This window comes from Lepisosteus oculatus, chromosome 4, assembly GCF_040954835.1.
Source record: "Lepisosteus oculatus isolate fLepOcu1 chromosome 4, fLepOcu1.hap2, whole genome shotgun sequence".
Classification (NCBI taxonomy): Eukaryota; Metazoa; Chordata; class Actinopteri; order Semionotiformes; family Lepisosteidae; genus Lepisosteus; species Lepisosteus oculatus.
Genome location: NC_090699.1, coordinates 1,001,137 through 1,123,032, shown reverse-complemented (window position 1 = coordinate 1,123,032; position 121,896 = coordinate 1,001,137). Strand labels below are relative to the sequence as shown.

At 47.2% G+C, this 121,896-nt stretch overlaps 3 protein-coding genes across 4 annotated transcripts; 1 reads left to right on the top strand and 2 right to left on the bottom strand.

Moving 5' to 3' along the window:
* Positions 1 to 2,817: 2,817 nt before the first annotated feature.
* Positions 2,818 to 13,568, bottom strand: LOC138238229 (transmembrane protein 265-like). The gene is made up of 5 exons (XM_069188292.1): positions 12,566 to 13,568; positions 12,456 to 12,508; positions 7,745 to 8,301; positions 6,521 to 6,729; positions 2,818 to 3,965 (listed from the first exon to the last, which is right to left on the bottom strand). The coding sequence occupies exons 4-5, from the start codon at positions 6,722 to 6,724 to the stop codon at positions 3,807 to 3,809; spliced, it is 363 nt and encodes a 120-aa protein (XP_069044393.1). The 5' UTR covers positions 6,725 to 6,729; positions 7,745 to 8,301; positions 12,456 to 12,508; positions 12,566 to 13,568; the 3' UTR covers positions 2,818 to 3,806.
* Positions 13,569 to 13,602: 34 nt separating this feature from the next.
* Positions 13,603 to 23,550, top strand: rusf1 (RUS family member 1). Its single transcript, XM_069188291.1, has 15 exons — positions 13,603 to 13,769; positions 14,870 to 15,031; positions 15,895 to 15,972; positions 16,654 to 16,768; positions 16,874 to 16,919; positions 18,655 to 18,687; positions 18,808 to 18,913; positions 19,174 to 19,275; positions 19,362 to 19,432; positions 21,335 to 21,519; positions 21,883 to 21,940; positions 22,304 to 22,368; positions 22,711 to 22,869; positions 22,954 to 23,019; positions 23,451 to 23,550. Exons 2-15 carry the CDS (start codon positions 14,891 to 14,893, stop codon positions 23,534 to 23,536), a joined length of 1,311 nt encoding a protein of 436 aa, XP_069044392.1. The 5' UTR covers positions 13,603 to 13,769; positions 14,870 to 14,890; the 3' UTR covers positions 23,537 to 23,550.
* Positions 23,551 to 25,958: 2,408 nt separating this feature from the next.
* Positions 25,959 to 47,799, bottom strand: LOC102688692 (NACHT, LRR and PYD domains-containing protein 3-like). Of its 2 annotated transcripts, XR_011189327.1 has the most exons (11): positions 47,709 to 47,799; positions 41,641 to 41,889; positions 40,646 to 40,696; positions 36,764 to 38,525; positions 34,232 to 34,405; positions 31,355 to 31,528; positions 30,426 to 30,599; positions 30,010 to 30,188; positions 28,495 to 28,615; positions 27,422 to 27,472; positions 25,959 to 27,259 (listed from the first exon to the last, which is right to left on the bottom strand). XR_011189327.1 is itself a non-coding variant. In XM_069188289.1 (9 exons), coding segments are annotated over exons 1-9 (2,772 nt in total). In that variant the 5' UTR covers positions 47,716 to 47,799; the 3' UTR covers positions 27,790 to 28,613. The 2 variants fall into 2 exon arrangements, 1 of the variants encoding a protein (XP_069044390.1); XM_069188289.1 differs by lacking the exons at positions 25,959 to 27,259; positions 27,422 to 27,472 and having other exon boundaries at positions 27,790 to 28,615.
* Positions 47,800 to 121,896: the final 74,097 nt, after the last annotated feature.

Sequence of the window (121,896 nt, the reverse complement as noted above, 5' to 3'; positions counted from 1 at the left end):
CTGTCTCTCCTGTCTCCCTCTCTCTGCTGCCTCCTGAGGGGTGAGTCTGACCCCCTCTCTCCTGTCTCCCTCTCTCTCCTGTCTCCTGAGGGGTGAGTCTGACCCCCTCTCTCCTGTCTCCTGTCTCTCCTGTCTCCCTCTCTCTCCTGCCTCCTGAGGGGTGAGTCTGACCCTGTCTCTGCTGTCTCCTGTCTCTGCTGTCTCCCTCTCTCTCCTGTCTCCCTGTCTCCCTCTCTCTCCTGTCTCCCTGTCTCCCTCTCTCTCCTGACTCCTGAGGGGTGAGTCTGACCCTGTCTCTCCTGTCTCCCCCTCTCTCCTGTCCCCCCCTCTCTCTCCTGTCTCTGCTGTCTCCCTGTCTGCCTCTCTCTCCTCTCTCCTGTCTCCCTGTCTCTCTCTCCTCTCTCCTGTCTCTCTCTCTCTCCTCTCTCCTGTCTCCCTCTCTCTCCTGCCTCCTGTCTCCCTCCCTCTCAATTCAGTTCAATTCAAGGTGCTTTATTAGCATGACCGATGGGTACAATCAGTGTTGCCAAAGCAAATGAAAATAATAAAATTCACATGAAACAAAAAAATAAAAAATAAAAGTAAAATAAAATCACAGACATATTACAGACATTTACAACAGACATATTATAAAATATTGACATATACTGTAGACAGATGGAGCATGTCTCCCTCTCTCTTCTCTCTCCTGTCTCCCTCGCTCTCTCCTGTCTCCCTCGCTCTCTCCTCTCTCCTGTCTCCTGTCTCCCTCGCTCTCTCCTGTCTCCTGTCTCCCCTCCCTCTCTCTCCTGTCTCCTGTCTCCCTCGCTCTCTCCTCTCTCCTGTCTCCTGTCTCCCTCGCTCTCTCCTGTCTCCTGTCTCCCTCACTCTCTCCTGTCTCCTGTCTCCCTCGCTCTCTCCTCTCTCCTGTCTCCTGTCTCCCTCGCTCTCTCCTGTCTCCTGTCTCCCTCGCTCTCCTGTCTCCTGTCTCCCATCCCTCCCTCTCTCTCCTGTCTCCTGACTCCCCTCTGCTCTTTCCTGTCTCCTGTCTCCTGACTCCCTCGCTCTCTTCTCTCTCCTGTCTCCCATCCCTCCCTCTCTCTCCTGTCTCCTGACTCCCCTCTGCTCTCTCCTGACTCCCCTCTGCTCTCTCCTGTCTCCCTCGCTCTCTCCTGTCTCCCTCGCTCTCTCCTGTCTCCCTCGCTCTCTCCTGTCTCCTGTCTCCCTCGCTCTCTCCTGTCTCCTGTCTCCCTTGCTCTCTCCTGTCTCCTGTCTCCCATCCCTCCCTCTCTCTCCTGTCTCCTGACTCCCCTCTGCTCTCCTCAGCCGGCTGGAGACCATCTTCGAGGTGCCGGTCAGTGGGCGGGACGGGGCACTCTCCCTGATCGGCCCGCGGCGGCTCAGGCGCGCGCTGGACTTCCCGGAGGCGGGCGTGGCGCGGAAGCCCAGGAGGCTGCTGGGAAGCTGCAGGCGGGCGGGGGCTGCCCGAACGCGTCGGGCAGGAAGGAGCCCGCTCTCGCCCTCGCTGCCGGAGCTGGACTCGCTGCTGTCCGCTAAACTGGACCAGCTGGAGGCCTGGATCGCCCTGGAGGAGTCAGGGGCGCCCTCTGACCCCTGACCCCTGACCCAGGAAGTGGACAGCCACCCTTCAGGAGTCCTCAGCGCTGCAGAAACTCTCCCTGCAAACAGACCGACAGCTGGGGCGCCTTGGGGGAGTGACTCTGCGCCCGAGGGACTCGTCCGTCCAGGGCTCTACACCTGAGAGACACGTCCCTCCAGGACTCTACACCTGAGAGACACGTCCCTCCAGGACTCTGTGCTCGAGAGACACGTCCCTCCAGGACTCTGTGCTCCTGTGCCCGAGGGACACCTCCGTCCAAGACTCTGTGCTCTTGCTGTGATTTTTTTTCACTTTTTTACCTGATGTTTGAATAAAGACTTGGTCACACAGTGTGTGAGACCTGTGTCAGTGCTTCTGTCTGTCCCAACACTGAGACAGAGACACCCCTCGGCTGGGGTGTGTCGGTACGGGGCTGGTGTGTGTCGGTACGGGGTGTTGGGGTACGGGGCTGGTGTGTGTCGGTATGGGGTGTTGGGGTACGGACCGGTATGTGTCGGTACGGGGTGTTGGGGTACGGGGCTGGTGTGTGTCGGTACGGGGCTGGTGTGTCGGTACGGGGTGTTGGGGTACGGACTGGTGTGTGTCGGTACGGGGTGTTGGGGTACGGGGCTGGTGTGTGTCGGTACGGGGTGTTGGGGTACGGGGCTGGTGTGTGTCGGTACGGGGTGTTGGGGTACGGGGCGGTGTGTGTCGGTACGGGGTGTTGGGGTACGGGGCGGTGTGTGTCGGTACGGGGTGTTGGGGTACGGACTGGTGTGTGTCGGTACGGGGTGTTGGGGTACGGGGCTGGTGTGTCGGTACGGGGTGTTGGGGTACGGACTGGTGTGTGTCGGTACGGGGTGTTGGGGTACGGACCGGTGTGTGTCGGTACGGGGTGTTGGGGTACGGGGCTGGTGTGTGTCGGTACGGGGTGTTGGGGTACGGACTGGTGTGTGTCGGTACGGGGTGTTGGGGTACGGGGCTGGTGTGTGTCGGTACGGGGTGTTGGGGTACAGACTGGTGTGTGTCGGTACGGGGTGTTGGGGTGCCCCCAGGGGCAGCGGCTCCTCTCCCTCTTGGGTCTTTCCTGGTTCCCAGCATCACCGTGTGGGAGTGGGGACTGGGGATTGAGGCTGGCCTGTCCCTGTCCCTGTTGGAGACGTCTCCCACGGCCCCAACACTGACCCCTTCCTCCCCCCAACACCAGCAACGCCCACAGCAGCAGCAGCAACAAGAAGAAGGAGAAGAAGAAGACCTTTTATTATAAACCCAAGGACACTGTACATCCGGGAGGTAAACGAGCCGGTGTTATTTACAGATCGACTGCGGCCCGCGGCCCCTTTCGGGCCGGGATCGAGTCTTGGGGCGGGGCGCGGACGAGCTCGGAGACGTCCGGGGGTGTGGAGTCCTGAGCGGCAGGAACAGGGTCTGTCCCAATCGCGAGGGGCTTCGGCACGGAGAGAAACCGCCTCGTCCCTGAGGGGGAGGGACGGGAGGGCACCCCCGGGCTGCGAGACCCTTCGAGCCCAGGAGCTGTGTCTCTGTCCAGCTTCAGGGAGTCCGATGTCACACGAACGGGAGCTGAGTCACGGGGGGGGGTTGTGTATAATTTGGCAGAGGGGTAGTTTAGAAATACTAAAAATACACGCCGGGCCGTCCTGCGGTCTGAGACCATGTCCTTCTGTCAGCAGTCTGCCCCCCCTCCTGGCGCAGAGACGTCTCCCCTCTCCTGGGCGCCCCGCCCCCCCTCCTGGCGCAGAGACGTCTCCCCCCTCCTGGGCGCCCCGCCCCCCCTCCTGGGGCAGAGACGTCTCCCCCCTCCTGGGGCAGAGACACAGGCCGAGCGCAGGGGATCATGGACAACACTGCAGAGGGGGGATCATGTCACCGAGGCACAGGGCTTGAGGCAGGACAGCACCCTGGAGGGCACAGGGGGCCAGAGGACAGACAGACATCTCGTCCCTCACAAGGTCAGGCCCTGCTGTCCCACAAGTCTGCCCTCCTCCAGCGTCTTGGTGTCCACGCCTGAGGGCCTGAGGGCCTGAGGTCTGCGGCGTGCCTTCTCCCAGCAGTCCTGCCGCAGGAGCAGGAGAGGATCCTTGGGCAGATCCCAGACGCCGGAACAGGATTCTGTTGGAGCCGGTCAGCGCCGGGAGTTTTCCCTTCTGTCAGCTCGGTGTGGGCCTCAGGCACCTCGGAGGAGCTGTCCGTCTGCCCCGCTCTGTCCTCAGTTGACGAGAGTCAGCAGGTACGACACCAGAGCCATGAGCACCAGCGCCAGGGCGATCAGGCCCACCAGCGCGGCCAGGGCGGCGGCGCTGTAGTTCCGCGCGCGTCGGGAGTGGACCTGCGCGCTCTCGGGATCCCTCTCCCTCCTCTCGCGCACCTGGAGCGGACAGGGACACAGGGCGGGGTCAGGGGTCAAGGTCGTGGGTAACCTCACTGGCCTCTCCTGGACAGAGCCCATCAGGGACAGGGAAAGGAGCAGGGGCTGATGGGTAACCTCACTGTCCTCTCCTGGACAGAGCCCATCAGGGACAGGAGCAGGGGCTGATGGGTAACCTCACTGTCCTCTCCTGGACAGAGCCCATCAGGGACAGGAGCAGGGGCTGATGGGTAACCTCACTGTCCTCTCCTGGACAGAGCCCATCGGGGACAGGAGCAGGGGCTGATGGGTAACCTCACTGTCCTCTCCTAGACAGAGCCCATCAGGGACAGGAGCAGGAGCAGGGGCTGATGGGTAACCTCACTGTCCTCTCCTGGACAGAGCCCATCAGGGACAGGAGCAGGGGCTGATGGGTAACCTCACTGTCCTCTCCTGGACAGAGCCCATCAGGGACAGGAGCAGGGGCTGATGGGTAACCTCACTGTCCTCTCCTGGACAGAGCCCATCAGGGACAGGAGCAGGAGCAGGGGCTGATGGGTAACCTCACTGTCCTCTCCTGGACAGAGCCCATCAGGGACAGGAGCAGGAGCAGGAGCAGGGGCTGATGGGTAACCTCACTGTCCTCTCCTGGACAGAGCCCATCAGGGACAGGAGCAGGAGCAGGGGCTGATGGGTAACCTCACTGTCCTCTCCTGGACAGAGCCCATCAGGGACAGGAGCAGGAGCAGGAGCAGGGGCTGATGGGTAACCTCACTGTCCTCTCCTGGACAGAGCCCATCAGGGACAGGAGCAGGAGCAGGGGCTGATGGGTAACCTCACTGTCCTCTCCTGGACAGAGCCCATCGAGGACAGGAGCAGGAGCAGGGGCTGATGGGTAACCTCACTGTCCTCTCCTGGACAAAGCCCATCGGGGACAGGAGCAGGGGCTGATGGGTAACCTCACTGTCCTCTCCTGGACAGAGCCCATCAGGGACAGGAGCAGGGGCTGATGGGTAACCTCACTGTCCTCTCCTGGACAGAGCCCATCGGGGACAGGAGCAGGGGCTGATGGGTAACCTCACTGTCCTCTCCTGGACAGAGCCCATCGGGGACAGGAGCAGGGGCTGATGGGTAACCTCACTGTCCTCTCCTGGACAGAGCCCATCAGGGACAGGGAAAGGAGCAGGGGTTGATGGGTAACCTCACTGTCCTCTCCTGGACAGAGCCCATCAGGGACAGGAGCAGGGGCTGATGGGTAACCTCACTGTCCTCTCCTGGACATAGCCCATTGGGGACAGGAGCAGGGGCTGATGGGTAACCTCACTTACCTCTCCTGGACAGAGCCCATCGGGGACAGGAGCAGGGGCTGATGGGTAACCTCACTGTCCTCTCCTGGACAGAGCCCATCGGGGACAGGAGCAGGAGCAGGAGCAGGGGCTGATGGGTAACCTCACTGTCCTCTCCTGGACAGAGCCCATCAGGGACAGGGAAAGGAGCAGGGGCTGATGGGTAACCTCACTGTCCTCTCCTGGACAGAGCCCATTGGGGACAGGAGCAGGAGCAGGAGCAGGGGCTGATGGGTAACCTCACTGTCCTCTCCTGGACAGAGCCCATCGGGGACAGGAGCAGGGGCTGATGGGTAACCTCACTGTCCTCTCCTGGACAGAGCCCATCGGGGACAGGAGCAGGGGCTGATGGGTAACCTCACTGGCCTCTCCTGGACAGAGCCCATCGGGGACAGGAGCAGGGGCTGATGGGTAACCTCACTGTCCTCTCCTGGACAGAGCCCATCGGGGACAGGAGCAGGGGCTGATGGGTAACCTCACTGGCCTCTCCTGGACAGAGCCCATCGGGGACAGGAGCAGGAGCAGGGGCTGATGGGTAACCTCACTGTCCTCTCCTGGACAGAGCCCATCGGGGACAGGAGCAGGAGCAGGAGCAGGGGCTGATGGGTAACCTCACTGTCCTCTCCTGGACAGAGCCCATCAGGGACAGGAGCAGGAGCAGGGGCTGATGGGTAACCTCACTGTCCTCTCCTGGACAGAGCCCATCAGGGACAGGAGCAGGAGCAGGAGCAGGGGCTGATGGGTAACCTCACTGTCCTCTCCTGGACAGAGCCCATCAGGGACAGGGAAAGGAGCAGGGGCTGATGGGTAACCTCACTGTCCTCTGCTGGACAGAGCCCATCAGGGACAGGAGCAGGGGCTGATGGGTAACCTCACTGTCCTCTCCTGGACAGAGCCCATCAGGGACAGGAGCAGGGGCTGATGGGTAACCTCACTGTCCTCTCCTGGACAGAGCCCATCGGGGACAGGAGCAGGGGCTGATGGGTAACCTCACTGTCCTCTCCTGGACAGAGCCCATCGGGGACAGGAGCAGGAGCAGGAGCAGGGGCTGATGGGTAACCTCACTGTCCTCTCCTGGACAGAGCCCATCGGGGACAGGAGCAGGGGCTGATGGGTAACCTCACTGTCCTCTCCTGGACAGAGCCCATCGGGGACAGGAGCAGGGGCTGATGGGTAACCTCACTGGCCTCTCCTGGACAGAGCCCATCGGGGACAGGAGCAGGGACTCACCTTGACAGAGCTGATGAGCGCCAGCACGCCCAGGCAGGAGAGCCCGCAGATGATGCTGGCGATGGCCAGGGCCCGGTAGTCCTTCACAGCGTGGGAGGACACATCCCTGGACGACACACGGAGTCCCCCAGTCGTGCCCGGAACCGTGTCCAGTGGAACCATCTCCTCATTAGCAGCCTTTCCGTTGGGCAAAGCTGGTGCCATGGTGCCTGTGGACACAGACGGCCACCGTGAGCTCTGAGCTCGTAATGACAGGACCGGATCTACTTCCTGTTGCAACAGGAAGTCCTGTTACAATAGGAGCTACAGTCCCAGTACAGTAGACCAGTCTGTTACAATAGGACCTACAGTCCCAGTACAGTAGGACAGTCCTGTTACAATAGGAGCTACAGTCCCAGTACAGTAGACCAGTCCTGTTACAATAGGACCTACAGTCCCAGTACAGTAGACCAGTCCTGTTACAATAGGAGCTACAGTCCCAGTACAGTACAAACCAGTCTTGTATCAACAGTAAGAGAAATGCGCTGTCTCACAGACACAACACCCTCACACGACACAACCCACTTTCACAGACACAACACAACATACTCACAGACAAAACACCCTCACAGAGAAACAATGCACTTTCACAGACACAATACCCTCACTAAGACACAACCCACTTTCACAGACACAACACAATACCTTCACTAAGACAAAACCCACTTTCACAGACACAACACAATACCCTCACACAGACACGACACACACACAAATAAAACACTCACAGACATGACACACACTCACAGACAGAACCCAACACACTCTCTCACACACAGTCAAACACACTCACAGAAACAATCCACTTTCACAGTCACAACACAATACCATCATACAGAAACAATCCACTTTCACAGACACATCACCCTCACACAGACACAACTCACTTTCACCGACACAACACACTCTCTCACAGACACAACACAACATACTCACAGACACAACACCCTCACACAGACATAACTCACTTTCACCGACACAACACAACATATCACTGACACAACACACTCTCTCACAGACACAACACCCTCACACAGACGCAACACAGCATACTCACAGACACAACATAGTCTCACTTGTCCAGATCAAGCACACAGGTACACATGCTACGACAGCACTCAGACAGATCATACACAAGAAATTCTCCGCCAGTCGAAGCAGAAATATTCACACATTCTTGCCTACCTCCTGAATCACAGCTGTCACACAGCTAGTCCGAGCTGAAGGGCTCTGGTCTCCCTCTCTCCTCTCCCTCAGCCTGTGTCCGACAGGGACTCTCAGTATCTCAGGGGACAGCTGATCTCCTGGCCCGGGCGTGTGGTCAGCGAGTGACCGCAGGACAGCTGGTCACCTGGTCACCTGGTCCGGGTGTGTGGTCAGCGAGTGACCGCAGGACAGCTGGTCTCCTGGCCTGGGGGTGTGGTCAGCGAGTGACCGCAGGACAGCTCGTGTCCTGGCCTGGGTGTGTGGTCAGCGAGTGACCGCAGGACAGCTGGTCTCCTGGCCTGGGTGTGTGGTCAGCGAGGGACTCCCAGTAGCTGGCAGCCGAGCCGGTGGGCAGCTGGACTGACAGTCTCTCAGTGAGGTGTTTCCAGTCTTCAAGACGGCCCTGGAGTTTCTGGATCAACCAGACGAGCAATCCAGCTGGGATTCCAGGAGCAGGCCCGGCCCCTGGCTTTGTTCCGGGGACGAGAGTGAGTTCCTGGGATGGGGCTGCTTCTCCCTGGGCTCTCCTGCACCAACTGTGCCGAGAGGAAATTCCAGAGCGATAACATGAGGACTCATGTTTCCACGCCCCTCTCTGAGCAGGGCCAGACTGCATTCCTGCCAGGTGAGCGCACACACACAGGCACACACAGACACACACAGACACACATACACTCCCACGCGCGCACACACACACACACACACACACGCACACACAGACACACACACACACACTCACACACACACAGGCACACACGCACAGGCACACACACACACACACACACACACACACACACACACACACACACACACGCTCTGACTGACTGCGCTGGGCTCCGCTGGAGTGAGGGGATATCGAAAGCAATCTCTCTGGAGACAGTCCTGTGCATCCGGACAGAGCTGCTCCTCAGGACAGACAGGCCTGAGAACAAGATGTTTCTTCGGTATTGTTCTCACACGCAGAGCGATACCTCCCACACTGACACAGAAACTGACACTCATTGACACGCACAGTGCACACACAAAACACACCACAGAAACAGCACCCATTGAACCACACAATACACACTGACACACACTAAGTGTATTGTGTGTGTATTGTATGTGTGTCAGTGTGTGTGTGTACTATGTGTGTGTATGTGTTTATTGTGTGCACTGTGTGTCAGTGTGGGAGGTATCGCTCTCACTGTGAGAACAATAGTGAAGAAAACAGGGAGGAGGGGGTGACAGGAGCCCCAGGAGCAGGAGGAGGAGCAGGAGGAGGGGGTGACAGGAGCCCCAGGAGCAGGAGGAGGGGGTGACAGGAGCCCCAGGAGCAGGAGGAGGGGGTGACAGGAGCCCCAGGAGCAGGAGGAGGAGCAGGAGGAGGAGGGGGTGACAGGAGCAGGAGGAGGAGCGGGTGACAGGAGCAGGAGCAGGAGGAGCAGGAGGAGGGGGTGACAGGAGCCCCAGGAGCAGGAGGAGGAGCAGGAGGAGGGGGTGACAGGAGCCCCAGGAGCAGGAGGAGGAGCAGGAGGAGGGGGTGACAGGAGCCCCAGGAGCAGGAGGAGGAGCAGGAGGAGGGGGTGACAGGAGCCCCAGGAGCAGGAGGAGGAGGGGGTGACAGGAGCAGGAGGAGGGGGTGACAGGAGCCCCAGGAGCAGGAGGAGGAGCAGGAGGAGGGGGTGACAGGAGCCCCAGGAGCAGGAGGAGGGGGTGACAGGAGCAGGAGCAGGAGGAGCAGGAGGAGGGGGTGACAGGAGCCCCAGGAGCAGGAGGAGGAGGAGGGGGTGACAGGAGCAGGAGCAGGGGGAGGGGGTGACAGGAGCCCCAGGAGCAGGAGGAGGGGGTGACAGGAGCAGGAGCAGGGGGTGACAGGAGCCCCAGGAGCAGGAGCAGGAGCAGAAGGAGGGGGTGACAGGAGCAGGAGCAGGAGGAGGGGGTGACAGGAGCCCCAGGAGCAGGAGCAGGAGCAGGAGCAGGAGGAGGGGGTGACAGGAGCAGGAGCAGGAGCAGGAGCAGGAGGGGGTGACAGGAGCCCCAGGAGCAGGAGGAGGAGGAGGGGGAGGGGGTGACAGGAGCAGGAGGAGGAGCAGGAGGAGGGGGTGACAGGAGCAGGAGCAGGAGCAGGAGCAGGAGGGGGTGACAGGAGCCCCAGGAGCAGGAGGAGGAGCAGGAGGAGCGGGTGACAGGAGCAGGAGGAGGAGGAGGGGGTGACAGGAGCAGGAGGAGGAGGAGGGGGTGACAGGAGCCCCAGGAGCAGGAGGAGCGGGTGACAGGAGCAGGAGCAGGAGGAGGAGGAGGGGGTGACAGGAGCCCCAGGAGCAGGAGGAGCGGGTGACAGGAGCAGGAGCAGGAGGAGGAGCGGGTGACAGGAGCAGGAGCAGGAGGAGGAGCAGGAGGAGGGGGTGACAGGAGCAGGAGGAGGAGGAGGGGGTGACAGGAGCAGGAGCAGGAGGAGGAGCAGGAGGAGGGGGTGACAGGAGGAGGAGCAGGAGGAGGGGGTGACAGGAGCAGGAGGAGGAGCGGGTGAAAGGAGCAGGAGCAGGAGGAGCAGGAGGGGGCTTGGCCTCAGGACTGGTCACACAGGGGGGTCTCCTCATGTGGTAGAACAGAACGTTTTCACCCAGCAGCACCCAGCTCCATCCCCACTGCACATCCACACCCGGGTCACATACAGGGGTGTGAGAAACTGTTTGGCCCCTTCCTGATTTCTTTCTTTTTTTTTTTGCTTGTTTGTCACACTGAAATGTTTCAGATCATCAAACAAATTGAAATATTAGACAAAGATAACACAAGTAAACACAAAATGCATTTTTAAATGAAGGTTTTTATTATTAAGGGAAAAAACGATCCAAACCTACATGGCCCTGTGTGAAAGAGTGGTTGCCCCCTAAACCTAATAACTGGTTGGGCCACCCTTAGCAACAACTGCAATAAAGCATTTGCAATAACTGGCACTGAGTCTTTTACAGTGCTGTGGAGGAATTTTGGCCCACTCATCTTCGCAGAATTGTTGTTATTCAGCCACATTGGAGGGTTTTCAAGCCTTAACTGCTTTTTTAAGGTCAAGCCACAACATCTCAATCGGATTCAGGTCAGGACTTTGACTAGGCCACTCCAAAGTCTTCATTTTGTTTTACTTAAGCCATTCAGAGGTGGACTTGCTGGTGTGTTTTGGATCACTGTCCTGCTGCAGAACCCAAGTGCGCTTCAGCTCTGAGGTCACGAACAGATGGCCGGACATTCTCCTTCAGGATTTTTTGGTAGACAGCAGAATTCATGGTTCCATTTACCACAGCAAGTCTTCCAGGTCCTGAAGCAGCAAAACAGCTGCTTCCACCACCATATTTTACTGTTGGTATGATGTTCCTTTTCTGAAATGCTGTGTTACTTTTACGCTAGATGTAATGGGACACACACCTTCCAAAAAGTTCAACTTTTGTCTCATCAGTCCACAGAGCATTTTCCCAAAAGTCTTGGGGATCATCAAGATGTTTTCTGGCAAAACTGAGACGAGCCTTTATGGTCTTTTTGCTCAGCAGTGGTTTTCGTCTTGGAACTCTGCCATGCCCAGTCTCTTTCTTATGGTGGAGTCATGAACACTGACCTTAACTGAGGCAAGTGAAGCCTGCAGTTCTTTGGATGTTGTGGGGTTTTTTGTGACCTCTTGGATGAGTCGTCGCTGTGCTCTTGGGGTAATTTTGGTCGACCGGCCACTCCTGGGAAGGTTCACCACTGTTTCATGTTTTCGCCATTTGTGGATAATGGCTCTCACTGTACACACTCTCAAGCTTTAGAAATGGCTTTATAACCTTTTCCAGACTGATAAATCTCAATTACTCTGTTTCTCATTTGTTCCTGAATTTGTTTGGATCGCAGCATGATGTCTAGCTTTTGAGGATCTTTTGGTCTACTTCACTTTGTCAGGCAGGTCCTATTTAAGTGATTTCTTGATTGAGAACAGGTGTGGCAGTAATCAGGCCTGGGTGTGGCTAGAGAAATTGAACTCAGTTTTCCAAAGATGTGATAAACCACAGTTGATTTATGTTTTAACAGGGGGGGGACAATCACTTTTTCACACAGGGCCATGTAGGTTTGGATTTTTTTTCCCCTTAATAATACAAAAATTCATTTAAAAACTGCATTTTGTGTTTACTTGTGTTATCTTTGTCTAATATTTCAATTTGTTTGATGATCTGAAACATTTCAGTGACAAACAAGCAAAAAAATAAGAAATCAGGAAAAGGGGCAAACACTTTTTCACACTACTGTATATATATATATGGGATTATAGATATAGATTATATATATGGGATTATAGATATAGATTATATTGTAACGCTTACGGCCGACAGGCGCTGTGTAAGAGCCGGCGTACCAGAGCGGGTGACGTCACCGCCCTTCCCTGTGATAGCAGGACCACAGCTACTGGGCTGTAAAGAGATCTCTCTTTAGCTCACGGGGCTAGGTCGCTGCAGAGAGACGCGGAAGTCCCGGGTTCGAGCCTCCAGTCGGGATGGGGCCGACCAGTTGCGGCAAGGGCGCCCGCCTGAGCCCCCGTTGCGTTACAATATACATATAGATGGGATTCCGACATAAACAAACTCTGCTTTTCATCAACGAGTACTGTGACTGTATACTGGAAACTTTTAGATAACCGGAACGATCATCTGGAAGAAACGATGTTGACAAGGCGAAGGTACTGTACCTGTCCAGTCGGGCGGGCATCCCTGTTTCCTGTCCTCCTCCCCCTGAGCGCTGCTGTGTGTGAGCGCACTGGCGCATCGTCCGGGTGGGGGTGCAGGGGATCCCCATGACCTGGGAAGAGCTCCGACTGGAGAGTCCAGACAGGCGCTATATAAGTCTAAGCAATTATTAATTATTATTATTAATAATAAAGGACAACCACCTCATTCGGAAAGTTTTTAATCGATTAGCGTGTGATGTGTTACTAGGATGTGTACCGATCGTGAGAGGCGCTCTGTGACAAAGTTGATTCTGACCGGAAAGAAAACGGGCCGGTCGTGCCCGTGAGGGGGGAGGCTAGACGAGAAGCTGATCAATATCGTGATTTTGTTAAGAACTGTGACACCTGAAGAGGTTACAGGTGCAATCACACCTGCTCTTCTGTCTTGGGCAAAAACTTCCACACCTAGTAATAGAATTCCCCTGCTACCCGAGATCAAACTGTACAGTATTGGAGACATAAGGCCATAATCAATACATCCGAGCAACGATGGCCGAGAGATTCTGCCCCGTCATCAAGGAGCAAGTCAGATTAATGATCCCCTGAGTCCATTACTCTCCAGCACAAACTGAAGACATTCACTTTAAACCCCTGAGCAGCGGCGACGTCTGAGCAATCGGCTGGACCTGGACCGCGCCGGCGCCTCTCGTGAATCCGAGACTGAAGCGGGTCAGCAGCCGCCTCTTGTCGCGGTCCGGTCGGAGGGCGCTCTGTGCGAGTCCGCCCTGACCGGACACTGCTGCGTGTGCGAGTCCAGAGGGGTCATGATGTTGTTATGTTATTCCCATGCTGGCCAAATGACAGAGCTGCCGGCAGAGTCCAGAACAAACACTCCTCTGAGCCTGGAAGAATTCTCTAATGAATTGCAGCTGTACTCGGATTCATCAAAAACATAAAACCTGCGCTCGGTTAGTTGGTTCACAGAGATCTTTTAGCGTTTAAACGACGCGCAACACCACCCAGCGCCTGTGCCGCGTCTAGTGTGTGTGTGTGTACACCCCTGTGGGTTACATTTGTAAATGAAGACTCCGCGAGGGCACAGCCCCCGTAGTGACGCAACACGGCGCGCCGCGCGGAGAGGAGCTTGACGTCATCAGTTCTTTCTCTACCCCCCCCCGCATCGTTTCTCGCCGAAGCCGCGCGGATCGCTTGAGTGCTCGTGCTTGCAGTGGCCTTGCTGTCGGTCAGTGGTCACTGGTCACTGGTCAGCGGCCGGGCAGCGGCGGGGCCCCCGGCGGCCGAGCAGTGACGTGGCGCTCGCAGACCCGGAAGCAGGTCAGACAGCTGTCGTGCGCGAGTTCAGCATCCGCCGAGTCCTGGACTGGGCGCACTGGTGTAAATTTAAAGGTTCTCCCTCTGGGCTGGACGCACTGGTGTAAATGTAAAGGTTCTCCCTCTGGGCTGGACGCACTGGTGTAAATGTAAAGGTTCTCCCTCTGGGCTGGACGCACTGGTCTGGAATCGAACAGGACTCTGTCCAGACGGGACGCCGAGGCTGGACGGCTGGACAGCTGGACACGATAGTGACCCCCTGAGCTACAGCTGTCTGTCTGTCTGTCTGTCTGTCTGTCTGTCTGTGCGTTTACTGACCGTCACATCTGTCTTGAACAGTCTTCATGCATTGATGTCATAAACAGTGTACTGGGACTGTAGCTCCTATTGTAACAGACTGGTCTACTGTACTGGGACTGTAGCTCCTATTGTAACAGACTGGTCTACTGCACTGGGACTGTAGCTCCTATTGTAACAGACTGGTCTACTGTACTGGGACTGTAGCCCCTATTGTAACAGACTGGTCTACTGTACTGGGACTGTAGCTCCTATTGTAACAGGACTGGTCTACTGTACTGGGACTGTAGCTCCTATTGTAACAGGACTGGTCTACTGTACTGGGACTGTAGCCCCTATTGTAACAGGACTGTCCTACTGCACTGGGACTGTAGCTCCTATTGTAACAGGACTGTCCTACTGTACTGGGACTGTAGCTCCTATTGTAACAGACTGGTCTACTGTACTGGGACTGTAGCTCCTGTTGTAACAGACTGTTCTACTGTACTGGGACTGTAGCCCCTATTGTAACAGGACTGTCCTACTGCACTGGGACTGTAGCTCCTATTGTAACAGACTGGTCTACTGTACTGGGACTGTAGCCCCTATTGTAACAGACTGTCCTACTGTACTGGGACTGTAGCTCCTATTGTAACAGGACTGTCCTACTGTACTGGGACTGTAGCTTGTACTGTAACAGACTGGTGTACTGTACTGGGACTGTAGCCCCTATTGTAACAGACTGGTGTACTGTACTGGGACTGTAGCCCCTATTGTAATAGACTGGTGTACTGTACTGGGAGTGAAGTAGGACTGTGTTGTAACAGGTCTCAGCCCCAGCAGGAGGGATGGATGAGGACCGGGAGGTCGTCGTGGCGACAGAGAGCTATGGCTCTCAGGAGAGGTGGAGGTACCAGCTGAAGGGTGGAAGGATAGCGAAGCAGAGACAGAGGAGCAGAGTCACAAACCCTCTGGTCAGCAGTTTCAAAGTAAGTCTGTGTTTGTGAGTCAGTCAGTCTGTGAGTCTGTCCATCCGTGGGTCAGTGTGAGTCTGTCCATCCGTGGGTCAGTGTGAGTCTGTCCATCAGTGGTCAGTGTGAGTCTGTCCATCAGTGGTCAGTGTGAGTCAGTCTGTGAGTCTGTCCATCAGTGGCTCAGTGTGAGTCTGTCCATCAGTGGTCAGTGTGAGTCAGTCTGACTGTGAGTCTGTCCATCAGTGGCTCAGTGTGAGTCTGTCCATCAGTGGTCAGTGTGAGTCAGTCTGTGAGTCTGTCCATCAGTGGGTCAGTGTGAGTCTGTCCATCAGTGGTCAGTGTGAGTCAGTCTGACTGTGAGTCTGTCCATCAGTGGGTCAATGTGAGTCTGTCCATCCGTGGGTCAGTGTGAGTCTGTCCATCAGTGGTCAGTGTGAGTCTGTCCATCAGTGGTCAGTGTGAGTCAGTCTGTGAGTCTGTCCATCAGTGGCTCAGTGTGAGTCTGTCCATCAGTGGTCAGTGTGAGTCAGTCTGACTGTGAGTCTGTCCATCAGTGGCTCAGTGTGAGTCTGTCCATCAGTGGTCAGTGTGAGTCAGCGTGACTGTGAGTCTGTCCATCAGTGGGTCAGTGTGAGTCTGTCCATCAGTGGGTCAGTGTGAGTCAGCGTGACTGTGAGTCTGTCCATCAGTGGGTCAGTGTGAGTCTGTCCATCAGTGGGTCAGTGTGAGTCAGTCTGACTGTGAGTCTGTCCATCAGTGGCTCAGTGTGAGTCAGTCTGACTGTTGTGTATCAGTTGTTTATGGATATTAACCTGTCTGTCTTTGAATGTTTGTGTACAGAGATAGTATTTTTTATCTGTTATCCTGCCTTCCCCCAGAGTGTGTTCCTGCCGCAGGGCTATCCTGACAGTGTCAGTGAGGACTATCTACAGTACCAGTGCTGGGATACACTGCAGGTCAGTGTTAATGTACTGGAGTGTCCAGTCAGTCTGTCTGTATTAACCCCTCTCTCTCTCAGTGCAGTGTTAATGTACTGGAGTGTCCAGTCAGTGTGTCTGTATTAACCCCTCTCTCTCTCAGTGCAGTGTTAATGTACTGGAGTGTCCAGTCAGTGTGTGTGTATGAACCCCTCTCTCTCTCAGTGCAGTGTTAATGTACTGGAGTGTCCAGTCAGTGTGTCTGTATTAACCCCTCTCTCTCTCAGTGCAGTGTTAATGTACTGGAGTGTCCAGTCAGTGTGTGTGTATTAACCCCTCTCTCTCTCTCAGTGCAGTGTTAATGTACTGGAGTGTCCAGTCAGTGTGTCTGTATTAACCCCTCTCTCTCTCAGTGCAGTGTTAATGTACTGGAGTGTCCAGTCAGTGTGTCTGTATGAACCCCTCTCTCTCTCAGTGCAGTGTTAATGTACTGGAGTGTCCAGTCAGTGTGTCTGTATGAACCCCTCTCTCTCTCAGTGCAGTGTTCATGTACTGGAGTGTCCAGTCAGTGTGTCTGTATGAACCCCTCTCTCTCTCAGTGCAGTGTTAATGTACTGGAGTGTCCAGTCAGTGTGTGTGTATGAACCCCTCTCTCTCTCAGTGCAGTGTTAATGTACTGGAGTGTCAGTCAGTGTGTGTATTAACCCCTCTCTCTCTCAGGCCTTCTCCAGCTCTCTCTCTGGGACTCTGGCTACACAGGCCTCCCTGCGGGGGGTTGGTGTTGGAAACAGTGATGCCACAGTCGCTGCAGCGACAGTGACCTGGTTACTGAGAGGTGCGTGGCCGTGTTTCTGGAGCAATCTCTCTGTGTGTTTAAACATGTGATAACGAGCTCATGTTTGCTCTCTCCATCTCTGCTGTGTCTCTGTCTCTGTGACAGATGGTACGGGCATGCTGGGCCGGATCCTCTTCGCCTGGATGAAAGGGTGAGTGTCCTCGCAGTGGCACTGCCACCCTGTGGACAGGCGTGAAACTGCAGGGCGGGAATCGGATTCCAGTTCATAGGGAGAAAAGCTCAGCTGAGCTGAGTGGGGCTGGAGCTGGGCTGGAGCTCGGCTGGGGCTATGTTGGAGCTGAGCTGGGTTGATCTGAGCTGCGTGGGGCTGGAGCTGGGCTGAGTTGAGCTGATCTGAGCTGAGCTGGGCTGGAGCTGAGCAGGGGTGGAGCTGAGCTGGGCTGAGCTGGGCTGAGCTGAGCTGGGCTGGAGCTGAGCAGGGGTGGAGCTGAGCTGAGTGGGGCTGGAGCTGGGCTGATCTGAGCTGAGCTGAGCTGGGCTGGAGCTGAGCAGGGGTGGAGCTGGGCTGAGCTGGGCTGAGCGGGGCTGGAGCTGGGCTGATCTGATCTGATCTGAGCTGGGCTGGAGCTGAGCAGGGGTGCAGCTGAGCTGAGCTGGGCTGGAGCTGGGCTGAGTTGAGCTGATCTGAGCTGGGCTGGAGCTGATCTGAGTGGGGCTGGACTGTACTGGACTGACCTGAACTGAGCTGAGCGGGGTTGGAGCTGGGCTGGGCTTGACTGAACTGTGCTGAACTGGGCTGAGCTGGGCTGAGCTGAGCTGGGCTGGGCTGGAGCTGGGATTGATCTGAGCTGATCTGAGCTGATCTGAGCTGATCTGAGCTGATCTGGGCTGGAGCTGAGCTGAGCTGAGCTGAGCGGGGTTGGAGCTGAGCTGAGCGGGGTTGGAGCTGGGCTGGGCTTGAGTGAACTGTGCTGAACTGTGCTGAACTGTGCTGAACTGTGCTGAACCGTGCTGGGCTGAGCTGGGCTGGGCTGGAGCTGGGATGGAGCTGCGCTGAGCTGATCTGAGCTGATCTGAGCTGAGCTGGGCTGGAGCTGATCTGAGCTGATCTGAGCTGGGCTGGGCTGGGCAGAACTGACCTGAACTGACCTGAACTGAGCTGAACTGAGCTGAACTGAGCTGAACTGAGCTGAACTGAGCTGAGCTGGGCTGGAGCTGGGCTGGAGCTGAGCTGAGTGGGGCTGGAAATGGGCTGGAGCGGGGCTGGAGCTGGGCTGATCTGAGCTGAGTGGGGCTGGGGCCGAGCTGGGCCGAGCTGGGCCGAGCTGGGCTGAGCTGGGCTGGAGCTGGGCTGGAGCTGAGCTGAGTGGGGCTGGAAATGGGCTGGAGCGGGGCTGGAGCTGGGCTGATCTGAGCTGAGTGGGGCTGGGGCTGAGCTGGGATGAGCTCACACCTGAAGAAGGCTCCATGGCCGAAACGTTGTGTTCTCTTTCTTCTTTTTTTTCAGCGTGGAATAAACCTATTACTTGTTCCTTTGCAGCCTACACATGCTGATGCAGCTACCCACCTCAATGTCTCTGTGTTTGATTGGCCAGGCCCTGGCTCACCGAGTCTATGATTGATTGGCCAGGCCCTGGCTCACTATCTCTGTGATTGATTTGCCAGGCCCTGGCTCACTGAGTCTGTGATTCATTGGCCGGTCCCTGGCTCACTGAGTCTATGATTGATTGGCCAGGCCCTGGCTCAGTGTTTCTGTGTTTGATTGGCCAGGCCCTGGCTCACGGAGTCTATGATTGATTGGCCAGGCCCTGGCTCACTGTCTCTGTGATTTATTGGCCAGGCTTTGGCCCACTGTCTCTGTGTTTGATTGGCCAGGTCTTGGGGAAGCTGTGTCAGTACCTGTGTTTCCTGTTTCTCTGTTTCAGGAGCAAACTGGACTGTGACGCCAAGCGTTGGAGGTGAGATGTGTCTGTTCAGGAGTTCTGATCGACTGGTTGGGGACAAGGGTTCACCCACTGCCCTTTCTGTCCCACAGTGCCTCAGTCTCAGAGCCCGGATCTCTCTCTCTCCTCTCCCAGGCTGTTTGCTGATGTCCTCAATGACATTGCCTTGTTCATGGAGATTGTAGCTCCCGCCTTCCCATCAGGCTTCACACTGATTGTCTGTATCGCTGGAGTCTTTAAGGTAAATCAGCTGAGACAGTCTCTCTCAGTGCAGTGTTCATGTACTGGAGTGTCCAGTCAGTGTGTCTGTATGAACCCCTCTCTCTCAGTGCAGTGTTAATGTACTGGAGTGTCCAGTCAGTGTGTCTGTATTAACCCCTCTCTCTCTCAGTGCAGTGTTAATGTACTGGAGTGTCCAGTCAGTGTGTCTGTATTAACCCCTCTCTCTCTCAGTGCAGTGTTAATGAACTGCAGTGTCCAGTCAGTATCTCTCTCTCTCAGTCTCTGGTTGGGGTGGCAGGTGGAGCTACTCGTGCTGCTCTGACTGTCCATCAGGCCCGGAGAGACAATATGGCGGATGTTTCTGCTAAAGATGGGAGTCAGGTCTGTTGTTCTGATTCTTTTCATTGTGTTCTTGCAGTTGTTGTTGTTATTTTTGGTGTTTTTAATATGATTATTTTCATGAACAGGAAACACTGGTCAATCTGGCAGGTCTCCTGGTCAGTTTCCTGCTCATCCCCCTGGTGACAGACAGTCCAGCGTGAGTCCAGTGTGTGTATAGTGTACAGTATAGTGTACAGTATCTGCAGTGTCCAGTGTGTATAGTGTACAGTATAGTGTGCAGTGACTGCAGTGTCCAGTGTGTATAGTGTACAGTGCAGTGTAATATGTAGTGAACTGTCTGTGTACAGTGTACAGTATAGTGTTCTGTGTGCTGTATAGTGTCCTGTGTGTATACAGTGTGCTGTATTGCGTGCTGTATAATGTACTGTGTGCTGTGCACTGTGTATATACTCAGTACTGTGTGCTGTATAGTATACTGTGTGCTGTGTGCTGTATAGTGTACTGTGTGTTTTGTGCTATGTATATACTGTGTGCCATGTGCTGTATAGTGTACTGTGTGCTGTGTATATTCTGTACTGTGTATATACTGTGTGCTCTGTATATACTGTGTGCTGTGTATATTCTGTACTGTGTATATTCTGTACTGTGTATATTCTGTACTGTGTATATACTGTGTGCTGTGTGCTGTGTGTAAACTGTGTATATACTGTGTGCTTTGTGTGTGCTGTGTGTATACTGTGTGCTTTGTGTATATTGTGTATTTTCTGTATGCTGTGTGTATACTGTGTGCTGTATGTATGCTATGTGTATACTGTGTGCTGTGTATACTGTGCTGTGTGTACACTGTGCACTCTGACACGTCTCACCTGTCTTCCAGGGTCTCCTTGTGTACACTGTGTGTCTCGCCTGTCTTCCAGGGTCTCCTTGTGTACACTGTGTATATACTGTGTATATACTGTGTATATACTGTGTGTACACTGTGTGTATACTGTGTGCCTTTCCTGTCTTCCAGGTTGTCCTTGTATGTGCTGTGTGCTGTGTGCTGTGTGCTGTGTGCTGTGTGCTGTGTGCTGTGTGCTGTGTGCTGTGTGCTGTGTGCTGTGTGCTGTGTGCTGTGTGCTGTGTGCTGTGTGCTGTGTGCTGTGTGCTGTGTGCTGTGTGCTGTGTGCTGTGTATATACTGTGTATATACTGTGTGCTGTGTGCTGTGTGCTGTGTGCTGTGTGCTGTGTATATACTGTGTGCTGTGTGCTGTGTGCTGTGTGCTGTGTGCTGTGTGCTGTGTGCTGTGTGCTGTGTATATGCTGTGTATATGCTGTGTATATGCTGTGTGCTGTGTGCTGTGTATATACTGTGTGCTGTGTGCTGTGTATATACTGTATACTGTGTGCTGTGTATATACTGTGTGCTGTGTGCTGTGTATATACTGTGTGCTGTGTGCTGTGTATATACTGTGTGCTGTGTGCCTTGTGCTGTGTGCTGTGTGCTGTGTATATACTGTGTATATACTGTGTGCTGTGTGCTGTGTATATGCTGTGTGCTGTGTGCTGTGTGCTGTGTGCTGTGTGCTGTGTGCTGTGTGCTGTGTGCTGTGTGCTGTGTGCTGTGTGCTGTGTATATGCTGTGTGCTGTGTGCTGTGTGCTGTGTGCTGTGTGCTGTGTGCTGTGTGCTGTGTATATACTGTGTGCTGTGTATATACTGTGTGCTGTGTGCTGTGTATATGCTGTGTGCTGTGTGCTGTGTGCTGTGTGCTGTGTGCTGTGTGCTGTGTGCTGTGTGCTGTGTATATGCTGTGTGCTGTGTATATACAGTACTGTGTGCTGTGTGCTGTGTGCTGTGTGCTGTGTGCTGTGTATATACTGTGTGCTGTGTGCTGTGTATATACTGTGTGCTGTGTGCTGTGTATATACTGTGTGCTGTGTGCTGTGTATATACTGTGTGCTGTGTATATACTGTGTGCTGTGTATATACTGTGTGCTGTGTGCTGTGTATATACTGTGTGCTGTGTGCTGTGTGCTGTGTGCTGTGTGCTGTGTGCTGTGTGCTGTGTGCTGTGTGCTGTGTGCTGTGTATATACTGTATGCTGTGTGTCTTCCAGGTTATCCTTGCTCTTGTTCTTCTTCTTCACTTGCTTACATCTCTTTGCCAATTACCGGGCTGTCCGCTCCGTTGTCATGGAAACACTGAATGAGGCCCGCCTGTCTATCCTCGTCCACCAGTACTTGCAGGACAGACGTGTTTTAAGCCCTAAGGCGGCCAATCAGAAAGAGCCTGTGTTTCCAGGTGAGTGAGATGCTTCTTTAATGGATATTGTTTGCTGTGCAGGGCTCTGTGCAGAATCAGTGTCTCTCTCTGACTGTGCAGGGCTCTGTGCAGAGTCAGTGTCTCTCTCTGACTGCGCAGGGCTCTGTGCAGAGTCAGTGTCTCTCTCTGACTGCTCAGGGCTCTGTACAGAATCAGTGTCTCTCTCTGACTGTGCAGGGCTCTGTGCAGAGTCAGTGTCTCTCTCTGACTGCGCAGGGCTCTGTGCAGAGTCAGTGTCTCTGGTTGCGCAGGGCTCTGTGCAGAGTCAGTATCTCTCTCTGACTGCGCTGGGCTCTGTTTCTTTAATATTTTTTTCTCTTTGTGTACTTCTGTGTGTTCCAGACTTGAAGAAGAGAGTTCAGATCAGGCTTGGAGTGAGTCTGGCAGAAGTGGTGGACAGGTAGTTCTACCTGTGTGTGTTTTGTGATTGTGTGTGTGTGTTAGTGTCTATGCCTATTTGTGTATGTGTGGCTGTGTGCAAATCTTTCTGGCAGGATACAGTGATCAGTTTTTGAAAGCTGTAGTAAAACACACAGTGATGCACAATATTTCACTCCGTCAACTCAACACAAGGACTCACAGTCAACAGATCTTCGCAGGAAGCTCTGTGGCTGACCTCAGCGGTGGGCTGTGGTGCGTGGCCGGTCTGTGTCTTACTCCGGAGCAGAACCGCGACTCCCAGTCTGTGGCGCCGCTGGAGGGGAGAGGCCAGTGGAGTGTGTTCCTGGTTCTGCTTCCCTGACCCCTGTCTCTGTCTCTGCAGTCCAGAGGAGCTTCAGCTGGTCTTAAGAAACAACAACAAGTCTTATCTGATCAGAGTGAAGCAGGGTGAGAGCTCTCTCTCTCTCTCAGTGCAGTGTTAATGTACTGGAGTGTCCAGTCAGTGTGTGTGTATTAACCCCCCTCTCTCTCAGTGCAGTGTTAATGTACTGGAGTGTCCAGTCAGTGTGTCTGTATTAACCCCTCTCTCTCTCAGTGCAGTGTTCATGTACTGGAGTGTCCAGTCAGTGTGTCTGTATGAACCCCTCTCTCTCTCAGTGCAGTGTTAATGTACTGGAGTGTCCAGTCAGTGTGTCTGTATTAACCCCTCTCTCTCTCAGTGCAGTGTTAATGTACTGGAGTGTCCAGTCAGTGTGTGTGTATGAACCCCTCTCTCTCTGTCTCCCTCAGGTGCTGTGTGTGTGTGTCTGGGACAGGGAGTCTCTGTGCATGAGGAGCTGCAGGCTGTGTTCCATGCTGTGTGTCTCAGTGCAGTGTTGGATCCCAGCTGGGCTGGACTTGGACCGCTGGGCTCGCTGAGAGAGAGCAGCTCGCAGTCCCACACGCAGGGTGAGTGCTCTGTGAGTGCCAGGCCAGTCTTGCTGTCACGTCTTTGCTCATATCTCTCACTTTCCTTTCTTATCTTGCGCTCAGATGTTTGGGGAATGGTGTCCGAGAGTCACACAGTGATAGACCAACTATTCCCTTCTTTCTTCAAAGGTAGGTCGGCTTTCATCTCCTCTGTATAATGCCAGTGTGTCCTCTTCTGAAGTACTGTCTGCTACTCTGCAAGGAATCACAGCACAGTTGTGCATACTCCAGTCAGAGGTCAAAGCTTACAGTTAACACAGTCACTTAATGTACTGGAGTGTCCAGTCAGTGTGTCTGTATGAACCCCTGTCTCTCTCAGTGCAGTGTTAACGTACTGGAGTGTCCAGTCAGTGTGTGTGTATTAACCCCTCTCTCTCTCAGTGCAGTGTTAATGTACTGGAGTGTCCAGTCAGTGTGTCTGTATTAACCCCTCTCTCTCAGTGCAGTGTCAATGTACTGGAGTGTCCAGTCAGTGTGTCTGTATTAACCCCTCTCTCTCTCTCAGTGCAGTGTTAATGTACTGGAGTGTCCAGTCAGTGGTCAGTTTCTTTTGGTTTCAGCTTTGCAGGAGGAGGGCTGGCAGACAGACCGGACTCTGCTGGACTGGGACGAGTGGAGAGCAGACTGGAGGAAGAAAATTAAATGAGATTGTTCTGTGGATCTGAAGGTGTTGTTTTTCTTTGTGGTTGGGTGGGTGTCTGTACTTCAGCTGAGTCTGACAGTGTGATTTCAGTGTTGAGCTGAACGGTGTGAGAGCCTGACTGTGTGTTTATCTGAAGGCGGTTTGTAAAGCAGGGGAGTGTGGAGATGTTGACGGGCTGTAGTTACTCCCAGCTGAGCTCCCTGCCTGGTGCCCGTGAGCCTCTCGGTGCCTGCACTGGGGTCAGGGGTCAGCGGCTGGACTTGAGGAACCCCTGAACCCCAGGAGTGCTGCGCAGGCCCTCTGCCCTCCCGCCCAGTGCTGCTCTCCGTCTTGCTGTTACTGTCGTCTCTCATCTCCTATTGTAGCGTTACTAGGGTACACCGCGCTGGGGTCACGCTCTTCTAGGGTTCATTCATCACCCCACTTCCCATGAGCACAGAAAACAAACACGCAGCATGTAGCCGAATAACCCCCCTACTGTAGCATGTCCCTCGGTTACCAGCTGCCCGTTTCAGACGCTGGGGGGCTCTGACGTTGGCGTCGCATTGAAGAACTCGGGAAGAGATGAGAATTCAGCACCAGGGCTTCTCGCAGTGTGATTACAAATCAACGCCCCAGTAAGAGCCCTACAGGACCTACACAGGTCTGACACCACCAGGCTTCACAATTACACACCTGCTGGCAGACGTGCTGGAACAGGCCCGGTTTCTGTGTGGCTAGGGGTTCAGCGATGAGCAGGGACCGAAGCGGACGAAACAGCTGTTTGTTACTGGCCACGCACTTCAGTCTCGAGTGGTGAAGAGCCGTTACTGAGATGTTGTGTTTATGTGCTCCGCTACACAAAGTCTTCAATCAATCAATCAAACAGAGTTTATTTATCAAATGCAGAACAACGCAGCAGCAGCAGTTGCGGGCAATGAAATGTCTTTTCTACGAGCTCACTGGGGGGGTAAAATCACAGCATTAAAGTTACAAAATAAGGTTCCATAAGAATAGATATTGCGATAGAAATTGAATAAGATCAACTCAGCCAGAGCTCAGTATGAGTCGAGCTGTGATGTGTCCAGGGTGTGCAGTGTGATGAAGACAGTGAAGACTGTGTGTCCATGTAGCCATTGCAGGTGACCTGCTGAAGGAGCTGCAGGTTGGCTATTTAGCAGTCTTATTGCCTGGAGGTAGAAGCTGTTCTGTAGTCTGTTGGACCTGGTCCGAATGCTTCGGTACCGTTTACCAGATGGTCTTTCATGAGTGGACGGAATGATGCATGTAGCACTGGACCATCAGAATAATAATAATAATGATTGCTTAGCACTTCTATAGCGCCTGTCTGGACACTTCACTCAAAGCGCTTTACAGTAATGGGGATCCCCTCCACCCCCACCAGTGTGTACCCCACCTGGATGATGCTCCAGTCCTCTCACACACACACCATGTCTCAGTGGAGGAGAGCAGAGCGATTAGGACAGGTCAGAGGTTATTAGGAGGCCATGATTGGTAAAGAGCAGGGGGACACCGGGGCAACACCCTGACTCTTAAGAGACACCCCAGGATTGTTAATGACCACAGAGAGTCAGGACCCCGGTTTCACGTCTCATCAGAAGGACGGCGCCTTTTTTACAATATAGTGTCCCCGTCACTGTACTGAGGCATCAGGACCCACACAGACTGCAGGGTGAGAGCGCCCCCTACTGGCCCCACTATAGATAGAAACCTGAGAGCTCAGGTGCTCCTAGAGCTGAGAAAGCTCCTCCACCGGACTGTTGCGTCTCTTTTCCTTTCAGCAAGAAGGGGAAACTCGGCCTGCTCCTGTGCAGCCTGCTCTCGTTGTCTCTCTCCTGTGAAAATACAAGCTCACACTCCCTGTACCAAATCCGATTCCCGCTGGGCTGAGACTGAGATCTGTTGATGTGAGGGCTCAGGTCTTTGGAACAGGTTATGCGTAAGGAAGCACAGAGAAACCGAGTAAAGAGGTTTGGGATGTACTGACACCACACGCCTCACAAGGATTTGCTAGCGCTGCTGCTGATGTTGCTGGTGAGGCAGCACTCTTTCTGCTTCTGCCTGCGGTGTGTGACTGCTGGGCTGAGGAGCCGTGAATGTGTTGCAGAAACTGACTTCTGTTCCTGCACAGTCGCAGGACTGTTTTCTGTGGACTGTGATGATGCTGTGCCTGCGTGTGGGGCCGGCGTGAGCTTTGTAAAACACCGCAGAGCGATCCTCTAAGACCTGCCCAGGAGAATGATCACTGAGGGAATATCAATTAGGGAATATTTGTTTTTCTCTTTTTTGTGAATACTGAAGGCCATTTCTTTTTAAGATGCGGCAGCAACAAGATCCAGAAAAACACTATAGAAGTGTAAGGAATTATTATTATTATTATTATTATTATTATTTTGATTATATAATTCATTTGAATAGGCAGACACAATAAAGGATTAAAAAAATATTCACATCCTGTATATTAGCCCACCATTTTAACACCAGTGATGTTAGAGCACCCTGAGTGTTAGATTCTTCCTGTGAGACTGGTTGTGAAATATTTCCACTGTAGATAGTCACCCACAAGGACGCCAGACCGCTGTCTACAGTTAATGAGGGCGCTTCCTCTCCAGGATACGATCACTTTATTAGCCCTATATAATTTCTTGCATTAGGAATTTGTCTTGTCACAGACCCCAGCTTGCTCTCCATGAGACACACAGGGAGAGAAGCTGGGGGACAGAGCGCGAGGTCACACATTTATACAGCGCCCCTGGAGCAGCTGGGGTTCAGGGGCCTGGGTCAGGGGCCCAATGGAGTAGGATTCCTTTGCAGGCCGCTGGATTCAAACTGGCAACCTCCCCAGCCACAGGCACAGGCACAGATCCTGAACCCCGGAGCCACCACTCCACCCCCATCCTTGTGTGCGCTGGGATATCCGAGCTCATTCTCTTCCCAGCTCCAGGGTTCGGGATCACACTGTTCTGTACGAGGGAGTCAGAGTGTGACTGGAGGGCTGTCGCCCAGTGTTGCGCGGTGGACAGATTCTGGAGTGTTCTGTTACTCAGTCTGACCACCAGGTCTGTTCTGGGGAGTATGAAGACCTGATGTACCTTCATGCTCGGCTTTCTATCCTCCCCTCACTAGTTTGTAACTGGACTGGACTCTCCTGGGCTGGGCTGTACTGGACTGGACTGAGCTCTCCTGTGCTGGGCTGTACTGGACTGGAGTGGGCTAGACTGGACTGGGCTCTCCTGGGCTGGGCTGTACTGGACTGGAGTGGACTGAGCTATACTGGACTGTACTGGACTGGGCTCTCCTCGGCCGGGCTGTACTGGACTGTACTGGACTGGGCTCTCCTCGGCCGGGCTGTACTGGGATGTACTGTACTGGTCTCTCCTGGGCCGGGCTGTACTGGACTGTACTGGACTGGGCTCTCCTCGGCCGGGCTGTACTGGGATGTACTGGACTGGGCTCTCCTCGGCCGGGCTGTACTGGACTGGACTGTACTGGGCTCTCCTGGGCCGGGCTGTACTGGACTGTACTGGTCTCTCCTGGGCCGGGCTGTACTGGACTGTACTGGACTGTCCCACAGGAGGCGGAACCGGACAGCAGCTCTCTGGGACCCCCCCCGACTGACCCTGCGCCCCCCAACAGAGAGGTCTCTTCTGTATCATTCACTTCGATTTCACCACTCTGATGTGGGTTCGTCTCCAGTGGCCTCAGTTACTTCAGACGCTGCAGCACCTTTGGAACAAGTAGAGGTTCGTCATCATCATTTCACAGCCTACAGTTCGGTTAAGTTAATTGTGTCCGTTTCCTGGATAAAATGAGTCGGTTTGGCCTTGGGATTTATTGAGAGAAAATTTAGTAAAATAAGCAAGAAAAAAAACGTTTTTGGAAACTGACCTGCAGACATACTGAATGAAGAGTTCCCCATCGATCTGCTATCCGGTTCAGCTGTCACAAACAATGATGGGAAAGATTCAAGGTAAACAGGAAACAGCTGCAACATTTGTGGCATCAGAAAATGTCAAATTCAATCAGAATGAGATCTGAAGAACCTGTCAGTTGTTTAAATATTTTGTTTTCAATGTCATGTGTCTCCCTTCTCTTTCACCTCATGGCTCCTTTCAGAGTAATCTTTAGACACTACACAGGCTGCCTGCCGAAGGAAATACGGGGATACTGGGGTCTGGGGTACTGGAATCTGGGATTCTAGGATCTGGGGTTTGGGGTCTGGGATCTGGGATATGGGGATACTGGGGTCTGGGATATGGGGATACTGGGGATACTGGGGTCTGAGGTCTGGGGTGCAGACAGCGTCTCACCCCGTCTTTCCACTGGCTGCCAGCGCCAATCACAGGCTGGAGTGGAGCCTCCTTCAGGTGAGAGTGATGAGGTCAGTTATAAAAGCCATGTGATGTGGAGCACTTGGGTCCTTTCCACCGCAACATTGCGCGCTCCTTAGGATTTCAGATGCCCTGCAGTTTCCACGGGCGCCGGCCCTGGTCTGGACTGTGGACGAGCTGTTTTCTCTTCGGGATGATCCCAGTGGGGCTGTCCGAGACAGAGGTTCCCCGCCAGCGGCGCCTGGGACCCCCACAACGTCGCCCCCCGCAGGATGGGACCGGTAGGAACAGGCCATTTATTCTCACAGAGGAAGCAGGGCACTGCAGAGCTTCTCGTGCCTATGTCTGTCCTCCCCCACAGGGCTTCTCGGGATACTGCAGGGCTGTCCAGCCAACACAGCACTTAATATAACATCTAGACTGGCAACGTACACAAGAGAGAACGCAAGGATGAGAGGCTGTAGAGTGGTGTTGTACCGCGCGGTCAAGTTTTATTGGATTGAACTTCGTTCAGTAGGAGTGACGTGATTAACGTCTTTGTGTGTTTACGTTGAGCTGGGCACGAACTTCAAGCTCGTGGTATCAGCATGCAAAGCCCAGTACTGATCTACACTCTTCCAAGCCACACACCTCAGCTTGGAAGAGTCCCCAGGTCTCCAGCCTCTGTTCATGCTGTGCCGGAGGACTTGAGCTGTTCTCTCTCCTCAACGGGGCCTCGTCAGGACAGATCATCAGGACACACGTGGGAGTTCTGATGGAAAAATCGAATATACACACTTAAACACTTGAATTCAACTGTTCTTCTAGATGAGTATAAATGTGATTATTTAATGCATACTGTTCATGCATGGAAGTAACTGAACACGTACTTCCACTTTATGCATACTTGATTTTGATGGAGGTGGAAATTTGTTTTGTATTCGGAGATGCACCTGGAGAAAGCAGGTCAGCTCACTGATCCAGACATTGTAGAATCTAGCCTGGGTTTCCTGAACACGACTGTGACTGGGAATCTCTAGCAACAGGCACAGTAGGGTGGGAACATCTCACAAGCCTCTTGACTCAACTCACAAGCCTCCTGACTCATCTCAGACCTCCTGACTCATCTCACAGACCTCCTGACTCATCTCAGACCTCCTGACTCATCTCACAGACCTCCTGACTCATCTCACAGACCTCCTGACTCATCTCACAGACCTCCTGACTCATCTCAGACCTCCTGACTCATCTCAGACCTCCTGACTCATCTCACAAGCCACCTGACTCATCTCACAGACCTCCTGACTCATCTCACAAGCCACCTGACTCATCTCACAGACCTCCTGACTCATCTCACAGACCTCCTGACTCATCTCACAAGCCACCTGACTCATCTCACAGACCTCCTGACTCATCTCACAAGCCTCTTGACTCAACTCACAGACCTCCTGACTCATCTCACAGACCTCCTGACTCATCTCACAGACCTCCTGACTCATCTCACAGACCTCCTGACTCATCTCACAAGCCACCTGACTCATCTCAGACCTCCTGACTCATCTCAGAACTCCTGACTCATCTCACAGACCTCCTGACTCATCTCAGACCTCCTGTCTCATCTCACAGACCTCCTGTCTCATCTCACAAGCCTCTTGACTCAACTCACAGACCTCCTGACTCATCTCAGACCTCCTGACTCATCTCAGACCTCCTGTCTCATCTCACAGACCTCCTGTCTCATCTCACAAGCCTCTTGACTCAACTCACAGACCTCCTGACTCATCTCAGACCTCCTGACTCATCTCACAGACCTCCTGACTCATCTCACAGACCTCCTGACTCATCTCACAAGCCTCTGTGCCAGTTCACTTTAAATGTCTTGCAGAAAGTTGCTGGTACTTGCAGGTGTTTCCTTGCTGTGTGAAGCGCGTCTGTACAGCTGGTCTGCTCAATAGGAATCCAAACGTTTTTTTGCCACACAGCGATTGAGCAGACCCAGCGGTTTTATGTCATTTGGAGGCAAAAGAGCGTTGTTCTAATTGCCCACAGTAGAATTTCAAAGATTTTCTATCTTGTAATATGTCCGAAGGTGTGACTGGTCATTGTTATATTGACATCTGTTCTTTAAAATTCCCACGTACAGTAAATCGCCCAGTGTTCACTTACAGTATCTCAATGATGTTAATTTCGAATTGGGGTCCCGCAGAGCTGCGGACAGCAGCTTCACCGCGGTGTCCCCCAGGTTATTCTCTCCCAGGTTCAGCACTCGGAGACTGTAGTGTTCTGAGTGAAGAGTCCAGGCCAGGTCTCTGCAGCACCTGTCTGTGAGCCCACAGTCTGACAGCCTGTCGGCACGGAGGAAGAGAGACAGCTCAAAACGCTGCACAGCTCATGTGCGTCCTGACCTGTGGACCAGCAGCCCTTATTTACCGAAGAGAAGATCACTTTGTTGACCGGACACAGTTTCTTGCAGGAGGAATCTGCCTTTTCGCGTCCCCCAGCTTGCTCTCCACGAGGCGCACAGGCACACAGACGGGGAGAGAGAAGCTGGGGGTCAGAGCGCAGGGTCAGTCTTCACCTACCCAAGAGACCTTAATTTACAGTCGGGGTTCCTCAGGACTGCGAACAGCAGCTTGGCCCCCGAGTCCCCCAGCCTGTTGGAGCTCAGGTCCAGCACTCGCAGGCAGAAGTCTGGCGACGCGATGGCAGAGGCCAGATCTTCACAAGCTCTTGCTGAAAGCCCACAGTCTGACAGGCTGCAGACAAAAGACCAGAATCCATCTCAGCGATAACATACGCCCTCGTGTTATTACCCAGCTCAGTGGGTTTCTGGAGATAACAGGTCATTTGAGTTCCCTTAAAACGTGCAGCTAGGTTCTCCGTCTCCAGACAGGAGCAGAGAAGAGTGCTGGGAGATCCTGGCAGGGCGGTTCAATCAGGACACTGACTGGCGCCCCTGCAGGCACTGCTCTGCTCTGTGACTGTCTGGACACTGGCAGAGGAGTCGGGGACTGTGGCCTGGACTCGAGTCTCACCAAGCTGCGTTAAGGTCTCCTGGCTGGGTGGAGACTGGGGGGTGTGTCCTCTCTGCTCAGGCCAGTCCCTTCTTCTGCTGCCTCAGGCTCTCCAGCGGAAACGCTGGGTCTCTTTTCTCCTCCTGTCAGCATGGATTAACCCTTCACCCGTTCCGCTGGAGAGCTCAGCTGAGCCGAATCGTTTCCGTACACACAGTCACGAAGGGCACCGAGAGGTGCTGTGATTAAGACTGGTGTGGTGGGCTAATTGAACAAAGACCAATTCCCAATCTGTCACAGAAAGGGGGCATGGGGTCAGAACTGAAAACAATGTAGGACAGAAAACAGGAAAGGAAGGGGATCTGAGTGGATGTGGCCTCTTTTCAGAAACGGCTGGAGGACGTATAGTTCTCTAGTCTCCTGTGCCCGGTGAAACCTCTCTGCTGATGGTGTTCCAAACAGGAAACGCTTCTGGGACTGGCCGAGCGCTCACTTGCCTCAGGATCGTTAAGTTACACCTGGGACCCTGCAGGGCTGCGGACAAGAGCTTCACCCCTGAGTCGCCCAGTTTATTGTAACTCAGGTCCAGCTCTGTCAGCCTGGAGCGCGGAGCCTGGAGCGCGGAGGCCAGGGGCCCACAGCATCTCTCCGTGAGTCTGCAGTCCTCCAACCTGCAGGCAAAGACAGGAGACAGCGCTCTCACTGGGTCAACACGAAGGCCTCTTAGAGTGAGCACATTTGCATTTAATCGTTATTACTAATTTAATCATACTGTATATACAATACTAATATACTGTACTCATTTCACAGCTCTCTTCACCTCTCCTGACTCCACACCTCCTGATGGGCCTCTCTGTCTGTCCCCTGCTCCCTCCTCCTGCTCCTCCTCTCACATAGCTCTCCTGACTCCACACCTCCTGATGGGCCACTCTGTCTGTCCCCTGCTCCCTCCTCCTGCTCCTCCTCTCACACAGCTCTCCTCTCCTCTCCTGACTCCACACCTCCTGATGGGCCTCTCTGTCTGTCCCCTGCTCCCTCCTCCTGCTCCTCCTCTCACACAGCTCTCCTGACTCCACACCTCCTGATGGGCCTCTCTGTCTGTCCCCTGCTCCCTCCTCCTGCTCCTCCTCTCTCCCAGTTCTTGTCCTCCTGCTGTCTGCCCTGTCTCTCTCACACCTGAAGAAGGCTCCATGGCCAAAACGTTGTGTTTTCTCTCTTCTCTTTTCAGCAGGACAAAACCTTTACTTGTTCCTTTGCAGACTACGCCTGCTGATGCAGCTCCCCACCTGAACTAATATACTGTACACACTAGTCCTGCTGTATATACACTGTACCACCACTGGTTTTGCCAGGTTTAATTTGTGTGTCCTCTTTTCTTTATTTTTCAGCTGCCTTTTTCCCGCCTCTCAGATGGATGTGGCTAATTTTGTCACCTCTCCGTGTCGTTATGGTGGAAGATTCTCTTTGGAATCTGTTTCGTTCACGGATAGAAATATTTTCTAACGTTATCGCATTGCAATAAATCTGATTACTGCCACAGGCGCAGGCTGCCAGGGAACAAGTACAGGGTTTAGTCCTGCTGAGAAGAGAAGAAAGGAAACGCAGCGTTTCGTCTGTGGAGGCTTCTCCAGGGGTGGAGGGCAGGGGGTGGGTGTGGAGCCACTTCTCTCCCACCCGGAAAGGACTCCACAGCTGAAACGTTGTGTTTCCCTGCTTCTCTTCAGCAGGACTGGACCTTTCCCTTGTTCCTTTTCCATGTTGCACAAAAACAGATGCAACACTGGTCTTCCAATGCGGGACGTTTCTCTTTCTAACCTTTTGAGAGCCGTAGTGTGGAAGATGGATGAGACTTTGGTGCTGGAGACTGCCGATATCTCACTTTCCATCATACCAGCAGGGAGCTTTTGGTTTTAGTTCCTAATAGAAGTCAAGACCACAGAAGACTTTGACTTATAAAGCTGCAAAGGGCGATACCTTTGTCTACTACATATAGATGTTGTTTACATGATGTTTTAGGGATACTGTATGTGTTACAAGTGCAATATAACGATATCATTTGTTTTTTACACATTTGTAGTTTTAATTTGCGCATTTCCAATTTATTGCACTTATGTCATTATGAAGCTGAATGACAACTTCATTTATTTGAATTGACATATTCCAATAGTTTGACACCATGAAAACATCTGATTTTTGTGCTCTTGTACAAAGCGTTTGAAGCCACCCCTCCCTCTGAAGAATCACCCCAGGGTGTCTGGTCAGGAGGGCGTTGGCGCTCTGCTGCCTTATCGAGTGGACGTGTTGAGACAGCTCAGAGTGGGGCGGACACTGCCTGCGCCTGGGGGCCCTGTGTGCCCGCCTCAGCAGAGACTCTTCCTCTCTTGTTGCTATAAACTCTGAAGATGACAGTGGGCTCCTGGAGAATGAAAGGAGTCTCCTGCCCTTTGAATTGGGCATAAAACAGAGAGCCGGAGGTCCTCATGTTACCAGCTGTGCCAGGCAATGGAAAGTGTACCTGGTGAGCCTGCCTGGCACTCTCTCTTTCTGTTCACTGCAGGGTGAGGCCGTCACACAGCAGGAGTGACAGATGTGACACAGGTGTGATATACAGCAGGAGTGACAGATGTGACACAGGTGTGATATACAGTAGGAGTGACAGATGTGACACAGGTGTGATATACAGCAGGAGTGACAGATGTGACACAGGTGTGATATACAGTAGGAGTGACAGATGTGACACAGGTGTGATATACAGCAGGAGTGACAGATGTGACACAGGTGTGATATACAGTAGGTGTGACAGATGTGACACAGGTGTGATATACAGTAGGTGTGACAGATGTGACACAGGTGTGATATACAGTAGGTGTGACAGATGTGAGACAGGTGTGATATACAGCAGGAGTGACAGATGTGACACAGGTGTGACACAGGTGTGATATACAGTAGGTGTGACAGATGTGACAGGTGTGTTAAACAATAGGTGTGACAGATGTGAGACAGGTGTGACATACAGTAGGTGAGACAAGTGTGACAGATGTGAGACAAGTGTGACAGGTGTGATATACAGTAGGTGTGACAGATGTGAGACAAGGGTGACAGGTGTGATATACAGTTGGTGTGACAGATGTGAGGTAGGTGTGACAGATGTGAGACAAGTGTGACAGATGTGACAGGTGTGACACACAGTAGGTGTGACAGATGTGACACAGGTGTGATATACAGTAGGTGTGACAGATGTGAGACAGGTGTGACACAGGTTAAGTTGTACAGTAATTCCTCTGCCTTGGGTGTCACATCTCCTTGGACCAGCGCTGTACTGCTCACTATCATGTGTTCCTTTGCCACACAAACCAGCCTCGTGTTTCTCTTACTTCAGTTTTTCTAATTCACAGCTGGACTCCCTCAGAGCCGCGGACAGCATGTTCACTCCTGAGTCCCCCAGGCTGTTGTAGCTCAGATCCAGCTCCCTGAGGCGGCAGTGTGGTGACTGAAGGTTAGAGGCCAGATCTTCACAGCATCGCTCTGTCAGGCCACAGCTCAGCATCCTGCAGACAGAATAACAGCAGCACAGCTTAATACCTGCACCGATCACTCACCACTAATGCAGGGCAAGATCCCATCAGTGATGTCTAAGACCATCCCATCCCTGTACAGGAGCTCAAAATGTCTCCAGCAATGACCAGTGCTGAGCTAATGGATTCTGCTGCTAAGTCAGGTTCCTGTCCGGTGTGTCCTGTCGATCTCTCTCATCTCTCTGTGCACCACTTTACAAATGCGGATTTCATCTGACCCCTTTTCATGCTTATTGTAAATCAGTTTGTAAATGTAATTATAAATCAGTACACTACGGATAATATCACAGATACATCCAATGTGATGGGTGAGCCCATTGTTTGGAGTAAACAGTAAGTGTTGGAGTTTGGGAGAGACAGATGTCAATTCCAGCCACATCAATGTACAGATTGTGTGAGTCTTAAAGAGTCACTGCAGGGTGAGGCCGTGCGACGCAGCTGTGTCATACAGCAGGTGTGACAGATGTGACACAAGTGTGATCTGTGTGTGTAAGAGTGTGTGTCTTTGTGTGTGCTCTGTGTGAATGTGTAAGAGTGTGTGTGTGTGTGTGTGTGTGTGTGTGTGTGTGTGCGTGCTCTGTGTGTGTAAGAGGGTGTGTCTTTGTGTGTGTGTGTGTGTGTGTGTGTGAATGTGTAAGAGGGTGTGTGTGTGTGTGTGTGTGTGTAAGAGTGTGTGTGTGTGTGTGTGTGTGCGTGCGTGCGTGCGTGCGTGTGTGTGCGTGCGTGCGTGTGTGTGTAAGAGTGTGTGCTCTGTGTGCTCTGTGTGTGTGTGTCTTTGTGTGTGTGTGAATGTGTGTGAATGTGTAAGAGTGGGGTGTTGCCAGGTCCGGATATCTTTTGCTCCCTGATTTCTGTGCTCTCACAGTCTTGACCCCAGCCTGTTTGCACCTGTGTGCTCACAGCACCAGCCCCTGAATCCCGTCTCTGCCATCTGATCGCTGCCTTCAAAGCCAGTGCAGCAGATCACCGAGGCGTTTCGATGGGCAAACACTAAACACTGCTTGTCAGCAGAAGAGTCTCAGCCGCGGTGTCCACAAGGGGACACGATCCGGGGGTCTGTGAAGGAGGCATTTCCTTCATAACGTGTGCATACGGGGGCCAAAGCAGATGAAGCACTGACTCGATTCATGAATACAAAATGACGCTTTTTATACAAAATCACAAACAGAAAACCCACCCAGAAGAGTTCCATGGCATATATGGTGTAAAGCCACACACCGTACAGCTCTTACACCAAGAATTGTAAGAGTATTCTTGGGCTCCTTTGACCCTTGTTTCAGCAGACACCATGTGCTTCTAGATTGTGTTCATCATGGCGTAAGCAGATATCGGATGCTCTCAGTCCTGGTCAGGCTCCGCCCTCTCGTTCCGGGCGCGCAACCAGCTCACACTTAAGTTGCAGTTAGTCATTTTCCATTATTCTAGCGGGATAATGAGTCAATGGTGTTAGTAAATTATCCACACAGTAAAAGCAAACTAGTGAAATAAGAGAAATAAACGTTTGATCCCTCTCAACCCAGCGGTGACACGTGCTGCTGGGAGGCGCTTGGTCCTGTATTGGACCTGCTGCTGGAGGAGACCAACCCGGACCGCCTGCTCGTCCAGCAGGACGGTGAGCATGGAGATTGAACACCGAATGGCTGAAAAGGCAGGGCTTTTGTATTTTGGATCAGCCAGATCAACGTCTGAGATGTCACGGCATGACTCTTCCTGGTAGGAATCCCTCGGACGTCACGGCAGTCTAGTTGACGTCACAGTGGCTCGAGGAGGCCGTCTCAGGGTTGGCATACTTATTCACACAGAGATGTTGACTTCGGAGTCACATAAGCTGAATATATTTTCTGCCTTTGTATGATACACGTAAGTTGGCGATCCCTGTCTTTTCTGAATGCACGTCTTTTCTTCACGCCCGCTGCTCACCAGCTCACCCCAGCCCTGAGCACTTCCAGAAAACGACATCGCTGTGGCCAATCAACCACCCACGGCACTTCACTAAACACCACGCCCTCCATCTCCCGTAATACTCAACCCCGCGGTGCCCTCTGCCCGGTATCGGCCTCTCCTTATCTCGGCCTCTCATCCAAGTTCGTTCTTTTCGGATTCGAACCTCGGACCTCGCCTTCGACCACGTCTACTGCCTGGCCCCTCTGGGATAAGAGTGCCTAGCCCTTCCGCTGGCCTGCTGGCCTGTGGCAGGCCGCCATGGAACAGCTGAAGATTAATTCCACACCGAAGGACAAAGGAAAGGGATCCAGTACCAGCTCTTGGCCTTGGAGTCTTTATTAAAGAAAGTTCTTGAAGAAAATAGTTGTAAAAAACTGACGTACGTACCTTAGAGATTTTGATATCTTTGCCAGAGGCAGCAGTCTCCGAGCACACTCTTCGGACGTAGCGTACTGGCTCATGTCCAGGTCATCGATCTCACTCTCAGACAGCAGGGAGAAATAGGCGAGTGCGGAACACTGGGAGGGGGAGAGTCTTTGCCTTGAGAGTTTTCCTGTTTCCAGAGTGGCGTTAAATTCATCCATTAATGACTTGTCCTTCAGTTCACTCAGACAGTGGAAAAGGTTCAGGCATCTTTCAGGAGAGGAGGTTTCTCTAATGAGCTTCTTGATGAATCCCGCTGTCTTCTCGATGTCACTGGAGTGGTCTTCTGTGTTTGACAGAAATCCCTTCAACAGATCCTGGTTCGTCTCCATTCCCATTCCCAGCAGGAATCGGACAAAGAGATCAAGGTGGCCATTTCTGCTCTTGTTGGCCTTAATCAGAGCAGCTTCATTCAAACTGAACAAGGACTTTTTCCCAAAAGTGGGAAAGTCCCCAAATGTTTTCTTCAGTGGGTTAATATTGCTTTTTTGATAGGAACCGAAAACATACAGAGCTGCAAAATACTCCTGGACGGTCAGATGTAAAAAGCAGTAGGCCTTTTCCTGAAATAAGGATGAATTTTGTTTGAATATTTCCCTACACACCCCTGAATAAAGCGAAGAATTGTTTATATCGATGCCGTATTCTTTCAGATCTTTGTCATAAAATACAATGTTGCTTTCTTCCAGACTTTCAAATGCCAGCCTTCCCAGTTTAAGAATCGCTTCCTTGTTCGCTTCAAGGACATTCTCTTTCTTTTCCTTCTCTTCCTTGGCTGTCAGTAGGACAAGAAGGAAGTTTGTATAGAAATCAGTCAATGTCCTTGGATTGTCCCTGTTGTCCGCTTCCAATGTGTGCTCCAAAACCGTTACTACAATCCAGCAGAAAACAGGGACATAGCACATCATGTGGAGACTCCTGAGGGTCTTTATATGAGCGATGACGTCTTCTGCCAGAGCTTCGTTTCCACACTTCTTCCGGATGTACTCTTCCTTCTGCTGGTCTTCAAAGCCCTGCACCTCCGTCACCCTGCTGACGAGCTCCGCAGGGATCAGACCGGCCGCGGCCGGCCTGGACGTGATCCAGACCGAGGCCTCGATCAGGAGGTTCCCCTTGAGGAGGTTTGTGAAGAGGGTGTCCACTGACGTCGGCTTTCTTGAGTCCGACCACCTCTGGTTCATCCTGAACTTCAGAGGAAGCCTGGTTTCGTCCAGTCCATCGAAGACGAACAAGACCTTGCACTGGTCAAACACGTGAGAAGACTGGATCTCCGGGCAGAAACACTGAACCAGCTCCAGTAAACTAATTTCCGACCTGATCAAGTTCAACTCGCAGAACGGGAAGAAGAAAACGAAGTCGATGTCCTGGTTCTCGCGCCTGGCGGCCCAGTCGTGAATGAATTTCCGCACGGAGAACGTCTTCCCGATGCCCGCGACTCCCTTCATCAGGACGGTCCTGATGGGTCTGGCCTGCCCCGGCATCGGCGTGAAGATATCGGCGCACCTGATGCGGCGCAGCGCCGGCGTCCTGCTCCTGGAGACGGTCTCCAGCTGCCTGACCTCGTGCCCACGGTCCACCTCGGCAGAGCTGCCCTCCGTTATCCACACGTGTGTGAAGACGTCATCCAGGAGGGTCTGCTCTCCCGGCTGAGCAACCCCCTCAGACACGACTTCAAACCTCCTCTTCAGGGCTGCCTTGTGTTTGTCTCTCAGCGTCTGCAGCCACCCTGGAACAGACGGGACGCCCTTCGTCACAGAGGGTCACTGGTATCATTTCCTGTGCAATCAGCGCCCAGGAATGACACGATTGCAGCAGAGAGAAAGAATTCCTCTAGAAAACAAGCTGAAAACAAACCTCAATTCCACAGGCATCTCCCACTGCTGCTCTTACTAGATCAGGATTTAGATCGATTCAGTTTTTAGATCCTTTTAAGTTATATAAAAGAAACAAATGAACATACATATTTCATGGGATTTTAGACCCAGCAGAATAAAACTCCCCGTGATGGAAGTGACAAATGTGTGTCGCTAGAGCTACTGTGCCTAACGGGTCAGATGAAAGAAACGACAGGAGAAGACCACCCGCACTCCAGATACAACATATTTCGTGTTTAGGAACAAGTAAAGGTTTATTCCTGCTGAAAGGAGAAGAAAAGAAACACAACGTTTCGGCTGTGGAGCCTTCTTCTTGTGAGACAGACAGGGCAGACAGCAGAGGTGAAACAGCACAGGAGATCAAGAGCTGGGAGAGGGGAGGAGCGAGGGGTGGGAGCAGGGGACAGAAAGAGGCCGGGAGAGGGGAGAGGGGAGAGGCAGAGAGGCCACTCAGGTGGTGCGGAGTCGAGGGAGGTGAAGAGAGGGGTGGAGGTGAAGCCTTCATTAGAATAGAGGAGATGACAGAAACAAGTCTGTCGCTGAGAGAAGGGGGAAGGTGTTTCTGATGTCCTTCTGCTGTGGGAGTTAAGAAACCCTTCTTTGAGAACCCAAATTTGGTATTTAGTACCACCGTAGAAAAAGATTATTGCTGCTTTCCATAAGGTTAAGTATTGCTTTCTCAGGAACACGGCAATTAAGATGCTCATCAAGGACCATGAGCTAAGGAATGAGCTTCTAGGTCATTGAATGAAATCCAGTTCTCTCTGTCTCTATGATCAAACACGAGAAAAATGATTGCCCATTTCACCGTTTGACAAACAAACCGAATAATAAATAGCCTCACACTTGAAATATACTGTGAATTACTCATAGATCACTGCTTGTAAGTCTGCTGAATTACTGCAGAAACACGTGATCAGTTCTTCTCTGGTGGATTGTTGTTAACAGTGTAGAGAAAAGTTATTTAATAATGGCTGAAATGACTAAGAAACTGCGCTTCATATTTTATTAAAAAGAGAAAAAGGAAACACATGCCCCTGTTTTACTGGTCAGGTCTCAGAGAAAAGCAGGAAAATGAATGAAAACTGATAATAATAGACTATTTTATATAGCACCTATAAAGGTGGTTTCTCAAAGTGCTTTACAGAACAACAAGTACAAGACACAAGATAAGCATGCTGAGAATACACAGTGAGAGGAGACAGATGATGGGGGTACCGAGTACAGTAGGAGCAGAGAGATGAAGAACAGAACCAGGTCAGTCCAGGCTCTTCTGAAGAACAGGTTTGAGTCTGGATCTGAAGAGGTTTAGAGAAGGAGACTCTCTGATGTCCTTGGGGAGAGAGTTCCAGAGCTTGGGGGGGCAGCAGGAGAAGCCCTGTCACCCCTAGAGTGTCGAGGGGCTTGGGGGACAGACAGGAGAGCAGAATCAGAGGAGCGAAGGTGGTGAGGTGGGGAGCAGGGCGACAGCAGCTCAGACAGGTACTGAGGCGCCCAGCCAAGCAGAGCCTTACAGGTGAGCAGGAGGATTTCGAAATCGACACGAAACCTGACAGAAAGCCAGTGCAGGGACTCCAGGACAGGAGTGATGGGATCACTGCCTTCCAATGATGTTCCATTGTGTTGACTTACAAATGAAATACCTGTTTTTCACACAAATGTGAATGTGCAGAATGAGCTCTTCTGGGTAATTTTCAAGACGTTTCAGTAAAATCCAAACCATGCTGCAGAAACATTTAGACAGCTCTTGAAGATTTGTCACCCCTCCAACAGGGGGCGTTATAGACAGCCTCAATTCTGAAGGTGATCAGAAATCTAGGTTCATACCGTTTGTCTCTGTGATTGTTGTCAATTCAATTTATTTTTATATAGCGCCTCTCACAACAAGGTTGCCCCAAGGCGCTTCGCAACGCTGTGACAATACAGAAAGAAAGCTGTCTAGATGTGCTGAGGAGGAAGCAGCCGGACCAACCTGTGAGGGGCGTTTGTGAAGCTGGAGCAAGGAGACGTCCCGCTGAGGGATCTGTAAAGATACAGAGAGAGCGTTCACTCTGCAGCCTCGCCGGGGACTGGTTTGGGTTTTATATGAGATCAGGTCCCTGGATGGGCCAGCTCCACTCTCTCGTCACAGACCGCAGCCTGGTCTCCAGGAGACACACACACACACAGGGAGAGGAGCTGGGGGTCAGAGCGCAGGGTCAGACATTTACACAGCACCCCTGGAGCAGCTGGGGTTAAGGGCCTCGCTCGGGGGCCCCAGCTCTCCAGGAGACTCACACACACACAGGGAGAGGAGCTGGGGGTCAGAGCGCAGGGTCAGACATTTACACAGCACCCCTGGAGCAGCTGGGGTTAAGGGCCTCGCTCGGGGGCACAATGGAGGAGGATTCCTCTGCAGGCCGTGGGATTCGAACCGGCAACCTCCCAGCCACAGGCACAGATCCTAAGACATTTCCGAAGGTGTGAGCGAGTGTCTCCTGGTGCAGCCCAGACCTGCGCGCGCAGCTCAGACAGCACAGGGGCGGGGCGCTGGCTCTGGGGCTCAGGACCTGCGTCTGTGGCTGGGAGGTTGCCAGTTCGAATCCCATGGCCAAGACAGACTCCTCATATGAGAGACTGTAGATGGCCGATCAAGGGATCTGATCTTGATATTATTATTGGAACATTCCCATAATGTACATATTGTAAATTTCATGTCATACTGGAAATAAATTGAATAATGTATAAAACATGTATTCGGTTGGGATTTTAACTCCCGATCGAAAGTGGTTTGACTGATTTCCCCTGCCCATCTCGAAATATCTTGTTTCTCTAACTAGAGCAAGACTCAAGAGCAGGACCTGGCGTCTTGAAGAAAGAGGGTTTTTTCAGGTGATCGTGAGGAAGGCCTGTCCGCCACCTCACTGAATAAGCATTCAGAGGACCGGAGGTGATGGGAGTCAAGAGGAACGAAACTGAAACTCTCACCCAGGTCGTGGACGAGGTGACTGTAGTCTCTCTGCAGGACTGAGTAAAATGCGTCTTTCACGGTCTCTCCCCCGGAGTCCAGGGCTGAGTACAGCTCTCTCATTCTGTCCTGAGGGGTGGCCGCAGCGAGGACCCTGGAGTAGCTCTCCTGGTGGATCATGCCCACTGAGAGCAGCTCATCCGCCAGCGGTCCGACCTGGGTCACCCGCTGGATGAGGGCAGCCCTGTGGCGATCTGCGAACTCAGCGCCTGGCGGGAAGGAGCAGAAATATGGGAGAGGTGGAGGGAGTTTGTTCTGACACTTGGACACTTCGATGCAGCTGGAGTCACGTCTTCGTGTCGCACTCAGAACGCACTTTCTTCACCCCACCTGTGTCATCGGCAGGGCCCTCACCCGAGCCAGAAACAGACGCCGGACCATCTACTCAATCAGGAACTCCCGGTCTCACAGCCGCATTCCTGTGGTGCTTCCCTTCCATCCCAACACGCTCTCTACCCCCAGGACCACTAACGACAGCTTTCCCATCCTACAGGATGATCCCTCCATTGGGGCCCTCTTTCCGGACCTCCCCATCATCTCATATCGCCCACCACCTAATCACAGCTCCCTTGACCTCCCTCAGCAATCATCCACACCAGGCACTTTCCCCTGCAACAGAGCTCCCTGTATAACCTGCAAGCACACATCTAACACCACACTCATTCAAGGCCCCTCAGGACAATTCCTGATCACCCAGAGGGCATCTTGTACCTCCAGCAACCTTATTCACTGTATCTCTTGCAGGAAATGCCCAGCCATCTACGTTGGGGAAACAGGAAGGAGACTTGGAGACGCTTCAAAGAACACGTCAGGGCTGTGAAGATTAAAGATCTCTCCAAGCCCATTGTTTCTCATTTCACCTCTGACGGCCACGACCACTCTAATCTCTCCGTCTGTGTTCTCAAAGACGGTTTTCTTAACTCCTATTGCAGAAAGACATCAGAAACAACAATTATCCTGAAACTTGGTTCACACCTCCCCCCTTCTCTCAATGACAGACTCGTTTCCTTCTAATCCTCTCTTTTCTCATGCAGGTTTCGACTCCACCCCTCTCTTCACCTCCCTCGACTCCACACCACCTGAGTGGCCTCTCTGCCTCTCCCCTCTCCCGGCCTCTTTCTGTCCCCTGCTCCTGCCTCTCCCTCTCCCAGCTCTTTATCTCCTGTGCTGTTTCACCTCTGCTGTCTGCCCTGTCTGTCTCACACCTGAAGAAGGCTCCACAGCCGAAACATTGTGTTTCTTTTCTTCTCCTTTCAGAAAGGAATAAACCTTGTTCCCTTGCAGACTATGCCTGCTGACACAGCTGCCTGCTTGAACTACTTTCAGCTGCAGCAATGTAGATGAGTTTAGTCAGTGGCAGGGGCAGAGTTCAGTAATCTGACAGCTGGCAGGAAGAAACTGTCTCTCAATCTGGACATTCGTACCTTTATGCTCCTGTAATGCTCACCAGAGGGCAGGAGGGGAGAACAGTGAGGAACCAGGATGACTGGTGTCCTTAGCGATACTTCCAGCCTTCCTGAGGCAGCGAGTTGTAAACATGTCCACAGTAGAGGGAAGCTGTACCTCAATAATGGACGGGGCTGGGCTGACCCGATCACCCCCTGTAATGCCTTCCAGTCAGACAGCGAGCTGCTGCCAAGCCACACTGTAACCCCACACGCGAGCACGCTCTCGATAGCGCACCTGGAACATGTGGTCAGGACCACTGAAGACAGTCCAAATTTCTTTAGCTGTCTGAGGCAGCGAAGGCGCTGCTGTGCCTTCTCTGTCGCTCCAGGTACATGCTGGGACCACGTTAGATCACTAGTGATGAAGGGACCCAGGAACGTGAAGCTGCTCACCATCTCTACAGCCACCCCACTGATGTGAACAGGGCTGCAGTTGCCACCCTGTTTTCTAACATCGTAGGCCGGCTCCTTGGTTTTGCTTTGGTTATTGAGGGAGAGATTATTCTCAAGGCACCACTCCAGCAGGCTCCTGACCTCATCCCTGTAGGCCGTCTCATCATTACTGGTGATTGGCCAACGATGGTAGTGTCATCGGCATATCTGTAGATGGAGCTGGAGCTGTGAGCTCACTTTAAATATTAAAAGTCAAGCACGCTGATTCTGCAAAGAACTGTACTTTTACTCCACTACATTCCTCGTTCCTCCTGGGACGCTGAAGTCTACAGGGGCCTGGATTCTGAGTGGGCGAGGAAGAGGCGCATACACAAAGTATCTGTGCGCTTAGTGTACCTTTCTGAAGCCCAGCTCACAGCCACAGTGAAGTCTTTGACCCTATCCACTCCATTGTAGGCCCCCCGACTACAGTGTCAATTCGCTTCTAACTCTACACTTTCCTTCACTAAAAACCACTTTTTTAATCATTTCTCAGAATATCACAAATGCACGTGATCTCCATTTTCCTCTTCACACAATCATTATTATTTTTTACAACAGGGCAACTATTTCGTAATAAACAAAGCATAATGCTGACAACAGCACTTCAGACAAACTGCACAACGGGGGTATTTTAAATATTTTATCCAGCAAAATCAAAACACAACACTATGAACCGTACATCACCACAAACAGCACAGAGAGAAGGTCCGAAGACCATCGGTGATAATCGATTCTCCAGCAAAATGCAATCGCAAAAGCAAAAGAGAGTAGATCCCTTCCCTTCGAAAAAGTGAATTTTGTAGAGTAAAACTTTCCCATGTGGAAAATACAGGAAACAAAAAGGAAATGACCGCTGAAGGCCCCACAACTTTTCAAACCGACCAGCTAACGAGAAAGCTGATGTCATAGGAAGAACCAGCTGTCAGTCATCGAATTCTGACCATTTAGAGATGTTTCAGGGAGGGCTTTAGTGAAGAGAGAGTTCTTAGCTGTCCTTGCTCCTTGCCTGTCTTTTCCATTTAGTTTTTATTCTATCAAGATATTGAAGATTGATCACCGTAGCCTCTTGTCAATCTGTCATATATACACACCAGAAGTGTTAAAAAACTTTATGTAACTTTGCATTAAATTGTGCAATTTATTTCACATCTCTAGGAAGGAGAAGAAAATCATTCCAGGACCTGCCTTCATAAAAACCCATGCCACTCCATGCCAATGTTTACTGTGACAGAGTGCCTGTTTTTTATTTCTTCTGATGGACATGAAATACTCCAGTATTTTCCTCTACCATTCTGGTATGTTTGGGAGTGTGTTTGTGATACAAATGAAGTGTGAGTGATACTTGCCCTTTTTTGTTCCCCTAAAACCGCTGCAGTGTTTCCCCAGTGGGTATTGTGTTGTGTTGGTCAAGATGGCCGCCGGTCACCTTTCCTGTTGGAAGTATCCCACAATGCTCCCACAAATGGTCTTAAGGGGAAAGGTGACTGGTGGCCATCCATAAATAACAGGTGTAAGATTATTTGTTTTGTTTTGAGTGGATATATAACTGGTGCATGACTCTGTTAAAATGTATACGTTTTTATGGATGGTTAAATACTTTATTTGTATCAAATCGCCCGTCTCTCTTAGAGGTCTGTGAAAAGACGTGAGTGGGTCCCTTTAAGAGGCTGGTCCTTGGAGAGGAGGGGCTATAAAAGGGACTGAGAGCTCAGTATGGGGAGGGTGTCTTGAAGGGAAGGTGTGCAGAGAGTATCCCTGTGAGGGGTTTTATCCCTGTTTTGATGGCAATAAATCCAGTTTTGTTTGCGTTTAAAGACTGCTGCTTGGGTTTCTGATCTTTTGAGCCAAACCTGGTTGCTTGAAACTTTCTATGCAAGTGAGAAGATGTGTTGGAGAAGAACTGGAAAGAGAAATTTTCATCCTCTGTGTTCCACAACCCGACATATTGCCTTCTGAGGAAGGACAATAAAATGCGTTTTCTGTTTTTTCCTGTTTTTGACATTTATCTCTAGTGTGTGAACTGAAGGGTTCAGAAGGGATCTCCAGGGTGCTCTCTTTAGTTCAAGACCCTAATCATGTCCGTGCTGTTTATGTTTTCCAAGATAATTTAAAATATTAAAGACTCCATCCATTCCAGGAGGGTCTCCAAACTCCCATTCGTCAAGCACAGCAGCACTGAAAGAGGACGAACTGCACTGTGCATGTGAGCACCATCACCCACCTGCGGTCTCATCTCAAACATCTGAAAGGATCAGAGATGCTTCTGTTTGCTCACCAAGGGCCAAGAGACCATCAGGTCATCCCCCGCCGAAATGTGGAGGTATGTGGTTTTTTTTTTCTTTAGCGGTTTGCTTTAATTTAAGTAGTGGCTGTGTTTCAATAGCCATATTTGATTTGAGTCGATTTAGAAAGAGAGCTAATGATACTGGATACTGGCCCCTGTGGCCCCATACTGACAGGATCCCTTGATGGGCCATCTACAGTCTCTCGTGTGAGGAGTCTGTCTTGTCACAGACCCCAGCCTGCTCTACAGGAGACACACACACACACAGGGAGAGAAGCTGGGGGTCAGAGTGCAGGGTCAGACATTTATACAGCACCCCTGGAGCAGCTGGGGTTTAGGGGCCCAACGGAGTAGGATTCCTCTGCCGGCCGTGGGATTCGAACTGGCAACCTCCCAGCCACAGGGACAGGTCCTGAGCCCCAGAGCCACCACACTGTTGACTTAAAACTGATCTAAATATAGTTTTTTCTCAGTGATTAATGGCAAGTGAGGTAGAAAACGTTTTTGATAGAATCAAAACAAATGATTGTAATGATTTTCCTAATAAAAATCACAAATGTTGGAAATAAACTACATTCATAAATGCTGGACTTGTACAAAACCACTTGCAAAGTAAGACAATATTTATCTCTGAGTTTTAGTGAGGAACATCCTTTTAATTATATTTTAATATTCAAGGCCTTTTTTTACATAAATATTTACTAACTCTTGCCAATACGTCTTTTTATAAGAGTATTCTATTCATGCTAAAAAATAAAGTATCTGCATTACAGGTCACTTCCTATTTTCTTGACTACTTGCAGATCTTTCTAACACTAGTAAATATATGATCTTTCACTGGCACAACGTTATCAAATTGTGCAGGAACAAAGTTCTCTGCACATTACTATGGTACAGTAAATAGACATGACAGATGCAGTCAGTAGTCAATGTTAAACTAGGTAATCAAATTGCAGCATGTGATTGATACATGACTCAAAGGTACTTGAAGTTTTTAAGATATGTTGCATGATCTGTTTGGACTTCCAACGTGTAGATGAGAAAAGGTCTCTAAAAACAAACTTGTTACATACTCTGTTTTTAATTGTTTTTCATTCTGAACATATTGTAAAGACACAGGAAGCAGTTTAACTGCTGGGCTGCAGTAGCTGGAGACTTGGAGCAGCGTAGTCAGGAGCTGAGGCCGTGTTTGGCTTGTGATCTGGTGATCTCTTGCTCTGATATCTGACATTCCCAGCTGTGTTTAGTGTGTGTTGGCCTGAACACGCCTGTTTTAATCTTGTCGCGGCAAACTGGCACGAAGAGGCGTAGAGGCCGGTGGCTCAGTCAGTCAGTCAGTCAGTCAGTCAGTCAGTCAGTCAGTCAGTCAGTCAGTCAGTCAGTCAGTCAGTCAGTCAGTCAGTCAGTCAGTCAGTCAGTCAACTACAATATTCCTATTCATGATCTTAAAGACAAGACACTGAGTTATAAATCAACAGGTCAGGTCAGATCAACTGACTTCTTACTCCCTCTGAAGACTCTGGACAAGAGCCCTTCTTACAGTTAACTTCAAATGGGCCATCGCCCACATAATTACTCACTGAAATTGTCAGCATTTATAATAAAATTTACACTGAGCATCCAAACCCTATCCTAGCTTTTGAAGTCCTGTACTTGCAGACTTGCAGTGTGTTGGACTGAACCTCATATGTACAGTATTGAGGTTTAACTGTATATAATCCAGCTCCCCACACAGAAGTTAGAGCCAATATGTTGTGCTCCGTACAATTTACATCCTGTTACAACACTCTCTGCAGTTTTCTAGTCTAACCTGTGACCCGTGCCTTTGACGAAGAAAATACTGTCTTCAGCTCTGACTTACCTGACATAAGGAGTCCAACGGCACACAGAGCAGATTACCTGGTCTTGGAGTTCCTTAACACTAGACGACAAAAACAAGTAAATCACTTCAGAAAGGCCAGAACTATGTGGGCGTCATCACCTGGATTACAGCCAATTTCCCTGCAGCAGGAGGAGCTTGGTCGGCAGCCAGTTCAATGGCTCCTTCAGTTTGAATGTAATCAACGCAGGCATGTAAACAATGACTGGAGATGTGCAATAAATAAATCATACTGAGGTAGAGGGTGATGGTGTAGGTGTGGTCTGAGGGGAATGGCTAAATGTCAATGTCGCCAATCGCACTGCTTGTGGGTAGAAGCTGTTGAGGAATCTGGTGGCCAGTGTCCAGATGCTCTTGTATCTCTGGCCTGAGGGCAGTGGGGTGAAGAGCTAATTTTTTCTGAGTTGCTTTTCTTACTGACCGACTGTTTGGTTGATCGTTGTCCACACCCTTCCTCCCTACTCGCAGAGCAATAGCAAGCAGTTGTAGGGAAAACCGGTTCAGGGACGCCAAATATGTAATCATAGTGGCTCTCTGAAGGCACCAGTTCTGTAGGGTTTGGGCATTTACTGAGACAATTATTAATTGTAGCAGTAAATCACAAAGTTGATTCTTTTGATGGCTTTAGAATCCAACCATGTGACATAACTCAAACAACGCGCACACACAGGTACTAATACACGAGGATACATTTATTAATACATAGAATATGCATATAAACCTAACAGATCTTATCGAGAGGGTTATCAGAATACAAAAGATATATATTCAGTCAGTTACGAAGTGTTACACATATCAAGAGGACATACGTTCAGTATATCATTCATTGAGACCGTTTCGTAAAGTGAACTTGGTTACAACTTCTACATTAGATACTCTAACAAGTACATAACTCTTAGGAATTAAATTGATATCAACTGGTTGGGATAACAATTGAATTCTCGAGCTGTAATGCATTGAAGTTGAATACTCATCCAATCTCTGGGGATTCAGATCTCCTGCGGGCACAAAGAAACAGTTGCAGGCCGTTGCTGTCCAATCCGCGCTCTCTGGCTCGGTGCCAGGCTGTGCTGTGCGGCTTGAGACGGTGCGCTGCTGATGCTCATTGTTGGCTTTAACTAGCAAAGTTTGTGCACAGGAGAAAAGATGACTGTGGGTCCCAGCAAGTCAGGAAGAGGACCGGTTCGTTCCTGATGAAGAGCTAGTTCTGAATAGTGATTCAGCTGTCCACAGTTCCGACCTGTTCACGAGGCCTGCTGCTGGTTACTCTCTGGCAACCTCCACTCTAGACTCTTAGAACAAAGGAAAGTTCTGGCACTCAGACAAACTGGCCGTTCCGTGGTTGTCCGGGCTGAGTCTCAGGATGGTCAGGAGGCGCACTGCGAGAATGTCCAGCCCTTGGGAGCCTTCTGCTCCTGGGCCGTCCTGCCCTGGAATTCTCCTTTGAATTCCCTTTAGAACAGTCCACAGAATCCTCTCCAGAATCTTACTGAATCTTGATGAATCTGAATCTGAATCTGAATCTGGATCTCTGTGCTGCCTGTGTTTACCTGGAGGAACTTCAGCTCATTGATTGGCTGAAAGTTCCATGGGCATCAGAGTCCCACGTGGGTTACTCGGCCCTGCCAGTCCCTGATTGGTTGATCAAGGTGAGATATGAGTCACTTAGTCCTGACACTTAGTAATGCAGTCCAGATGTCCAACTGGCACTCCCTAGACAGATAGGCGCCAATGGATGACCATTGATCATGATAGCCAGGCTTAGCTAAGTGCATCCCCCTTTGGGAGCTGTCCTTATCAAAAGAAAACATCTTGCATGAATGGTTTCTCTGTGGCTGCACCACAGAGATGAACAGAGAAATGGGGCCTCATTTGGGAAGGCTCAGAAACACTTAATTCTGCCTTATTAATAAGCCTCGCGACTACATATCCCCCCTTTTTGAAGGTCACGAGGTCCTGAGGCGTTGTTGCCTTCAAAACAAAACAGAGTTAAGTGATGTCCCTTGCCATTAGAACATTAACCTTAAATGTCTACATTACTCCTCGAGAATTCATACCGGAACCAGCATTGGATACAAACAGGATGAATAACATCTGGAGTATGTATAAACACGGTAGGAGACATTATCTAAGTCTAGGAATTACACATCAGGAAGTTCACTGTCAATATCTGATACCTCTGTAGTAGATATTTGGGGAGAAGTCACTTCCTTTCTTTTGACATGCTACCTTTGACTCATTCATGCTACCCAGAGTACATCTTGATGTGAGAGTACAGCATTCAGAGTACACTGTCAGTCATGATCCAGCTACCCGGCAGCAGTGTTACAATAACACCAGTTCCTGTTCCCAGCCCCCTGATGAACCCCAACACCTGTGTTGGGTATCTGCTAGGGTGGTTTGGAGGTTTGTTCCATTAAAGCAAACTAACTACCTGTACCTCTTCAGGGCTTACTGTTTCTTGGATTTCTTTCCAATTCAATAGTGTGGCACCTGAAGGCATCCATGACCTCAAGTTTGGTCTTATGTTGTCTGGTTCCAGACCGTACAGTGTTAAGTTCAAGCTGTTCTATGGCCTCCTCGGGAACTTACAGGAAAACTATTGGTTAGGTAGCTGCATTGTGGTAGCTGTATCATACCTGTCACAAGTCACAGTGTCTGTTAAATGTGGTGTGCTGACCAGCCATTTACTTCCCACCTGCTCTTCGTGGGGTTCATTAACCTCCCTCTGCTCGTTAGTAGCTTTACACCCTTCATTGGTGAATCGTTTAGACACAGCCAATGGATAGCTTTGGCAGCCATACCCATCTCAAGATTTGGAACCGAATTCAATCTTGGATTGCCTTCTGGGTGAGCTATGAGCGATGGGGTTAATGTCACATACTCCTCTACTGAGAAGAGTGGAATCAAGTGGGTTGGGAATTGTGCCGTGGTTAGACTGGCTACAGTGGCACTAAGCTCCCTTAACAGGTCTTGTGTCAACATTCTGGCCTGTTGCACACAAGCATAAACCCACTGTATAACACCGGCAATCATGTCCACTGGTTGGGGAATAAGGTTTAACCCTGTTGCATAGGAAGTTGCCTTTAGGGTTTTCCCTAAGCTTTCCAACTTTTGCTGCTGTCGATACAGTCTCTCACTACCCTCTGCCATCTCTGACACCTGCCTTCTTGGGGCAGTCAGGGTGAGAGTGCCAGTAGCACACAAACCTACCAGAAAAAGCAAACGTACAACAGTGGCGGCAGCAATCAGTCCTCCCAAAAGTCTTTTCGGGTGGCTGATCCCAGTCATCTCCTTCTGAGTGACTGTTGCCTTTCTAAGCTGGCGCAGCGTGTACATGGTGTCTTTCTCAGTATGCCCTGTGGCATCTTGGGCACCAACATCCTGGAAATCTGGGGAGATCTGACGCAGCTGCTGATGCTGCTCCTCCTTTTCCAGGGCATCTGCTTTTTCGATTTGTTCATGCCTGTGCTCTAGGAACCCTGCAGGGAGCGGTGCAGGGGTGGAGCATGCCTGACCCTCGGCTGAGTGGTCATCTGGAGCACCTGAGTGATCTGGGATTGTTACCCCATTCTCACTGTTCAGGTCCACCCTGCACACTTCCTGATTGAGGAATCCCTCTATCGGCATGTTTACAATCGTTCGCTGGGCGTGGGTGTAGGACACCTGCTCGCTCCCCCCTTCCCTCGCTAGGGCTTCAGGGAGCTGCCCCAGCACTGGGATAGCTAGTTCACTGTCTTTGAACTCACTATCACTCACCAGGCCCATGTCAGTGCAGGCGGGGATTCTGACACCTCTCTTTGCGATGTCCTGCACTGGCAGGCGGGTGACTTGACCATCCAGCTCCAGTCTGGCTGAACCACTGTTGGTCAGACTCAGACTGACAACTGAGCTGGTGGCTGTAAGAAAACCGGCTCGGCTTTCATTCCCTGTCCCTTCTGGGGGACTGGGTGTGTAGGCAACCCTGCCGTTGAGGCAGGAACAATCAGGTCAGTCTCACTCACTACCTGGTAGTTGTGAGAAATAATGTTACCTGACTGCAGGTTTCCTGGGTCACAGCAGAGGGAATCGGCATCTAGCATCAGGTGTGTCCACAGCGCAGTAGTCTCAGCGTCCAGCTGGACCTCCTGTCTAACCTGTGAATGTTGCACCAGGGGCACCTGGTGGTGGCCCTGTGACAGCTGCTCAAGCAGATCCTCACTAATAGAGGACCTCTCAGGGCTAAGGGTGAGGGCTACATCACCAACCTGCTCTCCTGCCATCTGGATCCCTTCCACCACTGCGGGGTGGTGGTCCTGACCCCTCTTGGGTGCCAGGGTGCACAGGGAAAGCTCCTTTTCATCGCCAGGTGGGGAGATCTGCTCCTCTTTAGGGATGTAAAAGGTGTGTGCTTTACCTGGTGGATCAGGTGGCTGCTCGGAGCACCGCTCCTGTGGCATGGAGGCTGTTGTGACCTCAGCCGGGACACGACTTCCCTGTATATCTTGGGAACAAGGAAATATTTTTATTTCTTGTCCAGAGGGAACAGAAGGAATCTCCACATAGGCTTCTGTGTTCGGTGGGCACTGTGTGAGCACAGTCTGCCTCTTGGCCCCCCTTTCCTTCTGTACAGAAGGCTTAGGAGCCTTGACCTGTTTCCACACTTTGCCTTTCTGGTGATCCACCAAAGGTTCCTCTCTGAGTCGCATGCCTTTTGCTTTTTCTACCCGTTTGAGCTTGCCGTGTGACATCAAACACCTTTCAACCTCAGTGTCAATCAGTGTCTCACTGTGTAAGACATCTCCCATGGCAGCCTTGAGGTAAAAGCTTCTTGCTTTTCCTCTGTGTTTTACTGCCTGCTCTGTGACTTCAGGGGTGGAGTCAGCACTCACTTGGGAGTGGCCGACCTTATCCAGGCAGGAACTCTTCCGCTCAATCAGATAGACTGAGGGAGGGAGAGGGGGCGGGTCTCCGCCTCCTCCAGTGGAGAGTATCAGCTCATTCACGCTTCCGGCAGCCTTGGGGAGCGGTTGTCCCTGTCCTAATAAAGCTTGTTCAAGCCTGGCCAGGCGGGCGGCTACTGAATCCTTTTGTTCAGCTTTATCTAGCCCTTTCCCTCCCCCGGTGTTCTCATGGCACTTAGGACGCTGGGTGTGGTCCTGTGTGCATGCTTTGGAACGGGGCTTAGCCAGCTCAAGAGCCTGTGCTCCTTCGAGCAGGGGGGAATTAACCCTCCTGGCTCTGACGGCGAACACAGTCGCTTTAGCAGCTTTTCGCTCAGAGCGACTTTGGACATCATACTCCCAGGCTTTCTGCACGAATCTCTTGATATCAGTCATTTTCATGGTCTGTGCATCTGTATGCATTAAGATCATCTTTCTGACTGATGGGTGGAGATTCGCAATGAATAAACCCTTGAAATGTGTGTTCTCTTCGCAACCCTCATCATTTCGCCCTGCAAAATAAGTTCGTCTGAGTCTCTCGTAATATTCGCGAGGGGACTCTGCTCTCTCGTGCTTAATGTTAAGAGCGGCGGCTATCGCAGCGGTCGGGTCAATAAACGCACTGTATTCTTCGATAAGTGCTTGACACAGCTGCTCAAAATCATTACAGACTTCTTTCATCTGCCTAGCCATCCACTCATGTACAGCTCTGCTGGTAGTTTTCCTGACCAGAAACACTTTCTCCTGTTCTGTGGCGTTTGGCAGGTACTGCAGGTTATACCTGAGGTCCTGAATATAACTCTCGATATTATTCTCTGACACTGCGGGGTCAAATCTCTCTATGTCCTTCGCTAGCTCTCTCAGAGAATGGAGATTTCTTCTAGCGTCTCCGCTGACGGAGATATGGAAGAGATCGTGGTCAGACCTGTCGCTGCTAGAGAGAGTGCTTAATAGCGACTCGAATTCAGACCTTTTTGCAACCATCGTTAAAGTTAAAGAGTATTACGTTTAAGTACGAAATCACAGTTTTACCACAGAAAACCACAAGATCAAGTATGCAATCAACCCGGTAGATTGCAAAAGATCACAAAACAATCAAGCACTGCTTAAAGAGCAAGGGGAACTTTTTCTTTCGGCTTTCAGCACACTGTATTGTCGTGTATGAAACCCGCGGCGTTTTATATGAATTATTCCGCTTGGTTGACTCATTTCAGTCTTGCCACGCCCGTGCCAGGGACGCCAAATATGTAGGTAAAACCGGTTCAGGGACGCCAAATATGTAAGTTTTACTTTGATATATGGGGGTATGGAATCAATACTTTATCAGTCAGCCACAAATAATAATCAGAGCTCATGTTGGGATTGTATTGCTATAAAAGATGCTCATGGGAGTAATCCCCTTTAATAGAGGTGATTATTTAGGTTTATTGGCATGGGTAAATAGTTCTGCTTTTAGTCTGAGTGTAACTCAGATGTATTAGAATGGAAATAACCGTATGCTCCTCGCTATAATCACAGTTTTAGGCCATTCTCTATTAGGGTGATAGACAGCTGTTTAGGTGGGCAAAGACTAAACAGTACTTGTATTCTAGACAATTATTAGCAAATTAATGACTTAGCAAAGCACATCTGTGCTGAAAAAATATATATCATAATTATAATCCAGATGATTGGGGCATTGGTGCATGGCTACAGTCTGTGCTAGGAACATGGAGAGGGTCTCTGGTTCAATACATATTTGTTGGTCTGGTATTATTAGTTATGATCATACTGTTAATATCCTGCTTGAAAAACATGTGGACTAAAGCTGCTGCTTCTGTGCTAATTGTACGCCCTGAAGGGATCATGAAGGTCAAAAAATGAAAGGTTCTCTTATCTAGTGGCAGAACAATGGGTAGAACAATATAGATTTAAGGGGGGTTACCCTTGGGAGTGATTCCCCTAGATGCAAATGATTATTGTGGTTTGTTTGTTCATAATAAGATGTTTTGCAGGAACAGAACAAAGAGACATTTTACAACTTTAGCTAGAATTGTTCTGCAAAACGGCACAGCTGAGGCAGGGGGACAATGTGTAGATTTTTTTATTCCCCAGCTGTTGACCAATCTTGTAAAACCCCTAAGATTATGCTGGGCTCCAGCCCACAGGGATTTACCTGTGCTGTAAGAACTAATGCATGCATAAGGACTATAAAGACGCTGAAGCATGACAATGGCAATGTAAGGGGAGATGGTCAAAATGAGTTTAGCCCTGACCAGTTTAGCCCTTACCTAACAAATCACATTACCTGGACTGATTCTCCTGTTAAAGTAGCAGTTTACCTGCCTTCTAGGGTTAATCACTCTTATTGCTATGAAAATAAAGGTCGTGGCCCCTCAGTAGGAAGAACAGGAGGCTGTAGCGCCACGGTTACTAACCATACTTTATCTGACAGAACTATGGTTTTGATGGATTGGTATTGGCAATGTGGTGCGAAAGTTTATGATAGCCTTCCTCCCCAGTGGAGAGGAGTGTGTGCTCTAGTCACGTTGCACCACTCCATTCTCATTGTCCCAGTAAACTCTTAATTGTTAAATTCAACGAAGCCCCTTCAGAGGGAGTCAAGGGTTAAATTAGCTCTCAGTTGGGCTGACAGATATGGTCCAGATATGTCTAAAATACCAGAGGACAATAGACTATTTACTGCAGCTGAAATGACTTTCCTCAGGGCTGAGTATTCAGGCAGTAGCTAATACCCGCTGGTTACAAATTACTCGCTATGAAATGTACTCTTTTATTAATATCATGTTAGAAGGCTTAGACGCTATCAAACAAGAATTAAGAGGAGTTAGATTAATGGCACTTCAGAACAGGTTCGTGTTGGACCTTCAGAATGCAGCATCTGGAAGAGTCTGTGCTTTAGGAGGAGACTCCTGTTGTACATATATTCCAACTAATGACGATTACGGAAATCTTACGCTCGCTATTCAGCATTTGAAAGAACTAAAAGACAAGGTGAATAAAGAGAGAGGCATTAAAGATTCAAAAGATCTTATCTCCTGGTTAGAATCACTGTTTGGGCAAGGGTTTTTCTTTAAGTTACTAACACTGATTATAGGGGCTGTGATACTTGTCTTCCTGTATTTATGTTGCTGTACGACTTGTATTATTCCAATGCTTCGAAATATGGTAATGAATATGTTTGCGCATCAGTATGTTCTGATAAGAACGCAAGAATCCGAAGTATGGGAGCCTCCTGGGAGTCCATATGAAGAATCTAACTTTTAATCATTTTCAAGAATTAAAGGAGGGAATTGAAATGGAAATCTAATAAGTAAATTGATTCTTAAAGCTTTAGGAAAATATCTAACAAGGATGTACTGTAACTGCTGTGCTATGTGCAGATTTTTAGAAGACGGTGTGTCAACAAATTACGCACTGTCTAGGTTACTTTTAGAAGACAGTGTATCAAAACAGCATGTACTGTCTGGGTCATTAGATTAGCCGAAGGTAACTGATAAGCTTTGCAAAAAAATATATTGGTGCTTCTTTTTTTTGTTTTTATGATGTAATCTGTTTTTGTACTAAGGAAAGGGGAAGTATTAGAAACGACAAAATGCTGAACTTTCGTTTACACTGCAACATCTTAAAAAAACCCTGTACTGCTTGTAACGAGATGAGTCTCAAATGCACACTGCAGAGTGGCAACAGGGCTCCCAAAATTGCAATATTGAAATAAAGACCTTACTCAGGTGAGAACTCTCTCGTGGCTTCCTTGATAGCTATTTTTCCAAGACATCCCCAAAACAAAAGGAATGAGTGGGGAAACAATCAAGACAACGGAGAGAAGCATTTGCATTTGAATGAGTTTCAAGCATGCTTGGGTATTCGTGTGATCTGAGTGACTCAGTTTTGGAATACAACTGCCGAGTGGCGCATCGCAACAACCAGGCACCCCGGAGTTTCTGAAAAAAAATTTTCAGCTAGGATCACGAAACAACTTTTCTTCAACTTGAATGGGGCTAAAAATCCATCCCTGAAAATAAAAATTCTCTGAGTGGTGTGTAAATGCTGATCCTTACCCTACCTGGGGTGTCCACTGAGCATTTCCGCAAATTCTATCTGAAGTTCTCTGGGCATGGGATTTTGACATGTTCCCCAACCCAAAAGGAATGAGTGGGAAACAATCAAGATAACAGATAGAAGCACTTGCATTTGAATGAGTTTCAAGGATGCTTGGGTACTCGTGTGATCTGAGTGACTCAGTTTTGGAATACCATTGTCGCGTGGCGCACCGCGACCTCCAGGCACCCCGGAGTTTCTGAAAAAAAATTTTCTGCAATTTTCACGAAACCACTTTTCTTCAACTTGATTTGGGCTAAAAATCCATCCCTGAAAATAAAAATTATCTGAGTAGTGTGGAAATGCTGATCCTTACCCTACCTGGGGTGTCCACTGAGCATTTCCGCGAACTCTATCTGAAGTTCTCTGGGCATGGGATTTTGACATATTCCCCAAACCAAAAGGAATGAGTGGGAAACAATCAAGACAACAGATAGAAGCACTTGCATTTGAATGAGTTTCAAGCATGCTTGGGTACTCGTGTGATCTGAGTGTCTCAGTTTTGGAATACAACTGTCGCGTGGCGCACCGCGACCTCCAGGCACCCCGGAGTTTCTGAAAAAAAAATTTCTGCGATTTTCACGAAACCACTTTTATTCAACTTGAATTGGGCTAAAAATCCATCCCTGAAAATAAAAATTCTCTGAGTAGTGTGAAAATGCTGATCCTTACCCTACCTGGGGTGTCCACTGAGCATTTCCGCGAACTCTATCTGAAGTTCTCTGAGCATGGGATTTTGACATGTTCCCCAAACCAAAAGGAATGAGTGGGAAACAATCAAGACAACAGATAGAAGCACTTGCATTTGAATGAGTTTCAAGCATGCTTGGGTACTCGTGTGATCTGAGTGACTCAGTTTTCGAATACAACTGTCGCGTGGTGCAACGCGACCTCCAGGCACCCCGGAGTTTCTGAAAAAAAATTTTCTGAGATTTTCACGAAACCACTTTTCTTCAACTTGAATTGGGCTAAAAATCCATCCCTGAAAATAAAAATTCTCTGAGTAGTGTGGAAATGCTGATCCTTACCCTGCCTGGGTTGTCCACTGATCATTTCCGCGAACTCTATCTGAAGTTCTCTGGGCATGGGATTTTGACATATTCCCCAAACCAAAAGGAATGAGTGGGAAACAATCAAGACAAGAGATAGAACCACTTGTATTTGAATGAGTTTCAAGCATGCTTGGGTGCTCGTGTGATCTGAGTGACTCGGTTTTGGAATACTACTGTCGCGTGGTGAACCGCGGCCTCCAGGCACCCCGGAGTTTCTGAAAAAAAATTTTCTGCGATTTTCACGAAACCACTTTTCTTCAACTTGAATTGGGCTAAAAATCCATCCCTGAAAATAAAAATTCTCTGAGTAGTGTGGAAATGCTGATCCTTACCCTGCCTGGGTTGTCCACTGAGCATTTCCGCGAACTCTATCTGAAGTTCTCTGGGCATGGGATTTTGACATATTCCCCAAACCAAAAGGAATGAGTGGGAAACAATCAATACAAGAGATAGAACCACTTGTATTTGAATGAGTTTCAAGCATGCTTGGGTGCTCGTGTGATCTGAGTGACTCGGTTTTGGAATACAACTGTCGCGTGGTGCACCGCGACCTCCAGGCACCCCGGAGTTTCTGAAAAAAAATTTTCTGCGATTTTCACGAAACCACTTTTCTTCAACTTGAATTGGGCTAAAAATCCATCCCTGAAAATAAAAATTCTCTGAGTAGTGTGGAAATGCTGATCCTTACCCTGCCTGGGTTGTCCACTGAGCATTTCCGCGAACTCTATCTGAAGTTCTCTGGGCATGGGATTTTGACATATTCCCCAAACCAAAAGGAATGAGTGGGAAACAATCAAGACAAGAGATAGAACCACTTGTATTTGAATGAGTTTCAAGCATGCTTGGGTGCTCGTGTGATGTGAGTGACTCAGTTTTGGAATACAACTGTCGCGTGGTGCACCGCGACCTCCAGGCACCCCGGAGTTTCTGAAAAAAAATTTTCTGCGATTCTCAAGAAACCACTTTTCTTCAACTTGAGTTGGGCTAAAAATCCATCCCTGAAAATAAAAATTCTCTGAGTAGTGTGGAAATGCTGATCCTTACCCTGCCTGGGTTGTCTACTGATCATTTCCGCGTACTCTATCTGAGGTTCTCTGGGCATGGGATTTTGACATATTCCCCAAACCAAAAGGAATGAGTGGGAAACAATCAATACAAGAGATAGAACCACTTGTATTTGAATGAGTTTCAAGCATGCTTGGGTGCTCATGTGATCTGAGTGACTCGGTTTTGGAATACAACTGTCGCGTGGTGCACCGCGACCTCCAGGCACCCCGGAGTTTCTGAAAAAAAATTTTCTGCGATTTTCACGAAACCACTTTTCTTCAACTTGAATTGGGCTAAAAATCCATCCCTGAAAATAAAAATTCTCTGAGTAGTGTGGAAATGCTGATCCTTACCCTGCCTGGGTTGTCCACTGAGCATTTCCGCGAACTCTATCTGAAGTTCTCTGGGCATGGGATTTTGACATATTCCCAAAACCAAAAGGAATGAGTGGGAAACAATCAAGACAACAGATAGAAGCACTTGCATTTGAATGAGTTTCAAGCATGCTTGGGTACTCGTGTGATCTGAGTGACTCAGTTTTGGAATACAACTGTCGCGTGGTGAACCGCGACCTCCAGGCACCCCGGAGTTTCTGAAAAAAAATTTCTGCGATTTTCACGAAACCACTTTTCTTCAACTTGAATTGGGCTAAAAATCCATCCCTGAAAATAAAAATTCTCTGAGTAGTGTGGAAATGCTGATCCTTACCCTGCCTGGGTTGTCCACTGAGCATTTCCGCGAACTCTATCTGAAGTTCTCTGGGCATGGGATTTTGACATATTCCCCAAACCAAAAGGAATGAGTGGGAAACAATCAAGACAACAGATAGAAGCACTTGTATTTGAATGAGTTTCAAGCATGCTTGGGTGCTCGTGTGATCTGAGTGACTCGGTTTTGGAATACAACTGTCGCGTGGTGCACCGCGACCTCCAGGCACCCCGGAGTTTCTGAAAAAAAATTTTCTGCGATTTTCACGAAACCACTTTTCTTCAACTTGAATTGGGCTAAAAATCCATCCCTGAAAATAAAAATTCTCTGAGTAGTGTGGAAATGCTGATCCTTACCCTGCCTGGGTTGTCCACTGAGCATTTCCGCGAACTCTATCTGAAGTTCTCTGGGCATGGGATTTTGACATATTCCCCAAACCAAAAGGAATGAGTGGGAAACAATCAAGACAACAGATAGAACCACTTGTATTTGAATGAGTTTCAAGCATGCTTCGGTGCTCGTGTGATCTGAGTGACTCGGTTTTGGAATACAACTGTCGCGTGGTGCACCGCGACCTCCAGGCACCCCGGAGTTTCTGAAAAAAAATTTTCTGCGATTTTCACGAAACCACTTTTCTCCGACTTGAATTGGGCTAAAAATCCATCCCTGAAAATAAAAATTCTCTGAGTAGTGTGGAAATGCTGATCCTTACCCTGCCTGGGTTGTCCACTGAGCATTTCCGCGAACTCTATCTGAAGTTCTCTGGGCATGGGATTTTGACATATTCCCCAAACCAAAAGGAATGAGTGGGAAACAATCAAGACAACAGATAGAAGCACTTGTATTTGAATGAGTTTCAAGCATGCTTGGGTGCTCGTGTGATGTGAGTGACTCAGTTTTGGAATACAACTGTCGCGTGGTGCACCGCGACCTCCAGGCACCCCGGAGTTTCTGAAAAGAAATTTTCTGCGATTCTCAAGAAACCACTTTTCTTCAACTTGAATTGGGCTAAAAATCCATCCCTGAAAATAAAAATTCTCTGAGTAGTGTGGAAATGCTGATCCTTACCCTGCCTGGGTTGTCTACTGATCATTTCCGCGTACTCTATCTGAAGTTCTCTGGGCATGGGATTTTGACATATTCCCCAAACCAAAAGGAATGAGTGGGAAACAATCAATACAAGAGATAGAACCACTTGTATTTGAATGAGTTTCAAGCATGCTTGGGTGCTCGTGTGATCTGAGTGACTCGGTTTTGGAATACAACTGTCGCGTGGTGCACCGCGACCTCCAGGCACCCCGGAGTTTCTGAAAAAAAATTTTCTGCGATTTTCACGAAACCACTTTTCTTCAACTTGAATTGGGCTAAAAATCCATCCCTGAAAATAAAAATTCTCTGAGTAGTGTGGAAATGCTGATCCTTACCCTGCCTGGGTTGTCCACTGAGCATTTCCGCGAACTCTATCTGAAGTTCTCTGGCATTGGGATTTTGACATATTCCCCAAACCAAAAGGAATGAGTGGGAAACAATCAAGACAAGAGATAGAACCACTTGTATTTGAATGAGTTTCAAGCATGCTTCGGTGCTCGTGTGATCTGAGTGACTCGGTTTTGGAATACAACTGTCGCGTGGTGCACCGCGACCTCCAGGCACCCCGGAGTTTCTGAAAAAAAATTTTCTGCGATTTTCACGAAACCACTTTTCTTCAACTTGAATTGGGCTAAAAATCCATCCCTGAAAATAAAAATTCTCTGAGTAGTGTGGAAATGCTGATCCTTACCCTGCCTGGGTTGTCCACTGAGCATTTCCGCGAACTCTATCTGAAGTTCTCTGGGCATGGGATTTTGACATATTCCCCAAACCAAAAGGAATGAGTGGGAAACAATCAAGACAACAGATAGAACCACTTGTATTTGAATGAGTTTCAAGCATGCTTGGGTGCTCGTGTGATCTGAGTGACTCGGTTTTGGAATACAACTGTCGCGTGGTGCACCGCGACCTCCAGGCACCCCGGAGTTTCTGAAAAAAAATTTTCTGCGATTTTCACGAAACCACTTTTCTTCAACTTGAATTGGGCTAAAAATCCATCCCTGAAAATAAAAATTCTCTGAGTAGTGTGGAAATGCTGATCCTTACCCTGCCTGGGTTGTCCACTGAGCATTTCCGCAAACTCTATCTGAAGTTCTCTGGGCATGGGATTTTGACATATTCCCCAAACCAAAAGGAATGAGTGGGAAACAATCAAGACAACAGATAGAAGCACTTGCATTTGAATGAGTTTCAAGCATGCTTGGATGCTCGTGTGATCTGAGTGACTCGGTTTTGGAATACAACTGTCGCATGGTGCACCGCGACCTCCAGGCACCCCGGAGTTTCTGAAAAAAAATTTTCTGCGATTTTCACGAAACCACTTTTCTTCAACTTGAATTGGGCTAAAAATCCATCCCTGAAAATAAAAATTCTCTGAGTAGTGTGGAAATGCTGATCCTTACCCTGCCTGGGTTGTCCACTGAGCATTTCCGCGAACTTTATCTGAAGTTCTCTGGGCATGGGATTTTGACATATTCCCCAAACCAAAAGGAATGAGTGGGAAACAATCAAGACAACAGATAGAAGCACTTGCATTTGAATGAGTTTCAAGTATGCTTGGGTGCTCGTGTGATCTGAGTGACTCAGTTTTGGAATACAACTGTCGCGTGGTGCACCGCGACCTCCAGGCACCCCGGAGTTTCTGAAAAAAAAATTTCTGCGATTTTCACGAAACCACTTTTCTTCAACTTGAATTGGGCTAAAAATCCATCCCTGAAAATAAAAATTCTCTGAGTAGTGTGGAAATGCTGATCCTTACCCTGCCTGGGTTGTCCACTGATCATTTCCGCGTACTCTATCTGAAGTTCTCTGGGCATGGGATTTTGACATATTCCCCAAACCAAAAGGAATGAGTGGGAAACAATCAAGACAAGAGATAGAACCACTTGTATTTGAATGAGTTTCAAGCATGCTTGGGTGCTCGTGTGATCTGAGTGACTCGGTTTTGGAATACAACTGTCGCGTGGTGCACCGCGACCTCCAGGCACCCCGGAGTTTCTGAAAAAAAATTTTCTGCGATTTTCACGAAACCACTTTTCTTCAACTTGAATTGGGCTAAAAATCCATCCCTGAAAATAAAAATTCTCTGAGTAGTGTGGAAATGCTGATCCTTACCCTGCCTGGGTTGTCCACTGAGCATTTCCGCGAACTCTATCTGAAGTTCTCTGGGCATGGGATTTTGACATATTCCCCAATCCAAAAGGAATGAGTGGGAAACAATCAAGACAACAGATAGAAGCACTTGCATTTGAATGAGTTTCAAGCATGCTTGGGTGCTCGTGTGATCTGAGTGACTCAGTTTTGGAATACAACAGTCGCGTGGTGCACCGCGACCTCCAGGCACCCCGGAGTTTCTGAAAAAAAAATTTCTGCGATTTTCACGAAACCACTTTTCTTCAACTTGAATTGGGCTAAAAATCCATCCCTGAAAATAAAAATTCTCTGAGTAGTGTGGAAATGCTGATCCTTACCCTGCCTGGGTTGTCCACTGAGCATTTCCGCGATCTCTATCTGAAGTTCTCTGGGCATGGGATTTTGACATATTCCCCAAACCAAAAGGAATGAGTGGGAAACAATCAAGACAACAGATAGAAGCACTTGCATTTGAATGAGTTTCAAGCATGCTTGGGTGCTCGTGTGATGTGAGTGACTCAGTTTTGGAATACAACTGTCGCGTGGTGCACCGCGACCTCCAGGCACCCCAGAGTTTCTGAAAAAAAATTTTCTGCGATTTTCACGAAACCACTTTTCTCCGATTTGAATTGGGCTAGAAATCCATCCCTGAAAATAAAAATTCTCTGAGTAGTGTGGAAATGCTGATCCTTACCCTGCCTGGGTTGTCCACTGATCATTTCCGCGTACTCTATCTGAAGTTCTCTGGGCATGGGATTTTGACATATTCCCCAACCAAAAGGAATGAGTGGGAAACAATCAAGACAACAGATAGAACCACTTGTATTTGAATGAGTTTCAAGCATGCTTGGGTGCTCGTGTGATCTGAGTGACTCGGTTTTGGAATACAACTGTCGCGTGGTGCACCGCGACCTCCAGGCACCCCGGAGTTTCTGAAAAAAAAATTTCTGCGATTTTCACGAAACCACTTTTCTTCAACTTGAATTGGGCTAAAAATCCATCCCTGAAAATAAAAATTCTCTGAGTAGTGTGGAAATGCTGATCCTTACCCTGCCTGGGTTGTCCACTGAGCATTTCCGCAAACTCTATCTGAAGTTCTCTGGGCATGGGATTTTGACATATTCCCCAAACCAAAAGGATTGAGTGGGAAACAATCAAGACAACAGATAGAAGCACTTGCATTTGAATGAGTTTCAAGCATGCTTGGGTGCTCGTGTGATCTGAGTGACTCAGTTTTGGAATACAACTGTCGCGTGGTGCACCGCGACCTCCAGGCACCCCGGAGTTTCTGAAAAAAAATTTTCTGCGATTTTCACGAAACCACTTTTCTTCAACTTGAATTGGGCTAAAAATCCATCCCTGAAAATAAAAATTCTCTGAGTAGTGTGGAAATGCTGATCCTTACCCTGCCTGGGTTGTCCACTGAGCATTTCCGCGAACTCTATCTGAAGTTCTCTGGGCATGGGATTTTGACATATTCCCCAAACCAAAAAGAATGAGTGGGAAACAATCAAGACAACAGATAGAAGCACTTGCATTTGAATAAGTTTCAAGCATGCTTGGGTGCTCGTGTGATCTGAGTGACTCAGTTTTCGAATACAACTGTCGCGTGGTGCACCGCGACCTCCAGGCACCCCGGAGTTTTTGAAAAAAAATTTTCTGCGATTTTCACGAAACCACTTTTCTTCAACTAGAATTGGGCTAAAAATCCATCCCTGAAAATAAAAATTCTCTGAGTAGTGTGGAAATGCTGATCCTTACCCTGCCTGGGTTGTCCACTGAGCATTTCCGCGAACTCTATCTGAAGTTCTCTGGGCATGGGATTTTGACATATTCCCCAAACCAAAAGGAATGAGTGGGAAACAATCAAGACAACAGATAGAAGCACTTGAATTTGAATGAGATTCAAGCATGCTTGGGTGCTCGTGTGATGTGAGTGACTCAGTTTTGGAATACAACTGTCGCGTGGTGCACCGCGACCTCCAGGCACCCCGGAGTTTCTGAAAAAAAATTTTCTGCGATTTTCACGAAACCACTTTTCTTCAACTTGAATTGGGCTAAAAATCCATCCCTGAAAATAAAAATTCTCTGAGTAGTGTGGAAATGCTGATCCTTACCCTGCCTGGGTTGTCCACTGAGCATTTCTGCGAACTCTATCTGAAGTTCTCTGGGCATGGGATTTTGACATATTCCCCAAACCAAAAGGATTGAGTGGGAAACAATCAAGACAACAGATAGAAGCACTTGCATTTGAATGAGTTTCAAGCATGCTTGGGTGCTCGTGTGATCTGAGTGACTCAGTTTTGGAATACAACTGTCGCGTGGTGCACCGCGACCTCCAGGCACCCCGGAGTTTCTGAAAAAAAATTTTCTGCGATTTTCACGAAACCACTTTTCTTCAACTTGAATTGGGCTAAAAATCCATCCCTGAAAATAAAAATTCTCTGAGTAGTGTGGAAATGCTGATCCTTACCCTGCCTGGGTTGTCCACTGAGCATTTCCGCGAACTCTATCTGAAGTTCTCTGGGCATGGGATTTTGACATATTCCCCAAACCAAAAAGAATGAGTGGGAAACAATCAAGACAACAGATAGAAGCACTTGCATTTGAATAAGTTTCAAGCATGCTTGGGTGCTCGTGTGATCTGAGTGACTCAGTTTTCGAATACAACTGTCGCGTGGTGCACCGCGACCTCCAGGCACCCCGGAGTTTTTGAAAAAAAATTTTCTGCGATTTTCACGAAACCACTTTTCTTCAACTAGAATTGGGCTAAAAATCCATCCCTGAAAATAAAAATTCTCTGAGTAGTGTGGAAATGCTGATCCTTACCCTGCCTGGGTTGTCCACTGAGCATTTCCGCGAACTCTATCTGAAGTTCTCTGGGCATGGGATTTTGACATATTCCCCAAACCAAAAGGAATGAGTGGGAAACAATCAAGACAACAGATAGAAGCACTTGAATTTGAATGAGATTCAAGCATGCTTGGGTGCTCGTGTGATGTGAGTGACTCAGTTTTGGAATACAACTGTCGCGTGGTGCACCGCGACCTCCAGGCACCCCGGAGTTTCTGAAAAAAAATTTTCTGCGATTTTCACGAAACCACTTTTCTTCAACTTGAATTGGGCTAAAAATCCATCCCTGAAAATAAAAATTCTCTGAGTAGTGTGGAAATGCTGATCCTTACCCTGCCTGGGTTGTCCACTGAGCATTTCTGCGAACTCTATCTGAAGTTCTCTGGGCATGGGATTTTGACATATTCCCCAAACCAAAAGGAATGAGTGGGAAACAATTAAGACAACAGATAGAAGCACTTGCATTTGAATGAGTTTCAAGCATGCTTGGGTACTCGTGTGATCTGAGTGACTCAGTTTTGGAATACAACTGTCGCGTGGTGAACCGCGACCTCCAGGCACCCCGGAGTTTCTGAAAAAAAAATTTCTGCGATTTTCACGAAACCACTTTTTTCTTCAATTTGAATTGGGCTAAAAATCCATCCCTGAAAATAAAAATTCTCTGAGTAGTGTGGAAATGCTGATCCTTACCCTGCCTGGGTTGTCCACTGAGCATTTCCGCGAACTCTATCTGAAGTTCTCTGGGCATGGGATTTTGACATATTCCCCAAACAAAAAAGAATGAGTGGGAAACAATCAAGACAACAGATAGAAGCACTTGCATTTGAATGAGTTTCAAGCATGCTTGGTACTCGTGTGATCTGAGTGACTCAGTTTTGGAATACAACTGTCGCGTGGTGCACCGCGACCTCCAGGCACCCCGGAGTTTCTGAAAAAAAATTTTCTGCGATTTTTACGAAACCACTTTTCTTCAACTTGAATTGGGCTAAAAATCCATCCCTGAAAATAAAAATTCTCTGAGTAGTGTGGAAATGCTGATCCTTACCCTGCCTGGGTTGTCCACTGAGCATTTCCGCGAACTTTATCTGAAGTTCTCTGGGCATGGGATTTTGACATATTCCCCAAACCAAAAGGAATGAGTGGGAAACAATCAAGACAACAGATAGAAGCACTTGCATTTGAATGAGTTTCAAGCATGCTTGGGTGCTCGTGTGATGTGAGTGACTCAGTTTTGGAATACAACTGTCGCGTGGTGCACCGCGACCTCCAGGCACCCCGGAGTTTCTGAAAAAAAATTTTCTGCGATTCTCACGAAACCACTTTTCTTCAACTTGAATTGGGCTAAAAATCCATCCCTGAAAATAAAAATTATCTGAGTAGTGTGGAAATGCTGATCCTTACCCTGCCTGGGTTGTCCACTGAGCATTTCCGCGAACTCTATCTGAAGTTCTCTGGGCATGGGATTTTGACATATTCCCCAAACCAAAAGGAATGAGTGGGAAACAATAAAGACAACAGATAGAACCACTTGTATTTGAATGAGTTTCAAGCATGCTTGGATGCTCGTGTGATCTGAGTGACTGGGTTTTGGAATACAACTGTCGCGTGGTGCACCGCGACCTCCAGGCACCCCGGAGTTTCTGAAAAAAAATTTTCTGCGATTTTCACGAAACCACTTTTCTTCAACTTGAATTGGGCTAAAAATCCATCCCTGAAAATAAAAATTCTCTGAGTAGTGTGGAAATGCTGATCCTTACCCTGCCTGGGTTGTCCACTGAGCATTTCCGCGAACTCTATCTGAAGTTCTCTGGGCATGGGATTTTGACATATTCCCCAAACCAAAAGGAATGAGTGGGAAACAATCAAGACAACAGATAGAAGCACTTGAATTTGAATGAGTTTCAAGCATGCTTGGGTGCTCGTGTGATCTGAGTGACTCAGTTTTGGAATACAACTGTCGCGTGGTGCACCGCGACCTCCAGGCACCCCGGAGTTTCTGAAAAAAAAATTTCTGCGATTTTCACGAAACCACTTTTCTTCAACTTGAATTGGGCTAAAAATCCATCCCTGAAAATAAAAATTCTCTGAGTAGTGTGGAAATGCTGATCCTTACCCTGCCTGGGTTGTCCACTGATCATTTCCGCGTACTCTATCTGAAGTTCTCTGGGCATGGGATTTTGACATATTCCCCAAACCAAAAGGAATGAGTGGGAAACAATCAAGACAAGAGATAGAACCACTTGTATTTGAATGCGTTTCAAGCATGCTTGGGTGCTCGTGTGATCTGAGTGACTCGGTTTTGGAATACAACTGTCGCGTGGTGCACCGCGACCTCCAGGCACCCCGGAGTTTCTGAAAAAAAATTTTCTGCGATTTTCACGAAACCACTTTTCTTCAACTTGAATTGGGCTAAAAATCCATCCCTGAAAATAAAAATTCTCTGAGTAGTGTGGAAATGCTGATCCTTACCCTTCCTGGGTTGTCCACTGAGCATTTCCGCGAACTCTATCTGAAGTTCTCTGGGCATGGGATTTTGACATATTCCCCAAACCAAAAGGAATGAGTGGGAAACAATTAAGAGAACAGATAGAAGCACTTGCATTTGAATGAGTTTCAATCATGCTTGGGTACTCGTGTGATCTGAGTGACTCAGTTTTGGAATACAACTGTCTCGTGGTGCACCGCGACCTCCAGGCACCCCGGAGTTTCTGAAAAAAAATTTTCTGCGATTTTCACGAAACCACTTTTCTTCAACTTGAATTGGGCTAAAAATCCATCCCTGAAAATAAAAATTCTCTGAGTAGTGTGGAAATGCTGATCCTTACCCTGCCTGGGTTGTCCACTGAGCATTTCCGCGATCTCTATCTGAAGTTCTCTGGGCATGGGATTTTGACATATTCCCCAAACCAAAAGGAATGAGTGGGAAACAATCAAGACAACAGATAGAAGCACTTGCATTTGAATGAGTTTCAAGCATGCCTGGGTGCTCGTGTGATGTGAGTGACTCAGTTTTGGAATACAACTGTTGCGTGGTGCACCGCGACCTCCAGGCACCCCGGAGTTTCTGAAAAAAAATTTTCTGCGATTCTCACGAAACCACTTTTCTTCAACTTGAATTGGGCTAAAAATCCATCCTTGAAAGTAAAAATTCTCTGAGTAGTGTGGAAATGATGATCCTTACCCTGCCTGGGTTGTCCACTGAGCATTTCCGCGAACTTTATCTGAAGTTCTCTGGGCATGGGATTTTGACATATTCCCCAAACCAAAAGGAATGAGTGGGAAACAATCAAGACAACAGATAGAAGCACTTGCATTTGAATGAGTTTCAAGCATGCTTGGGTGCTCGTGTGATGTGAGTGACTCAGTTTTGGAATACAACTGTCGCGTGGTGCACCGCGACCTCCAGGCACCCCGGAGTTTCTGAAAAAAAATTTTCTGCGATTCTCACGAAACCACTTTTCTTCAACTTGAATTGGGCTAAAAATCCATCCCTGAAAATAAAAATTCTCTGAGTAGTGTGGAAATGCTGATCCTTACCCTGCCTGGGTTGTCCACTGAGCATTTCCGCGAACTCTATCTGAAGTTCTCTGGGCATGGGATTTTGACATATTCCCCAAACCAAAAGGAATGAGTGGGAAACAATTAAGACAACAGATAGAAGCACTTGCATTTGAATGAGTTTCAATCATGCTTGGGTACTCGTGTGATCTGAGTGACTCAGTTTTGGAATACAACTGTCTCGTGGTGCACCGCGACCTCCAGGCACCCCGGAGTTTCTGAAAAAAAATTTTCTGCGATTTTCACGAAACCACTTTTCTTCAACTTGAATTGGGCTAAAAATCCATCCCTGAAAATAAAAATTCTCTGAGTAGTGTGGAAATGCTGATCCTTACCCTGCCTGTGTTGTCCACTGAGCATTTCCGCGAACTCTATCTGAAGTTCTCTGGGCATGGGATTTTGACATATTCCCCAAACCAAAAGGAATGAGTGGGAAACAATCAAGACAACAGATAGAAGCACTTGCATTTGAATGAGTTTCAAGCATGCTTGGGTGCTCGTGTGATCTGAGTGACTCGGTTTTGGAATACAACTGTCGCGTGGTGCACCGCGACCTCCAGGCACCCCGGAGTTTCTGAAAAAAAATTTTCTGCGATTTTCACGAAACCACTTTTCTTCAACTTGAATTGGGCTAAAAATCCATCCCTGAAAATAAAAATTATCTGAGTAGTGTGGAAATGCTGATCCTTACCCTGCCTGGGTTGTCCACTGAGCATTTCCGCGAACTCTATCTGAAGTTCTCTGGGCATGGGATTTTGACATATTCCCCAAACCAAAAGGAATGAGTGGGAAACAATAAAGACAACAGATAGAACCACTTGTATTTGAATGAGTTTCAAGCATGCTTGGGTGCTCGTGTGATCTGAGTGACTCGGTTTTGGAATACAACTGTCGCGTGGTGCACCGCGACCTCCAGGCACCCCGGAGTTTCTGAAAAAAAATTTTCTGCGATTTTCACGAAACCACTTTTCTTCAACTTGAATTGGGCTAAAAATCCATCCCTGAAAATAAAAATTCTCTGAGTAGTGTGGAAATGCTGATCCTTACCCTTCCTGGGTTGTCCACTGAGCATTTCCGCGAACTCTATCTGAAGTTCTCTGGGCATGGGATTTTGACATATTCCCCAAACCAAAAGGAATGAGTGGGAAACAATTAAGAGAACAGATAGAAGCACTTGCATTTGAATGAGTTTCAATCATGCTTGGGTACTCGTGTGATCTGAGTGACTCAGTTTTGGAATACAACTGTCTCGTGGTGCACCGCGACCTCCAGGCACCCCGGAGTTTCTGAAAAAAAATTTTCTGCGATTTTCACGAAACCACTTTTCTTCAACTTGAATTGGGCTAAAAATCCATCCCTGAAAATAAAAATTCTCTGAGTAGTGTGGAAATGCTGATCCTTACCCTGCCTGGGTTGTCCACTGAGCATTTCCGCGATCTCTATCTGAAGTTCTCTGGGCATGGGATTTTGACATATTCCCCAAACCAAAAGGAATGAGTGGGAAACAATCAAGACAACAGATAGAAGCACTTGCATTTGAATGAGTTTCAAGCATGCTTGGGTGCTCGTGTGATGTGAGTGACTCAGTTTTGGAATACAACTGTTGCGTGGTGCACCGCGACCTCCAGGCACCCCGGAGTTTCTGAAAAAAAATTTTCTGCGATTCTCACGAAACCACTTTTCTTCAACTTGAATTGGGCTAAAAATCCATCCTTGAAAGTAAAAATTCTCTGAGTAGTGTGGAAATGATGATCCTTACCCTGCCTGGGTTGTCCACTGAGCATTTCCGCGAACTCTATCTGAAGTTCTCTGGGCATGGGATTTTGACATATTCCCCAAACCAAAAGGAATGAGTGGGAAACAATAAAGACAACAGATAGAAGCACTTGCATTTGAATGAGTTTCAAGCATGCTTGGGTGCTCGTGTGATCTGAGTGACTCAGTTTTCGAATACAACTGTCGCGTGGTGCACCGCGACCTCCAGGCACCCCGGAGTTTCTGAAAAAAAATTTTCTGCGATTCTCACGAAACCACTTTTCTTCAAATTGAATTGGGCTAATAATCCATCCCTGAAAATAAAAATTCTCTGAGTAGTGTGGAAATGCTGATCCTTACCCTGCCTGGGTTGTCCACTGATCATTTCCGCGTACTCTATCTGAAGTTCTCTGGGCATGGGATTTTGACATATTCCCCAAACCAAAAGGAATGAGTGGGAAACAATCAAGACAACAGATAGAAGCACTTGCATTTGAATGAGTTTCAAGCATGCTTGGGTGCTCGTGTGATCTGAGTGACTCGGTTTTGGAATACAACTGTCGCGTGGTGCACCGCGACCTCCAGGCACCCCGGAGTTTCTGAAAAAAAAATTTCTGCGAGTTTCACGAAACCACTTTTCTTCAACTTGAATTGGGCTAAAAATCCATCCCTGAAAATAAAAATTCTCTGAGTAGTGTGGAAATGCTGATCCTTACCCTGCCTGGGTTGTCCACTGAGCATTTCCGCGAACTCTATCTGAAGTTCTCTGGGCATGGGATTTTGACATATTCCCCAAACCAAAAGGAATGAGTGGGAAACAATTAAGACAACAGATAGAAGCACTTGCATTTGAATGAGTTTCAATCATGCTTGGGTACTCGTGTGATCTGAGTGACTCAGTTTTGGAATACAACTGTCTCGTGGTGCACCGCGACCTCCAGGCACCCCGGAGTTTCTGAAAAAAAATTTTCTGCGATTTTCACGAAACCACTTTTCTTCAACTTGAATTGGGCTAAAAATCCATCCCTGAAAATAAAAATTCTCTGAGTAGTGTGGAAATGCTGATCCTTACCCTGCCTGGGTTGTCCACTGAGCATTTCCGCGAACTCTATCTGAAGTTCTCTGGGCATGGGATTTTGACATATTCCCCAAACCAAAAGGAATGAGTGGGAAACAATCAAGACAACAGATAGAAGCACTTGCATTTGAATGAGTTTCAAGCATGCTTGGGTGCTCGTGTGATCTGAGTGACTCGGTTTTGGAATACAACTGTCGCGTGGTGCACCGCGACCTCCAGGCACCCCAGAGTTTCTGAAAAAAAATTTTCTGCGATTTTCACGAAACCACTTTTCTTCAACTTGAATTGGGCTAAAAATCCATCCCTGAAAATAAAAATTCTCTGAGTAGTGTGGAAATGCTGATCCTTACCCTGCCTGGGTTGTCCACTGAGCATTTCCGCGAACTCTATCTGAAGTTCTCTGGGCATGGGATTTTGACATATTCCCCAAACCAAAAGGAATGAGTGGGAAACAATCAAGACAACAGATAGAAGCACTTGCATTTGAATGAGTTTCAAGCATGCTTGGTACTCGTGTGATCTGAGTGACTCAGTTTTGGAATACAACTGTCGCGTGGTGCACCGCGACCTCCAGGCACCCCGGAGTTTCTGAAAAAAAATTTTCTGCGATTTTCACGAAACCACTTTTCTCCGACTTGAATTGGGCTAAAAATCCATCCCTGAAAATAAAAATTATCTGAGTAGTGTGGAAATGCTGATCCTTACCCTGCCTGGGTTGTCCACTGATCATTTCCGCGTACTCTATCTGAAGTTCTCTGGGCATGGGATTTTGACATATTCCCCAAACCAAAAGGAATGAGTGGGAAACAATCAATACAAGAGATAGAACCACTTGTATTTGAATGAGTTTCAAGCATGCTTGGGTGCTCGTGTGATCTGAGTGACTCAGTTTTCGAATACAACTGTCGCGTGGTGCACCGCGACCTCCAGGCACCCCAGAGTTTCTGAAAAAAAATTTTCTGCGATTTTCACGAAACCACTTTTCTCCGACTTGAATTGGGCTAAAAATCCATCCCTGAAAATAAAAATTATCTGAGTAGTGTGGAAATGCTGATCCTTACCCTGCCTGGGTTGTCCACTGATCATTTCCGCGTACTCTATCTGAAGTTCTCTGGGCATGGGATTTTGACATATTCCCCAAACCAAAAGGAATGAGTGGGAAACAATCAATACAAGAGATAGAACCACTTGTATTTGAATGAGTTTCAAGCATGCTTGGGTGCTCGTGTGATCTGAGTGACTCGGTTTTGGAATACAACTGTCGCATGGTGCACCGCGACCTCCAGGCACCCCGGAGTTTCTGAAAAAAAATTTTCTGCGATTTTCACGAAACCACTTTTCTTCAACTTGAATTGGGCTAAAAATCCATCCCTGAAAATAAAAATTCTCTGAGTAGTGTGGAAATGCTGATCCTTACCCTGCCTGGGTTGTCCACTGAGCATTTCCGCGAACTCTATCTGAAGTTCTCTGGGCATGGGATTTTGACATATTCCCCAAACCAAAAGGAATGAGTGGGAAACAATCAAGACAACAGATAGAACCACTTGTATTTGAATGAGTTTCAAGCATGCTTGGGTGCTCGTGTGATGTGAGTGACTCAGTTTTGGAATACAACTGTCGCGTGGTGCACCGCGACCTCCAGGCACCCCGGAGTTTCTGAAAAAAAATTTTCTGCGATTCTCACGAAACCACTTTTCTTCAACTTGAATTGGGCTAAAAATCCATCCCTGAAAATAAAAATTCTCTGAGTAGTGTGGAAATGCTGATCCTTACCCTGCCTGGGTTGTCCACTGAGCATTTCCGCGAACTCTATCTGAAGTTCTCTGGGCATGGGATTTTGACATATTCCCCAAACCAAAAGGAATGAGTGGGAAACAATTAAGACAACAGATAGAAGCACTTGCATTTGAATGAGTTTCAAGCATGCTTGGGTACTCGTGTGATCTGAGTGACTCAGTTTTGGAATACAACTGTCTCGTGGTGCACCGCGACCTCCAGGCACCCCGGAGTTTCTGAAAAAAAATTTTCTGCGATTTTCACGAAACCACTTTTCTTCAACTTGAATTGGGCTAAAAATCCATCCCTGAAAATAAAAATTCTCTGAGTAGTGTGGAAATGCTGATCCTTACCCTGCCTGTGTTGTCCACTGAGCATTTCCACGAACTCTATCTGAAGTTCTCTGGGCATGGGATTTTGACATATTCCCCAAACCAAAAGGAATGAGTGGGAAACAATCAAGACAACAGATAGAAGCACTTGCATTTGAATGAGTTTCAAGCATGCTTGGGTGCTCGTGTGATCTGAGTGACTCGGTTTTGGAATACAACTGTCGCGTGGTGCACCGCGACCTCCAGGCACCCCAGAGTTTCTGAAAAAAAATTTTCTGCGATTTTCACGAAACCACTTTTCTTCAACTTGAATTGGGCTAAAAATCCATCCCTGAAAATAAAAATTATCTGAGTAGTGTGGAAATGCTGATCCTTACCCTGCCTGGGTTGTCCACTGAGCATTTCCGCGAACTCTATCTGAAGTTCTCTGGGCATGGGATTTTGACATATTCCCCAAACCAAAAGGAATGAGTGGGAAACAATCAAGACAACAGATAGAAGCACTTGCATTTGAATGAGTTTCAAGCATGCTTGGGTGCTCGTGTGATGTGAGTGACTCAGTTTTGGAATACAACTGTTGCGTGGTGCACCGCGACCTCCAGGCACCCCGGAGTTTCTGAAAAAAAATTTTCTGCGATTCTCACGAAACCACTTTTCTTCAACTTGAATTGGGCTAAAAATCCATCCTTGAAAGTAAAAATTCTCTGAGTAGTGTGGAAATGATGATCCTTACCCTGCCTGGGTTGTCCACTGAGCATTTCCGCGAACTCTATCTGAAGTTCTCTGGGCATGGGATTTTGACATATTCCCCAAACCAAAAGGAATGAGTGGGAAACAATAAAGACAACAGATAGAAGCACTTGCATTTGAATGAGTTTCAAGCATGCTTGGGTGCTCGTGTGATCTGAGTGACTCAGTTTTCGAATACAACTGTCGCGTGGTGCACCGCGACCTCCAGGCACCCCGGAGTTTCTGAAAAAAAATTTTCTGCGATTCTCACGAAACCACTTTTCTTCAACTTGAATTGGGCTAATAATCCATCCCTGAAAATAAAAATTCTCTGAGTAGTGTGGAAATGCTGATCCTTACCCTGCCTGGGTTGTCCACTGATCATTTCCGCGTACTCTATCTGAAGTTCTCTGGGCATGGGATTTTGACATATTCCCCAAACCAAAAGGAATGAGTGGGAAACAATCAAGACAACAGATAGAAGCACTTGCATTTGAATGAGTTTCAAGCATGCTTGGGTGCTCGTGTGATCTGAGTGACTCGGTTTTGGAATACAACTGTCGCGTGGTGCACCGCGACCTCCAGGCACCCCGGAGTTTCTGAAAAAAAATTTTCTGCGAGTTTCACGAAACCACTTTTCTTCAACTTGAATTGGGCTAAAAATCCATCCCTGAAAATAAAAATTCTCTGAGTAGTGTGGAAATGCTGATCCTTACCCTGCCTGGGTTGTCCACTGAGCATTTCCGCGAACTCTATCTGAAGTTCTCTGGGCATGGGATTTTGACATATTCCCCAAACCAAAAGGAATGAGTGGGAAACAATTAAGACAACAGATAGAAGCACTTGCATTTGAATGAGTTTCAATCATGCTTGGGTACTCGTGTGATCTGAGTGACTCAGTTTTGGAATACAACTGTCTCGTGGTGCACCGCGACCTCCAGGCACCCCGGAGTTTCTGAAAAAAAATTTTCTGCGATTTTCACGAAACCACTTTTCTTCAACTTGAATTGGGCTAAAAATCCATCCCTGAAAATAAAAATTCTCTGAGTAGTGTGGAAATGCTGATCCTTACCCTGCCTGGGTTGTCCACTGAGCATTTCCGCGAACTCTATCTGAAGTTCTCTGGGCATGGGATTTTGACATATTCCCCAAACCAAAAGGAATGAGTGGGAAACAATCAAGACAACAGATAGAAGCACTTGCATTTGAATGAGTTTCAAGCATGCTTGGGTGCTCGTGTGATCTGAGTGACTCGGTTTTGGAATACAACTGTCGCGTGGTGCACCGCGACCTCCAGGCACCCCAGAGTTTCTGAAAAAAAATTTTCTGCGATTTTCACGAAACCACTTTTCTTCAACTTGAATTGGGCTAAAAATCCATCCCTGAAAATAAAAATTCTCTGAGTAGTGTGGAAATGCTGATCCTTACCCTGCCTGGGTTGTCCACTGAGCATTTCCGCGAACTCTATCTGAAGTTCTCTGGGCATGGGATTTTGACATATTCCCCAAACCAAAAGGAATGAGTGGGAAACAATCAAGACAACAGATAGAAGCACTTGCATTTGAATGAGTTTCAAGCATGCTTGGTACTCGTGTGATCTGAGTGACTCAGTTTTGGAATACAACTGTCGCGTGGTGCACCGCGACCTCCAGGCACCCCGGAGTTTCTGAAAAAAAATTTTCTGCGATTTTCACGAAACCACTTTTCTTCAACTTGAATTGGGCTAAAAATCCATCCCTGAAAATAAAAATTCTCTGAGTAGTGTGGAAATGCTGATCTTTACCCTGCCTGGGTTGTCCACTGAGCATTTCCGCGAACTCTATCTGAAGTTCTCTGGGCATGGGATTTTGACATATTCCCCAAACCAAAAGGAATGAGTGGGAAACAATCAAGACAACAGATAGAAGCACTTGCATTTGAATGAGTTTCAAGCATGCTTGGGTGCTCGTGTGATCTGAGTGACTCAGTTTTCGAATACAACTGTCGCGTGGTGCACCGCGACCTCCAGGCACCCCAGAGTTTCTGAAAAAAAATTTTCTGCGATTTTCACGAAACCACTTTTCTCCGACTTGAATTGGGCTAAAAATCCATCCCTGAAAATAAAAATTATCTGAGTAGTGTGGAAATGCTGATCCTTACCCTGCCTGGGTTGTCCACTGATCATTTCCGCGTACTCTATCTGAAGTTCTCTGGGCATGGGATTTTGACATATTCCCCAAACCAAAAGGAATGAGTGGGAAACAATCAATACAAGAGATAGAACCACTTGTATTTGAATGAGTTTCAAGCATGCTTGGGTGCTCGTGTGATCTGAGTGACTCGGTTTTGGAATACAACTGTCGCATGGTGCACCGCGACCTCCAGGCACCCCGGAGTTTCTGAAAAAAAATTTTCTGCGATTTTCACGAAACCACTTTTCTTCAACTTGAATTGGGCTAAAAATCCATCCCTGAAAATAAAAATTCTCTGAGTAGTGTGGAAATGCTGATCCTTACCCTGCCTGGGTTGTCCACTGAGCATTTCCGCGAACTCTATCTGAAGTTCTCTGGGCATGGGATTTTGACATATTCCCCAAACCAAAAGGAATGAGTGGGAAACAATCAAGACAACAGATAGAACCACTTGTATTTGAATGAGTTTCAAGCATGCTTGGGTGCTCGTGTGATCTGAGTGACTCGGTTTTGGAATACAACTGTCGCGTGGTGCACCGCGACCTCCAGGCACCCCGGAGTTTCTGAAAAAAAAATTTCTGCGATTTTCACGAAACCACTTTTCTTCAACTTGAATTGGGCTAAAAATCCATCCCTGAAAATAAAAATTCTCTGAGTAGTGTGGAAATGCTGATCCTTACCCTGCCTGGGTTGTCCACTGAGCATTTCCGCGAACTCTATCTGAAGTTCTCTGGGCATGGGATTTTGACATATTCCCCAAACCAAAAGGAATGAGTGGGAAACATTCAAGACAACAGATAGAACCACTTGTATTTGAATGAGTTTCAAGCATGCTTGGATGCTCGTGTGATCTGAGTGACTCGGTTTTGGAATACAACTGTCGCGTGGTGCACCGCGACCTCCAGGCACCCCGGAGTTTCTGAAAAAAAAAATTTCTGCGATTTTCACGAAACCACTTTTCTTCAACTTGAATTGGGCTAAAAATCCATCCCTGAAAATAAAAATTCTCTGAGTAGTGTGGAAATGCTGATCCTTACCCTGCCTGGGTTGTCCACTGAGCATTTCCGCGAACTCTATCTGAAGTTCTCTGGGCATGGGATTTTGACATATTCCCCAAACCAAAAGGAATGAGTGGGAAACAATCAAGACAACAGATAGAAGCACTTGTATTTGAATGAGTTTCAAGCATGCTTGGGTGCTCGTGTGATGTGAGTGACTCAGTTTTGGAATACAACTGTCGCGTGGTGCACCGCGACCTCCAGGCACCCCGGAGTTTCTGAAAAAAAATTTTCTGCGATTCTCACGAAACCACTTTTCTTCAACTTGAATTGGGCTAAAAATCCATCCCTGAAAATAAAAATTCTCTGAGTAGTGTGGAAATGCTGATCCTTACCCTGCCTGGGTTGTCCACTGAGCATTTCCGCGAACTCTATCTGAAGTTCTCTGGGCATGGGATTTTGACATATTCCCCAAACCAAAAGGAATGAGTGGGAAACAATTAAGACAACAGATAGAAGCACTTGCATTTGAATGAGTTTCAATCATGCTTGGGTACTCGTGTGATCTGAGTGACTCAGTTTTGGAATACAACTGTCTCGTGGTGCACCGCGACCTCCAGGCACCCCGGAGTTTCTGAAAAAAAATTTTCTGCGATTTTCACGAAACCACTTTTCTTCAACTTGAATTGGGCTAAAAATCCATCCCTGAAAATAAAAATTCTCTGAGTAGTGTGGAAATGCTGATCCTTACCCTGCCTGTGTTGTCCACTGAGGATTTCCGCGAACTCTATCTGAAGTTCTCTGGGCATGGGATTTTGACATATTCCCCAAACCAAAAGGAATGAGTGGGAAACAATCAAGACAACAGATAGAAGCACTTGCATTTGAATGAGTTTCAAGCATGCTTGGGTGCTCGTGTGATCTGAGTGACTCGGTTTTGGAATACAACTGTCGCGTGGTGCACCGCGACCTCCAGGCACCCCAGAGTTTCTGAAAAAAAATTTTCTGCGATTTTCACGAAACCACTTTTCTTCAACTTGAATTGGGCTAAAAATCCATCCCTGAAAATAAAAATTATCTGAGTAGTGTGGAAATGCTGATCCTTACCCTGCCTGGGTTGTCCACTGAGCATTTCCGCGAACTCTATCTGAAGTTCTCTGGGCATGGGATTTTGACATATTCCCCAAACCAAAAGGAATGAGTGGGAAACAATCAAGACAACAGATAGAAGCACTTGCATTTGAATGAGTTTCAAGCATGCTTGGGTGCTCGTGTGATGTGAGTGACTCAGTTTTGGAATACAACTGTTGCGTGGTGCACCGCGACCTCCAGGCACCCCGGAGTTTCTGAAAAAAAATTTTCTGCGATTCTCACGAAACCACTTTTCTTCAACTTGAATTGGGCTAAAAATCCATCCTTGAAAGTAAAAATTCTCTGAGTAGTGTGGAAATGATGATCCTTACCCTGCCTGGGTTGTCCACTGAGCATTTCCGCGAACTCTATCTGAAGTTCTCTGGGCATGGGATTTTGACATATTCCCCAAACCAAAAGGAATGAGTGGGAAACAATAAAGACAACAGATAGAAGCACTTGCATTTGAATGAGTTTCAAGCATGCTTGGGTGCTCGTGTGATCTGAGTGACTCAGTTTTCGAATACAACTGTCGCGTGGTGCACCGCGACCTCCAGGCACCCCGGAGTTTCTGAAAAAAAATTTTCTGCGATTCTCACGAAACCACTTTTCTTCAACTTGAATTGGGCTAATAATCCATCCCTGAAAATAAAAATTCTCTGAGTAGTGTGGAAATGCTGATCCTTACCCTGCCTGGGTTGTCCACTGATCATTTCCGCGTACTCTATCTGAAGTTCTCTGGGCATGGGATTTTGACATATTCCCCAAACCAAAAGGAATGAGTGGGAAACAATCAAGACAACAGATAGAAGCACTTGCATTTGAATGAGTTTCAAGCATGCTTGGGTGCTCGTGTGATCTGAGTGACTCGGTTTTGGAATACAACTGTCGCGTGGTGCACCGCGACCTCCAGGCACCCCGGAGTTTCTGAAAAAAAATTTTCTGCGAGTTTCACGAAACCACTTTTCTTCAACTTGAATTGGGCTAAAAATCCATCCCTGAAAATAAAAATTCTCTGAGTAGTGTGGAAATGCTGATCCTTACCCTGCCTGGGTTGTCCACTGAGCATTTCCGCGAACTCTATCTGAAGTTCTCTGGGCATGGGATTTTGACATATTCCCCAAACCAAAAGGAATGAGTGGGAAACAATTAAGACAACAGATAGAAGCACTTGCATTTGAATGAGTTTCAATCATGCTTGGGTACTCGTGTGATCTGAGTGACTCAGTTTTGGAATACAACTGTCTCGTGGTGCACCGCGACCTCCAGGCACCCCGGAGTTTCTGAAAAAAAATTTTCTGCGATTTTCACGAAACCACTTTTCTTCAACTTGAATTGGGCTAAAAATCCATCCCTGAAAATAAAAATTCTCTGAGTAGTGTGGAAATGCTGATCCTTACCCTGCCTGGGTTGTCCACTGAGCATTTCCGCGAACTCTATCTGAAGTTCTCTGGGCATGGGATTTTGACATATTCCCCAAACCAAAAGGAATGAGTGGGAAACAATCAAGACAACAGATAGAAGCACTTGCATTTGAATGAGTTTCAAGCATGCTTGGGTGCTCGTGTGATCTGAGTGACTCGGTTTTGGAATACAACTGTCGCGTGGTGCACCGCGACCTCCAGGCACCCCAGAGTTTCTGAAAAAAAATTTTCTGCGATTTTCACGAAACCACTTTTCTTCAACTTGAATTGGGCTAAAAATCCATCCCTGAAAATAAAAATTCTCTGAGTAGTGTGGAAATGCTGATCCTTACCCTGCCTGGGTTGTCCACTGAGCATTTCCGCGAACTCTATCTGAAGTTCTCTGGGCATGGGATTTTGACATATTCCCCAAACCAAAAGGAATGAGTGGGAAACAATCAAGACAACAGATAGAAGCACTTGCATTTGAATGAGTTTCAAGCATGCTTGGTACTCGTGTGATCTGAGTGACTCAGTTTTGGAATACAACTGTCGCGTGGTGCACCGCGACCTCCAGGCACCCCGGAGTTTCTGAAAAAAAATTTTCTGCGATTTTCACGAAACCACTTTTCTTCAACTTGAATTGGGCTAAAAATCCATCCCTGAAAATAAAAATTCTCTGAGTAGTGTGGAAATGCTGATCCTTACCCTGCCTGGGTTGTCCACTGAGCATTTCCGCGAACTCTATCTGAAGTTCTCTGGGCATGGGATTTTGACATATTCCCCAAACCAAAAGGAATGAGTGGGAAACAATCAAGACAACAGATAGAAGCACTTGCATTTGAATGAGTTTCAAGCATGCTTGGGTGCTCGTGTGATCTGAGTGACTCAGTTTTCGAATACAACTGTCGCGTGGTGCACCGCGACCTCCAGGCACCCCAGAGTTTCTGAAAAAAAATTTTCTGCGATTTTCACGAAACCACTTTTCTCCGACTTGAATTGGGCTAAAAATCCATCCCTGAAAATAAAAATTATCTGAGTAGTGTGGAAATGCTGATCCTTACCCTGCCTGGGTTGTCCACTGATCATTTCCGCGTACTCTATCTGAAGTTCTCTGGGCATGGGATTTTGACATATTCCCCAAACCAAAAGGAATGAGTGGGAAACAATCAATACAAGAGATAGAACCACTTGTATTTGAATGAGTTTCAAGCATGCTTGGGTGCTCGTGTGATCTGAGTGACTCGGTTTTGGAATACAACTGTCGCATGGTGCACCGCGACCTCCAGGCACCCCGGAGTTTCTGAAAAAAAATTTTCTGCGATTTTCACGAAACCACTTTTCTTCAACTTGAATTGGGCTAAAAATCCATCCCTGAAAATAAAAATTCTCTGAGTAGTGTGGAAATGCTGATCCTTACCCTGCCTGGGTTGTCCACTGAGCATTTCCGCGAACTCTATCTGAAGTTCTCTGGGCATGGGATTTTGACATATTCCCCAAACCAAAAGGAATGAGTGGGAAACAATCAAGACAACAGATAGAACCACTTGTATTTGAATGAGTTTCAAGCATGCTTGGGTGCTCGTGTGATCTGAGTGACTCGGTTTTGGAATACAACTGTCGCGTGGTGCACCGCGACCTCCAGGCACCCCGGAGTTTCTGAAAAAAAAATTTCTGCGATTTTCACGAAACCACTTTTCTTCAACTTGAATTGGGCTAAAAATCCATCCCTGAAAATAAAAATTCTCTGAGTAGTGTGGAAATGCTGATCCTTACCCTGCCTGGGTTGTCCACTGAGCATTTCCGCGAACTCTATCTGAAGTTCTCTGGGCATGGGATTTTGACATATTCCCCAAACCAAAAGGAATGAGTGGGAAACAATCAAGACAACAGATAGAAGCACTTGCATTTGAATGAGTTTCAAGCATGCTTGGGTGCTCGTGTGATCTGAGTGACTCAGTTTTGGAATACAACTGTCGCGTGGTGCACCGCGACCTCCAGGCACCCCGGAGTTTCTGAAAAAAAATTTTCTGCGATTTTCACGAAACCACTTTTCTTCAACTTGAATTGGGCTAAAAATCCATCCCTGAAAATAAAAATTCTCTGAGTAGTGTGGAAATGCTGATCCTTACCCTGCCTGGGTTGTCCACTGAGCATTTCTGCGAACTCTATCTGAAGTTCTCTGGGCATGGGATTTTGACATATTCCCCAAACCAAAAGGAATGAGTGGGAAACAATCAAGACAACAGATAGAAGCACTTGCATTTGAATGAGTTTCAAGCCTGCTTGGGTACTCGTGTGATCTGAGTGACTCAGTTTTGGAATACAACTGTCGCGTGGTGAACCGCGACCTCCAGGCACCCCGGAGTTTCTGAAAAAAAAATTTCTGCGATTTTCACGAAACCACTTTTCTTCAACTTGAATTGGGCTAAAAATCCATCCCTGAAAATAAAAAATTCTCTGAGTAGTGTGGAAATGCTGATCCTTACCCTGCCTGGGTTGTCCACTGAGCATTTCCGCGAACTCTATCTGAAGTTCTCTGGGCATGGGATTTTGACATATTCCCCAAACCAAAAAGAATGAGTGGGAAACAATCAAGACAACAGATAGAAGCACTTGCATTTGAATGAGTTTCAAGCATGCTTGGTACTCGTGTGATGTGAGTGACTCAGTTTTGGAATACAACTGTCGCGTGGTGCACCGCGACCTCCAGGCACCCCGGAGTTTCTGAAAAAAAATTTTCTGCGATTCTCACGAAACCACTTTTCTTCAACTTGAATTGGGCTAAAAATCCATCCCTGAAAATAAAATTCTCTGAGTAGTGTGGAAATGCTGATCCTTACCCTGCCTGGGTTGTCCACTGAGCATTTCCGCGAACTCTATCTGAAGTTCTCTGGGCATGGGATTTTGACATATTCCCCAAACCAAAAGGAATGAGTGGGAAACAATCAAGACAACAGATAGAAGCACTTGCATTTGAATGAGTTTCAAGCATGCTTGGGTGCTTGTGTGATCTGAGTGACTCGGTTTTGGAATACAACTGTCGAGTGGTGCACCGCGACGTCCAGGCACCCCAGAGTTTCTGAAAAAAAATTTTCTGCGATTTTCACGAAACCACTTTTCTTCAACTTGAATTGGGCTAAAAATCCATCCCTGAAAATAAAAATTCTCTGAGTAGTGTGGAAATGCTGATCCTTACCCTGCCTGGGTTGTCCACTGAGCATTTCCGCGAACTCTATCTGAAATTCTCTGGGCATGGTATTTTGACATATTCCCCAAACCAAAAAGAATGAGTGGGAAACAATCAAGACAACAGATAGAAGCACTTGCATTTGAATGAGTTTCAAGCATGATTGGTACTCGTGTGATCTGAGTGACTCAGTTTTGGAATACAACTGTCGCGTGGTGCACCGCGACCTCCAGGCACCCCCGAGTTTCTGAAAAAAAAATTTCTGCGATTTTCACGAAACCACTTTTCTTCAACTTGAATTGGGCTAAAAATCCATCCCTGAAAATAAAAATTCTCTGAGTAGTGTGGAAATGCTGATCCTTACCCTGCCTGGGTTGTCCACTGAGCATTTCCGCGAACTCTATCTGAAGTTCTCTGGGCATGGGATTTTGACATATTCCCCAAACCAAAAGGAATGAGTGGGAAACAATAAAGACAACAGATAGAAGCACTTGCATTTGAATGAGTTTCAAGCATGCTTGGGTGCTCGTGTGATCTGAGTGACTCAGTTTTCGAATACAACTGTCGCGTGGTGCACCGCGACCACCAGGCACCCCAGAGTTTCTGAAAAAAAATTTTCTGCGATTTTCACGAAACCACTTTTCTTCAACTTGAATTGGGCTAAAAATCCATCCCTGAAAATAAAAATTCTCTGAGTAGTGTGGAAATGCTGATCCTTACCCTGCCTGGGTTGTCCACTGAGCATTTCCGCGAACTCTATCTGAAGTTCTCTGGGCATGGGATTTTGACATATTCCCCAAACCAAAAGGAATGAGTGGGAAACATTCAAGACAACAGATAGAACCACTTGTATTTGAATGAGTTTCAAGCATGCTTGGATGCTCGTGTGATCTGAGTGACTCGGTTTTGGAATACAACTGTCGCGTGGTGCACCGCGACCTCCAGGCACCCCGGAGTTTCTGAAAAAAAAAATTTCTGCGATTTTCACGAAACCACTTTTCTTCAACTTGAATTGGGCTAAAAATCCATCCCTGAAAATAAAAATTCTCTGAGTAGTGTGGAAATGCTGATCCTTACCCTGCCTGGGTTGTCCACTGAGCATTTCCGCGAACTCTATCTGAAGTTCTCTGGGCATGGGATTTTGACATATTCCCCAAACCAAAAGGAATGAGTGGGAAACAATCAAGACAACAGATAGAAGCACTTGCATTTGAATGAGTTTCAAGCATGCTTGGGTGCTCGTGTGATCTGAGTGACTCAGTTTTGGAATACAACTGTCGCGTGGTGCACCGCGACCTCCAGGCACCCCGGAGTTTCTGAAAAAAAATTTTCTGCGATTTTCACGAAACCACTTTTCTTCAACTTGAATTGGGCTAAAAATCCATCCCTGAAAATAAAAATTCTCTGAGTAGTGTGGAAATGCTGATCCTTACCCTGCCTGGGTTGTCCACTGAGCATTTCTGCGAACTCTATCTGAAGTTCTCTGGGCATGGGATTTTGACATATTCCCCAAACCAAAAGGAATGAGTGGGAAACAATCAAGACAACAGATAGAAGCACTTGCATTTGAATGAGTTTCAAGCCTGCTTGGGTACTCGTGTGATCTGAGTGACTCAGTTTTGGAATACAACTGTCGCGTGGTGAACCGCGACCTCCAGGCACCCCGGAGTTTCTGAAAAAAAAATTTCTGCGATTTTCACGAAACCACTTTTCTTCAACTTGAATTGGGCTAAAAATCCATCCCTGAAAATAAAAAATTCTCTGAGTAGTGTGGAAATGCTGATCCTTACCCTGCCTGGGTTGTCCACTGAGCATTTCCGCGAACTCTATCTGAAGTTCTCTGGGCATGGGATTTTGACATATTCCCCAAACCAAAAAGAATGAGTGGGAAACAATCAAGACAACAGATAGAAGCACTTGCATTTGAATGAGTTTCAAGCATGCTTGGTACTCGTGTGATGTGAGTGACTCAGTTTTGGAATACAACTGTCGCGTGGTGCACCGCGACCTCCAGGCACCCCGGAGTTTCTGAAAAAAAATTTTCTGCGATTCTCACGAAACCACTTTTCTTCAACTTGAATTGGGCTAAAAATCCATCCCTGAAAATAAAATTCTCTGAGTAGTGTGGAAATGCTGATCCTTACCCTGCCTGGGTTGTCCACTGAGCATTTCCGCGAACTCTATCTGAAGTTCTCTGGGCATGGGATTTTGACATATTCCCCAAACCAAAAGGAATGAGTGGGAAACAATCAAGACAACAGATAGAAGCACTTGCATTTGAATGAGTTTCAAGCATGCTTGGGTGCTTGTGTGATCTGAGTGACTCGGTTTTGGAATACAACTGTCGAGTGGTGCACCGCGACGTCCAGGCACCCCAGAGTTTCTGAAAAAAAATTTTCTGCGATTTTCACGAAACCACTTTTCTTCAACTTGAATTGGGCTAAAAATCCATCCCTGAAAATAAAAATTCTCTGAGTAGTGTGGAAATGCTGATCCTTACCCTGCCTGGGTTGTCCACTGAGCATTTCCGCGAACTCTATCTGAAATTCTCTGGGCATGGGATTTTGACATATTCCCCAAACCAAAAAGAATGAGTGGGAAACAATCAAGACAACAGATAGAAGCACTTGCATTTGAATGAGTTTCAAGCATGATTGGTACTCGTGTGATCTGAGTGACTCAGTTTTGGAATACAACTGTCGCGTGGTGCACCGCGACCTCCAGGCACCCCCGAGTTTCTGAAAAAAAAATTTCTGCGATTTTCACGAAACCACTTTTCTTCAACTTGAATTGGGCTAAAAATCCATCCCTGAAAATAAAAATTCTCTGAGTAGTGTGGAAATGCTGATCCTTACCCTGCCTGGGTTGTCCACTGAGCATTTCCGCGAACTCTATCTGAAGTTCTCTGGGCATGGGATTTTGACATATTCCCCAAACCAAAAGGAATGAGTGGGAAACAATAAAGACAACAGATAGAAGCACTTGCATTTGAATGAGTTTCAAGCATGCTTGGGTGCTCGTGTGATCTGAGTGACTCAGTTTTCGAATACAACTGTCGCGTGGTGCACCGCGACCACCAGGCACCCCAGAGTTTCTGAAAAAAAATTTTCTGCGATTTTCACGAAACCACTTTTCTTCAACTTGAATTGGGCTAAAAATCCATCCCTGAAAATAAAAATTCTCTGAGTAGTGTGGAAATGCTGATCCTTACCCTGCCTGGGTTGTCCACTGATCATTTCCGCGAACTCTATCTGAAGTTCTCTGGGCATGGGATTTTGACATATTCCCCAAACCAAAAGGAATGAGTGGGAAACAATCAAGACAACAGATAGAAGCACTTGCATTTGAATGAGTTTCAAGCATGCATGGGTGCTCGTGTGATCTGAGTGACTCGGTTTTGGAATACAACTATCGCGTGGTGCACCGCGACCTCCAGGCACCCCGGAGTTTCTGAAAAAAAATTTTCTGCGATTTTCACGAAACCACTTTTCTTCAACTTGAATTGGGCTAAAAATCCATCCCTGAAAATAAAAATTCTCTGAGTAGTGTGGAAATGCTGATCCTTACCCTGCCTGGGTTGTCCACTGAGCATTTCCGCAAACTCTATCTGAAGTTCTCTGGGCATGGGATTTTGACATATTCCCCAAACCAAAAGGAATGAGTGGGAAACAATCAAGACAACAGATAGAAGCACTTGCATTTGAATGAGTTTCAAGCATGCTTGGTACTCGTGTGATCTGAGTGACTCAGTTTTGGAATACAACTGTCGCGTGGTGCACCGCGACCTCCAGGCACCCCGGAGTTTCTGAAAAAAAATTTTCTGCGATTTTCACGAAACCACTTTTCTTCAACTTGAATTGGGCTAAAAATCCATCCCTGAAAATAAAAATTCTCTGAGTAGTGTGGAAATGCTGATCCTTACCCTGCCTGGGTTGTCCACTGAGCATTTCCGCGAACTCTATCTGAAGTTCTCTGGGCATGGGATTTTGACATATTCCCCAAACCAAAAGGAATGAGTGGGAAACAATCAAGACAACAGATAGAAGCACTTGCATTTGAATGAGTTTCAAGCATGCTTGGTACTCGTGTGATCTGAGTGACTCAGTTTTGGAATACAACTGTCGTGTGGTGCACCGCGACCTCCAGGCACCCCGGAGTTTCTGAAAAAAAAATTTCTGCGATTTTCACGAAACCACTTTTCTTCAACTTGAATTGGGCTAAAAATCCATCCCTGAAAATAAAAATTCTCTGAGTAGTGTGGAAATGCTGATCCTTACCCTGCCTGGGTTGTCCACTGAGCATTTCCGCGAACTCTATCTGAAGTTCTCTGGGCATGGGATTTTGACATATTCCCCAAACCAAAAGGAATGAGTGGGAAACAATCAAGACAACAGATAGAAGCACTTAAATTTGAATGAGTTTCAAGCATGCTTGGGTGCTCGTGTGATCTGAGTGACTCAGTTTTGGAATACAACTGTCTCGTGGTGCACCGCGACCTCCAGGCACCCCGGAGTTTCTGAAAAAAAATTTTCTGCGATTTTCACGAAACCACTTTTCTTCAACTTGAATTGGGCTAAAAATCCATCCCTGAAAGTAAAAATTCTCTGAGTAGTGTGGAAATGCTGATCCTTACCCTGCCTGGGTTGTCCACTGAGCATTTCCGCGAACTCTATCTGAAGTTCTCTGGGCATGGGATTTTGACATATTCCCCAAACCAAAAGGAATGAGTGGGAAACAATCAAGACAACAGATAGAAGCACTTGCATTTGAATGAGTTTCAAGCATGCTTGGGTGCTGGTGTGATCTGAGTGACTCAGTTTTGGAATACAACTGTCGCGTGGTGCACCGCGACCTCCAGGCACCCCGGAGTTTCTGAAAAAAAATTTTCTGCGATTTTCACGAAACCACTTTTCTTCAACTTGAATTGGGCTAAAAATCCATCCCTGAAAATAAAAATTCTCTGAGTAGTGTGGAAATGCTGATCCTTACCCTGCCTGGGTTGTCCACTGAGCATTTCCGCGAACTCTATCTGAAGTTCTCTGGGCATGGGATTTTGACATATTCCCCAAACCAAAAGGAATGAGTGGGAAACAATCAAGACAACAGATAGAAGCACTTGCATTTGAATGAGTTTCAAGCATGCTTGGGTGCTCGTGTGATCTGAGTGACTCGGTTTTGGAATACAACTGTCGCGTGGTGCACCAGGCACCCCGGAGTTTCTGAAAAAAAAATTTCTGCGATTTTCACGAAACCACTTTTCTTCAACTTGAATTGGGCTAAAAATCCATCCCTGAAAATAAAAATTCTCTGAGTAGTGTGGAAATGCTGATCCTTACCTTGCCTGGGTTGTCCACTGAGCATTTCCGCGAACTCTATCTGAAGTTCTCTGGGCATGGGAATTTGACATATTCCCCAAACCAAAAGGAATGAGTGGGAAACAATCAAGACAACAGATAGAAGCACTTGCATTTGAATGAGTTTCAAGCATGCTTGGGTGCTCGTGTGATCTGAGTGACTCAGTTTTGGAATACAACTGTCGCGTGGTGCACCGCGACCTCCAGGCACCCCGGAGTTTCTGAAAAAAAATTTTCTGCGATTCTCACGAAACCACTTTTCTTCAACTTGAATTGGGCTAAAAATCCATCCCTGAAAATAAAAATTCTCTGAGTAGTGTGGAAATGCTGATTCTTACCCTGCCTGGGTTGTCCACTGAGCATTTCCGCGAACTCTATCTGAAGTTCTCTGGGCATGGGATTTTGACATATTCCCCAAACCAAAAGGAATGAGTGGGAAACAATCAAGACAACAGATAGAAGCACTTGCATTTGAATGAGTTTCAAGCATGCTTGGGTGCTCGTGTGATCTGAGTGACTCGGTTTTGGAATACAACTGTCGCGTGGTGCACCGCGACCTCCAGGCACCCCAGAATTTCTGAAAAAATTTTTTCTGCGATTTTCACGAAACCACTTTTCTTCAACTTGAATTGGGCTAAAAATCCATCCCTGAAAATAAAAATTCTCTGAGTAGTGTGGAAATGCTGATCCTTACCCTGCCTGGGTTGTCCACTGAGAATTTCCGCGAACTCTATCTGAAGTTCTCTGGGCATGGGATTTTGACATATTCCCCAAACCAAAAGGAATGAGTGGGAAACAATCAAGAAAACAGATAGAAGCACTTGCATTTGAATGAGTTTCAAGCATGCTTGGGTGCTCGTGTGATCTGAGTGACTCGGTTTTGGAATACAACTGTTGCGTGGTGCACCGCGACGTCCAGGCACCCCGGAGTTTCTGAAAAAAAATTTTCTGCGAGTTTCACGAAACCACTTTTCTTCAACTTGAATTGGGCTAAAAATCCATCCCTGAAAATAAAAATTCTCTGAGTAGTGTGGAAATGCTGATCCTTACCCTGCCTGGGTTGTCCACTGAGCATTTCCGCGAACTCTATCTGAAGTTCTCTGGGCATGGGAGTTTGACATATTCCCCAAACCAAAAGGAATGAGTGGGAAACAATCAAGACAACAGATAGAAGCACTTGCATTTGAATGAGTTTCAAGCATGCTTGGGTGCTCGTGTGATCTGAGTGACTCGGTTTTGGAATACAACTGTCGCGTGGTGCACCGCGACCTCCAGGCACCCCGGAGTTTCTGAAAAAAAATTTTCTGCGATTTTCACGAAACCACTTTTCTTCAACTTGAATTGGGCTAAAAATCCATCCCTGAAAATAAAAATTCTCTGAGTAGTGTGGAAATGCTGATCCTTACCCTGCCTGGGTTGTCCACTGAGCATTTCCGCGAACTCTATCTGAAGTTCTCTGGGCATGGGATTTTGACATATTCCCCAAACCAAAAGGAATGAGTGGGAAACAATCAAGACAACAGATAGAAGCACTTGCATTTGAATGAGTTTCAAGCATGCTTGGGTGCTCGTGTGATCTGAGTGACTCGGTTTTGGAATACAACTGTCGCGTGGTGCACCGCGACCTCCAGGCACCCCGGAGTTTCTGAAAAAACATTTTCTGCGATTTTCACGAAACCACTTTTCTTCAACTTGAATTGGGCTAAAAATCCATCCCTGAAAATAAAAATTCTCTGAGTAGTGTGGAAATGCTGATCCTTACCTTGCCTGGGTTGTCCACTGAGCATTTCCGCGAACTCTATCTGAAGTTCTCTGGGCATGGGATTTTGACATATTCCCCAAACCAAAAGGAATGAGTGGGAAACAATAAAGACAACAGATAGAAGCACTTGCATTTGAATGAGTTTCAAGCATGCTTGGGTGCTCGTGTGATCTGAGTGACTCGGTTTTGGAATACAACTGTCGCGTGGTGCACCAGGCACCCCGGAGTTTCTGAAAAAAAATTTTCTGCGATTCTCACGAAACCACTTTTCTTCAACTTGAATTGGGCTAAAAATCCATCCCTGAAAATAAAAATTCTCTGAGTAGTGTGGAAATGCTGATCCTTACCCTGCCTGGGTTGTCCACTGATCATTTCCGCGAACTCTATCTGAAGTTCTCTGGGCATGGGATTTTGACATATTCCCCAAACCAAAAGGAATGAGTGGGAAACAATCAAGACAACAGATAGAAGCACTTGAATTTGAATGAGTTTCAAGCATGCATGGGTGCTCGTGTGATCTGAGTGACTCGGTTTTGGAATACAACTATCGCGTGGTGCACCGCGACCTCCAGGCACCCCGGAGTTTCTGAAAAAAAATTTTCTGCGATTTTCACGAAACCACTTTTCTTCAACTTGAATTGGGCTAAAAATCCATCCCTGAAAATAAAAATTCTCTGAGTAGTGTGGAAATGCTGATCCTTACCCTGCCTGGGTTGTCCACTGAGCATTTCCGCAAACTCTATCTGAAGTTCTCTGGGCATGGGATTTTGACATATTCCCCAAACCAAAAGGAATGAGTGGGAAACAATCAAGACAACAGATAGAAGCACTTGCATTTGAATGAGTTTCAAGCATGCTTGGTACTCGTGTGATCTGAGTGACTCAGTTTTGGAATACAACTGTCGCGTGGTGCACCGCGACCTCCAGGCACCCCGGAGTTTCTGAAAAAAAATTTTCTGCGATTTTCACGAAACCACTTTTCTTCAACTTGAATTGGGCTAAAAATCCATCCCTGAAAATAAAAATTCTCTGAGTAGTGTGGAAATGCTGATCCTTACCCTGCCTGGGTTGTCCACTGAGCATTTCCGCGAACTCTATCTGAAGTTCTCTGGGCATGGGATTTTGACATATTCCCCAAACCAAAAGGAATGAGTGGGAAACAATCAAGACAACAGATAGAAGCACTTGCATTTGAATGAGTTTCAAGCATGCTTGGTACTCGTGTGATCTGAGTGACTCAGTTTTGGAATACAACTGTCGTGTGGTGCACCGCGACCTCCAGGCACCCCGGAGTTTCTGAAAAAAAAATTTCTGCGATTTTCACGAAACCACTTTTCTTCAACTTGAATTGGGCTAAAAATCCATCCCTGAAAATAAAAATTCTCTGAGTAGTGTGGAAATGCTGATCCTTACCCTGCCTGGGTTGTCCACTGAGCATTTCCGCGAACTCTATCTGAAGTTCTCTGGGCATGGGATTTTGACATATTCCCCAAACCAAAAGGAATGAGTGGGAAACAATCAAGACAACAGATAGAAGCACTTAAATTTGAATGAGTTTCAAGCATGCTTGGGTGCTCGTGTGATCTGAGTGACTCAGTTTTGGAATACAACTGTCTCGTGGTGCACCGCGACCTCCAGGCACCCCGGAGTTTCTGAAAAAAAATTTTCTGCGATTTTCACGAAACCACTTTTCTTCAACTTGAATTGGGCTAAAAATCCATCCCTGAAAGTAAAAATTCTCTGAGTAGTGTGGAAATGCTGATCCTTACCCTGCCTGGGTTGTCCACTGAGCATTTCCGCGAACTCTATCTGAAGTTCTCTGGGCATGGGATTTTGACATATTCCCCAAACCAAAAGGAATGAGTGGGAAACAATCAAGACAACAGATAGAAGCACTTGCATTTGAATGAGTTTCAAGCATGCTTGGGTGCTGGTGTGATCTGAGTGACTCAGTTTTGGAATACAACTGTCGCGTGGTGCACCGCGACCTCCAGGCACCCCGGAGTTTCTGAAAAAAAATTTTCTGCGATTTTCACGAAACCACTTTTCTTCAACTTGAATTGGGCTAAAAATCCATCCCTGAAAATAAAAATTCTCTGAGTAGTGTGGAAATGCTGATCCTTACCCTGCCTGGGTTGTCCACTGAGCATTTCCGCGAACTCTATCTGAAGTTCTCTGGGCATGGGATTTTGACATATTCCCCAAACCAAAAGGAATGAGTGGGAAACAATAAAGACAACAGATAGAAGCACTTGCATTTGAATGAGTTTCAAGCATGCTTGGGTGCTCGTGTGATCTGAGTGACTCGGTTTTGGAATACAACTGTCGCGTGGTGCACCAGGCACCCCGGAGTTTCTGAAAAAAAAATTTCTGCGATTTTCACGAAACCACTTTTCTTCAACTTGAATTGGGCTAAAAATCCATCCCTGAAAATAAAAATTCTCTGAGTAGTGTGGAAATGCTGATCCTTACCTTGCCTGGGTTGTCCACTGAGCATTTCCGCGAACTCTATCTGAAGTTCTCTGGGCATGGGAATTTGACATATTCCCCAAACCAAAAGGAATGAGTGGGAAACAATCAAGACAACAGATAGAAGCACTTGCATTTGAATGAGTTTCAAGCATGCTTGGGTGCTCGTGTGATCTGAGTGACTCAGTTTTGGAATACAACTGTCGCGTGGTGCACCGCGACCTCCAGGCACCCCGGAGTTTCTGAAAAAAAATTTTCTGCGATTCTCACGAAACCACTTTTCTTCAACTTGAATTGGGCTAAAAATCCATCCCTGAAAATAAAAATTCTCTGAGTAGTGTGGAAATGCTGATTCTTACCCTGCCTGGGTTGTCCACTGAGCATTTCCGCGAACTCTATCTGAAGTTCTCTGGGCATGGGATTTTGACATATTCCCCAAACCAAAAGGAATGAGTGGGAAACAATCAAGACAACAGATAGAAGCACTTGCATTTGAATGAGTTTCAAGCATGCTTGGGTGCTCGTGTGATCTGAGTGACTCGGTTTTGGAATACAACTGTCGCGTGGTGCACCGCGACCTCCAGGCACCCCAGAATTTCTGAAAAAAATTTTTCTGCGATTTTCACGAAACCACTTTTCTTCAACTTGAATTGGGCTAAAAATCCATCCCTGAAAATAAAAATTCTCTGAGTAGTGTGGAAATGCTGATCCTTACCCTGCCTGGGTTGTCCACTGAGAATTTCCGCGAACTCTATCTGAAGTTCTCTGGGCATGGGATTTTGACATATTCCCCAAACCAAAAGGAATGAGTGGGAAACAATCAAGAAAACAGATAGAAGCACTTGCATTTGAATGAGTTTCAAGCATGCTTGGGTGCTCGTGTGATCTGAGTGACTCGGTTTTGGAATACAACTGTCGCGTGGTGCACCGCGACGTCCAGGCACCCCGGAGTTTCTGAAAAAAAATTTTCTGCGAGTTTCACGAAACCACTTTTCTTCAACTTGAATTGGGCTAAAAATCCATCCCTGAAAATAAAAATTCTCTGAGTAGTGTGGAAATGCTGATCCTTACCCTGCCTGGGTTGTCCACTGAGCATTTCCGCGAACTCTATCTGAAGTTCTCTGGGCATGGGAGTTTGACATATTCCCCAAACCAAAAGGAATGAGTGGGAAACAATCAAGACAACAGATAGAAGCACTTGCATTTGAATGAGTTTCAAGCATGCTTGGGTGCTCGTGTGATCTGAGTGACTCGGTTTTGGAATACAACTGTCGCGTGGTGCACCGCGACCTCCAGGCACCCCGGAGTTTCTGAAAAAAAATTTTCTGCGATTTTCACGAAACCACTTTTCTTCAACTTGAATTGGGCTAAAAATCCATCCCTGAAAATAAAAATTCTCTGAGTAGTGTGGAAATGCTGATCCTTACCCTGCCTGGGTTGTCCACTGAGCATTTCCGCGAACTCTATCTGAAGTTCTCTGGGCATGGGATTTTGACATATTCCCCAAACCAAAAGGAATGAGTGGGAAACAATCAAGACAACAGATAGAAGCACTTGCATTTGAATGAGTTTCAAGCATGCTTGGGTGCTCGTGTGATCTGAGTGACTCGGTTTTGGAATACAACTGTCGCGTGGTGCACCGCGACCTCCAGGCACCCCGGAGTTTCTGAAAAAACATTTTCTGCGATTTTCACGAAACCACTTTTCTTCAACTTGAATTGGGCTAAAAATCCATCCCTGAAAATAAAAATTCTCTGAGTAGTGTGGAAATGCTGATCCTTACCTTGCCTGGGTTGTCCACTGAGCATTTCCGCGAACTCTATCTGAAGTTCTCTGGGCATGGGATTTTGACATATTCCCCAAACCAAAAGGAATGAGTGGGAAACAATAAAGACAACAGATAGAAGCACTTGCATTTGAATGAGTTTCAAGCATGCTTGGGTGCTCGTGTGATCTGAGTGACTCGGTTTTGGAATACAACTGTCGCGTGGTGCACCAGGCACCCCGGAGTTTCTGAAAAAAAAATTTCTGCGATTTTCACGAAACCACTTTTCTTCAACTTGAATTGGGCTAAAAATCCATCCCTGAAATTAAAAATTCTCTGAGTAGTGTGGAAATGCTGATCCTTACCTTGCCTGGGTTGTCCACTGAGCATTTCCGCGAACTCTATCTGAAGTTTTCTGGGCATGGGAATTTGACATATTCCCCAAACCAAAAGGAATGAGTGGGAAACAATCAAGACAACAGATAGAAGCACTTGCATTTGAATGAGTTTCAAGCATGCTTGGGTGCTCGTGTGATCTGAGTGACTCAGTTTTGGAATACAACTGTCGCGTGGTGCACCGCGACCTCCAGGCACCCCGGAGTTTCTGAAAAAAAATTTTCTGCGAGTTTCACGAAACCACTTTTCTTCAACTTGAATTGGGCTAAAAATCCATCCCTGAAAATAAAAATTCTCTGAGTAGTGTGGAAATGCTGATCCTTACCCTGCCTGGGTTGTCCACTGAGCATTTCCGCGAACTCTATCTGAAGTTCTCTGGGCATGGGATTTTGACATATTCCCCAAACCAAAAGGAATGAGTGGGAAACAATCAAGACAACAGATAGAAGCACTTGCATTTGAATGAGTTTCAAGCATGCTTGGGTGCTCGTGTGATCTGAGTGACTCGGTTTTGGAATACAACTGTCGCGTGGTGCACCGCGACCTCCAGGCACCCCAGAATTTCTGAAAAAAATTTTTCTGCGATTTTCACTAAACCACTTTTCTTCAACTTGAATTGGGCTAAAAATCCATCCCTGAAAATAAAAATTCTCTGAGTAGTGTGGAAATGCTGATCCTTACCCTGCCTGGGTTGTCCACTGAGCATTTCCGCGAACTCTATCTGAAGTTCTCTGGGCATGGGATTTTGACATATTCCCCAAACCGAAAGGAATGAGTGGGAAACAATCAAGACAACAGATAGAAGCACTTGCATTTGAATGAGTTTCAAGCATGCTTGGTACTCGTGTGATCTGAGTGACTCAGTTTTGGAATACAACTGTCGTGTGGTGCACCGCGACCTCCAGGCACCCCGGAGTTTCTGAAAAAAAATTTTCTGCGATTTTCACGAAACCACTTTTCTTCAACTTGAATTGGGCTAAAAATCCATCCCTGAAAATAAAAATTCTCTGAGTAGTGTGGAAATGCTGATCCTTACCCTGCCTGGGTTGTCCACTGAGCATTTCCGCGAACTCTATCTGAAGTTCTCTGGGCATGGGATTTTGACATATTCCCCAAACCAAAAGGAATGAGTGGGAAACAATCAAGACAACAGATAGAAGCACTTAAATTTGAATGAGTTTCAAGCATGCTTGGGTGCTCGTGTGATCTGAGTGACTCAGTTTTGGAATACAACTGTCGTGTGGTGCACCGCGACCTCCAGGCACCCCGGAGTTTCTGAAAAAAAAATTTCTGCGATTTTCACGAAACCACTTTTCTTCAACTTGAATTGGGCTAAAAATCCATCCCTGAAAATAAAAATTCTCTGAGTAGTGTGGAAATGCTGATCCTTACCCTGCCTGGGTTGTCCACTGAGCATTTCCGCGAACTCTATCTGAAGTTCTCTGGGCATGGGATTTTGACATATTCCCCAAACCAAAAGGAATGAGTGGGAAACAATCAAGACAACAGATAGAAGCACTTAAATTTGAATGAGTTTCAAGCATGCTTGGGTGCTCGTGTGATCTGAGTGACTCAGTTTTGGAATACAACTGTCTCGTGGTGCACCGCGACCTCCAGGCACCCCGGAGTTTCTGAAAAAAAATTTTCTGCGATTTTCACGAAACCACTTTTCTTCAACTTGAATTGGGCTAAAAATCCATCCCTGAAAGTAAAAATTCTCTGAGTAGTGTGGAAATGCTGATCCTTACCCTGCCTGGGTTGTCCACTGAGCATTTCCGCGAACTCTATCTGAAGTTCTCTGGGCATGGGATTTTGACATATTCCCCAAACCAAAAGGAATGAGTGGGAAACAATCAAGACAACAGATAGAAGCACTTGCATTTGAATGAGTTTCAAGCATGCTTGGGTGCTGGTGTGATCTGAGTGACTCAGTTTTGGAATACAACTGTCGCGTGGTGCACCGCGACCTCCAGGCACCCCGGAGTTTCTGAAAAAAAATTTTCTGCGATTTTCACGAAACCACTTTTCTTCAACTTGAATTGGGCTAAAAATCCATCCCTGAAAATAAAAATTCTCTGAGTAGTGTGGAAATGCTGATCCTTACCCTGCCTGGGTTGTCCACTGAGCATTTCCGCGAACTCTATCTGAAGTTCTCTGGGCATGGGATTTTGACATATTCCCCAAACCAAAAGGAATGAGTGGGAAACAATCAAGACAACAGATAGAAGCACTTGCATTTGAATGAGTTTCAAGCATGCTTGGGTGCTCGTGTGATCTGAGTGACTCGGTTTTGGAATACAACTGTCGCGTGGTGCACCAGGCACCCCGGAGTTTCTGAAAAAAAAATTTCTGCGATTTTCACGAAACCACTTTTCTTCAACTTGAATTGGGCTAAAAATCCATCCCTGAAAATAAAAATTCTCTGAGTAGTGTGGAAATGCTGATCCTTACCTTGCCTGGGTTGTCCACTGAGCATTTCCGCGAACTCTATCTGAAGTTCTCTGGGCATGGGAATTTGACATATTCCCCAAACCAAAAGGAATGAGTGGGAAACAATCAAGACAACAGATAGAAGCACTTGCATTTGAATGAGTTTCAAGCATGCTTGGGTGCTCGTGTGATCTGAGTGACTCAGTTTTGGAATACAACTGTCGCGTGGTGCACCGCGACCTCCAGGCACCCCGGAGTTTCTGAAAAAAAATTTTCTGCGATTCTCACGAAACCACTTTTCTTCAACTTGAATTGGGCTAAAAATCCATCCCTGAAAATAAAAATTCTCTGAGTAGTGTGGAAATGCTGATTCTTACCCTGCCTGGGTTGTCCACTGAGCATTTCCGCGAACTCTATCTGAAGTTCTCTGGGCATGGGATTTTGACATATTCCCCAAACCAAAAGGAATGAGTGGGAAACAATCAAGACAACAGATAGAAGCACTTGCATTTGAATGAGTTTCAAGCATGCTTGGGTGCTCGTGTGATCTGAGTGACTCGGTTTTGGAATACAACTGTCGCGTGGTGCACCGCGACCTCCAGGCACCCCAGAATTTCTGAAAAAATTTTTTCTGCGATTTTCACGAAACCACTTTTCTTCAACTTGAATTGGGCTAAAAATCCATCCCTGAAAATAAAAATTCTCTGAGTAGTGTGGAAATGCTGATCCTTACCCTGCCTGGGTTGTCCACTGAGAATTTCCGCGAACTCTATCTGAAGTTCTCTGGGCATGGGATTTTGACATATTCCCCAAACCAAAAGGAATGAGTGGGAAACAATCAAGAAAACAGATAGAAGCACTTGCATTTGAATGAGTTTCAAGCATGCTTGGGTGCTCGTGTGATCTGAGTGACTCGGTTTTGGAATACAACTGTCGCGTGGTGCACCGCGACGTCCAGGCACCCCGGAGTTTCTGAAAAAAAATTTTCTGCGAGTTTCACGAAACCACTTTTCTTCAACTTGAATTGGGCTAAAAATCCATCCCTGAAAATAAAAATTCTCTGAGTAGTGTGGAAATGCTGATCCTTACCCTGCCTGGGTTGTCCACTGAGCATTTCCGCGAACTCTATCTGAAGTTCTCTGGGCATGGGAGTTTGACATATTCCCCAAACCAAAAGGAATGAGTGGGAAACAATCAAGACAACAGATAGAAGCACTTGCATTTGAATGAGTTTCAAGCATGCTTGGGTGCTCGTGTGATCTGAGTGACTCGGTTTTGGAATACAACTGTCGCGTGGTGCACCGCGACCTCCAGGCACCCCGGAGTTTCTGAAAAAAAATTTTCTGCGATTTTCACGAAACCACTTTTCTTCAACTTGAATTGGGCTAAAAATCCATCCCTGAAAATAAAAATTCTCTGAGTAGTGTGGAAATGCTGATCCTTACCCTGCCTGGGTTGTCCACTGAGCATTTCCGCGAACTCTATCTGAAGTTCTCTGGGCATGGGATTTTGACATATTCCCCAAACCAAAAGGAATGAGTGGGAAACAATCAAGACAACAGATAGAAGCACTTGCATTTGAATGAGTTTCAAGCATGCTTGGGTGCTCGTGTGATCTGAGTGACTCGGTTTTGGAATACAACTGTCGCGTGGTGCACCGCGACCTCCAGGCACCCCGGAGTTTCTGAAAAAACATTTTCTGCGATTTTCACGAAACCACTTTTCTTCAACTTGAATTGGGCTAAAAATCCATCCCTGAAAATAAAAATTCTCTGAGTAGTGTGGAAATGCTGATCCTTACCTTGCCTGGGTTGTCCACTGAGCATTTCCGCGAACTCTATCTGAAGTTCTCTGGGCATGGGATTTTGACATATTCCCCAAACCAAAAGGAATGAGTGGGAAACAATAAAGACAACAGATAGAAGCACTTGCATTTGAATGAGTTTCAAGCATGCTTGGGTGCTCGTGTGATCTGAGTGACTCGGTTTTGGAATACAACTGTCGCGTGGTGCACCAGGCACCCCGGAGTTTCTGAAAAAAAATTTTCTGCGATTCTCACGAAACCACTTTTCTTCAACTTGAATTGGGCTAAAAATCCATCCCTGAAAATAAAAATTCTCTGAGTAGTGTGGAAATGCTGATCCTTACCCTGCCTGGGTTGTCCACTGATCATTTCCGCGAACTCTATCTGAAGTTCTCTGGGCATGGGATTTTGACATATTCCCCAAACCAAAAGGAATGAGTGGGAAACAATCAAGACAACAGATAGAAGCACTTGAATTTGAATGAGTTTCAAGCATGCATGGGTGCTCGTGTGATCTGAGTGACTCGGTTTTGGAATACAACTATCGCGTGGTGCACCGCGACCTCCAGGCACCCCGGAGTTTCTGAAAAAAAATTTTCTGCGATTTTCACGAAACCACTTTTCTTCAACTTGAATTGGGCTAAAAATCCATCCCTGAAAATAAAAATTCTCTGAGTAGTGTGGAAATGCTGATCCTTACCCTGCCTGGGTTGTCCACTGAGCATTTCCGCAAACTCTATCTGAAGTTCTCTGGGCATGGGATTTTGACATATTCCCCAAACCAAAAGGAATGAGTGGGAAACAATCAAGACAACAGATAGAAGCACTTGCATTTGAATGAGTTTCAAGCATGCTTGGTACTCGTGTGATCTGAGTGACTCAGTTTTGGAATACAACTGTCGCGTGGTGCACCGCGACCTCCAGGCACCCCGGAGTTTCTGAAAAAAAATTTTCTGCGATTTTCACGAAACCACTTTTCTTCAACTTGAATTGGGCTAAAAATCCATCCCTGAAAATAAAAATTCTCTGAGTAGTGTGGAAATGCTGATCCTTACCCTGCCTGGGTTGTCCACTGAGCATTTCCGCGAACTCTATCTGAAGTTCTCTGGGCATGGGATTTTGACATATTCCCCAAACCAAAAGGAATGAGTGGGAAACAATCAAGACAACAGATAGAAGCACTTGCATTTGAATGAGTTTCAAGCATGCTTGGTACTCGTGTGATCTGAGTGACTCAGTTTTGGAATACAACTGTCGTGTGGTGCACCGCGACCTCCAGGCACCCCGGAGTTTCTGAAAAAAAAATTTCTGCGATTTTCACGAAACCACTTTTCTTCAACTTGAATTGGGCTAAAAATCCATCCCTGAAAATAAAAATTCTCTGAGTAGTGTGGAAATGCTGATCCTTACCCTGCCTGGGTTGTCCACTGAGCATTTCCGCGAACTCTATCTGAAGTTCTCTGGGCATGGGATTTTGACATATTCCCCAAACCAAAAGGAATGAGTGGGAAACAATCAAGACAACAGATAGAAGCACTTAAATTTGAATGAGTTTCAAGCATGCTTGGGTGCTCGTGTGATCTGAGTGACTCAGTTTTGGAATACAACTGTCTCGTGGTGCACCGCGACCTCCAGGCACCCCGGAGTTTCTGAAAAAAAATTTTCTGCGATTTTCACGAAACCACTTTTCTTCAACTTGAATTGGGCTAAAAATCCATCCCTGAAAGTAAAAATTCTCTGAGTAGTGTGGAAATGCTGATCCTTACCCTGCCTGGGTTGTCCACTGAGCATTTCCGCGAACTCTATCTGAAGTTCTCTGGGCATGGGATTTTGACATATTCCCCAAACCAAAAGGAATGAGTGGGAAACAATCAAGACAACAGATAGAAGCACTTGCATTTGAATGAGTTTCAAGCATGCTTGGGTGCTGGTGTGATCTGAGTGACTCAGTTTTGGAATACAACTGTCGCGTGGTGCACCGCGACCTCCAGGCACCCCGGAGTTTCTGAAAAAAAATTTTCTGCGATTTTCACGAAACCACTTTTCTTCAACTTGAATTGGGCTAAAAATCCATCCCTGAAAATAAAAATTCTCTGAGTAGTGTGGAAATGCTGATCCTTACCCTGCCTGGGTTGTCCACTGAGCATTTCCGCGAACTCTATCTGAAGTTCTCTGGGCATGGGATTTTGACATATTCCCCAAACCAAAAGGAATGAGTGGGAAACAATAAAGACAACAGATAGAAGCACTTGCATTTGAATGAGTTTCAAGCATGCTTGGGTGCTCGTGTGATCTGAGTGACTCGGTTTTGGAATACAACTGTCGCGTGGTGCACCAGGCACCCCGGAGTTTCTGAAAAAAAAATTTCTGCGATTTTCACGAAACCACTTTTCTTCAACTTGAATTGGGCTAAAAATCCATCCCTGAAAATAAAAATTCTCTGAGTAGTGTGGAAATGCTGATCCTTACCTTGCCTGGGTTGTCCACTGAGCATTTCCGCGAACTCTATCTGAAGTTCTCTGGGCATGGGAATTTGACATATTCCCCAAACCAAAAGGAATGAGTGGGAAACAATCAAGACAACAGATAGAAGCACTTGCATTTGAATGAGTTTCAAGCATGCTTGGGTGCTCGTGTGATCTGAGTGACTCAGTTTTGGAATACAACTGTCGCGTGGTGCACCGCGACCTCCAGGCACCCCGGAGTTTCTGAAAAAAAATTTTCTGCGATTCTCACGAAACCACTTTTCTTCAACTTGAATTGGGCTAAAAATCCATCCCTGAAAATAAAAATTCTCTGAGTAGTGTGGAAATGCTGATTCTTACCCTGCCTGGGTTGTCCACTGAGCATTTCCGCGAACTCTATCTGAAGTTCTCTGGGCATGGGATTTTGACATATTCCCCAAACCAAAAGGAATGAGTGGGAAACAATCAAGACAACAGATAGAAGCACTTGCATTTGAATGAGTTTCAAGCATGCTTGGGTGCTCGTGTGATCTGAGTGACTCGGTTTTGGAATACAACTGTCGCGTGGTGCACCGCGACCTCCAGGCACCCCAGAATTTCTGAAAAAAATTTTTCTGCGATTTTCACGAAACCACTTTTCTTCAACTTGAATTGGGCTAAAAATCCATCCCTGAAAATAAAAATTCTCTGAGTAGTGTGGAAATGCTGATCCTTACCCTGCCTGGGTTGTCCACTGAGAATTTCCGCGAACTCTATCTGAAGTTCTCTGGGCATGGGATTTTGACATATTCCCCAAACCAAAAGGAATGAGTGGGAAACAATCAAGAAAACAGATAGAAGCACTTGCATTTGAATGAGTTTCAAGCATGCTTGGGTGCTCGTGTGATCTGAGTGACTCGGTTTTGGAATACAACTGTCGCGTGGTGCACCGCGACGTCCAGGCACCCCGGAGTTTCTGAAAAAAAATTTTCTGCGAGTTTCACGAAACCACTTTTCTTCAACTTGAATTGGGCTAAAAATCCATCCCTGAAAATAAAAATTCTCTGAGTAGTGTGGAAATGCTGATCCTTACCCTGCCTGGGTTGTCCACTGAGCATTTCCGCGAACTCTATCTGAAGTTCTCTGGGCATGGGAGTTTGACATATTCCCCAAACCAAAAGGAATGAGTGGGAAACAATCAAGACAACAGATAGAAGCACTTGCATTTGAATGAGTTTCAAGCATGCTTGGGTGCTCGTGTGATCTGAGTGACTCGGTTTTGGAATACAACTGTCGCGTGGTGCACCGCGACCTCCAGGCACCCCGGAGTTTCTGAAAAAAAATTTTCTGCGATTTTCACGAAACCACTTTTCTTCAACTTGAATTGGGCTAAAAATCCATCCCTGAAAATAAAAATTCTCTGAGTAGTGTGGAAATGCTGATCCTTACCCTGCCTGGGTTGTCCACTGAGCATTTCCGCGAACTCTATCTGAAGTTCTCTGGGCATGGGATTTTGACATATTCCCCAAACCAAAAGGAATGAGTGGGAAACAATCAAGACAACAGATAGAAGCACTTGCATTTGAATGAGTTTCAAGCATGCTTGGGTGCTCGTGTGATCTGAGTGACTCGGTTTTGGAATACAACTGTCGCGTGGTGCACCGCGACCTCCAGGCACCCCGGAGTTTCTGAAAAAACATTTTCTGCGATTTTCACGAAACCACTTTTCTTCAACTTGAATTGGGCTAAAAATCCATCCCTGAAAATAAAAATTCTCTGAGTAGTGTGGAAATGCTGATCCTTACCTTGCCTGGGTTGTCCACTGAGCATTTCCGCGAACTCTATCTGAAGTTCTCTGGGCATGGGATTTTGACATATTCCCCAAACCAAAAGGAATGAGTGGGAAACAATAAAGACAACAGATAGAAGCACTTGCATTTGAATGAGTTTCAAGCATGCTTGGGTGCTCGTGTGATCTGAGTGACTCGGTTTTGGAATACAACTGTCGCGTGGTGCACCAGGCACCCCGGAGTTTCTGAAAAAAAAATTTCTGCGATTTTCACGAAACCACTTTTCTTCAACTTGAATTGGGCTAAAAATCCATCCCTGAAATTAAAAATTCTCTGAGTAGTGTGGAAATGCTGATCCTTACCTTGCCTGGGTTGTCCACTGAGCATTTCCGCGAACTCTATCTGAAGTTTTCTGGGCATGGGAATTTGACATATTCCCCAAACCAAAAGGAATGAGTGGGAAACAATCAAGACAACAGATAGAAGCACTTGCATTTGAATGAGTTTCAAGCATGCTTGGGTGCTCGTGTGATCTGAGTGACTCAGTTTTGGAATACAACTGTCGCGTGGTGCACCGCGACCTCCAGGCACCCCGGAGTTTCTGAAAAAAAATTTTCTGCGAGTTTCACGAAACCACTTTTCTTCAACTTGAATTGGGCTAAAAATCCATCCCTGAAAATAAAAATTCTCTGAGTAGTGTGGAAATGCTGATCCTTACCCTGCCTGGGTTGTCCACTGAGCATTTCCGCGAACTCTATCTGAAGTTCTCTGGGCATGGGATTTTGACATATTCCCCAAACCAAAAGGAATGAGTGGGAAACAATCAAGACAACAGATAGAAGCACTTGCATTTGAATGAGTTTCAAGCATGCTTGGGTGCTCGTGTGATCTGAGTGACTCGGTTTTGGAATACAACTGTCGCGTGGTGCACCGCGACCTCCAGGCACCCCAGAATTTCTGAAAAAAATTTTTCTGCGATTTTCACTAAACCACTTTTCTTCAACTTGAATTGGGCTAAAAATCCATCCCTGAAAATAAAAATTCTCTGAGTAGTGTGGAAATGCTGATCCTTACCCTGCCTGGGTTGTCCACTGAGCATTTCCGCGAACTCTATCTGAAGTTCTCTGGGCATGGGATTTTGACATATTCCCCAAACCGAAAGGAATGAGTGGGAAACAATCAAGACAACAGATAGAAGCACTTGCATTTGAATGAGTTTCAAGCATGCTTGGTACTCGTGTGATCTGAGTGACTCAGTTTTGGAATACAACTGTCGTGTGGTGCACCGCGACCTCCAGGCACCCCGGAGTTTCTGAAAAAAAATTTTCTGCGATTTTCACGAAACCACTTTTCTTCAACTTGAATTGGGCTAAAAATCCATCCCTGAAAATAAAAATTCTCTGAGTAGTGTGGAAATGCTGATCCTTACCCTGCCTGGGTTGTCCACTGAGCATTTCCGCGAACTCTATCTGAAGTTCTCTGGGCATGGGATTTTGACATATTCCCCAAACCAAAAGGAATGAGTGGGAAACAATCAAGACAACAGATAGAAGCACTTAAATTTGAATGAGTTTCAAGCATGCTTGGGTGCTCGTGTGATCTGAGTGACTCAGTTTTGGAATACAACTGTCTCGTGGTGCACCGCGACCTCCAGGCACCCCGGAGTTTCTGAAAAAAAATTTTCTGCGATTTTCACGAAACCACTTTTCTTCAACTTGAATTGGGCTAAAAATCCATCCCTGAAAGTAAAAATTCTCTGAGTAGTGTGGAAATGCTGATCCTTACCCTGCCTGGGTTGTCCACTGAGCATTTCCGCGAACTCTATCTGAAGTTCTCTGGGCATGGGATTTTGACATATTCCCCAAACCAAAAGGAATGAGTGGGAAACAATCAAGACAACAGATAGAAGCACTTGCATTTGAATGAGTTTCAAGCATGCTTGGGTGCTGGTGTGATCTGAGTGACTCAGTTTTGGAATACAACTGTCGCGTGGTGCACCGCGACCTCCAGGCACCCCGGAGTTTCTGAAAAAAAATTTTCTGCGATTTTCACGAAACCACTTTTCTTCAACTTGAATTGGGCTAAAAATCCATCCCTGAAAATAAAAATTCTCTGAGTAGTGTGGAAATGCTGATCCTTACCCTGCCTGGGTTGTCCACTGAGCATTTCCGCGAACTCTATCTGAAGTTCTCTGGGCATGGGATTTTGACATATTCCCCAAACCAAAAGGAATGAGTGGGAAACAATAAAGACAACAGATAGAAGCACTTGCATTTGAATGAGTTTCAAGCATGCTTGGGTGCTCGTGTGATCTGAGTGACTCGGTTTTGGAATACAACTGTCGCGTGGTGCACCAGGCACCCCGGAGTTTCTGAAAAAAAAATTTCTGCGATTTTCACGAAACCACTTTTCTTCAACTTGAATTGGGCTAAAAATCCATCCCTGAAAATAAAAATTCTCTGAGTAGTGTGGAAATGCTGATCCTTACCTTGCCTGGGTTGTCCACTGAGCATTTCCGCGAACTCTATCTGAAGTTCTCTGGGCATGGGAATTTGACATATTCCCCAAACCAAAAGGAATGAGTGGGAAACAATCAAGACAACAGATAGAAGCACTTGCATTTGAATGAGTTTCAAGCATGCTTGGGTGCTCGTGTGATCTGAGTGACTCAGTTTTGGAATACAACTGTCGCGTGGTGCACCGCGACCTCCAGGCACCCCGGAGTTTCTGAAAAAAAATTTTCTGCGATTCTCACGAAACCACTTTTCTTCAACTTGAATTGGGCTAAAAATCCATCCCTGAAAATAAAAATTCTCTGAGTAGTGTGGAAATGCTGATCCTTACCCTGCCTGGGTTGTCCACTGAGCATTTCCGCGAACTCTATCTGAAGTTCTCTGGGCATGGGATTTTGACATATTCCCCAAACCAAAAGGAATGAGTGGGAAACAATCAAGACAACAGATAGAAGCACTTGCATTTGAATGAGTTTCAAGCATGCTTGGGTGCTCGTGTGATCTGAGTGACTCAGTTTTGGAATACAACTGTCGCGTGGTGCACCGCGACCTCCAGGCACCCCGGAGTTTCTGAAAAAAAATTTTCTGCGATTTTCACGAAACCACTTTTCTTCAACTTGAATTGGGCTAAAAATCCATCCCTGAAAATAAAAATTCTCTGAGTAGTGTGGAAATGCTGATCCTTACCCTGCCTGGGTTGTCCACTGAGCATTTCCGCGAACTCTATCTGAAGTTCTCTGGGCATGGGATTTTGACATATTCCCCAAACCAAAAGGAATGAGTGGGAAACAATCAAGAAAACAGATAGAAGCACTTGCATTTGAATGAGTTTCAAGCATGCTTGGGTGCTCGTGTGATCTGAGTGACTCGGTTTTGGAATACAACTGTCGCGTGGTGCACCGCGACGTCCAGGCACCCCGGAGTTTCTGAAAAAAAAATTTCTGCGAGTTTCACGAAACCACTTTTCTTCAACTTGAATTGGGCTAAAAATCCATCCCTGAAAATAAAAATTCTCTGAGTAGTGTGGAAATGCTGATCCTTACCCTGCCTGGGTTGTCCACTGAGCATTTCCGCGAACTCTATCTGAATTTCTCTGGGCATGGGATTTTGACATATTCCCCAAACCAAAAGGAATGAGTGGGAAACAATCAAGACAACAGATAGAAGCACTTGCATTTGAATGAGTTTCAAGCATGCTTGGGTGCTCGTGTGATCTGAGTGACTCGGTTTTGGAATACAACTGTCGCGTGGTGCACCGCGACCTCCAGGCACCCCAGAGTTTCTGAAAAAAATTTTTCTGCGATTTTCACTAAACCACTTTTCTTCAACTTGAATTGGGCTAAAAATCCATCCCTGAAAATAAAAATTCTCTGAGTAGTGTGGAAATGCTGATCCTTACCCTGCCTGGGTTGTCCACTGAGCATTTCCGCGAACTCTATCTGAAGTTCTCTGGGCATGGGAGTTTGACATATTCCCCAAACCAAAAGGAATGAGTGGGAAACAATCAAGACAACAGATAGAAGCACTTGCATTTGAATGAGTTTCAAGCATGCTTGGGTGCTCGTGTGATCTGAGTGACTCGGTTTTGGAATACAACTGTCGCGTGGTGCACCGCGCCCTCCAGGCACCCCGGAGTTTCTGAAAAAAAATTTTCTGCGATTTTCACGAAACCACTTTTCTTCAACTTGAATTGGGCTAAAAATCCATCCCTGAAAATAAAAATTCTCTGAGTAGTGTGGAAATGCTGATCCTTACCCTGCCTGGGTTGTCCACTGAGCATTTCCGCGAACTCTATCTGAAGTTCTCTGGGCATGGGATTTTGACATATTCCCCAAACCAAAAGGAATGAGTGGGAAACAATCAAGACAACAGATAGAAGCACTTGCATTTGAATGAGTTTCAAGCATGCTTGGGTGCTCGTGTGATCTGAGTGACTCGGTTTTGGAATACAACTGTCGCGTGGTGCACCGCGACCTCCAGGCACCCCAGAATTTCTGAAAAAATTTTTTCTGCGATTTTCACTAAACCACTTTTCTTCAACTTGAATTGGGCTAAAAATCCATCCCTGAAAATAAAAATTCTCTGAGTAGTGTGGAAATGCTGATCCTTACCCTGCCTGGGTTGTCCACTGAGCATTTCCGCGAACTCTATCTGAAGTTCTCTGGGCATGGGATTTTGACATATTCCCCAAACCAAAAGGAATGAGTGGGAAACAATAAAGACAACAGATAGAAGCACTTGCATTTGAATGAGTTTCAAGCATGCTTGGGTGCTCGTGTGATCTGAGTGACTCAGTTTTCGAATACAACTGTCGCGTGGTGCACCGCGACCTCCAGGCACCCCGGAGTTTCTGAAAAAAAATTTTCTGCGATTTTCACGAAACCACTTTTCTTCAACTTGAATTGGGCTAAAAATCCATCCCTGAAAATAAAAATTCTCTGAGTAGTGTGGAAATGCTGATCCTTACCCTGCCTGGGTTGTCCACTGATCATTTCCGCGAACTCTATCTGAAGTTCTCTGGGCATGGGATTTTGACATATTCCCCAAACCAAAAGGAATGAGTGGGAAACAATCAAGACAACAGATAGAAGCACTTGCATTTGAATGAGTTTCAAGCATGCATGGGTGCTCGTGTGATCTGAGTGACTCGGTTTTGGAATACAACTATCGCGTGGTGCACCGCGACCTCCAGGCACCCCGGAGTTTCTGAAAAAAAATTTTCTGCGATTTTCACGAAACCACTTTTCTTCAACTTGAATTGGGCTAAAAATCCATCCCTGAAAATAAAAATTCTCTGAGTAGTGTGGAAATGCTGATCCTTACCCTGCCTGGGTTGTCCACTGAGCATTTCCGCGAACTCTATCTGAAGTTCTCTGGGCATGGGATTTTGACATATTCCCCAAACCAAAAGGAATGAGTGGGAAACAATCAAGACAACAGATAGAAGCACTTGCATTTGAATGAGTTTCAAGCATGCTTGGTACTCGTGTGATCTGAGTGACTCAGTTTTGGAATACAACTGTCGCGTGGTGCACCGCGACCTCCAGGCACCCCAGAGTTTCTGAAAAAACATTTTCTGCGATTTTCACGAAACCACTTTTCTTCAACTTGAATTGGGCTAAAAATCCATCCCTGAAAATAAAAATTCTCTGAGTAGTGTGGAAATGCTGATCTTTACCCTGCCTGGGTTGTCCACTGAGCATTTCCGCGAACTCTATCTGAAGTTCTCTGGGCATGGGATTTTGACATATTCCCCAAACCAAAAGGAATGAGTGGGAAACAATCAAGACAACAGATAGAAGCACTTGCATTTGAATGAGTTTCAAGCATGCTTGGGTGCTCGTGTGATCTGAGTGACTCAGTTTTGGAATACAACTGTCGCGTGGTGCACCGCGACCTCCAGGCACCCCGGAGTTTCTGAAAAAAAATTTTCTGCGATTCTCACGAAACCACTTTTCTTCAACTTGAATTGGGCTAAAAATCCATCCCTGAAAATAAAAATTCTCTGAGTAGTGTGGAAATGCTGATCCTTACCCTGCCTGGGTTGTCCACTGATCATTTCCGCGAACTCTATCTGAAGTTCTCTGGGCATGGGATTTTGACATATTCCCCAAACCAAAAGGAATGAGTGGGAAACAATCAAGACAACAGATAGAAGCACTTGAATTTGAATGAGTTTCAAGCATGCATGGGTGCTCGTGTGATCTGAGTGACTCGGTTTTGGAATACAACTATCGCGTGGTGCACCGCGACCTCCAGGCACCCCGGAGTTTCTGAAAAAAAATTTTCTGCGATTTTCACGAAACCACTTTTCTTCAACTTGAATTGGGCTAAAAATCCATCCCTGAAAATAAAAATTCTCTGAGTAGTGTGGAAATGCTGATCCTTACCCTGCCTGGGTTGTCCACTGAGCATTTCCGCGAACTCTATCTGAAGTTCTCTGGGCATGGGATTTTGACATATTCCCCAAACCAAAAGGAATGAGTGGGAAACAATCAAGACAACAGATAGAAGCACTTGCATTTGAATGAGTTTCAAGCATGCTTGGTACTCGTGTGATCTGAGTGACTCAGTTTTGGAATACAACTGTCGCGTGGTGCATCGCGACCTCCAGGCACCCCGGAGTTTCTGAAAAAAAATTTTCTGCGATTTTCACGAAACCACTTTTCTTCAACTTGAATTGGGCTAAAAATCCATCCCTGAAAATAAAAATTCTCTGAGTAGTGTGGAAATGCTGATCTTTACCCTGCCTGGGTTGTCCACTGAGCATTTCCGCGAACTCTATCTGAAGTTCTCTGGGCATGGGATTTTGACATATTCCCCAAACCAAAAGGAATGAGTGGGAAACAATCAAGACAACAGATAGAAGCACTTGCATTTGAATGAGTTTCAAGCATGCTTGGGTGCTCGTGTGATCTGAGTGACTCAGTTTTGGAATACAACTGTCGCGTGGTGCACCGCGACCTCCAGGCACCCCGGAGTTTCTGAAAAAAAATTTTCTGCGATTCTCACGAAACCACTTTTCTTCAACTTGAATTGGGCTAATAATCCATCCCTGAAAATAAAAATTCTCTGAGTAGTGTGGAAATGCTGATCCTTACCCTGCCTGGGTTGTCCACTGAGCATTTCCGCGAACTCTATCTGAAGTTCTCTGGGCATGGGATTTTGACATATTCCCCAAACCAAAAGGAATGAGTGGGAAACAATCAAGACAACAGATAGAAGCACTTGAATTTGAATGAGTTTCAAGCATGCTTGGGTGCTCGTGTGATCTGAGTGACTCAGTTTTGGAATACAACTGTCGCGTGGTGCACCGCGACCTCCAGGCACCCCGGAGTTTCTGAAAAAAAATTTTCTGCGATTTTCACGAAACCACTTTTCTTCAACTTGAATTGGGCTAAAAATCCATCCCTGAAAATAAAAATTCTCTGAGTAGTGTGGAAATGCTGATCCTTACCCTGCCTGGGTTGTCCACTGAGAATTTCCGCGAACTCTATCTGAAGTTCTCTGGGCATGGGATTTTGACATATTCCCCAAACCAAAAGGAATGAGTGGGAAACAATCAAGAAAACAGATAGAAGCACTTGCATTTGAATGAGTTTCAAGCATGCTTGGGTGCTCGTGTGATCTGAGTGACTCGGTTTTGGAATACAACTGTCGCGTGGTGCACCGCGACCTCCAGGCACCCCGGAGTTTCTGAAAAAAAATTTTCTGCGAGTTTCACGAAACCACTTTTCTTCAACTTGAATTGGGCTAAAAATCCATCCCTGAAAATAAAAATTCTCTGAGTTGTGTGGAAATGCTGATCCTTACCCTGCCTGGTTTGTCCACTGAGCATTTCCGCGAACTCTATCTGAAGTTCTCTGGGCATGGGATTTTGACATATTCCCCAAACCAAAAGGAATGAGTGGGAAACAATCAAGACAACAGATAGAAGCACTTGCATTTGAATGAGTTTCAAGTATGCTTGGGTACTCGTGTGATCTGAGTGACTCAGTTTTGAAATATAACTGTCTCGTGGTGCACCGCGACCTCCAGGCACCCCGGAGTTTCTGAAAAAAAATTTTCTGCGATTTTCACGAAACCACTTTTCTTCAACTTGAATTGGGCTACAAATCCATCCCTGAAAATAAAAATTCTCTGAGTAGTGTGGAAATGCTGATCCTTACCCTGCCTGGGTTGTCCACTGAGCATTTCCGCGAACTCTATCTGAAGTTCTCTGGGCATGGGATTTTGACATATTCCCCAAACCAAAAGGAATGAGTGGGAAACAATCAAGACCACAGATAGAAGCGCTTGCATTTGAATGAGTTTCAAGCATGCTTGGGTGCTCGTGTGATCTGAGTGACTCGGTTTTGGAATACAACTGTCGCGTGGTGCACCGCGACCTCCAGGCACCCCAGAGTTTCTGAAAAAAAATTTTCTGCAATTTTCACAAAACCACTTTTCTTCAACTTGAATTGGGCTAAAAATCCATCCCTGAAAATAAAAATTCTCTGAGTAGTGTGGAAATGCTGATCCTTACCCAGCCTGGGTTGTCCACTGAGCATTTCCGCGAACTCTATCTGAATTTCTCTGGGCATGGGATTTTGACATATTCCCCAAACCAAAAGGAATGAGTGGGAAACAATCAAGACAACAGATAGAAGCACTTGCATTTGAATGAGTTTCAAGCATGCTTGGGTGCTCGTGTGATCTGAGTGACTCGGTTTTGGAATACAACTGTCGCGTGGTGCACCGCGACCTCCAGGCACCCCAGAGTTTCTGAAAAAATTTTTTCTGCGATTTTCACTAAACCACTTTTCTTCAACTTGAATTGGGCTAAAAATCCATCCCTGAAAATAAAAATTCTCTGAGTAGTGTGGAAATGCTGATCCTTACCCTGCCTGGGTTGTCCACTGAGCATTTCCGCGAACTCTATCTGAAGTTCTCTGGGCATGGGAGTTTGACATATTCCCCAAACCAAAAGGAATGAGTGGGAAACAATCAAGACAACAGATAGAAGCACTTGCATTTGAATGAGTTTCAAGCATGCTTGGGTGCTCGTGTGATCTGAGTGACTCGGTTTTGGAATACAACTGTCGCGTGGTGCACCGCGACCTCCAGGCACCCCGGAGTTTCTGAAAAAAAATTTTCTGCGATTTTCACGAAACCACTTTTCTTCAACTTGAATTGGGCTAAAAATCCATCCCTGAAAATAAAAATTCTCTGAGTAGTGTGGAAATGCTGATCCTTACCCTGCCTGGGTTGTCCACTGAGCATTTCCGCGAACTCTATCTGAAGTTCTCTGGGCATGGGATTTTGACATATTCCCCAAACCAAAAGGAATGAGTGGGAAACAATCAAGACAACAGATAGAAGCACTTGCATTTGAATGAGTTTCAAGCATGCTTGGGTGCTCGTGTGATGTGAGTGACTCGGTTTTGGAATACAACTGTCGTGTGGTGCACCGCGACCTCCAGGCACCCCGGAGTTTCTGAAAAAAAATTTTCTGCGATTTTCACGAAACCACTTTTCTTCAACTTGAATTGGGCTAAAAATCCATCCCTGAAAATAAAAATTCTCTGAGTAGTGTGGAAATGCTGATCCTTACCCTGCCTGGGTTGTCCACTGAGCATTTCCGCAAACTCTATCTGAAGTTCTCTGGGCATGGGATTTTGACATATTCCCCAAACCAAAAGGAATGAGTGGGAAACAATCAAGACAACAGATAGAAGCACTTGCATTTGAATGAGTTTCAAGTATGCTTGGGTACTCGTGTGATCTGAGTGACTCAGTTTTGAAATATAACTGTCTCGTGGTGCACCGCGACCTCCAGGCACCCCGGAGTTTCTGAAAAAAAATTTTCTGCGATTTTCACGAAACCACTTTTCTTCAACTTGAATTGGGCTACAAATCCATCCCTGAAAATAAAAATTCTCTGAGTAGTGTGGAAATGCTGATCCTTACCCTGCCTGGGTTGTCCACTGAGCATTTCCGCGAACTCTATCTGAAGTTCTCTGGGCATGGGATTTTGACATATTCCCCAAACCAAAAGGAATGAGTGGGAAACAATCAAGACCACAGATAGAAGCGCTTGCATTTGAATGAGTTTCAAACATGCTTGGGTGCTCGTGTGATCTGAGTGACTCGGTTTTGGAATACAACTGTCGCGTGGTGCACCGCGACCTCCAGGCACCCCAGAGTTTCTGAAAAAAATTTTTCTGTGATTTTCACTAAACCACTTTTCTTCAACTTGAATTGGGCTAAAAATCCATCCCTGAAAATAAAAATTCTCTGAGTAGTGTGGAAATGCTGATCCTTACCCTGCCTGGGTTGTCCACTGAGCATTTCCGCGAACTCTATCTGAAGTTCTCTGGGCATGGGAGTTTGACATATTGCCCAAACCAAAAGGAATGAGTGGGAAACAATCAAGACAACAGATAGAAGCACTTGCATTTGAATGAGTTTCAAGCATGCTTGGGTGCTCGTGTGATCTGAGTGACTCGGTTTTGGAATACAACTGTCGCGTGGTGCACCGCGACCTCCAGGCACCCCGGAGTTTCTGAAAAAAAATTTTCTGCGATTTTCACGAAACCACTTTTCTTCAACTTGAATTGGGCTAAAAATCCATCCCTGAAAATAAAAATTCTCTGAGTAGTGTGGAAATGCTGATCCTTACCCTGCCTGGGTTGTCCACTGAGCATTTCCGCGAACTCTATCTGAAGTTCTCTGGGCATGGGATTTTGACATATTCCCCAAACCAAAAGGAATGAGTGGGAAACAATCAAGACAACAGATAGAAGCACTTGCATTTGAATGAGTTTCAAGCATGCTTGGGTGCTCGTGTGATCTGAGTGACTCGGTTTTGGAATACAACTGTCGCGTGGTGCACCGCGACCTCCAGGCACCCCAGAATTTCTGAAAAAAATTTTTCTGCGATTTTCACTAAACCACTTTTCTTCAACTTGAATTGGGCTAAAAATCCATCCCTGAAAATAAAAATTCTCTGAGTAGTGTGGAAATGCTGATCCTTACCCTGCCTGGGTTGTCCACTGAGCATTTCCGCGAACTCTATCTGAAGTTCTCTGGGCATGGGAGTTTGACATATTCCCCAAACCAAAAGGAATGAGTGGGAAACAATCAAGACAACAGATAGAAGCACTTGCATTTGAATGAGTTTCAAGCATGCTTGGGTGCTCGTGTGATCTGAGTGACTCAGTTTTGGAATACAACTGTCGCGTGGTGCACCGCGACCTCCAGGCACCCCGGAGTTTCTGAAAAAATTTTTTCTGCGATTTTCACGAAACCACTTTTCTTCAACTTGAATTGGGCTAAAAATCCATCCCTGAAAATAAAAATTCTCTGAGTAGTGTGGAAATGCTGATCCTTACCCTGCCTGGGTTGTCCACTGAGCATTTCCGCGAACTCTATCTGAAGTTCTCTGGGCATGGGAGTTTGACATATTCCCCAAACCAAAAGGAATGAGTGGGAAACAATCAAGACAACAGATAGAAGCACTTGCATTTGAATGAGTTTCAAGCATGCTTGGGTGCTCGTGTGATCTGAGTGACTCGGTTTTGGAATACAACTGTCGCGTGGTGCACCGCGACCTCCAGGCACCCCGGAGTTTCTGAAAAAAAATTTTCTGCGATTTTCACGAAACCACTTTTCTTCAACTTGAATTGGGCTAAAAATCCATCCCTGAAAATAAAAATTCTCTGAGTAGTGTGGAAATGCTGATCCTTACCCTGCCTGGGTTGTCCACTGAGCATTTCCGCGAACTCTATCTGAAGTTCTCTGGGCATGGGATTTTGACATATTCCCCAAACCAAAAGGAATGAGTGGGAAACAATCAAGACAACAGATAGAAGCACTTGCATTTGAATGAGTTTCAAGCATGCTAGGGTGCTCGTGTGATCTGAGTGACTCGGTTTTGGAATACAACTGTCGCGTGGTGAACCGCGACCTCCAGGCACCCCAGAGTTTCTGAAAAAAAATTTTCTGCGATTTTCACGAAACCACTTTTCTTCAACTTGAATTGGGCTAAAAATCCATCCCTGAAAATAAAAATTCTCTGAGTAGTGTGGAAATGCTGATCCTTACCCTGCCTGGGTTGTCCACTGATCATTTCCGCGAACTCTATCTGAAGTTCTCTGGGCATGGGATTTTGACATATTCCCCAAACCAAAAGGAATGAGTGGGAAACAATCAAGACAACAGATAGAAGCACTTGCATTTGAATGAGTTTCAAGCATGCTTGGTACTCGTGTGATCTGAGTGACTCAGTTTTGGAATACAACTGTCGTGTGGTGCACCGCGACCTCCAGGCACCCCGGAGTTTCTGAAAAAAAATTTTCTGCGATTTTCACGAAACCACTTTTCTTCAACTTGAATTGGGCTAAAAATCCATCCCTGAAAATAAAAATTCTCTGAGTAGTGTGGAAATGCTGATCCTTACCCTGCCTGGGTTGTCCACTGAGCATTTCCGCGAACTCTATCTGAAGTTCTCTGGGCATGGGATTTTGACATATTCCCCAAACCAAAAGGAATGAGTGGGAAACAATCAAGACAACAGATAGAAGCACTTGCATTTGAATGAGTTTCAAGTATGCTTGGGTACTCGTGTGATCTGAGTGACTCAGTTTTGAAATATAACTGTCTCGTGGTGCACCGCGACCTCCAGGCACCCCGGAGTTTCTGAAAAAAAATTTTCTGCGATTTTCACGAAACCACTTTTCTTCAACTTGAATTGGGCTACAAATCCATCCCTGAAAATAAAAATTCTCTGAGTAGTGTGGAAATGCTGATCCTTACCCTGCCTGGGTTGTCCACTGAGCATTTCCGCGAACTCTATCTGAAGTTCTCTGGGCATGGGATTTTGACATATTCCCCAAACCAAAAGGAATGAGTGGGAAACAATCAAGACCACAGATAGAAGCGCTTGCATTTGAATGAGTTTCAAACATGCTTGGGTGCTCGTGTGATCTGAGTGACTCGGTTTTGGAATACAACTGTCGCGTGGTGCACCGCGACCTCCAGGCACCCCAGAATTTCTGAAAAAAATTTTTCTGCGATTTTCACTAAACCACTTTTCTTCAACTTGAATTGGGCTAAAAATCCATCCCTGAAAATAAAAATTCTCTGAGTAGTGTGGAAATGCTGATCCTTACCCTGCCTGGGTTGTCCACTGAGCATTTCCGCGAACTCTATCTGAAGTTCTCTGGGCATGGGAGTTTGACATATTGCCCAAACCAAAAGGAATGAGTGGGAAACAATCAAGACAACAGATAGAAGCACTTGCATTTGAATGAGTTTCAAGCATGCTTGGGTGCTCGTGTGATCTGAGTGACTCGGTTTTGGAATACAACTGTCGCGTGGTGCACCGCGACCTCCAGGCACCCCGGAGTTTCTGAAAAAAAATTTTCTGCGATTTTCACGAAACCACTTTTCTTCAACTTGAATTGGGCTAAAAATCCATCCCTGAAAATAAAAATTCTCTGAGTAGTGTGGAAATGCTGATCCTTACCCTGCCTGGGTTGTCCACTGAGCATTTCCGCGAACTCTATCTGAAGTTCTCTGGGCATGGGATTTTGACATATTCCCCAAACCAAAAGGAATGAGTGGGAAACAATCAAGACAACAGATAGAAGCACTTGCATTTGAATGAGTTTCAAGCATGCTTGGGTGCTCGTGTGATCTGAGTGACTCAGTTTTGGAATACAACTGTCGCGTGGTGCACCGCGACCTCCAGGCACCCCGGAGTTTCTGAAAAAAAATTTTCTGCGATTTTCACGAAACCACTTTTCTTCAACTTGAATTGGGCTAAAAATCCATCCCTGAAAATAAAAATTCTCTGAGTAGTGTGGAAATGCTGATCCTTACCCTGCCTGGGTTGTCCACTGAGAATTTCCGCGAACTCTATCTGAAGTTCTCTGGGCATGGGATTTTGACATATTCCCCAAACCAAAAGGAATGAGTGGGAAACAATCAAGAAAACAGATAGAAGCACTTGCATTTGAATGAGTTTCAAGCATGCTAGGGTGCTCGTGTGATCTGAGTGACTCGGTTTTGGAATACAACTGTCGCGTGGTGAACCGCGACCTCCAGGCACCCCGGAGTTTCTGAAAAAAAATTTTCTGCGAGTTTCACGAAACCACTTTTCTTCAACTTGAATTGGGCTAAAAATCCATCCCTGAAAATAAAAATTCTCTGAGTTGTGTGGAAATGCTGATCCTTACCCTGCCTGGTTTGTCCACTGAGCATTTCCGCGAACTCTATCTGAAGTTCTCTGGGCATGGGAGTTTGACATATTCCCCAAACCAAAAGGAATGAGTGGGAAACAATCAAGACAACAGATAGAAGCACTTGCATTTGAATGAGTTTCAAGTATGCTTGGGTACTCGTGTGATCTGAGTGACTCAGTTTTGAAATATAACTGTCTCGTGGTGCACCGCGACCTCCAGGCACCCCGGAGTTTCTGAAAAAAAATTTTCTGCGATTTTCACGAAACCACTTTTCTTCAACTTGAATTGGGCTACAAATCCATCCCTGAAAATAAAAATTCTCTGAGTAGTGTGGAAATGCTGATCCTTACCCTGCCTGGGTTGTCCACTGAGCATTTCCGCGAACTCTATCTGAAGTTCTCTGGGCATGGGATTTTGACATATTCCCCAAACCAAAAGGAATGAGTGGGAAACAATCAAGACCACAGATAGAAGCGCTTGCATTTGAATGAGTTTCAAGCATGCTTGGGTGCTCGTGTGATCTGAGTGACTCAGTTTTGGAATACAACTGTCGCGTGGTGCACCGCGACCTCCAGGCACCCCGGAGTTTCTGAAAAAAAATTTTCTGCGATTTTCACGAAACCACTTTTCTTCAACTTGAATTGGGCTAAAAATCCATCCCTGAAAATAAAAATTCTCTGAGTAGTGTGGAAATGCTGATCCTTACCCTGCCTGGGTTGTCCACTGAGAATTTCCGCGAACTCTATCTGAAGTTCTCTGGGCATGGGATTTTGACATATTCCCCAAACCAAAAGGAATGAGTGGGAAACAATCAAGAAAACAGATAGAAGCACTTGCATTTGAATGAGTTTCAAGCATGCTAGGGTGCTCGTGTGATCTGAGTGACTCGGTTTTGGAATACAACTGTCGCGTGGTGAACCGCGACCTCCAGGCACCCCGGAGTTTCTGAAAAAAAATTTTCTGCGATTTTCACGAAACCACTTTTCTTCAACTTGAATTGGGCTACAAATCCATCCCTGAAAATAAAAATTCTCTGAGTAGTGTGGAAATGCTGATCCTTACCCTGCCTGGGTTGTCCACTGAGCATTTCCGCGAACTCTATCTGAAGTTCTCTGGGCATGGGATTTTGACATATTCCCCAAACCAAAAGGAATGAGTGGGAAACAATCAAGACCACAGATAGAAGCGCTTGCATTTGAATGAGTTTCAAGCATGCTTGGGTGCTCGTGTGATCTGAGTGACTCGGTTTTGGAATACAACTGTCGCGTGGTGCACCGCGACCTCCAGGCAACCCCAGAGTTTCTGAAAAAAAATTTTCTGCAATTTTCACAAAACCACTTTTCTTCAACTTGAATTGGGCTAAAAATCCATCCCTGAAAATAAAAATTCTCTGAGTAGTATGGAAATGCTGATCCTTACCCTGCCTGGGTTGTCCACTGAGCATTTCCGCGAACTCTATCTGAATTTCTCTGGGCATGGGATTTTGACATATTCCCCAAACCAAAAGGAATGAGTGGGAAACAATCAAGACAACAGATAGAAGCACTTGCATTTGAATGAGTTTCAAGCATGCTTGGGTGCTCGTGTGATCTGAGTGACTCGGTTTTGGAATACAACTGTCGCGTGGTGCACCGCGACCTCCAGGCACCCCAGAGTTTCTGAAAAAAAATTTTCTGCGATTTTCACTAAACCACTTTTCTTCAACTTGAATTGGGCTAAAAATCCATCCCTGAAAATAAAAATTCTCTGAGTAGTGTGGAAATGCTGATCCTTACCCTGCCTGGGTTGTCCACTGAGCATTTCCGCGAACTCTATCTGAAGTTCTCTGGGCATGGGAGTTTGACATATTCCCCAAACCAAAAGGAATGAGTGGGAAACAATCAAGACAACAGATAGAAGCACTTGCATTTGAATGAGTTTCAAGCATGCTTGGGTGCTCGTGTGATCTGAGTGACTCGGTTTTGGAATACAACTGTCGCGTGGTGCACCGCGACCTCCAGGCACCCCGGAGTTTCTGAAAAAAAATTTTCTGCGATTTTCACGAAACCACTTTTCTTCAACTTGAATTGGGCTAAAAATCCATCCCTGAAAATAAAAATTCTCTGAGTAGTGTGGAAATGCTGATCCTTACCCTGCCTGGGTTGTCCACTGAGCATTTCCGCGAACTCTATCTGAAGTTCTCTGGGCATGGGATTTTGACATATTCCCCAAACCAAAAGGAATGAGTGGGAAACAATCAAGACAACAGATAGAAGCACTTGCATTTGAATGAGTTTCAAGCATGCTTGGGTGCTCGTGTGATCTGAGTGACTCGGTTTTGGAATACAACTGTCGCGTGGTGCACCGCGACCTCCAGGCACCCCAGAATTTCTGAAAAAAAATTTTCTGCGATTTTCACTAAACCACATTTCTTCAACTTGAATTGGGCTAAAAATCCATCCCTGAAAATAAAAATTCTCTGAGTAGTGTGGAAATGCTGATCCTTACCCTGCCTGGGTTGTCCACTGAGCATTTCCGCGAACTCTATCTGAAGTTCTCTGGGCATGGGAGTTTGACATATTCCCCAAACCAAAAGGAATGAGTGGGAAACAATCAAGACAACAGATAGAAGCACTTGCATTTGAATGAGTTTCAAGCATGCTTGGGTGCTCGTGTGATCTGAGTGACTCAGTTTTGGAATACAACTGTCGCGTGGTGCACCGCGACCTCCAGGCACCCCGGAGTTTCTGAAAAAAAATTTTCTGCGATTTTCACGAAACCACTTTTCTTCAACTTGAATTGGGCTAAAAATCCATCCCTGAAAATAAAAATTCTCTGAGTAGTGTGGAAATGCTGATCCTTACCCTGCCTGGGTTGTCCACTGAGAATTTCCGTGAACTCTATCTGAAGTTCTCTGGGCATGGGATTTTGACATATTCCCCAAACCAAAAGAAATGAGTGGGAAACAATCAAGAAAACAGATAGAAGCACTTGCATTTGAATGAGTTTCAAGCATGCTAGGGTGCTCGTGTGATCTGAGTGACTCGGTTTTGGAATACAACTGTCGCGTGGTGAACCGCGACCTCCAGGCACCCCGGAGTTTCTGAAAAAAAATTTTCTGCGAGTTTCACGAAACCACTTTTCTTCAACTTGAATTGGGCTAAAAATCCATCCCTGAAAATAAAAATTCTCTGAGTTGTGTGGAAATGCTGATCCTTACCCTGCCTGGTTTGTCCACTGAGCATTTCCGCGAACTCTATCTGAAGTTCTCTGGGCATGGGAGTTTGACATATTCCCCAAACCAAAAGGAATGAGTGGGAAACAATCAAGACAACAGATAGAAGCACTTGCATTTGAATGAGTTTCAAGTATGCTTGGGTACTCGTGTGATCTGAGTGACTCAGTTTTGAAATATAACTGTCTCGTGGTGCACCGCGACCTCCAGGCACCCCGGAGTTTCTGAAAAAAAATTTTCTGCGATTTTCACGAAACCACTTTTCTTCAACTTGAATTGGGCTACAAATCCATCCCTGAAAATAAAAATTCTCTGAGTAGTGTGGAAATGCTGATCCTTACCCTGCCTGGGTTGTCCACTGAGCATTTCCGCGAACTCTATCTGAAGTTCTCTGGGCATGGGATTTTGACATATTCCCCAAACCAAAAGGAATGAGTGTGAAACAATCAAGACCACAGATAGAAGCGCTTGCATTTG

Excerpts from the sequence above, each read along its gene's own strand:
- LOC138238229 (XM_069188292.1), bottom strand. The coding sequence starts at position 6,724 with ATGGCACCAGCTTTGCCCAACGGAAAGGCTGCTAATGAGGAGATGGTT. Across the intron at positions 3,966-6,520 it reads CGCTCATCAGCTCTGTCAAG|GTGCGCGAGAGGAGGGAGAG; the intron begins GTGAGTCCCTGC and ends TGTCCGCTCCAG.
- rusf1 (XM_069188291.1), top strand. The coding sequence starts at position 14,891 with ATGGATGAGGACCGGGAGGTCGTCGTGGCGACAGAGAGCTATGGCTCT. Across the intron at positions 19,433-21,334 it reads CTGGTGACAGACAGTCCAGC|GTTATCCTTGCTCTTGTTCT; the intron begins GTGAGTCCAGTG and ends TGTGTCTTCCAG. Across the intron at positions 21,520-21,882 it reads GAAAGAGCCTGTGTTTCCAG|ACTTGAAGAAGAGAGTTCAG; the intron begins GTGAGTGAGATG and ends TGTGTGTTCCAG.
- LOC102688692 (XM_069188289.1), bottom strand. Across the intron at positions 40,697-41,640 it reads TCACCTCGTCCACGACCTGG|ATCCCTCAGCGGGACGTCTC; the intron begins GTGAGAGTTTCA and ends GTATCTTTACAG. Across the intron at positions 31,529-34,231 it reads TGTGAATTAGAAAAACTGAA|GTTGGAGGACTGCAGACTCA; the intron begins GTAAGAGAAACA and ends CTTTGCCTGCAG.